This window comes from Vigna angularis, chromosome 5 (genome assembly GCF_016808095.1).
Source record: "Vigna angularis cultivar LongXiaoDou No.4 chromosome 5, ASM1680809v1, whole genome shotgun sequence".
Lineage (NCBI taxonomy): Eukaryota > Viridiplantae > Streptophyta > Magnoliopsida > Fabales > Fabaceae > Vigna > Vigna angularis.
Window position 1 is genome coordinate 38,441,710 of NC_068974.1, and position 137,964 is coordinate 38,579,673.

General features: G+C 32.8%; 17 protein-coding genes across 29 annotated transcripts; 8 read left to right on the forward strand and 9 right to left on the reverse strand.

Annotated features, from left to right (window-relative positions):
- Positions 1-857: 857 nt before the first annotated feature.
- LOC108338968 (chaperone protein dnaJ 11, chloroplastic) lies at positions 858-1,810 on the reverse strand. Its single transcript, XM_017576060.2, has one exon. It carries the CDS (start codon positions 1,275-1,277, stop codon positions 963-965), a length of 315 nt encoding a protein of 104 aa, XP_017431549.1. The 5' UTR covers positions 1,278-1,810; the 3' UTR covers positions 858-962.
- A 3,829-nt stretch (positions 1,811-5,639) lies between these two features.
- Positions 5,640-7,242, reverse strand: LOC108338967 (uncharacterized). Its single transcript, XM_017576059.2, has 2 exons — positions 6,621-7,242; positions 5,640-6,428 (listed from the first exon to the last, which is right to left on the reverse strand). The coding sequence occupies exons 1-2, from the start codon at positions 7,044-7,046 to the stop codon at positions 5,901-5,903; spliced, it is 954 nt and encodes a 317-aa protein (XP_017431548.1). The 5' UTR covers positions 7,047-7,242; the 3' UTR covers positions 5,640-5,900.
- Positions 7,243-7,702: 460 nt separating this feature from the next.
- Positions 7,703-10,025, reverse strand: LOC108339475 (pentatricopeptide repeat-containing protein At2g21090). The gene has a single exon (XM_017576603.2). It carries the CDS (start codon positions 9,809-9,811, stop codon positions 8,162-8,164), a length of 1,650 nt encoding a protein of 549 aa, XP_017432092.2. The 5' UTR covers positions 9,812-10,025; the 3' UTR covers positions 7,703-8,161.
- A 3,119-nt stretch (positions 10,026-13,144) lies between these two features.
- On the forward strand, positions 13,145-17,705 carry LOC108340325 (translocase of chloroplast 120, chloroplastic). Its single transcript, XM_052877370.1, has 2 exons — positions 13,145-13,335; positions 13,670-17,705. The coding sequence occupies exon 2, from the start codon at positions 13,698-13,700 to the stop codon at positions 17,340-17,342; it is 3,645 nt and encodes a 1,214-aa protein (XP_052733330.1). The 5' UTR covers positions 13,145-13,335; positions 13,670-13,697; the 3' UTR covers positions 17,343-17,705.
- A 6,053-nt stretch (positions 17,706-23,758) lies between these two features.
- Positions 23,759-26,176, reverse strand: LOC108338830 (eukaryotic translation initiation factor 4B3). The gene is made up of 2 exons (XM_017575866.2): positions 24,832-26,176; positions 23,759-24,040 (listed from the first exon to the last, which is right to left on the reverse strand). Exons 1-2 carry the CDS (start codon positions 25,950-25,952, stop codon positions 24,001-24,003), a joined length of 1,161 nt encoding a protein of 386 aa, XP_017431355.1. The 5' UTR covers positions 25,953-26,176; the 3' UTR covers positions 23,759-24,000.
- A 3,460-nt stretch (positions 26,177-29,636) lies between these two features.
- On the reverse strand, positions 29,637-33,025 carry LOC108338820 (probable magnesium transporter NIPA6). The gene is made up of 9 exons (XM_017575852.2): positions 32,704-33,025; positions 32,464-32,520; positions 32,275-32,365; positions 32,026-32,186; positions 31,804-31,931; positions 31,571-31,708; positions 30,613-30,705; positions 30,393-30,510; positions 29,637-30,247 (listed from the first exon to the last, which is right to left on the reverse strand). The coding sequence occupies exons 1-9, from the start codon at positions 32,834-32,836 to the stop codon at positions 30,153-30,155; spliced, it is 1,014 nt and encodes a 337-aa protein (XP_017431341.1). The 5' UTR covers positions 32,837-33,025; the 3' UTR covers positions 29,637-30,152.
- A 3,084-nt stretch (positions 33,026-36,109) lies between these two features.
- Positions 36,110-41,013, forward strand: LOC108339476 (endo-1,4-beta-xylanase 5-like). Its single transcript, XM_052878267.1, has 7 exons — positions 36,110-36,149; positions 37,952-37,998; positions 38,098-38,317; positions 38,421-38,584; positions 38,764-38,862; positions 39,249-40,040; positions 40,654-41,013. Exons 1-7 carry the CDS (start codon positions 36,110-36,112, stop codon positions 41,011-41,013), a joined length of 1,722 nt encoding a protein of 573 aa, XP_052734227.1.
- Positions 41,014-45,541: 4,528 nt separating this feature from the next.
- Positions 45,542-51,207, forward strand: LOC108340586 (inactive leucine-rich repeat receptor-like serine/threonine-protein kinase At1g60630). 2 transcript variants are annotated; one of them, XM_052877586.1, is made up of 3 exons: positions 45,542-46,383; positions 46,535-48,506; positions 50,360-51,207. In XM_052877586.1, the coding sequence occupies exons 2-3, from the start codon at positions 47,156-47,158 to the stop codon at positions 51,016-51,018; spliced, it is 2,010 nt and encodes a 669-aa protein (XP_052733546.1). In that variant the 5' UTR covers positions 45,542-46,383; positions 46,535-47,155; the 3' UTR covers positions 51,019-51,207. The 2 variants fall into 2 exon arrangements, with proteins under 2 accessions (XP_052733546.1, XP_017433558.1); XM_017578069.2 differs by having other exon boundaries at positions 46,538-48,506.
- Positions 51,208-57,663: 6,456 nt separating this feature from the next.
- LOC108340600 (uncharacterized) lies at positions 57,664-64,175 on the forward strand. 2 transcript variants are annotated; one of them, XM_017578087.2, is made up of 10 exons: positions 57,664-57,948; positions 58,131-58,283; positions 58,363-58,806; positions 59,609-59,708; positions 60,420-60,476; positions 61,750-61,867; positions 62,699-62,781; positions 63,283-63,344; positions 63,424-63,539; positions 63,719-64,175. In XM_017578087.2, exons 3-9 carry the CDS (start codon positions 58,478-58,480, stop codon positions 63,512-63,514), a joined length of 840 nt encoding a protein of 279 aa, XP_017433576.1. In that variant the 5' UTR covers positions 57,664-57,948; positions 58,131-58,283; positions 58,363-58,477; the 3' UTR covers positions 63,515-63,539; positions 63,719-64,175. The 2 variants fall into 2 exon arrangements, with proteins under 2 accessions (XP_017433576.1, XP_017433575.1); XM_017578086.2 differs by having other exon boundaries at positions 63,443-63,539.
- A 148-nt stretch (positions 64,176-64,323) lies between these two features.
- Positions 64,324-70,178, forward strand: LOC108339477 (gibberellin 2-beta-dioxygenase 8). The gene is made up of 3 exons (XM_017576605.2): positions 64,324-66,999; positions 68,396-68,720; positions 69,475-70,178. The coding sequence occupies exons 1-3, from the start codon at positions 66,326-66,328 to the stop codon at positions 69,703-69,705; spliced, it is 1,230 nt and encodes a 409-aa protein (XP_017432094.2). The 5' UTR covers positions 64,324-66,325; the 3' UTR covers positions 69,706-70,178.
- Positions 67,800-72,388, reverse strand: LOC108339794 (uncharacterized). Of its 2 annotated transcripts, XM_052877431.1 has the most exons (5): positions 72,227-72,388; positions 71,510-71,922; positions 70,959-71,357; positions 70,189-70,226; positions 68,469-68,556 (listed from the first exon to the last, which is right to left on the reverse strand). In XM_052877431.1, the coding sequence occupies exons 2-5, from the start codon at positions 71,918-71,920 to the stop codon at positions 68,529-68,531; spliced, it is 876 nt and encodes a 291-aa protein (XP_052733391.1). In that variant the 5' UTR covers positions 71,921-71,922; positions 72,227-72,388; the 3' UTR covers positions 68,469-68,528. The 2 variants fall into 2 exon arrangements, with proteins under 2 accessions (XP_017432490.2, XP_052733391.1); XM_017577001.2 differs by lacking the exons at positions 68,469-68,556; positions 70,189-70,226 and adding an exon at positions 67,800-68,389 and having other exon boundaries at positions 72,227-72,387.
- A 3,107-nt stretch (positions 72,389-75,495) lies between these two features.
- On the reverse strand, positions 75,496-88,948 carry LOC108340449 (ADP-ribosylation factor GTPase-activating protein AGD2). Of its 2 annotated transcripts, XM_017577847.2 has the most exons (19): positions 88,793-88,948; positions 87,993-88,069; positions 87,293-87,393; positions 86,760-86,830; positions 85,723-85,785; positions 85,584-85,628; positions 84,004-84,069; positions 82,563-82,610; positions 82,374-82,469; positions 82,244-82,285; positions 79,999-80,217; positions 79,730-79,861; positions 79,441-79,659; positions 79,074-79,160; positions 78,709-78,981; positions 77,995-78,116; positions 77,605-77,683; positions 76,424-76,845; positions 75,496-75,775 (listed from the first exon to the last, which is right to left on the reverse strand). In XM_017577847.2, the coding sequence occupies exons 1-19, from the start codon at positions 88,841-88,843 to the stop codon at positions 75,664-75,666; spliced, it is 2,325 nt and encodes a 774-aa protein (XP_017433336.1). In that variant the 5' UTR covers positions 88,844-88,948; the 3' UTR covers positions 75,496-75,663. The 2 variants fall into 2 exon arrangements, with proteins under 2 accessions (XP_017433336.1, XP_052733599.1); XM_052877639.1 differs by lacking the exon at positions 87,293-87,393 and having other exon boundaries at positions 88,793-88,946.
- Positions 88,949-92,779: 3,831 nt separating this feature from the next.
- On the forward strand, positions 92,780-96,862 carry LOC108340684 (BTB/POZ domain-containing protein At1g50280). 3 transcript variants are annotated; one of them, XM_017578203.2, is made up of 4 exons: positions 92,780-92,896; positions 93,089-93,159; positions 93,292-94,458; positions 96,250-96,862. In XM_017578203.2, exons 2-4 carry the CDS (start codon positions 93,097-93,099, stop codon positions 96,640-96,642), a joined length of 1,623 nt encoding a protein of 540 aa, XP_017433692.1. In that variant the 5' UTR covers positions 92,780-92,896; positions 93,089-93,096; the 3' UTR covers positions 96,643-96,862. The 3 variants fall into 3 exon arrangements, with proteins under 3 accessions (XP_017433692.1, XP_017433690.1, XP_017433693.1); XM_017578204.2 differs by having other exon boundaries at positions 92,795-92,896; positions 93,092-93,159; XM_017578201.2 differs by having other exon boundaries at positions 92,788-93,159.
- An 838-nt stretch (positions 96,863-97,700) lies between these two features.
- On the reverse strand, positions 97,701-103,501 carry LOC108338937 (DNA repair protein XRCC2 homolog). 5 transcript variants are annotated; one of them, XM_052877526.1, is made up of 9 exons: positions 102,986-103,501; positions 102,049-102,119; positions 101,001-101,063; positions 100,622-100,765; positions 99,567-99,651; positions 98,769-98,805; positions 98,588-98,688; positions 98,409-98,483; positions 97,701-98,291 (listed from the first exon to the last, which is right to left on the reverse strand). In XM_052877526.1, exons 1-8 carry the CDS (start codon positions 103,406-103,408, stop codon positions 98,460-98,462), a joined length of 948 nt encoding a protein of 315 aa, XP_052733486.1. In that variant the 5' UTR covers positions 103,409-103,501; the 3' UTR covers positions 97,701-98,291; positions 98,409-98,459. The 5 variants fall into 5 exon arrangements, with proteins under 5 accessions (XP_052733486.1, XP_052733489.1, XP_052733487.1 ...); XM_052877529.1 differs by lacking the exon at positions 100,622-100,765; XM_052877527.1 differs by lacking the exon at positions 99,567-99,651 and having other exon boundaries at positions 98,769-98,848.
- Positions 103,502-107,473: 3,972 nt separating this feature from the next.
- Positions 107,474-111,305, forward strand: LOC108338878 (uncharacterized). 2 transcript variants are annotated; one of them, XM_017575935.2, is made up of 6 exons: positions 107,474-107,644; positions 108,241-108,507; positions 108,956-109,090; positions 109,879-109,935; positions 110,476-110,610; positions 110,903-111,305. In XM_017575935.2, exons 2-6 carry the CDS (start codon positions 108,256-108,258, stop codon positions 110,966-110,968), a joined length of 645 nt encoding a protein of 214 aa, XP_017431424.1. In that variant the 5' UTR covers positions 107,474-107,644; positions 108,241-108,255; the 3' UTR covers positions 110,969-111,305. The 2 variants fall into 2 exon arrangements, with proteins under 2 accessions (XP_017431424.1, XP_017431425.1); XM_017575936.2 differs by having other exon boundaries at positions 107,517-107,540.
- Positions 111,306-111,630: 325 nt separating this feature from the next.
- On the reverse strand, positions 111,631-125,892 carry LOC108340362 (uncharacterized). 2 transcript variants are annotated; one of them, XM_017577697.2, is made up of 12 exons: positions 125,137-125,889; positions 124,355-124,471; positions 124,024-124,216; positions 123,624-123,790; positions 123,326-123,497; positions 122,359-122,423; positions 121,216-121,297; positions 120,336-120,393; positions 120,039-120,163; positions 112,911-112,994; positions 112,753-112,823; positions 111,631-112,074 (listed from the first exon to the last, which is right to left on the reverse strand). In XM_017577697.2, the coding sequence occupies exons 1-12, from the start codon at positions 125,640-125,642 to the stop codon at positions 111,957-111,959; spliced, it is 1,758 nt and encodes a 585-aa protein (XP_017433186.1). In that variant the 5' UTR covers positions 125,643-125,889; the 3' UTR covers positions 111,631-111,956. The 2 variants fall into 2 exon arrangements, 1 of the variants encoding a protein (XP_017433186.1); XR_008248825.1 differs by lacking the exons at positions 111,631-112,074; positions 120,336-120,393 and having other exon boundaries at positions 112,767-112,823; positions 125,137-125,892.
- Positions 125,893-131,924: 6,032 nt separating this feature from the next.
- On the forward strand, positions 131,925-137,397 carry LOC108340770 (transcription initiation factor TFIID subunit 15). The gene is made up of 8 exons (XM_017578338.2): positions 131,925-132,053; positions 132,587-132,757; positions 133,094-133,452; positions 133,564-133,752; positions 134,858-134,941; positions 136,017-136,095; positions 136,175-136,301; positions 136,948-137,397. The coding sequence occupies exons 2-8, from the start codon at positions 132,638-132,640 to the stop codon at positions 137,154-137,156; spliced, it is 1,167 nt and encodes a 388-aa protein (XP_017433827.2). The 5' UTR covers positions 131,925-132,053; positions 132,587-132,637; the 3' UTR covers positions 137,157-137,397.
- Positions 137,398-137,964: the final 567 nt, after the last annotated feature.

Genomic DNA, 137,964 nt, shown 5'->3' on the forward strand with positions numbered 1-137,964 from the left:
GCCAAGTGCAATTAAGAGCAACCCTACTTATATGTACGACTACGATAACTTTAACACAGAGGAATAAACAAGTATCAAATAAACCATTACTATAAAATATGTAAAACAAAACAAGAATAAAAAAACATATGATGGTGATGATATAAAAAGAATGTACGAGTTACGTGAGGAAGTGTTATATGAAACGAACATTTTTCACAACAGTTTACCTTGTCATACAAAACTGTCCATGTTTTTGTCTTCTTTTTTATAGATAGCCTCACCCTAATTTTGTTTTTCAGAAAATAGTGCATGATGATGATCATGTCCCACTCCCTTGAAAAGAAAATTATACCACTGTGCATGTCGTTATCCTCTGCTTCAATTCTCACCTTTCACAAATTCCAATTCCTCTGTTTTCTTAGGCAAGATCATAGCAGCAAGTGTTTTTGTTTGAACACGGGCAGTCCTAAGAAACCTACCTATAGCTATTTCATTTTGATCTTGACTGTACTTAAAAATTTGCAGGTCATACAGGTATACAACTATTATATTTAATATGAGTTTTTATTTTAAAGTTTTTTATTTCTTGTACATGTATTTTTTAAATATTTTTATTTCAAAATACAAATACTAAATATGAACACTTGCGATAAAGCATATCTTTCCAAATCTCTTTCTTGACTGCTGGAAAAGAAAGATGCGTGTGAGAAAGGATGTTGTTGCTTCCTATCTTTTCTTAAGAATGAGTTGATTAGACTATACATTTCTTATATTTTCTTATTTTTTTTCTTTAAAAAATGAATATTTTAGGATGTGCTAACAACAGCTGACAGATTTTCATACACGAAAACAAACTATTATAAACAAATGGATCATCTTCCAGAGTCCAAGAGCATCAATTCTGCAAAAGGAAGTGTTCCTGAATGTGACTGTTAAAGAAGAAGAAGGACAGAATGTTCAATAATATAATCTTGACATGACTACCAACACTGGTCGGTTTCCCATTTCCTGCCACTTCCTCCAGCCCAGGAAAATGTGTGATTTCTTCCTGCCATGGAAGCCATAGCTGATGATCTTCTGTATCTACTATCTCTGTCATATTGAGCTCTCTTTTCTGGGTCAGACAAAGTTGAGTAAGCTGATTGGATCATCATGAATTGGTGAGCTGAGCTTTCCTTCTGATTCATGGCCACAACATCAGGATGGTAAGTTCTAGCCAGCTTTCTGTAAGCAGCCTTTATTTCCACGCAGCTTGCGCCAATTGAAATTCCAAGCACATCATAGAGGGAAGCCATTTGTGCAGCACAATAGCAGGGTCCTCTGTTTTCAGTTCTTAAGTGGAAGCAATTTTCTTACAAAAATTGGAACTTTGAGTTTTGGAGGCTAAGATATCAGTGGATAAAAACCAGGATTGGATCAAGGCTTGAACAGAAAAAATGTGGAACTGTGGGGTAGGAAAAAGATTAAAGGCAGTTAAGGGTTGAGTTAAGAAGACTGATATGGTGAGTGTGTTTATATAGAACACGTGAAGAGAAGAACAGTAGTGTTGTGTATCCAAATGAAAAAGGAAAGTTTTTGTGATAACAATAGTGTACGTATACCTGTGAACGAGGTTGTAGGAGTCAATGTTGTGAAAAGTTTGTTTATACGTTGGATCCTGTTCTTTGCTGACTCATCAAACTGTTCAAAGGGATAGACTTACCATTTTGCTATGTGGTCCTAACTGATTTTACATTGTTCTTAACTTTGTGTTGAATATTTGCAGTTTCAAACTTGCCTTGATACCAAAGTGAGGGAAAAAAGGGTTAACAAATAAACTTTCTGGTGTATATTTGTTAAACATTCAGTGGAGAGTGGAGATGGTAAGTCTTCAATGTCATTCAATGCATTTTGTGGATAAACTTAAGTCTCTCAAATATATACAGATATACACATACATAACTTTCAGCTAAACTGTTCCAATTTTATTATTTAATGATTTTATTATTTAATGTAGATTGTTTCGTGTTCAAACTGAACTTGATTGATTTTTTTTTATTTTAATATACAATTTATGTTGCCTGTTTATATATTATGATGAACGCCTTACTAAATTAGTGACATCACCTTCAAATTTCAGTCCAAAATTACAGAGAATCTAAAATCTTTAGAATCACTTTTTCTACAGTAATCGTCTACGCATTTATGCTGTTCTTGAATGCTGCAATGGACCCAAATCCTAAAATCAATGTTCCCAACCGCAATTTCTTTATTCTGCCTAATTTCATCTATACTTTTAATTTATTCCATATACAAAATTCATAAGCCACGTCATAAATTAAGATGACACGTGTCCATCGAATAAAAAACTCTTAAAAGTTATATGTTTTAATTTGTGATATAAACATAATATTCTTGTATATAGAGTGAAAGTTTTTATAAGAATTATGTAATTTATATTTACATATGGTGAAATTGACGCATCATTCATTTTCCTTCCCGAGAACAGTCAGATGACACTTATGCTACATTGCTACATTTAAAAGGGTCACAGTAACAGACAAACAGAGATAATGATTTAACAGAAAATTAAAAGATTCCTACACCACAAAAACCATCACCAACAATTATTTTTCTAAAATCTCACTATTATTATTATTATCAGAAAATAATATATATGTGTCATACTTATACTTACATGTTTATATTAATATACAACTCAATTTTCATATTTATACTCATGTTCTTCAAAAGTTTAGATATGTTTATTAGCCTTTATGAAACATAATAACAAATGTATCAAATAAATATAAACATGTCTCACATTATTATTACTTATTATTAAATTGTTTTTCTTGTAACTCGAATATGAAAATATAATTCGCTATGATATTAATAGATAATATTTTTTTTAGTTAAATATAAAACTTCGATTAACTTTAAAGTATTGAATTGATTAGATTTTACCTAATCACAATAAAATAACTATAATTAAGTCTATATATCATGTTGGAAGCATTAAGGTGTCTCATGTTACAGGAAGAAGATAATATAACTTGTGGGATAACTCGTCGTTTAATTCATTGTTTGTAACATAATATTTTTTTGATACAAATAACAAATATATTTATATATATATATATATATATATATATATATATATATATTTAAATTGATTAATATGTTAACTTATTGCTTATGTCATCAACTGATCACAATAATTATAACTTCACCTATGAGGAAGTGAATCTTCAAACACATTCCTGGACGCATCCATTAGGTTTAATTTCAAGTTTTTCTTTTTAATTGAACGAGTCAGCAAATCAACGTTTATCCTTATCCCTTTGGCTTGCTAATCTTCGTATTTTCTTTATTAATTACTGTCTCTTTTTAAACTCTCGAAAGATTTAAAATTTAAAGATAATGTTAATTGTTTTATTATTGTTATATAAATTTTAATTAATTTACATATACAAACTTATTCAAATAATAAAATATAGAATCTTATAAATATTTTATTATTATCTTTTTGTATTTCTTAGTTTCTTAAAAAAGGTAACACGACACTTCAAAAATCTATTGAACTAAATCAATCTTAAAGTTTTAGCGGCATAAATTCTCGCAGCCCTGTTAAGTATGTTTTTTTTAAATAAAGGTTACACTACAATAATATATATATATATATATATATATATATATATATATATATATATATATATATATATATATATATAATATTTAAAACTAGTTATTATTAAAATAATTACTTATCAAACAACTATTTATATTAGCCCATTACCAGGGCAGCCCAACACTTGCTTTTGTTGGGTTTTTCTGTAATCCATCGTCACAGCAAATATTCATTTTATCATTCGTTTTATTAATTATTCGATATTCATTTAAAATATATTATTAGAATATTTTTTTTATATATTTTTTTCTTCTCGCTCAATAAATAAATCATTAGAGATTTAATACCGTCGAATTATTTCACTCATAATTCTGTGGTATCGTTCCAATATGTGATATTTTTATTTCATAAGTTGTGTTGTTATTTATATTATTGGCAGACTTTTTAATCAGTCGTCAAGGAAACACATTATTATTGAACATCTAATCACTTTGTTTTTAGAGTAATGATACATTAACATCTATTTATTTTTTTTAAAAAACATCATTTTCTTTATTTTTTATATGACATCATAATATGTATAAAATTTATATTTTTCTCTGTCATTTAGCGTCATTTAATATTTTAGGTCTCTATGCATCAGTTTTCTTAATTCTAACAATGTTGTTGTGAGTAATTCAGCATTGATAATTAAAGAAAAAACATGTACTTCACGGAGAAAAAATAGAACGGACTTTAGTAATTAATAAAATTATTTAACTTATATATATATATATATATATATTTTTTTTTTCTGTATTGAACACACTAAACATATGAACTCCTTTTGGGGTTGTGCAGTTTGTCTTTTGTGCTAATTTTAGTCTATTACATGATGAAAATGAAGACAAATCTCATATATGAGATATCGAAGAGGAAAATGTGTATAACATTTTTTACTTCCAATTTCCTTACATACATCATTACTATTGAGAGAGAAAACGAAACGTAAACTCATTTCTTCTAATAAACATCTCAAATTTATACTTTATTTTTTAATATTAAATATACTTTATATCTCAAATTTTGATTTGTTTTGATATTTAATTTTTAAAAATTAATAAATATACTTCTTTAATCTAATTGTGTTAAATTTGATTGACAATTATTTACATGAGACTAACACGAAACAATATATAACAAACCTACATCCAAAGTGTTAGATTAAAAACATTCATGTTTGAAATTTAGAAACCAAAATAAATATAAATTTAAAATCTAATCTAATTTTAATTTCACATCGAAATATTAAAACAAAGTTATATTTAACAGTGTCTTTTATTAGTTCTACCTTCTTTGTTTCGAATAGAAAACCTCGAAAAAAAAAATGGAAAAGAAGACTTAGTTTTGTTCTGTTCTGTTTTAAAAAACAGAGGAAAATAAGTGTTTTTAATCACTAGAAAATGTTTATACCTCTTCCTAGATCAGAATGAAATACCAGCTAGGGAAACAATGCCTTTCTTTTTCTTTCATCTTTTTTGTATAGTTTCAAATTTATAGTATAAATACTTAAACCTTCACAAAAGCTACATTATTATTTTTTAATTGTTATAAAAATATATCTTTATTTCTTTCACTTTTGTTATTTGGCTCATTAAAAAGCTAAAACTAAAAAATGAATAATTGTTCTTATTTATATCAATTTAATCAACATATATTATTTTTTATTTTTCTAAATTTTCATCATTTCTAATTTTGTCCTACGGCCCGCAAGATGTAAGGTAAGATTTGTACCCCATTATATACTTTAGATTGATATTTTAGATGTGAGACTTCCAACTTATGGAAACAACACATAAAAGTGAATAAGAAACAATTCAAATAATTTCACTTGAAAAAAAATTATTGATAATGATTCCTAAATTTGATCGAAGAACCGTTTTAAGCTGTAAATTTGATTTGTCGCAGCTTATTTTGTTGAATTCGTGGACCAAAACGAACCAAACAAGACACGGAGGTCGCAAGCATTTGAGTGCACGTCTAGAATTTTTTCAATGACAAAATCCAATAGAACAAACTTTTCATCTTGTAATTTCCATTCTCTGTCTTCTAATTTCATCGTAATTGGTAGAACCACAAAAAATGAGGTACAGATTCAATGACAGCACAGCCCAAGCCAATGCTTCTTTCCATACCAGAAATTTCCATCAAACACCCACTTCAAGAAAAGCAAAAATATTCTAACTTTACGTGATCCAGCTAAAAACCATGAACAAGAAAAGGAAACAACAAACCGAGTTATCAAGACGAGGTGGATGATTTCATCTTTTCATGCTTGACCCTCTACCCTCGCACGTGTGAGTCCAACGCATGCATCAACGAAATCGTGGTCGATGAAATCCGTGGAAAATACCTGCAATCTATCTGCATACCCTTTGGAAAAGCACTGACTGATGAAGAGTCTTGCAAAGCCATGAATGCGTTCCGTGACAGGCTTCACACACACAACGGGGTTATCCGCCACAGGAGTGACGGTGTTCTCCACTCTGTAGAAGTATTTTCTGGACGTGACAGATTGCTGTTCGCTGAGATGCTTCATGTTGCTATCAAACTTGGTTGACGGCATGTCAGTGTTGATCCAGTTATCCCTCAGATACCCTGCACTCCACAGAGGACTTCCTGCTGGAGGCTGTGGCGATTTGCTTGGCTTCCAAACGCAAATAACTCTCTTTGGTAACACCTCAGCTATGGTCTTTTCAAAAACATTATCATCCTGGAGAACTAGGTAATCCCCCAGTTGTTCCTCAAGGTACTTGTCGAATTCGGGAGGATCCTCGTGCCCAAACTCGGTTCTAATCTGTGCAAAGATAAGACATGCATGTCAGATACAAATACAATCATATAACGTTGACGATGTATCTGATACAGGTTAAACGATGATTCCAAAAATGCGTATAATATGATGTGTGATTTTGTCTAAGGTTATACTTCTCATATACAATAATATCAATGTTGGATATGCATGATGCAGATCAACGATAGTTCTAACCTCAAGGATGATGATTTCCGATTGGGTCTCTGATAAGAACTTCTTGACATCTTTGATGACAACGTCGATGCTGTATGTAACGAGGATTCCGTGGCATACTCTGCGATCCTCTTGCACCCGAATGTCAACGACCCTTGTCCCCATCAAAAGCTGATGGTAGATGGACAAGGATTGGCATTGAGCAAAAGGGCGAGTGATGCATGGGATGCCAATCTTGTTGGTTGCAGAATCATGGGTTCCAGGCCAAACAATTTGTTTTATGACAAGTTTCTCTGGGTTGAGTTCGGACATCCAATTTTTTCTGTCAGATGGATGGTAAGTTGAGCCAGGGTAGTCTTCTCCAGAGTTTTTGAGATCAGAGAGAGTTTTTCCCTCTCTTTCGATTGCTTTTCTTTTCTCAACCTGTTTGGAGACCTCGGAACCCATCAAAGATTAGGAGAGGGACAACAACAGCAAAAGGAAGACGAATTCCTAGCTATTCTTCCTCTTTCTTTCGCTGTTGCTGGAGTCAGCTCTTGCTGTTGCAGGTTATGACTTTGTTGGTGGTAGTGGAATTTAATATAAGGCATGGTGGCGTAAGAATGGATTGCTTTTTTAATGAATGAGAGTTAAGTTGCTGAATTGGACAAAGGTTGAGAAATATGAAATGATTCTTGTGCTTTCTTCACTCAATTGTTTTTGGTTGTCTCGAAGAAATTTGGCTTTGGATTAGGAAGGACTCCTCTATTAGTATTAGCCTATTGTTGTCTTAACGTGGTGGGAACCTTCGCTCTAATTATTGGTAAGGAGTTATGATCGAGATATATTCTGGTCCACTTGGGTGGCTCATGAAGCTTCTCTCACTAAGTATTTGCTTTTTTATTCGCTTAGTATGACCAATTCTAAACGATCACGAGTAAAAAAAAATGACCAATTTTATTGCTTGATCAGCCATTCATAAACAAATCATTCACACCTTTTTTTTATAAACAAACTATCATGTAAAATATATATTGAGTGTAAGTCTATGTCACAAATTAAATAGAAATGAGAAAATAAAACTCAATGAAAATTCATTAATTTAAAATTTTAAGTTAAAAATAATGTCAATTCTTCATGTTTTTAAAGTTTTAGATTAAAAGTGGAGTAATTTTGCTTTCTTTTTTTATTCAGGGGAAAATACAAATGAAACAATGGGCCAAAAAAAATCTTTCATAAAAAATTCTTACCAGTGTTCTCATACCTCCTCGGTATTTATGGAGGCAACATCTAATAAGTATAACACCGTGGAAGTTCAACTGGGCAAAATCTGGTGTCAGCAAAAAAGAAAGTGAAAATGAAAAAGAATAGTGACTTAGTCAATGGAATATATATTCCTGCTCTCTACAAAAATTGATCCACTGGCAAAAATCCCTAACTTTCACATTCTCAAGTTAGGCACTGGTACATGGTCTTCCAATGTTTTTACCTAATTAAGTGCGACAAAGGTGAGCACATTGATTTGTTCAGAGGGTGTGACACATCCAATACAGTGAAGTGTGAGCCTTATTATCAATGTCAATTCAACTAATGGCCTGCTCTTTTCTCCCCTGTCTCTCACGACAAATGTGTCTTATTTTCTCAACCAAATCCCATTTCCCAAGTGCAGCATAAATACTTGAAAGTAATTTGTAGGTTTCAAAGGATTGTGGCTGCAATTTGATAAGGAGTACAGCGACTTCTCTCCCATGATCTATATTCCCACGCAATCGACATACAACATGCTCATCTGGCTTAGAATCCATCATCTGCAGATCCTTCACTGATTCATTAAAACACCCAGCTTCATAAAAAAGATTAGTTAAGCCTGCGTAGTGCTGTTGGTCAGGGACGACACCATGCTCACTAGGCATGGACTTGAAGAACTGAAACCCTTCCTGTACAAGACCTGAATGACTAGAAGCATTCAAAATGACGGCAAAAGTGGTCCTATTTGGCATCACTCCTGATCTTAGCATATTATAAAGCATCATAATTGCTTCTGTGACATAGCCATAGTGAGCCAGTGTTGATAAAATCGTGTTCCACAACTCTACATCCTGCTTATTTCCAGTGGAATTAAAGACTCGCCTGGCAGTTTCCAACCTTCCACACTTCAAATACATGCCAACAATAGCACTAATTACAACAGTATTAGGTTTGATGCTATTTCGCACCAAAAACGCATGAATTTGTTTACCATGCTTCAGTGAAGCAATAGTAGCACAAGCTAATACGCAAGTACTGAACGTAAATTGATCAGGTTTAACTTGGTGTTTGATCATCTCTCTAAACACACCAAGTGCTTCATGACCCATACCATTTCTAGAGTAAGCTCTAATCAAAGATGTCCACGAACAGGGGTTGCTTTTAGGCATCTGACTAAACAACTCGGCGCTTGATTCGATGTCACCCCATGCTGCATAAGCCGAAACTAGTGTTGTCCACGCACGAACATCCCTCGCAGGCATGTCATGAAATAATCTTCTTGCATCTTCCATCTTTCCACATTTTGCATAAGCATCAATAATTAAGCTGGATATAACCACATTGGACAAAAACCCAACTACTAAAACCTGCCCATGGATCTGCCTACAAAGTTCAAATTCCTTCAACTTTACAGAAACAATCAAGACACTGGCAAAACTAAACTCGTTATACCCCACATCCAATCTTCTAAACCGTCGATAAAATCTCAAAGCCTCGTCAAATCTGTCACGATGCGCATACCCAGACACCATTGAATTCCAAGACACATAATCCTTGTGAGGCATTCTATAGAAGATGCTCCTAGCCTGCTTCATCATACCCAATTTAGCATACCCAGAAAGCATGTTGTTCCAAGTAAACAAATTTCTATCGTCCATTTTGTCGAACACCTGGCGTGCTTGAACGAAATCGCCGCAGCTGAAGTACATAGCGATCAAGTGGTTGGCTAGAAGCGTAGGGGGGCGTTTGAAACCGGTGAGCTTCAAGTGCAGGTGAATCAACTTGCCCTCTCGAAAAGACCTAGTTTTGGAGCAGTGGCGCAAGAGGGTGGCGAGAATGTGAGAGGGTAAGCGAATGCCCTTGAGGCGCAATAGGTCGAGAGAAGAAACGGCGTCGGATAGAGAAGTGTTGGAGAAAAGGGGTTTGACGATGCAGATGTTAGGGGGGGATTTCGGGGTTGGGAACAAGGGAGATGGCATTGGCATTGTAGAGAAAGACCTCGTGAATTTGAAGGGTGAAAGTTAGACTTGAACAACTTCATCATCTATGCCAACGACGATGAATGGGAATATGAGAAGAAATTGGAGGAAGACTTCGACGGTGGATTCGTTGAACCAGCTCCGGCCACCATGGACGGCAGATTTTGTCCAAACCAATATGGTTCAGCAGCACATTGGCCCGAACCTTGCTTTGACAAAACCAAATTAACACTCTTTTACTTTGATTTTTCTTTTCTTCTTTCTTAATCACACGGTTATTTTCAAATTAAAAATTAAAATAAATAAATGAATAACAATAATTCAAATTAATTTTCAATAATGTCAAATTTTCAGGTGTGAATAAGTTGCTTAATTAAAAATTAAAATTTAGAGAAGTGATTTTTTAATTATATATACCATTGATTCAAGAAATTTAATTAGTGATTGCAGAATATAAATATTTTAAAATTTCCATTTGTCAGTTTAATATTGTTCCTGTAATATATAATAACTTATCAATGAACATTTTAACGTTTATTTAGCAAACAGTCCAAAATATGTTTAAAATATATATTGTTGTGATTGATAATTCAAAAACTTAACTACAAATAAAATATAAAAAGCTAAAATATAAATTAAACTTAAAGAACAAAAAATTATAAATACTTGAAATAAAAAAAATTAATATTTATTTACCCATTTTAGAATTCTTTGTTTCTTTAAATATGTTCAAAAATATTTAACAAATAATCACAAATAACTTTTATAAATATATTCGTATGATTAAGAATTCCAAAACTTAATTTATGTGTAAAATTTTAAAGAAACTAAAACTATTATTTATATTTGACAAAATGTATGTGTATATAAACAAAAATAATATATATATATATAAAAGAAAACATTAAAAATATGATATATACGAAAATATTACATGTAAAAAAAATAAAACTTTTTTTCATTCTTAAGGTATTATAAAAAATTGTTTATATATTAAATATATACATATTTTATGTATATAAAACATTCTCCTAACATTATTGTAGTGTGTTGTATAATTTTATTTCTTACATAAAAAACATTTCGTATTAAAGGTGAAACGCATACTTTTAAAATAGTTTGAGAGCAAAGAAATATATTAACTCATAAAAAAAAAGATAGATATTTAAAAAATAATATTTATATTAGTAAAAAAAAATATTATTTATTTTCTGGTTCTAGTTTAATGTTCTCATTTATTGTTTAAGTAAATATAAATGTACATTCGATAAAAATTAATAAGTAATGATTAAAAATGTTTTCAACTTTTAAGGATTTATTGTTACTTTCAATTTATCGACATTATATTTTAGTTTATTTATACGGCTTATTAATAATTTGAATTTTCATTAATTATAAATTAATAGGTAGATTAATGTTTCAATTTAGTAATTAATATATGTGTAATAGTTATACCTTTTTTAATATAAAGTGAGCAACAATCAAAAAAATATTTTGCCAACCAATTTTTCATACATAACTTCGTTTATATAATTAATATATTCAATTAAATTATAGTCATTCAAGTATTATACTATGATTCAGTGGTGGCAGAAGACGATGAAAGATATAAAAATGTATTAACTTGAGCCTCCTTATATTAATTAAGATTTTAAATTTAAATCTTATAGATGAAAAAACATGGTTAAAAAACAATCAATAAAGATTTTAGTCGAGATCTTCAATGAAATTAATCATTGACATAGCTGTAGAATGCTTGTTACCACCAATAGTGTTATATAAATAATAATAATAATAATAATAATTCCACGAAAGTACCTAAATTAACTCAAAGTATTCATAAATTTTTCTACTAAACCTAAATATTTCACGTATATTTTAAATAAATTCAAATTTCAATTTTACAATAAAATTAAAAAACTAAAATCATATTTAACTGTTACAACTTTAAACTACGTTTTATCTCTGTCTATCGTACTATAAATACAAACACACAAATCCAAACATGCAAACAAACAAAGAAAAAAAAACTTATTTTAAACATTTCAACCAAAGTTTTTATTCTCTGCTTTATTAACTCCGCCAAAACTAATTTAAACATTAAAAAATAAAAGTAATTAACTCGCATTTAAAGAGGAAACAAAAGAGATAATAATTTTTATGAAATAAAGTTTAAATAATTCACTTTTCTGTTTATAATTTTTAATTTAAATAATCAAATATTCATTCTTCATCTCATTTAACAATTAATATCTTTTAACAATTAAATCAGTTATAATAACGATAAAAAATTAAAAAATAACAAACATATTTATAAATAACAGATAAAAATATAAACAACAAAATAATATAATATCCTTTTTTCTTATTTTATCTCCCTTCATCCAACTAATACATGTGTTTCAGTCCTTTTCTTTCTCCATTTGGTATCCTCTCACTTTCTTTTATACCTTCCAAACAATGCATTAAAAAAAACTCACGCATCGAAAAAATCACACACACATATATATATATATATATATATATATATATATATATATATATATATATATATATATATTTTACATATCAGCATACAATATAATCCAAATAGAAGTTTCCAAACGTATATACATGTAAAATCAGCTCAATAAAATATTTCTTAAAAATGATTTATTCTATTACTCATTATAATTCAACAATTTTTAAAATCATTAAAAAAAATTCGCGTACCTTATTGACCCACACTAGTTTACTTTAACTCCATATAAATGTCAATCATACCATTTACTTTTTTTATACAACTTAAAATAATTTAATCACCCTTATTTATAGAATGATTGTGTAATTACCTTATTTATTCCAAATCATCATAGTATATCTATATATATACTGTGATTTTCACCAGTAAAATAAAAATATTTCAGTGACATTCAATGACCACATTTAACGAAAATTTATAGTACATGATAATTGCAAATAATGCCTACTTTAATTACATTAGTGAGAAAAAGCACACTAATAGTAATTAAAAATAAGAGATTAATCGAAATAATTAAATAATAATAATAATAATAATAGTGCCTTGGGATGTTTATTGCCGAAAATCAAAGTTGCGAGTGTCGACATCGAGGGACGGTAAAGGTCCGCGGTCACCCACGTGAAACGCAAGCCACATGATCAAATCAAATCTATAACAGGAAACCCCTATTCCACTTTTCATCCACGTCACCGTGATTTTCGTATTTGACGACGATCCCTATGCGTCCTTCTCCACCCTCCGATCCATATCCCTCACTCTAATCTCTCACCGTTCATCTATCCTTATCTCTACATTTCACTCCACCTCTTTACTACTACTCTGTTGCAATTGCAATTGCAATTGCTACATCGCTAACCCAAAACTAAACAACAACACAACACTCTCATCTCATTTTATGAAACACGCAACACTTTCTTCTCTCCGTTTCGTTTCACCCCAACTCATCACAAACTCACTCACTCTCTTCCTCTTTCACTCGCCCTCTCTCTAATCCAACCCTCACGCGCAGGTTAGCGTTTCTCCTTTTCTATTTGCTCTTTCCTCTCTTTGCTTTGTTATTTTAATGTTAAACCCTAATCCAATGCTTCTCATTACTTCATTCGATCCCTTATCTTATCACTCTCCATTCTCCACATTCTTCTTTTTTTATTCTAAAGGTTTTACTTTTAATTCCTTTTTATTGTTGTTGAAACCTGTAAATTCTAACACGAATTACAAATGTTAACGATTCGGTGCGTGCGTTCGTCTGTGTCTGCTTGCTTGGTTCCCCGCCGCCTGTATATTTTCGTACCGGTTATGTCGGTTATGTGGCTTTCTGATTCCCCGTTTTTTGATGAATCTAGGGTTTTCGAGTGACGTTGAGAATTTGTAATGGATTATGAGGCTGATGGTTTTGGTGCCAATGGCGAGGGAGAGAGCAAGAGAGTGGGTGAAGGCGTTTCTGAGGAGATTGTGGTGGGGTCTGACAGTTTGAAGAGTTTAGATGTAGAGGAGGATTTTCAGGAGGCAATGGAGCCACGGGAGCAGGTTCGTGATCAAGGATCGGAACTCCGTCCGGAGGAGGCCGTAGTTGATAAACTGGATGATACCAACGCTGGTAGTTCATTGACTTCAGCTTTGGTGGATGAACAAAGTTCAGATGTCGTTCAGGAGCCTGATTCCTCTAAGGAGGCCATTGGGGCTGATTCTGAGTATGGGAAGCTGGGTGAAACTGATTTAATTGCTAATCAGGATTCGAAATGGGATGGGCCGGGAAATGATACTGTTCATCTGGATGGTGTTGATTCTGGAGTGTCTGGAGATGATGATTTTCTTTATGGTTTTAATGGTGTGGAGGAGGATAATTTGGAGCATAATGATGAGATAGGTGGAAAGGAAGAGTCTGGGTTAAATTCTGACGTAGAGGTGTCAGATAAGGAAAATGGTTTTGTGGTGGATGAAAACTCTGGTTTGACGAGTGATAAGGCTGAATTTGATGATACTGAATTCAAAACTCCTAGAGAAAATGGTGGTACAACGTTGGATGATGTAAACACAGACAAGGAGGACGGTTTGGACACTGAAGTTATTATCGAATCTGAATCCGGTGTGGTGATTCCAGCTGAAGGTACTGACGATGGGGATTTGAAGGAGTGTGACGCAGATCCTAAAATTGGAGATGGCAATACAGAGGTGAAGTTAAATGATTCAGCTGATTCTTCGGGTGATATTCACGATGATACATATGAAGAAGTACATGCCACTTCAGCTGACACGACTATAGAACAACAGGATGAAGTTACTAGGGATGTGAAGGATGCTACTCTGGGCACTGATATAAGCCATGAGGATAAAAATGAAGAAGAAACGAGTGCCCCTAGCATTCAGAATGCTGAATTAACTGGTTATGGAAATGGTGATGCCGAAGATGAAATCTCATCCTCTTTGGAAATTCCCTCAACTAAGGAGACATTGCCTATTCAGGAGGGTAGTGCGGCTGATCCAAACGACGGAAGTAATAAGGATGATCAAGCTCAGATTTCAGATGAAAATCATAGAGATGATGAGAACTCTTGTGTGGTTGAAGAGCCTGAAAGGATACATGAGAAGATTATTAAAGAGATAGGAACCACACAAGAGACTGGAGAGCAACCTGTTCAACCTTCCACAGTTGTTTCTTCGACCGAAAGGTCTGCTGATGCTGGGCCTCTTCCTGTTCATCCTTCATCTGAAAATTCTGTGGGTGCTGGACCCACTCCTGTTCGTCCCGCCGGCCTTGGTCGTGCAGCTCCATTGCTGGAACCTGCATCTCGGGTGGTGCAGCAGCCTCGTGCTAATGGTACTGTGTCTAACGCTCAAGCCCAGCAAATGGAGGACTCCTCGAGTGGGGAGGCTGAGGAGTACGACGAGACACGGGAGAAACTTCAGATGATCAGGGTGAAGTTTTTACGGTTGGCTCATAGGCTTGGGCAAACTCCCCATAATGTTGTTGTAGCTCAAGTTTTATATAGATTAGGACTAGCTGAGCAACTAAGAGGAAGGAATGGGGGCCGTGTTGGTGCTTTTAGCTTTGACCGTGCAAGTGCAATGGCGGAGCAGCTTGAAGCTGCAGGTCAGGAGCCACTTGATTTCTCTTGTACAATAATGGTCCTTGGAAAGACTGGAGTTGGTAAAAGTGCTACCATCAATTCTATTTTTGACGAGGTTAAGTTTAATACCAGTGCTTTTAGTATGGGAACCAAGAAGGTTCAGGATGTCGTGGGAACAGTCCAGGGTATTAAGGTACGGGTCATTGATACACCAGGACTTCTACCTTCCTGGTCAGACCAGCGAAGCAACGAGAAGATCCTCCTCTCTGTTAAGAACTTCATAAAGAAAACTCCTCCTGATATTGTGTTGTATCTTGATAGGTTAGATATGCAAAGCAGGGATTTTAGTGACATGCCACTCTTACGCACAATTACGGAAATTTTTGGGCCATCCATTTGGTTCAATGCCATTGTGGTTCTGACTCATGCAGCATCTGCCCCTCCTGAAGGTCCCAATGGCACTGCTTCCAGTTACGACATGTTTGTTACTCAGCGTTCTCATGTAGTGCAGCAAGCCATTCGCCAAGCAGCTGGTGACATGCGTCTCATGAATCCTGTATCCTTGGTAGAGAACCACTCTGCTTGCCGAACAAACAGGGCTGGCCAGAGAGTATTGCCAAATGGCCAGGTTTGGAAGCCTCATTTGTTACTTCTATCTTTTGCCTCTAAAATTCTGGCCGAAGCAAATGCTCTTCTTAAGTTACAAGATAGTCCACCTGGGAAGCCTTATATAGCTCGAGCACGAGCGCCTCCATTACCTTTTCTTTTGTCAACCCTTCTCCAATCACGACCACAGTTAAAGTTGCCGGAGGAGCAGTTTGGTGACGAGGACGGTCTTGATGATGACCTTGATGAGGCATCAGAGTCTGATGATGAGAATGAACATGATGACCTGCCGCCATTTAAACCTTTAACAAAGGCTCAGGTGGAAAAGCTGTCTAAAGCTCATAAAAAAGCATATTTTGATGAGTTAGAGTATAGGGAAAAGCTTTTGATGAAGAAACAATTGAAGGAAGAAAGAAAGCGACGGAAATTGATGAAGAAAATGGCAGAAGCAGCAAAAGATCTACCTAGTGATTACAGTGAAAATGCGGAAGAAGAAGGTGGTGGTGCAGCTTCTGTTCCTGTTCCGATGCCAGATTTGGCCCTTCCTGCATCTTTTGATTCTGATAACCCCACTCACCGGTATCGTTATCTTGATTCATCAAACCAGTGGCTTGTTAGACCTGTTCTAGAAACTCAAGGATGGGATCATGATGTGGGTTATGAAGGCCTGAATGTAGAAAGATTGTTCGTTGTCAAGGACAGGATACCTTTGTCTTTCACGGGTCAGGTTACTAAAGATAAAAAGGATGCTAATGTTCAGATGGAAATAGCCGGCTCAGTTAAGCACGGGGAAGGGAAAGCAACTTCATTAGGATTTGATATGCAGACTGTGGGCAAGGACTTGGCTTATACATTACGCAGTGAGACAAGATTTACTAATTTTAGAAGAAATAAGGCAACCGCTGGTCTTTCATTTACTTTGCTTGGTGATGCCTTATCAGGTGGAGTTAAGATTGAAGACAAATTGGTTGCCAGTAAGCGGTTCAGGGTGGTTATCAGTGGTGGTGCAATGGCAGGGCGCAACGACATTGCATATGGTGGCAGCTTGGAGGCCCAGTTGAGAGATAAAGATTATCCTTTGGGTCGTTTCTTATCTACTCTCGGGCTCTCTGTTATGGATTGGCATGGGGATCTTGCTGTTGGGTGCAATGTGCAATCTCAAATCCCAGTTGGACGACATACGAACCTGGTTGCCCGGGCGAATTTGAACAATCGAGGGGCAGGACAAATAAGTATTCGATTAAACAGTTCGGAACAGCTTCAAATTGCTTTGGTTGCTCTCATTCCTCTCGTAAAGAAGCTAGTTGGTTATCCTCAACAATTGCAGTATGGGCAATATTAACGATGATAGTGTTAGTTTACTTCAGCTGCAACACCTGCATGGTAATAGGGAATGACTTCAAGTTGGCATCTTTATGAATTGAGGTGATACTGAAATTCGCTGTTTTTTCATACTCAAGTTTGTCTTATTTGATCATATAGTACTTTTCTTCGTTAGCTATTCTCTTTCGGTGTTTTTGTTAAATTATGCTGCTGAACTCCAAGAATTACATCATTTTTATTCTTGTCTTCTGCGGATATACTTGATGCCTTGTAAATTCTTTTCTTATTTATTTCTTAGAATGTTAGTCATTTGTACTTTTTCGGTTCCTCCATACTCTAATAGCAGATAGCAGTTTGTGCTCTCGGTGCTATTCCTTTAAAATTTTCTTGTTGGTCTTTGCCCCATTGCAGTACCTTTTTAAGTATGTGTCTATCATCCATCTAAATCAACATAACTGCTATTTAAATTATTAGAAAGTGTCATTGGGACTCTGCCAACGAAGTTTCAATTGGGGTCATACCTTTTTGCCCCTTCCATGATATAATGCTTTAGTTATTTTTTATTTAATTTTCATGAATTATTGATTGTGTTGGGCCATTTTTTTCCTCGGCCTTTTGTGGCGGTTCTTGCTGCAAAATAGTTGAAAACTTTGAAAACTGTGATACAAGAACTACATGACAAGTTGGATAGCAAAAAGCCCTAGACGACAATGGCAATTCCATTGATTTTAAACCATCGCTGGTGCTTGTATTTTTTATATTTCATTTGACCAGGGGCAGCGGCTAAAAAATAATTTTATTATTTTTTAAAATATTCATGCAGCATGCAAATCTCCATGAATAAAGCACATGTACCGATATAACTTTGGGGAAAAGAAAAGTTGTACCCTTTTAATTTTACTTATCAACTACGCATATGCCATGGGATTTGTGAAACATGTCGATGTGAAATTTCAATCCTCTAAAATGACTTATCATCGCCCCTGCCATACTTTATCAAAAACACCTTTCCTACTCCATTGTTATATAGCCTTGTATTTTTCAGGTCAAACGACAGAAAGTATACAGACATTTATACACTCTGTTGAAAAAAAAAGAGGCCACGGGATATCAATAATCGGTACTTCAAAACTTTTGTGATAATTGCTCCACCGATCCTCTTCGAAGTCTCTGTAATTCAATTTACTCAATTTTAAATTAAATATCAATCGAATTAAAATTTAAAAGTAATGTGCCTAAATTCATTTTAAGAATTGTGCTTGTTTTTCGTACACTGATAAATTGCTTTGATTTTTTTGACATTTGATACGATGAGTATGTCTAGAATCTAATTTATGTAGAAGTCATACTTGAGGACGAAATTGCATAAATAGAAAATTATTAAAAGTAAACTAATAAGGAATGCAAAAAATAAATTGGAGTATAGTGCAAATTTCAACTAAGAAACGTGTTTGACCCAAAAACAGAGTACATTGAAATAAAAAATAAACACAGGTTATGCAATTCATTACTTGTCTCTTTTTAATGAATAAATTTCTGTTGTATAATTGGCCTACGAAGACGATGAAGTGGACGTAAGGTTCGTACTAATATTAATCTGAAAGGGACACTCTATACATACTAATACTAAACGAGGGTGATTAAGATCAGTCTCAAAGATGGAAAGCTACATTGTATAACAATTTAAAGGTACTTTCTTCCTGCACCTATCAAATTTTGGATTTCATTTTCCGAACCGACTTAATTAATTTTGGAAAATTTATCCCGAATAAGAGTAGTGAGTGTATTTTGAAAGTTATTTCTCTAATTAATTTAGTGTGTTCTGAAAAATAAAATTCGGAATGAAGGAGTGTAGAAAGAAATGTGGTAGGGTGTAGAAAGAAAATGTCCAATTTAAAAATGGATTCCCTGGCAATACCTAACTTCTTTCCCCAAGCCCATCTGTTTGAAGCCCACTACTAAGTATGTCATTTGGGTCGAACCCAACTACCACATTAACTGCATCTGAAACCATCCTGAATATTGGCCTGTGCAAAAATACTATACATATTAATATACATATTTCACATTAACACTACTACAAATTAGCAGCATGCTTAAATACTGTTTTGCTGTGAGAAAAGAATGTCAAAGATGTCACATTGACTGATATATATATACAATCTCATATCAACGTGGGAATAGTTTCTGAAATATCTCACATCCTCCAATAATATAATTAAAATAATATATTACGGAATTTGACTTAGAAAATACTTTAGGAATACAAATATTTTTTAAAAGATAACCTTAACTATTTTATTCTTTAAAATATTATACTGTAAATAAAATTTATATTTATAGAGTTTATTTTTATAGAAAATCATCATTTTTTTATAACTTTTTTCTAAAAAAATTCTTTCCTTTTTTTCTAATTTTTTTATTTCATAATTCTTAATTTGAAATAGTAGAGACTGCAAAAAGTTATCAATGACGGGAAATTTCACACATTTATCCGACTAAAAATTAAAGATAAAATAAGTTCACTTTTTATTTTTTTATTATTAAGTTACATGTAATCATAGTTTAACACATAAGATTAAAATAGCTTAAAGGTCATAAAAATGTGTTTAGATTTCTAACTCAGATTTTTTTAATATAATTGAACCTTCTTATAAATAATATAACTTAGAGTTAAAAGTAATCTATATAATGTGTAATATCCCAAAAATACAGTATAAAAACTATATAAAAAAATAATCACATATAAATAATATTCCAGATCAGTCTTACAAAAGATGAGACGTACGCTTATGGTCGATTAATAATATTCCAGATCAGTCTTACAAAAGATGAGACGTACGCTTATGGTCGAACGGCCTTACAAGATAACGGGGAAATTAAAACTGTACAAATATGCAATCTAGACCGAACGGTTTACAGAAGACATACCGAACGATCATACAAAAGAAGAAAACAACAGATGACCGAACGATTATCACACAAAGAAACTAACTACTAACCGAACGACTCTACTGTTCGGTTTTAAATTCTACCTCGACTAAACTTTCTTCTTCCAGCGCTTCTTCAAGCAAAGCTTCTCCTTCTGCTCACATCCATACGGATGATCATTGCAACAGAAGAACAACCACCAAACGTACAAAACGGACAAGACAGGAAATAGGGTAAGCTTATATAATTTAATTCAATTATCAACATATATCTCACTCAATCAATTTAAACAAGATAACTCATTAACTCTTTCATGCAAAGCCTAATACTAGACTCTGACTGTCCGAACTGTATGAATTATGTGTAGCTACGACGTTCGTGCTTCCGGGTGATGTAGTAACCGGGATACCCTCAACAGTTGTCACCCGAGGTTAGCCTATTCCGTCCAAATTAACCATAAGGACGAGGACCTCCTGCCATTCCCACATATGACTTACCCTTCTCTACGTGAGAAACGAGTAATCACGAAATATCAAGATGAACCGTGAGCTTAGCGTGCCCACATTCATACTTTACCATTCCAATATCAAATCATAAGATATTCCTCCCCAGAACACTCTTCCATAACCAAAGTCATTTCATCCATATCGTATTTTATCATCTTTCATTATTAAAACCTCAACTGAACCAATTTGAATAATGATCCCTTAGGATACCAAATACCACATGTTAGTTTTTAATCCAGAACAAGACCGAACACTTGGAGTGAGATCGAGATGTCTCCAACTCAAACATAATCAAATTGCGAGAGTTACTCACTAGTTGTGAAAAGGACCGAATATAATAATACTTCTCAAAGACTAATATAATCGAATGTTGTTTACCAAGTGAGCCAATTTAATGAACTAACTCTTGAGAGTTCAAACCGAAAACCGTAAAGCCTAGGCGTACTAGGACTCTAGGCCGAAACCAATTGAGACAGGTATTGTAGGACACCAAATAATAGTACTTGATGGAATCATATGAAGAAATCGATCGCCAATAAATACTTAGCTTCTTAATGAGCTTAACCTTAAGGAAACTGAATGTCAGTTGAAGACTGAGCACTGTAGAAAGCGAACTCCATGGAGTTTGGACGAACGCTCTTATTATAAAGATAGATTACAGAAACGAGAAAGAGCGCCTGGTGTAAGACCGAGCACTTACTTAGTACGAGCGCTTGGTGTAAGACCGATCAATACTTAGTACGAGCGCTTGGTGTAAGACCGAGTACTACTAAACTTATAGAAGAAAGACTTGATAAATATAATAAGATACATTTAAATAGTGTTCACGAACGAACGAAATATACAAATACATATAGATATACTTAAGTTTACCATCAAACACCAAGGAACGAATATCCTTGGTTGAACGCTTATATACAGATATTACAGAACGAAGACACTCGGTCCTCAACTGGAATTCTTTCCCAATAAAAGAATCCAGTTCCATCCGAGTCCACAAGAAAACCCAACGGTCAAAGATCTTCAGTGACGAACTTAAATTTTCACATAAAACTCTAGACTTAGAACTCATAATCTTATCAATACATTTCTCAACATCTATCTTCATACATTCATACATCCATATCATAGTAAATATTCACACTTCATATAGTCAAAACATATCAACAATCATACTTCATATTCATTCAGAAATCAACGAACGTACATCCATTCAAAACAATAATCTTAATCAAATTATATAAGCTTCCCTTACCTTTAAGCGTGATCGAACGTTCACAGTTCAGAATATAGGTTCACCTTTACAAGAGACCTTAGCGTTCTACAGTCACACTTTAAGAAACTAAACCAAACAAAAATCCATAAACTCTCAGAACAAGATGATTGACTCATGCAACCCTTAAACTAGGTTTGCATGTACCAAGAAACCAACTGGCTGAATGAAGAGTGAACTTACCAACTTAGAACCCGGAACTGATCGGTTCAAACGAACGTCCTCGACGCTGGAAATGCTCAGGTGTGGTTTGTTTGATGATCGGAAGAAGAAAATAGTGAGATTTTGTAGAGAGAAGTAAGAGCTTTTTAGAGAGAAGGAGGAGAAAAATGGAGTTTCAGAAAATTGAAGAAGATGGTTGCATAGAGTGGCGTAAATTTTGAAAAACTAAGTTTTACTTCTACCCTCCAAAACCGAACGGCCACTCGACTGCTCACACCTGTCTTCTGCTTTCTGATTTCCAGGTTCCTTTGCTCGATATTTATCTTCCACTCAAATGAAGTTTTTAGTGTGTTTTTAATGGTTCTCACGTCATGCATGTCAGGAAAGCTAATAATACTTTTACATTTGATTAAACTTTTAATCTGTGTGTGCTTTTATATTTGATGAAATGATTTGATTGTTTGATTTTAAATTGCTTGACTTAATTCAAAAATACGCTGAACGTTGTTTAGTAAAATTGATTGTGAAGTGTTGAAAAATATAAGGGATGAGTTGAATTATATCTGATTTGAGAAATATTGGGAGTGGGTATATGATTTTGTATATACAGTTTGAATAGGGAATGGTATTACAATTTGAATCTTATAAATTTATAGATATGGTAACGCAATTTTATTTTTTTATTGTTGTTGTCTGGTTTATTTCTACTATGATTACGCATGAGCAAGTGATAGATAGTTGAAATGACTTATAGAAGATGTAGTACCTTTTAGTAATTTTATATGTATATAAATGTTTTGTGCAGTATAAGTTCTCTTTGATATAGTTTTATCTTTATTTTAAATAACCTTTATATTCAATATGACTGTATATATATGTGTATAACTTCACATTATATTCTTTAAATTGGGATGTTAAGTTTTATTTAAAGCATGAGAAAATCTAAGTTTTTGAACTTAAATTTCACAGAAAATTTTAAATCTAAAGCATGGTTTCTGTATTGGATTGACTTAATCACCAGTATTTGACCAATGATTTTCCAGCTACATTTGAAAAGTTTTATCCTAAACAAATGAACTTGTTGAAATTGGATCAGCGCTCATGATTAGGGTTATAATTTATTAATAAGGATGCACTTTGGTAAACTTGCTGAAACGTTTAAAACACAGAATAATGAAACTTGTTGAAATGTTAAGTTTAAAACACTTTTTCTATACCCTGCTGCTAATGAAATAACCGAATAAAACGTTAGAACTTATTGGAATAGGACAGATTTTAAGCATAAGTTGTGTTGAATAAAAATCTAGGTAACGTGCAGGCAGAGAACGGTGCCATCTGTAACAATTAACATTACGACTCTCTAATATCCAAATGGCATACGTGTGTGTGTGTCTATATATATATATATATATATATATATATATATATATATATATATATATATATATATATATATATATATATATATATATATATATATATATATATATATATATATATATATATTGAGTTGAACAAAAACATCATTTGATAAAACGTTTTAAAGCAATGCAAAATCCCAAATTCACCACCAAGCTTATATAGATTACGGCAACATTTTCTGACAAACATTTCATAAAAACGACTGCCTAAGCTACCAACACTTCTATCAAAAATGTCACTTGACTGTTCCAGTATTAATTTCACAATAAAACATAAAATGATAGGAGGACGGACAAAACTTCAATGGGAAACAAAAAAATAAGTTTTTTGATATCCAACTCTCGTCGATCAATCTGCAGAGACCTAAAGTAATTGATAGATCTTCAATTTTCTTCTACGGCTTTATCTTCAACTTTTTCAGCACTGCGTTCAACAACAACCAGCTCAACAGCAGTAGCAGTATAATAGAACAAAATCATATACATGTAACAAACAGCCTCCACATAGGAGAAAATATAAATTTTGGCATGCTCTAAGCACTAAGCAGGATTGTGTTCAGTTCCATTCAAATCATGATATTTCAAGCTTGATTAACTACTGATGGGGTCCACCAGTTTATCATCTTTTTAATAAAAATAATGCTTAGATGATAAGTACATCAGGAAATGAGTAGATTCCAACAGAAATTAACATGGAACAATTTCTGCTTGCAGATCTTCCAACCATCAGGAATTAAGCCAGCTAAATGACTCAAAGCCTAATAGCATTCATGTAATCCAGGAGAAACAGCACTACTATATGCTTCAAAATCATATTGGCATGGAAAATACAGAAAAGTCGGCAATACAAAGTGTTACCTAATATTTACAAAAGACAGTACTAAAGATTTACAAAAGACCAGAAAAATAGTACATAGCATTAGACATGGACCGCATTAGATAGAGTACCACAATACACACAAAAATAAACTCATGAGAACAGATATGAAAGCGTAAATTAACATCCCTAAGCACATCTTAACCAGACTAATTAACAATTCTGAGCCCTTGGTTCATTTTTTTTTTCACACTTAAGCATCAGCTAAGAATACACATTGAATCAATCAGTATCTAAAGAAGCTAATTCTAGCAAGAAACATCCAATATGATAAAAGACACAGCGCAATCTCAACCATGAAAACAAGGAGCCAAGAAGAAATAGTATCAGTGACAAACCTTTTAGGACTTTCATCATCAGATATGGGCTTCCTCCAACTCCTCTCAGTGCGACTTTCAGGCAAAGCAGCTCGTCCTCCTCCATTGGAAGACCCAAAACCCCTCTTCACAAAGGCATCACCTCCACCTGTCTCCTTAATCTTCATGCTCTCAAGCTGTTCATCAATCTTTTTCCAATCTTGCCCTTTCTCCGCCAAAACCTGCTCCCTTGGCCTCGCTTCTCCGAACGGATTAACCCCTTTAGGTTTCCCCACATTCCCATCCCCCCCTTCATTGGACACCGACAGAGACCCTTTAGGTTTCCCCACATTCCCATCCCCCCCTTCATTGGACACCGACAGAGACCGAGGTTGCAGAACAAGCCTTGGTCTCCCTCCACCAGCACCAACACTCTCGCTACCAACGTTGGATTCGCCCTTCTTCTTGTTCCAGTCATTTGAATCAGCGCCCCCGCTGGAGCCAAACCCAATAACCTTCCTCTCTCTCTCAAACCCTCCACCGTTGGAGGCGAATCGCCGCTCCGACGGCACAAAGCTCTTATTCGAAACCCAGCTCTCCGATTCGTCAGCGCGCGACTGCGAATCGAAGAACCCTCCTCTATCCCTCTCCCTCCTCTCAAACCCTCCCGAAGGTTTCTTTGCCGCTGCCCAATTATCAGTCTCGTCAGCGCGAGAAGGGGGAAGCTCGCGATTGGAATCCCTAGCCCCAAAGGAACCGTTTCTCCTGGGCTCGTCAGAAACCCTAGATGAACCCCAACGGGAATTCGACGAGTCGTCCCCCGAGGAATTCCTGTTAGGGCGGTCACCGTAGGAGCGGAAGCCGCCACCTAGACGGGTGCGGTCAAGCTCCTCAGCGGTGCGCTGGCGCGGGCCGGTGGGGAGGACGACGGGATCTTGGTCGGCGAAGGCGGTGTCGGGCTTGGCAGTGAACTCGGCGAGGGAGTAGGTCTGGGCCTTCTTCTTCTTGGGCTTGGTGGCGGCGGCGACAGCGAGGGAAGGGAAGTCGGCAAGAGGTTTGACGGTGTCGCTGGTGGGGTTCTGTTGAAGGAGTTCAGCCTCGTGTTCCTCCGAATCGATGGCCCACGCGCCGGGCTTTGACCACACAGACACAGTAGCCGCCATTCTCTGATTTGCTTCACCACCGCACTTTCTTTTCTTTTTCTCTCTCTTTTCTTTGTTCTCTGTTTGAGCACCTTGCGTTTTTCTTCAGCCACCCACTGTCACACGGTGGACATTTATATAGCCACACTCCATCATTGTGATGCTCCTTACCTTATTCTTTTCATAATATCATTATTATCTTTTAATCAAAACTAACTATTTCAAATTAATTTCTAATATCCACAGACCTGATTATTTTCTTTACTACTGTCATATAATGATATTTTTTTAATAAGATTTCTACTATTATTTGTTATATCTAACAAGTGAGATTATGGCCAATAAATTAAATAAAAAATCTTATCTATTTATTTATTCATTTATTAGTAAGATTTTTTTATCATTATTTTTATCTCTAATTTTTTTATATTATAATTTGTATTATGATAGTCTAGAGTTTTCATTATTTCCGTACAAGTTATATTTTTATTTGCATATGAAATAACACTAAAATGGATAAGTCGTATTTTTAAAATAAATATGTGTGCAAATAAGAACAATTAATATTTTTAAAATAAATTAATTATTTATGATAAAAAAGGAAACGCGATTGTCTTTTGGAAGATTAAAATAATTAAAAATAAATAAATCAATGAGATTAAACATTTATTTTAAGTAAAATATAAAAATAATTTAATAATTATTTAAAAAACATAGTTAAATATTATGAGATATCATTAAATATTGTTAAATATTGTTGTATATTATATTATAATATAGATATTATATTATGAGATGTTATTAGATATTATAACATATTATTATATATTATATATTATTATATATTTTGAAGAAAAAATTATTATTTTAAAATATTTATTTAATAATATAATGGTTTATTAATTTAAAAGATTTGTTTTATTAAATAATTTTTTTCTAAGTAGTTATAAGAAATGTACAATTAAATTACGAATATAATAATATATTTTAATTGTTTTTCAATTAATATTTTTGAAAGATACTTGAAATTTTGGGTTAAGCATGAACAAGTTGGCATGGTAAGGTATTCAAATTTAAAAAAATTTAGTGATTTAGAGAGTGTAACATGAGAAGTTTTCTTAAGAAAAATAATGATATTTTTAAAGAGAAACATGTTATAAGAGATAGAGTTTAAAATGAAAGTTAAAAGTAATTTGAATGTTTAGATAAGAGAAGTTAATTAGTCTTGTTTTTCTTTTGGGTATTAATTGAGTTAGTATTACTATTATATGGGTTTTGATATGATAAAGGTTAAATTTTGCTAAAAATATACCAACCATGTTAATTGGTTATGTGTGAGAGAAACTATTTTTTTTTCTTGTATGTGTGTTAAAATGTTAGAAGTTTTTTTGTTGATTTTTGTCATATATTTGTGTAAGTTGTGAGATGTGTTGGTTTATAATTTTGATTAAATATATCCAAGTAGTTTTATGTGAGTGTTATGTGAGCTCTGTTTAAAGTGGAATTATTTGTTTGAATTAAGCTGTTTGATAATTGTTTGAGGTTTTGTTAAAAGCATACTTCTTGAATGAATTTCTTGAAAAGATTCTATTAATTGATGTTTGATACTTGACTCTTGAGTAAATTTGATACTTGTGTCAATATCAAAAAACAAATGTCTATAGACTGAAAAGTATGAATCAAGGCTTTATTGTGTTTTAAAAGTTATTGATATATTGTTTTTAATTATCTAAACTTTTAAATGATTATTGATATGTGTGCAAGTGATATTGGAAAAACTCTAACTAGAAAATACAATGTTTTTAAGTTTATCTATTTGTGACTCACTTTTCTTTTATGGGTGACTATAATGAACTCTTATAAATTTTTTTTTTAATAAAAGAAAAGATTTTTAGAAATAATTATTATTTTCCATACTAGATTTTACACACTTTCACAATTTATTTTCAAAAGATTGTTACTTTGTTATGTTAATTTATTATTATGTACTTTGTTATGGTTTTAAATTGCCATGACTTTATAGATTTTGAGAAAAGTATTAACAATAAAAAATGAGAATTAAAACATACAAAAATCCGGTAAACTATTTTAGATATTTTTGTCATTGTTAATTTACAACTTTATTAAGTTAATAAAAAGTATCTATGTAAATAACGTTTTTATTTCTAAAGTAACTATTAAAAATAAAACTACTTTTTGTACTTATGTATCTTAGGAAAATGAAAAAAAATGAGGTGTCACGTGTATAGTATATGTATTTTCTTCATTAAGGATATATAGTGATGATGGTTTTTTTTTCTATTATGTTTTATTATGATAATTTTTTAGTATTTTTTTACCGGTTTGTTTTTTAAGATATTTTATTATTATGTAATAGATCTTTAACAAATAGTTTAGGATTTAGAGGTGCCGATTTTTTATTTATAAATATATAAAAATTTAAAAGAATCAAATATATTAAAGTTAAAAATAATATTTTTATTTATATATTTTTTTTGTATAAAAAAATTGAAAGGCCAAGGCCCCGAACGGGACTTAAGCTTCTCCACTGTTACTATTATTATCTCTAATTCTGATGATATTAAATCTTCCCATTACTTAAAATTGGCACCATAACATTATAACATTGAGGGTTTTTATTAGTTTGACGAAATTTATTCTTTCTTATTTGCAAAAAATAAGTATATTGTGAAAAAATGAATATGGAAAATGGGTAAGTTGTAGCTGAAAGTATGATTTTGTTATTATAAAGTTATAAGGACACAAAAATTCATCTACTACTCTGATCATATGTTATTATTAAACCATGATAATTCATTTATGTGGACGGTGGTCTCGTAGAAGATCCATCAGACATATTTGATTACCCACAAAAATTCCGTAAGTGTAAGAAACTCACTGAATTTGGAGTTGTCCAAAAATTGTTAATCATAGTCCATATTTACCAACAATGAATATGATTAAAAACTTGATTTATTGTATATGTTGAGAGATATTTTTAAAGAGTTAATTACGTGTGTATAATATGGGTTTGTGTTTTAATGGCAGTGAGAAAAATGCACTAGTAAACACTGAACTAGAAAGATAGGAAAAGAGAAAAAAAATTATGCAGTACTTTATTCTATTTTTTAACTATTCGTATGTAATCTTTTAACTAACAAAATTGTTGATTCTAACATTATTTTATGCAATTTTAAAAAGTGGCTCCGATGAAATAATGTTTTATAAAATGACTTTAGCTTTTCTTTCAAAATAAGTATAAAATAAGACTTTTACGTCTAAAAGTCATCCAACTTGGCCATTTACATAATTTGTTTGAAACTCACCAATTTTCTCCAATTCGTAAATTTGTGTTTTATAAGAACATATTTTTCTACTTTATCTACTTACTTCAAGGACAACCTTTTTCCCCAAAATTTCATTAAAACAAAAAACTTTGGAGAAAAGGTGTATGTTGATGAACATTAAGATTTACACCAAGTTGGCGTCGAATTGAAGCAACCATTTAAGAATCATTGTATCTAAACCGCAATAAGTGAGAAATGGAGATAGGAGGAAGTTTTTCGAAGATAGATGCGAAGCAAAAGCACCCCAAACTCGCAACCAGTAGCAGATTCTTTGATGCGAATAACTGTATTCAAAATCTTCTATATTTGATAGAGCCCTCAAGCATTGAGAAAGAAAATAAAACAAGGTAAAAAGAAATAATAAACAAAATAATCCACTTTTGCTTCAGAAGTTCGGAAGAATAAATATCTTCACCATTAACAAACCAATAGATTTGTCCTTTACCTAATTCAAGAAATAAAACGATAAATCTAATAATTAATTAAATGAGAAAATATAGACGGAACTATATAAACAATTGCTGACTTCCTAGTAACATATCAATGTGTGTGTGTGAAGAAATATTACACTGGCTAAGACGCAGAATAGAACAATGGCACATGATCGCTCCAAAAATTTCGTTGTAATGAGACAGCAATCCCATTTCGGTTAGAAATGGTTCAGCACTTCAATCACGATTATAGTATTTCGCAAGTTCTGAGTGGCCCCAGTCAACAGCATGGAAAGCAATGGTTATAGAACTATAGCACCATGGATGCTTGAATTCATTAAACTCCAGGACAAGCTATCCACACTGCAGAAGCACCACACCATATGGCCATGGGCAGCTCACGTCATTGTATCGGCTCCATCAACCTAACATCGTAGGAAAACTCAACGTTCGGGATAGTCTGAATCGTGAATGAAAATGAGGTGTTCATCCTCCACACCCTTCATCGAATCCTCACGAGTGAACCATCTGGAGGTCTCTGCATCAAATAGAGAACATACCATCATTTAAGTTTAATTGCAATAGCCAAATTCTTATGAGTTGTAACAGTCTATCAATGCATCAACAAACAAATGGAAACTGGCATGAAAAAGACTAAAAGGAATATGTTATTATGTATGTACTTTGCATATTAGAATCTTCCTGTTCTCTAGTCATGTGCAATATGATTGTTCCTGAAAGAACGGTGATGAATCCGCATATCTCAGAGGTTATGCTGCTGACATCCTGACCAGACCAATCCTGAAAGTAAATAATCAAGCTTATCACATCCTATTGTTTAACAAAAAAGAAAAGTTGAGATATAACCAAAGCAATCAAAGAAAAATGAATCCATTATCATACCTTAAACATTATAGCACTGGCAATTATTGTAAGAGTTGTGAACATTACATAATATACAGGAGAAACAATTGTAGCATTGAATGTGTCCAGAGCCTGAAATGGTTTAACAGTGAAATAAGCTCAAGACTTGATAAAAGCATTTGGGCTATACTAATACAGATATATCATACATTGATGATAAGAAAAGTTTATATCAATGGGAACCTAAAGAACTGTATCAATGGAGAAAAGATTAGTGGAATTCTGTTGCAAGTAGCATAAAAAGAATGTTTGAATCAGGATGTGGAAAGCAAAGCTCGCGAGACTAAGTACAATTACATATATAGAGGATAGAATTGGTCACGACATTGTGTTTTATACTTCTATGTATAAATTTTAGTGGGTCTTATTTCAAGATCTGTCCAGTTCAAACTTCAAAATTTTCCCAGTTCATATTCAAATATGAAATTTCAGAATGCTTGACCCACAACCAAGTAAATCAATTCTTTCCTGAACTCCTAACAATTGCAATGCATCATTGAGCAATATGAATTACTTCACACCACATTTAAGCTGAAATGTATCAAAATATTTATTTTACGCATAAATTACTTTTTAGAAGTTCTATCATATCAGCAGCATCTTTAGACGAAGATTTTTAATTTGCACATAAACTAAGTTTAGCATGCAGAAAAATTCGTTTCATTTCTTCTAATTTTAAAAGTGCTTATGGAGAGTTAATCTAAATATACCTTTAATCTAATTACCAGAACTAGAAGATCGGCCTTTTTAATTGGTTTTCCTAAATAAGAAACAATGTACTATGCATCAAATGCAGTCCAAGAGCCTTTGCCCCCAGGGAACAACATAAAAATAAGAAACCATAAATCATGCATCAAGTGCAGGCCAAAGAAGAAAAATTCCCCTTCAATATATGTAAACAAAGCTTATAATCTTGGCCATAAGTTCCATCACTCACCCTATTAAGGTAATTCAACTGTGTAATAACACAGATTGTTGCCACGCTAAGAAAAAACCAAGTCTGAGGATAAGCTACTTGACTGATTCCATCAATTGTAAGCTTTATTGCAATTCCAATGGCTTTTATGCTCACAACCTGAAAATGTAACAAAATTAACGTACAAAGTAGCAAACAGTTATCTAACCACTGCAATATTGGTATGAAACTTCATCACAAAGAGACTCAATTACCGTAAGTGAGCCCACTAATGAACAAATTCCCAGGTAAACCAGCATATTATTCTGTCCATAGCGAGGTTCAAAGTGTATGATCAAGACCAAAACTACTGAAACTGTTGCCATCACGTAAATCAGAAATGCTGCAGGAAAGAAATTGGGGGACAGAGAACATCGGTTAGGATACCAGAATATAGGTATGCAACGAAGTGAAATTTAAACAGGATAAAATCCAACCTGGTTGAGTAGCCAGATCCCATATTTCTTGGACAGAACTTGGAGTCTGCTCCTGTGGAGCATGGATGACAATAACAATTGAACCCACAATGCAGGATACACATCCCATCACGCCCATCTTAGGAAGCCGCTCCTTCAACAAGAAGTGCGACAAAACAGCGCTAGCGACCGACACTTCATATGTTAGTTCCACCATACTAATACAAAATTCACCAGAACTATCAAAATTGCATTGAAAGCTAAGAGTACCTAACTATAATACTAAGTGCACCAAGGGGAGTCACCAGAACTGCCGGAGCATAGATATAAGCCACAAAATTTGCAATTTCCCCAATAATCACTGCAAGCACATAGTTCAAGATCCAATTAAATTTCATTTCAAAACAGTAGATAACCTGAGTACAACCTCAGAGAAAGAAATAAAGTTGCCACACTCACTCGTTACCATGCCAGCCCACCAAAGCGGCTCTAGCAGATAAGCATAACCACCAACTCCTGCAATTTTCAAAAATCAAAACATCAAAACCTGGATCGCAAGCCAAGAAACATGCATGGATCTGATCTAAAACACCATATACTACATAATGTCAATACTTGATTACACAAGGAAGAAAATCAGAAAACAGCAACTTGTAAAAACAGAGCTGAGCGATTTGACAATGAAGAAAGAGAATTTACCTGCACGAGTACCGCGTGCAGCAGCCCGCTTAAGACCCTTTTTCTTCAAGATGAAGCTTGAACCGATGAATGCACTGGAACTCATCGCCAGTATTAACCCCTTGCAATTATCCGAAACCCCCATCTCTGTCATTCTCTCCAATCGCTGCAACGCTACAAGAAGAAACCCTTCGTTTCCCCTTCAAAGAAGAAGAGAGATCAAATTCGATTAAACGCTGCGTTCTGTTGGTTATCTTTTCAGAGGAGCAAGCTTGCTTAACGCGGCGTCGCTGAACACTCTATCAAAGTCGCGAGACCCTTTAATTTTAATTAATAATAAATAATAACAATATCAAGAGTCCTTGACTAAGCAGAAGTTTCCGCGCGGAGTAATCCCGTGCTTCGCGAGAAACTAGCCCTTACATGCGCCCGCTGCTGATCCGTGCGATGAGATATTTACATCTAATCGAGCTGCAACGTGTCAGATAAGTATTGGTTTTACTCTTTCGCTCTAACTTGCTTACATCACTAGTGATGACGTGGCTGATTCCTTTCACACGCTACACGGATTGAGAAAGTGGGATATTTTCACTCTTCTGTCATTGGCTATTGGTTTTTTGGTTTTCTCTGCAATTGGGTGTGATATTCTTGTCTTTTATCCGTTGCTGATAACGGATAATTATCTAATTATCTAATGAAAGTAAACACTTCCACTAACTGTTATAATTGTTATTTAATATTTTTTTTTCAGATTTATGTCATTATTATTATTTAATAAAATGTGTCTTTTTCACCTTAAATTCTTGATAACATTATATTTGTTTTTTGCTATTAGTTTATAAATATTAGAGAATATCAGTGCAAATAAAGATATACACGTTACTCGGCACAAATGAGAAAAATGCAAGATATTTTACGTTAAAAACAAGTGTATTTAAACTCTCGTGTGTTGTCATCATTATTACATATATTCAAGCTATAAATTTAAGTAATACCATTTAAAATAAATAAAAAACAATAATAAATAATATACGTAGTAGAAGTCAAGTAAATAACGAAAAATGTAAAATTGAGAGTGAGTATTTAGGATCAATATGATATCAATATTATATGCTCTAATCATCATTGAGTAATCACATCTGAACATGGCAAGTTAAAATTTAATCAGGAATTAATTAAAGTTAATTCATGCAATTTAACTTAAGGTACCAGTGTTTTAGCTGCTTTTAATGATAATTAAACATTACTTATTAAACTCTTGGAGTATTTGAGAAATCAATTAAAAATTATAATGAAAGCTTGTAAACTTGGTCGAATAATTTAATGAAGAAAATCTTAGATTGCATTATAGTATTTGGTGTCCAAGGAAGCTTCCTTGTGTCTCTCTTACGTGGCATGCACGTGTAATGACACTATTGTTTACTATTTTATTTTCGTTTTTATTTTATCTGGGCTGAAATAATTCAGAAACAAAAGATCCAAGGCCCAATATCTATTAAGCAATCCCAAATGGCCCACTATATAAAATGCTGACAATCTGGCACACTCTGGATCAAACACTATGACAATAAAATCATGATTTCAATTTTTAAAGAAAAATATTCAAAACGGTTAATATATTTCCACCATTTATTATTTAGTAAAATACATTTCTTACTTCTTTGAACAATTGTAATATATTTTAATTTCAAATTTTATGAAATAACTTTTTTATTAGATGTTGTAAAAGTTTATGGTAAAACTTTTTTTTTCTTTTAAAAAAATCATAAAATGATAAAAGATTATGGTAAAACTTAACTCATACTTGACTAAGAAACTAGTATAAATCCAAATATAAATTACTATAAATAAAAAAAAGGAAAGTAAAATATATAGAAAACACATATAGATATAATTTTAAGATTTTAAATTAGAGATGTATCATAATTTTGTATATATATTTACTCATAATTTATAGCTATTGGACTATCTCGATGTATTTCTTAAAAAAATACCACAAAAGAAAAAGAACGTTCAATTTTTTATGTTTATGTTTATGTTTTAAATTTCATGCATATTATCGAGGTTTGTAAGTTTTATTGTGACATATCATAGAACCGGATCGTTGTCTAATATTTATGTCACAATATATAAGTATAATATATATTTTTTATTTTTTATTTAATGTAATTTTTTAATACTTATAAATAAACTGTTTAATATTATATAAATTTTGGAAAAGAATAAATATTTAACCATAATAAAATAGAAAATAAAATTATTCATTACAATATAACACTAGGTGGGGAAATAAGATCGATTACAAGTATCAATCACGAAATTCACAATGAAATTAAAAAATAGATTCAATCATAAAAATTGTTACTTCCATTTTTTTTTAAATATTAACAATTAACATTTGTTAATAAAAATTATTATAAAATATTATTATATAAATTAAAATAATATTATAAAAAGTTAAGACAATATTATAGTAACAAAAAATATTTATTTAAATTAAGAATATATATTTTCTAAATAAAATAAAAAAGAAAATTATCAATATCATAATATCATAATGTTATCATCTCAATAATATCAATAAATATATATTAAATTATTATTATGAAGTTTTATTTTTAAAAGATATTGCTTTAAAAAAAATTATTCTCAAGATTGTTCAATGCATGATATTAAAATTGAACAAAATGTTTTGATTGTGTTAATATATGATACGTTTTTAGAATTTTTTCTTGTTCTATAATACTTTTGAACTTTATTAATTTGATTATATATCAGAAAATTTATTTCCTAATCTAGACCTTTTGTATTATTGAAAAAGAATTTTTGATAATCTACTCTAGTCAAAACAATTCAAAAGTAATTTAAAAAAGAAAAAAAAAAATATTTTTACATTAAAATAAAGGAATAAATAAAAATATATTTCATTTTGGGTATAGTAATTTTAAAACCAAATAATACAATTAAGAGAAAAAGATGGTATGATAATAATGACCTAAAAGATGGACGGATTTAATTTAGATATTTGACACTGATGTCTAAGAAACAATTAAGCCCATAACAACGTTAAGTTCTTGAACGGGATTTGAATATAATTTAGATTGAAAATTTGGATTTTTCCGTTTTTAGAATTTTTATAAACAAAATGGAAAATTGATTTTAAAATATTATAAAAATATAGACAAGAAGTTTTAATTTAAAGAAATGAATCTAAAATGGATAAAAAATAGAAGAGTTTTAGCCCAAAGGATCATGATGTGATCATGCTGAAAAGGAAAAGGAAAAGTTTAACCTATTTAAAATATGAATTAAATCACACCAAACATGTCGATCTTTTCCTCAAATGTTCCATTTAACAGCTTTAGATAAGAGTAATTATTTTTTCAAAAACAGGTTTCAAAGAATTTTGCAGGTTGGAACCAAAACCATGAGTCTCATCTTTCTGCTATGTGTCATCCTTTTGAGAGGTTTATCTTCTTCTTTTACATTTCTATTCTCACACTTTTCTTATGTACCAAAACTATAAAACCATAACACATTTTTTCAATAGTAGTTCAGCACACTGCAATCATTTTGCCATGCAAAAAGGAACACACTTTGTCTTTTAAAGTTGTTTTGTAAAAAAGTAGTTTGATTGATACTAGTTATTCATCTTTTTTAAGGATTTGGTTGCAGAAATAATAATAAATTTCAGTTTTATTTATCACTTTTTTTATATATTTTAATGACATTGTGTTGCTCAGTTTAAAAAGAAAAATCATGATGCTTCTAATGAAATTTATTGTGTGAAGAAAACAAGTCCTTTTTTTTTTTAGATTTCTTATAGTGTCTAAAATTTATGTATTTCTTTTATTGATTTGAATACGTTATGGTTATAAATGTTATAAAAGGTTATAAATGTTATAAAGAAAACAGTTTTTTTTTGTTGAAACTTATGCAAAAACGTTACTATATATTTGATTTTATTTGTTTATGTATTTTAATATAAGAAAATAAAAATAAAAATATGCATTATTTATAGATATTGATTTTAATATGATATTATATTTTTAAAATTTTATTTTGTATGTTATTTAATAATTATGATTTTGTTGATAGATATTCGATCACAATTCTGGAATATTTGAAATTAGTACATTGCAGTATCAATGCACAATCTGATATTTTTTTAAAAAGAAAAAAAAATACTTTTGAATGTGTCATATTTTAAAACAAAACCAAAGGAATAAAAAAAGTTTCTCTAATTTATGTACAATTAGATTAAAGTTGCAGTGATTAATTATACATTAGTTACTATTTTTAAAGGACTAAATTAAAATTCATCAGTAATTAATTATACATTAATTATATGGTATTTTCATTTTTTATTTATTTTTTAAATATCTCGTTCATATGTTATCGAGTAATTAATGTATTCAATCTCATTTTGAAATTTTAAGTTATATTCAATAAAACTCTAATGTGGGTTAATTTTAAAACTTTACTGTATATTAAGGTTTAAATTAATGTATTCAAAACTTTTTAAAGTTGTAAAAAAATATATTCTCATGATCTAAATTTTTATTTATTTTCAATTCTCATCATTCTTAAAAAGAAAATCATGTAATTATTTATCACAAATACCATTAAAGAGTGGTTTTACATGCCAAAATGGTTTATGAAAAAATTCACTTTATTTCTTCTTTTTTATCGACAAACATCTGTCTTATATTTATCTTCCCTTCTTTTTAATTATTTTTTGGCGACTTTCTTAAAATTTTTGTAGAGAAACCAAAACATGATTCTTTTTTCAAGTCATGAAAACCAACAAAAATAGTTTTAAATAATTTGAAAAAATAAAATAAAAAACATCTAATGCTATAAATGGATATTTCTTTTCCTTTTGTTGGAATATGTAGACATTAAATGGTAATTTTTGAATTAAAAACAGCCATTTATTAATTTGTGTGCACATTAATCATGGCACTTATAAAACAGTGGGTTTCCTTAAGTTTAAATCCATATTTTTACCATTGAAGCTCTTTCTCTCATTTTCTTCTGTTTCTTTTCATTCTTTGGAATCAAATTATTGAATGTTTAAAACAAAAGACATGAATCTCATATTTCTGGTTTGTGCCTTCCTTCTGGCAGGTTCGTGTATTGACACTTTTTGTCACGGACATTGATGCTACAAACATTAATCTCATATTTTTATTCTTAAAAATCTTATTCATGTTAACGAAAATCTGATAAAATAAGAACTAAAATATCTCATTTGCTGCTACCACAGGTTTTGAAGTGGATGCATTATCCTATGATTATTCTGCAAGTATTGAAGTAAATATTTATTTTTTCAAAGGTTTTTTTCATTACAAATATTAATATATAATTTTTTTTCCTTACTTTATAATGGGTTATATATGAATTCAATTTCAGTGTCTTACACAACCATTGAAGCCTCAATACAACGGAGGAATAATCCGAAACCCAGATCTAAATAATGGACTTGAAGGATGGAATTCATTTGGGGATGCAAAAATAGAACACAGAGAATCATCAGGCAACAAATATGTGGTAGCACATAGCAGAAAACATGCACATGACAGTGTCTCTCAAAAGATTTCTATCGAAAAGGGAAAACATTATACTTTGTCTGGTAAAATTTGTTCTCAAACTGCATAAATCATGCAATGTTTTTCCCATTTATAAGGTCATTGGTACATGAAAGATCAATAACCAAAAAGCATTGTCCTTTACAGCTTGGATACAAGTAAGTACAGGGAATGTCCTTGTAACTGCAATTGTGAAAACAAGCAAAGAATACAACTTTGCTGGTGCTATTTTTGCTGAGAGTAAGTGTTGGTCTATGCTTAAGGGTGGTTTCACAGCTCAAGATTCAGGACCAGCAGAGCTCTATTTTGAGGTACCATGGCTTTTGATAAATGTGTTTTTGTAAAATTTTCATAAAACCTTTCCCATAAAATTTGACGATGATTTACTTCATTCACGTAACCACACAAAAAAATCAGTGTATTATAAATTGATCTTATGAAACTTCCATATGAAACATCTACAATTTTCTAGCTCATCAAAATCATGTAGGGCAATAATACCTCTGTCGAAAAATGGATAGACAACGTTTCCTTACAACCATTCACAGATAAAGAATGGAGTTCTCATCAAGATCAGAGCACTGAGCAGGTAAATATTAATTATTGAATAAATAATAAAATATATATTTTTTCACATTTTTTTATCATATTAAAGTAATGAGTATTAAAAGAAAATTTGTTCAGTCTTTGTTTTTTAGTCTAAAGCAATTAATTACAAAAGAAAATTAAATCTTTCTCTGACATTTAAAGTAAAGGTTTTATCTGTTTGAGTCCTGATTATATGGTATAAATTGATTTCATGTCTCGTTATTGTAAGTTACATATATGGGAAGAATATTACATATGTCTTATTAATTAAAAATTAAAAAATCTATTTTGATACATATATATTTTTTATATTTATTTGATATTATTAATTTTCTTATGACTAGTTACTCTTAAAAAATTATTATAACTTTGATTTGGATTTGGCAGAATCGTAAGAGGAAGGTATTAATCCAAGCACAGGATGAACAAGGAAAGCCATTAGCAAACGCAAAGATATTATTTCAAATGAAGAAGGCAAGTTTTCCGTTTGGGAGTTCGATGAATAAATACATCCTAAACAATGCATTATACCAAAACTGGTTCGCCTCTAGATTCACAGTGACAGCGTTTGAAAACGAAATGAAATGGTACAGCACTGAAAGTGTGCAAGGTAAGGAAGACTACACGACAGCCGATGCTATGTTGCAGTTTGCTAAGAACCACAACATAGATGTTCGAGGCCACAACGTATTCTGGGATGATCCTAGTTTCCAACCTGGTTGGGTTCCTTCACTGTCTCCAACCCAACTAACTTCTGCAACAGAACAGAGGTTCAAATCTGTCGTGTCAAAATACAAGGGCAAGGTTATTGCATGGGATGTTGTTAATGAAAATCTACACTTTTCGTTCTACGAAAGTAAACTTGGACCAAACTTTTCGAGCAAAATTTTCGAGGAGGTTCATAATGTTGACGCAGGAACCACTTTGTTTCTGAACGAGTATAACACCATTGAGGACAATAGAGATAGTGTTGCAAGCCCAGCAAGGTACGTCCAGAAGATTAAACAAATTCGAAGTTATAAAAAGAATAGTGCAATCCCTTTGGGAATTGGGTTGGAGTCCCACTTCGGTGATAAGGGTATCAATTTTCCATACCTTAGAGCATCTTTAGATTTTCTTGGTGCCACTCGTTTGCCCATTTGGATTACAGAATTTGATGTTGCAAATCAACCTAGACAGGTATAACTCGACGCTACCGACTTTGCATTTTATTCAATCAAATTCTTATCTTCATGCAACAAATTCATGTTATATTTTTATAGTATTTAGGTTAAAAGAAAATATTTTTTTAACAATTTTTTTATAACAGTATGTGTGGTAGTTCGTGATTGATCTAATAAAATAGTGATATATAGTTTATTGTCAAAAAGTTATTAAGAAAAGTTGTTAACATATCATAGGTTAAATGTGTTTTTAGTCTCTTAATTCTAAGGAAAAATTCGAATTAGTATTTTTTCGAAATTTTGAATTCAATTAATCTTATCTGTAGTCGATATGGGACTCCAACACAAATCATTTTGAGGGTGAGACTATACATTAACGGGTGATCCGATAACGGTCCGATAGCAAGTAGGATAGACTCTAACCATAGTTCTGATACTATGTTAATGAATGAATTTTAAACCTAACTCAACTTCAATAAATTGACTTGTAAAGGTTTGCACCTACTTATATATTATAAATTGGTCTTATCTCTAGTCGATGTAAAACTTCTAATATTTATATTTATTATCATTTAAGTTTTTATTCATAATGAATATTTAATAGAGTTTTAAACCTATGATTTGTGTAGGTACAATACTTTGAGCTTGGTCTTAAAGAGCTACATAGTCACCCTATGGTTAAAGGTATTGTGATGTGGACAGCCTTGTCACCACAAGGTTGCTACAGAATTTGCTTAACAGATAACAATTTCAAAAACTTACCAGCAGGGAAGGTTGTGGACAGATTTCTTGCTCAGTGGAAACCAAAGAATTTGTCTGGAGTTACAGATAAAAATGGATACCTTGAGCTCTCTCTTTTTCATGGTGATTACGAAATGAAGATAAGTCACTCTGTCAAAAACAATAGCTCTTTCTCACAACTCCTAAACGTATCTCCCCAAAATCAATCAAACACAATAAAACAATTTGTAAAGCTTTCTGTGAAGTAATATTACTTTTGCATTTTATATAGTTTTAGTTTACAATGTAACTTAATAAAACTTAATGAAAAGTGAAAAGTTCTCAAATTACTTTTTTGTTGTTGTTTGTTCATTGTCTGACTCTTTCACTTTAAGTTACATTCATATTAACGTATTGTCAGTTTTAATAACATAACATTGCCATCAAGAGTATATAGTTGTTATAATAAAAAAAATAGAAATAATTAAAAGTAGTACTAGGATTGCATAACTTCAATTATTTTTTATCATTTCGCCATCTGTAAATGAACTAAAGCTTAATTAATTGAGATAGGTTTTTATTTAGGTTGAATGATTTTAAACATGAAAAGTTCTTAAATAATAAATATAAAATCTAATTTGATCTGAGGTAATTACTTATATAAACATGTAATTACTTATATATATTTTAAATGAGTTAAATGGATTTTTCGTACTCAAATTTTACCCCAAAAAAATTGTATTTCATTTTAAAACTAAATTATACAGTATTTAGTCCTTACCCGTTATGTAAAATATAAACAAGTGAAGTGTTTTCCATGAGTCAAAAAGAGTTTCACAATAAACTATAATATAACCTATATATAATTTTTGTTGAAAGGATATTTTACATAATTTTTGTAAAGTGTATGAACTAAATACTTTATAATTTAATTTAGAAATGAAGTATAATTTTTTTTTATAATAGTTTAGAGAAAAAAAAGAAACATATTTAATCTTATTTGTAGATAACGTGAGATTTAAAAGAAATATGCTTATTTTTTATAAACCAAATATAATTTTATAAAAAGAAAGATAATTTAAAAAGACAATTTTTTATTGTATATTCTGAATACTAGTTTCTTTATTATATGCATTATAAATATGGTTAAATATTTTTTTAATTTTTAAAGTTTAATGTAAAATTATAATTTGTTTATGGTACTGATATAGTTTGGTTATCAAATTTTTAAAATAAATAGACGTAATAACCTTAATTCAATTGTGCTAAATTTTTGTATGTGTCACATAATATTTCAGTTTCACGTTTGAATTGTTTTCACCTTTTGATACCTTCTAATTCAATTGATACCTTTCAGTTCAATTGATACTTAACATGTAAAAAAATTAATGAAATTGGATTTAGAAGACTATGTTCATCTACTTTTAAAGTTTTTAAAACCAAAATATATTAATATTTGAAAAAGAGAAAGACAAATTTCAATTTTACAACAAATTTAAAAACCAAATATATATTTAATCCTTCGTAATACAAATTATATCTTTTATATAATATAATAATTTTTAAATTAAAATTAAAATAGTTAACATATATATATATATATGGTATTCTGTATTAGCCAAGGCCCACTTAAAGATTCAGCAATCCGAAGTGAACAAAACAAATGGCCCAAGACCAACCTGTAGATTCAGCAATCCGAAATGGCCCACTACTTAAAACCCTGACAACCTGGCACGCTAAGGATCACACACAACATGACAACAAAATCACGAATATACTTTTTAAAAGCGTATTCATAAAGTGGCTAATTGATACTTTAATAATTATATTACAATTAAATATACATGAATATAATAAATTAAGTAACTATTTAAATCCCAATTGCTAATTACAATTTTTATTTCATTCTTCAAATAAATCCATAATCTGTTATTTATTAAAATATACTTCTTAATTTCTCTAAGAGTTATTTAATGTAATCACGACTCCCTCGCTACTTCTTATTTTGTTGTGCGATAAGGGTGACAATAGTTAGAGCATGATAGAAAATAAGAGTGATACTTTTTTATTATTAATAATAATAATAATAATAAAATTTTATTAAAGATGATAGCCTCAACAGTATTGTTGATAATTTTAATATATATAGGGTGTACTTCACGGATTAAAAAAAACTAAACATTTTTTTATAAATTATGTTTTTAGAAATTTCTTTCGATTTTCAAGAATCTAAAATTTGATTGAAGGACATAATACAGTTAGCACGTTAAATAGACACATTTAAGACGAGTAGTATAATTAAATAAGTCGTTTATTTAATCGCGATAAATTGCTTTTTGAAAAATTAATTTGCCGTTCAGTTGAGTAATTTGTTTTTTTTATTCTAATATCTTACTTAAGTCAATTTTTTTTAATATCTAAAACCCCAAAATAGAATTAGTATGTGAATTAATTATATGTAAAATATATTTTTAATTAGGTTTTGATTAAAAGACTCTAATAATTTTTTTTATATTTTTTATTTGAGTTACTTTTATTTAATTTTCTTTCTTAATTATATGATTTGAATGTTATTTTGCTCTTTCTTGTTTATCTGTGTATTAAAAAGTATGTTGTTATGTGATTATGGTAAAAATGACAGGTTTAATAAGTTTTTTTTGGTGTTAATATTTGAGATATTTATTTAATGTGATATTTTATCAATTATTTTTATTTATTTAATTTTTTATTTTCTCCTTTTTATTTATTTATTGCACTTTCATGACTATCTCCGGATAGAATAGACGATGTGATAAGTAGAAACGAAGCGGGAAGAATTGAAGAAATCTAAAATCACTAACATAGTCACATTTGAAATGATGTCAACATAAATTCAACGAACAAAAATTTAATAGAATAGCCCATATTAACTTATTTTAAATAAAATAGAAAATTAAATTAAGACAAAAAAATCAAGAATCACATTTAATAAACTTCTTAAATATTGAAACTAAAAATATATAAGAATATTACGATTAATATAAAATAGCTCATACTTTTTATTATTTTCTTTAAAAATATATTAGATACATGCTTTCAATGTCAGTGTTTCACATACCCAGAAAAGCGTCAGTATAATGGAGGAATTATCCCAAACCTCGAATGCAAAATAGAACACAGAATCATTAAACAACAAATACGTCGTAGCTAAAAGCAGAAATCAAACAAATGACAGCGTGTCTCAAAAGGATAACCATTACACTTTATAATCAAATATTATAAAATATGCATAGTTTTTCTTTCAATATTATTTTATCATATTTTAAATTTTAAAAAATGAATAACCCACAACCACTATTCTTCATTTGTGACTGTAGGTTGAACGGGTACAAGTGATCAAGGGAAACCTATGTAGTACTGTACTACGATGTTATTCACTTTGAAATTTGAATTTATTTTTATTTTTTTACAAAATATTTAAATTATATTTTATTATATTTTCCTTTTGAAATAGATTGAAAAAAGTGACCATTTATGAAATATAAATATATTCGTCTAAGAAAATCTAATATCATTTTGACCATAAAATCTCAAATTTCATGAGATTTTATGGTGAAATTTCATGACCTTGTTGAGGTAATTTTTTTTTTCACGATCTGTTTTTTTTAATATGTTGATGAATTGTGGAAGTGAAGGGTGATTTTTATTTTATAGAAGTTATGAGTTTGTATTTTTACTTATGTTTTTCCAAATTCCTGAATGTTGTAGGGTTATAATTCTTCTGTCGATTTTAGGATAGACAGTGTTTCTTTGCAATCATTCACAAACAAGGAATGGAAGTCACATCAATATCAAAGCATTGAAAAGGTATCTATTAGTCATTGAATAAAAGGAAGAAAAATATTATCAAAACATTCTAATTTATTTATACACTTTATCCTATTAGGTGGAATCCATGTGAATCTTATAAGTGAATTTCCTATAGAATCACTGAGTCACATGAATTTTAGTTAACAAGAAAATAAGTTTTCTTCTGTACAATTTATGCTGCATTTATTTACCATTGGAGAATTAATCATTCAATAATGACATAAGTTAGATATCTCTTACACAATAAATCCTTAGTAACTCATAGTTACTCTAATTTTAAACTATTAAGTAAAAATTAATAAGACTGAACTCCCTAGTTTTCATTTTTCTCTTATATTAAATATGACCGAAAGCTTTATGGCATGCCTTGTACTTTAAATTTTTCATTGGATTCATCCTTCCAAATTCAAAGATAATAAATTATATTGCGTATTGTTCTTTGTTTATTGTCTTACTCTTACATTTTAACTTCAAGCAGGTTTTGCTTCCAATCTCAGTCAAATAATAAAAATTCAGCAAAGGTTGGTCCCACATCGTAATTGAAGTCTTTGCACACTCTTATAACATGCGTTTTGTTAAGGATAACCTTATTTTATTCTCATACTTGAAACATCAGAGAAAACAAGTTTTTCACAACAAAACGCTTATTTCTGTTTGCAGTCGATTATAAATTGACATTCCTATATCAATAATATGCAGTTATTTGGAAATACATGTTTTCAAAAGGCAAAATTTAATGTTAATTAAATTAATTGCGATGTAAATTATTATTTTTAATTGAGTGGATGAGCTGACAGAGATGTGAAAATCAGTCCGATTTTGTTATTGTTAACTGTGACCACACATTAATGGATTTTGTTACCATGATTTTCGATGACCACTCATAATCAAAGAACCAATATCTCTACCTACTCTTTCGGCTTGGTCTCTGAGAAACTCAAGACAGCCACAAAATCATGGCCTAATGTGTTCATTCTCAGTCTCCATCTTTCCATTTTTTTTCTTCCGATTTCTTAATCCAATGACATAATTTTCTGAGCAAACATGTTAATGTACATTGCTTATATACTACATGATATGATGGAGCAGAAGAAAGGATAAGAGATATAACATACAATATGACAGCTGGCAATAGTCAATGATCAGTAATACACGAGCTCAACTGCACCAGTCCACTTTTTTGCTTTGAGTCTTCCAGTGGCCATTTAATTGCAACACGTGGCAGGTGTTGGAGTTTTTTTTAACAATTTTCTGATTTCTGCTTTTTGTGAAATTTCATTTATTGTTCTTCTCTTTAGCCTTCAATTCGTTCACCAATTTCCTGAGAGGAAAGAGGGGCCTTTGCCTTTGGGAGAGGAAGAAGGGGGGCATGTTCTTTTCTGTCATCTCTCTCTCTGATCAGACAGAAACAGTCAGACACACGCATAATACACATAGATGAAGTAGGGAAATTCTCACACACACTCTCTCTCTCTCTCATTATTGCTCCAAACCCATTCAGAGTACAGATGGATCTTCGATCATAGCGGTTTTAGCAGCTGGAATCTGCACTTGCACCATGTGTGTTTCTACTGCCACCACTGTAGTAAATATATTATTATTTTCGACATAGACATTCAATTCCTGTGAAACAGGAAAAAATTGGAGGAAGTGTTCAAACTTTCTCAGCCACCATCATTCCATTCAAATGGGTGTTGCAATTGCAATGATTCTAAAGAGAAGAGTGCTGGATCCCACCTCCGCCAAGCTCTGAGAATGCTAAATTCCACGAGTGTCAGGAACCCAAGAAAGTAAGTATAAAATTACATGCATGGTTGGTTTTGTTTATGCCAGAACGGATCAAATACAAATATAATAGATTAGATTACAGAGATAAAAAAAGAACAGTACTTGTTTTTGTTTGCTTGCAAAGTTGTTCACTTTTGTTTAATAATGTTGCAGCAGTGTAGCAATATATAAATCATAGAGAGAAGAAAAGAATGGTTATTTGTGGTCTGCGGGTACTGGGATGATTTCACGTGAGAGTTCTGCCACTGTGTCCGTGAGTGTTGCGAGTGTGGAGGAGTTTCGAGAAACCAAGGGCAGCCCCAGCAAAGGCAACCACTTTAACAACGGTAGGTGTCTCCAATTTGATGGATCCCTTGAGTTTCCAAACAGAGCTCTCTCTTCCATTATTGTTTCCACTGCTATGGTTATTGCTTCATACTTCAAACTTCAATCTCATTTCAAGCTTTTGGGTTAGATGAGTGGTTGAGGACTCTACTCTACTCTACTCCACTCTACCACAAGAATGTCATGACACACGAGTGGATCATAGAAAGAGAGGGTTTTGTCAATGTCAATGGTAGATCTGAAGACTTAAAAGTGAGTGAGTGAAACAGCTAAGAAAACCAAAGATCTGTCTCAACTTCAACCGTTTTTCAGCTGTAATTTATGTACGTCAGTTAACTGTTAACCCTCAAATGCATTAAAGTGTTCAATTGCTCTCATAATGGGAAACCAAAACAGTTGAAATTGGAAATCCTCGTTTGTAACTTCAACTGTGGTTGGTTGGTCCCTAACATGGAGAGATCCTATGTTTTTGTTTTTCTCTGTGTCTCCGTGCTTTGTCTCTTCCTGTCCGAACCCACCAGAGCAGAAGACGATTCCCAGCCACTACTCGCTCTCAAATCCTCCATTGACGTTCTCCACAAGCTCCCATGGCGGCAAGGAGCCGACGTGTGCACCTGGAAAGGGGTCAAAGACTGCTTCAACGGAAGAGTCAGAAAGCTCGTTCTGGAACACTCCAACCTAACCGGTTCTCTCGATGACAAGATCTTGAACCGTTTGGACCAGCTCCGAGTCCTCAGCTTCAAAGGAAACTCACTCTCCGGCCAAGTCCCTGACCTCTCCGCCCTGATCAACCTCAAATCGATTTTCCTCAACGACAACAACTTCTCCGGCGAGTTCCCCTCCTCGGTCGCGCTGCTCCACCGCGTCAAAGTCATTGTCCTGTCGCAAAATCACATCTCCGGCGACATTCCAGCGTCGCTTCTGAATCTCCGGCGACTCTACATCCTCTACCTGGAAGACAACGCGTTCACGGGAAGCATCCCGCCTTTCAACCAAACCAGCCTCAGGTATTTGAATGTCTCCAACAACCGACTCTCCGGCGAGATTCCGGTGACCGCCGCACTGATCCGGTTCAATGCCTCGTCGTTTTCGGGCAACCCGGGGCTCTGCGGGGAGAACATCCTCCAACCGTGCAAAAACGGCAGCGTTCCGTCGGCGCCGCCGATAAGCCCCAGCTATCCGCTGATCCCGGGAGGCACCGCGGCGGCGTCGAAGCGGACGTCATCGAACCGCACCAAACTGATAAAGATAATTGGAGGGTGCGTTGGTGGCGTTGTTTTCATACTGTTGTGCATGGTTGTGGTGTGGGCGATTTGCAGGAAGCGGAAGACGAGGGTGGGTTCCGGAACGAGGAGCAAGGGCGGTGGTGACGTGGCAGAAGGGGAGGCTGGTGCGGCGGGGAGTGCGGGAGGCGGCGGCGGCGAGGGCGGGGACAGTGCTAAACAAGGGGGTTTTGCGTGGGAAGGTGAGGGTCTAGGGAAGTTGGTGTTCTGCGGAGGAGGCGATCGCGAGATGAGTTATAGTTTGGAAGATTTGCTGAAAGCGTCGGCGGAGACTTTGGGGAGGGGTATTATCGGAAGTACGTATAAAGCAGTTATGGAATCAGGGTTCATTGTTACTGTTAAGAGGTTGAAGGATGCAAGATACCCTGGTTTGGAAGAATTCAGAGCTCACATTCATGTTCTTGGAAGGCTCACTCACCCTAATCTGGTCCCACTCAGGGCCTATTTTCAGGCTAAAGAAGAACGTCTTCTCGTTTATGATTACTTCCCCAATGGCAGCCTCTTCTCCCTTATTCACGGTATCTATCTCCCACTTAACTTCCATTACACTCATTCCTCAATAACCAATGCCACTCATTAATGCATATTTCCACTCTAACAATAATCTATTTGTCTCACAGGTGTTTGTATAATTGCTCAATTGAAAATAGTGACATGTCTGTATGATTGGTTTAGTGTTTAGTGTGAATGGCTTATTATTTGAATGATAAAACTATTATTATAAGAATGCAGTTTGCTCCTGAAAAGGGGGGCTGAGAGTGACCTAAAAGATGATTATCTTTTAATAATGGGACCTCCAATTATGCCTTGCACTAAACCTTTCCCTCTCCCTCAGATTTAGTTAAATAAAGACAAAGGTTGCTGCTTTCTCTTTCAAACTGTTTGATGTAATTTCAGACTTTATAAATATGTGTGTGCTCTTAAATTGACAACTCATTTATAGCGTGACCCCCATGTTAGTGTTGTCGCCCTCCACCATGGAAAGATTACTACACAGCTATACAGAGTGGAGTTCGTGTTTTACTGTACTGCCATGTACTTCTACAGTGATCTCAAATCCACTTTAATCGGTGTCAAGTATTTTTTTCTATAGGAATTGCTCGGTGTTAAATTAGGTCATACAGATTTTTAAATCTCATAATTCATTTGTAAATTCTCTCCCTTTCTTCCAGAGTCTATCTATCAGGTCAACACTTTCTGCTCTCACCTACCAGCGGGATTCGTAGATTGGAGAAAGTGGTTAGAACGTTCCCGTGTTCTGTTCTTTTTAAGATGGTTTTGTTTTTAAAATAAAATAACACAGTTGAATTCCTTTCGTTATGGTAGCTGAAATATACATTTCAGTAATAAGGATTTTTAGGTTACCCGTCGATCTTGAGCATGGCAAATTAGATCTTTTTGTTTTGGAATTGCCCCTTAAAGAATTTAGGAGCCAGCACTAATCCCCTTTCTAGAAGCCCTAATCCTTTTTATGGGAATTCTATTCAAATACGAAGGAAGATGCTGGATAAACAACAGTGTTTGCAACTGTTTAAACTATAAAAGCGGTTACATTATTCTGTGGATATATGAAGATAAGTGTTATCTTCACTTAATGATGTAAAAAGTTGAGCATTTGTGAGAAAAAGTTTAAGCTTTATTATTCCTAGGGAACAACCCCAACTTCAATTATATAAGAATAAGATAATATGCTTTCTTGCAGAGCATTTAACTAATCAAGAAGTCAGCCTTTCTTTATTGTGGAACCATAGTATCCAAGGGTAGAAAGTAGTCAATCATTCCAAGTTGTCATTTTTCCTGGATCCTCACGTGTATTTCTGCTGTCTTAAACTATTGTTTTTCTCATCACATGCATTGTGCTGCTTTATTTTCTAAGCAAATCGTTGTGAACCTTAGTCTTCAAGCAATTACAGTGTTCCATCACTGACTTGTGTCTTGGTAATACAAAATTTACATGGTGATAATACTTGCATGAATGTAAAGTAAAGTAAATGGCACAAATGGAGAATCCAAGTGATAATACCAATAAAGTGATGTTATCTTTGAGCTAGCCTCTAGTTATTGAAATTATGCTAGTAAGACTGGCATATATGTTGGATTTAGCTATACTTTATCACCATCGTCATTTTGTTTAAGTGATCTTTCCTAGACATGATTGAAGTTGTTTGTATTTGTTAATTGAGCCTTTTAGAGTTGTCAGAATTTTAAACCAGTAACATTCTAGTGGCATCACATTTCACTGTGCATGGAATTAAAGAACACCACTTATACAATTTCCAAATGCTAAGAACTAAACTGAAACTTTCTGCATATTAACATCACTATCAAACCAATGATTGACAGAAGAGCTGTTGCGATGACTATAATGCAGGATCAAAAACATCCGGCGGGGGAAAACCTCTTCACTGGACATCCTGCCTTAAGATTGCCGAAGATCTAGCAACAGGCCTGCTCTATATCCACCAGAACCCCGGCATGACACATGGAAACCTAAAATCTTCTAATGTGTTGCTTGGTTCTGATTTTGAGTCATGTCTTACTGATTATGGTCTAACTGTTTTTCTAAATCCTGACTCAATGGACGAGCCCAGTGCCACATCTTTATTCTACAGAGCACCTGAATGCCGCAACTTTCAAAGGTCACAAACTCAACCAGCTGATGTATACAGCTTTGGGGTCCTTGTTCTAGAGCTCTTAACTGGCAAAACACCCTTCCAAGACCTTGTTCAGACGTATGGTTCAGACATACCTAGGTGGGTCCGGTCAGTGCGCGAAGAAGAGACAGAGTCCGGTGATGATCCTGCCTCAGGCAATGAAGCATCAGAAGAGAAGCTTCAGGCTCTTCTGAACATTGCCATGGCATGTGTTTCACTGGTGCCAGAGAACAGGCCTACAATGAGAGAGGTTTTAAAGATGATAAGAGATGCAAGAGGGGAGGCGCATGTCTCATCTAACAGTAGTGATCATTCTCCTGGAAGATGGTCAGATACTGTTCAAAGCTTTCCAAGGGAAGAACACCAGAGCATATGATTGGTAACTTTTTTGATAGCTTCATAGTTTGAAACTATGCATTCTGATTTTTCCTGAATTGGTCATTGATTCCATGCATAAACTAGGTGATACGAAAATCATGCGGTAAAGACCTACATTTTAATCTCTTGCTTTGTGAGTAAATGCATTTTAAAGGTAATCAATGGATTCATTTGTAGAGTCATCAAATATTCACCTTGTCTAAGATTTGCACGACAGTTATTTTAGTTTTAGATAAGTTCTTTTTCAAAAGTTAGTCTTGTAAAACAAACTTTCCCATAAAAACATGGGGTTCAGATTAGTTTAGACCCGTAAGTAAGTTAATTATTTCAAATTGAACTCTATTAACTTTTTATCTCAAGGAACATCGATGCTAAAATCTAGCTTTGCCTTTTTGTTCAAGCATAAATGTGTCAGTCCCGAATTGATGGTTGTGACTTGTGAGGTTGTCGATAAACGGCTTTGGAATTTTTAGAAAACTCCCTAGTAGTGCACCAATATTTTCAAATTTGGATAAAGTAGAAAAATTCATATATTAGAAAAACACCCAATATTACAAGGTATGTATTTTCATCAATTAATAGTTTTAAATTGAAGTTAAAATAGTTGTACAAAAAATTGTAAGTATAAAGAAAAGAAAAGAAAATAAATTTAACAACACTAAAGACATTAGTATACAGGGGTGAAGCATTATATATATGATTTACTACCCAGTAGATACAGTTCATCTAATTGGTTAACCTTTAAATTTATTACAATATGTGATTATAAATTGGCAAACTTTAAAGAACAGTGAACGATAAAATTTGAAGCTTGAGAAAGAAGGCTCGAGTACGTGGTGCTCTCAAGTTGGCTTAAGTAATTAAATTGCAAAATATGAATTATAAACGAGAAAATGTAGGGTATGCTTGATTCTTTTCTCATCTTTAAAGATGTATTTTTTAATTATACATTCCATTACATTGTGTTTTAAAAAAATGAATTTTGAAAACTTTGTAATTTAAAGTAATTTATATTTAACTTAAAACAACTCGCGCGTGTGATAATTTTTTATACATGCGAGAAGAAAAGTGAGAAAAAAGCAGTTTTGAGATTGATGTGAGCATAAAAATAAAGGGTGATTTAGTTGGTGTGTTTATATGATTTATGGATGAATGGATGGCGTGTCTTTGAAGTGGGTCACCTGTCACTAACCTGGAGAATTAATTAAGTCACAACTAATCAAATCAAAACTTTGTCATAATCCATTAATTGCAGTTTGGTGTAAAGCTCAATTACATTCTTTTACTTTCTTCATGCTTTCATTAGTCTGAATCCCATAATCTTATTATTATTATTATTTATTATTATTTCTTCATTCTTATGGGATGCAGTTAACAAGGATGAAGGTTAATTGAATAATTAATGAATTTTTTAAAATTGAATTATACTTTAATTGAAATAAATAAGTCATACATTCAAGAAGTGAATTTCCAACACACCTTTTTCACTCTCACATCATATTAAAAAATGAGTTTTAATTTTAATTTAATCTCATAAAATTAATTTGAAAGCTGAGATTTGCACTTATTGTAAATTAACTTTATCTCTAATGGAAAACTTTTAACAATTCTTTAGTTAGATATATTTTAAGATTTCAATTTAAATTAGATCCACCACTCTTATAATTACAAACTATCAATTTTCAGAAAGTAATGAATTATTATGTGATTAAAAATGATTTAAATCTTTTCTAGTAACGTCTATACGAATATTTGTTAATTTTCATTTTTTTTACATTTTCTAACCATTACTTGGAGCTTACAATTACTTTTGTATATATTAGTATTGATATTATAATATTTAATGTCTCATCTTCAACAAATACACAAAATTTAATACATATTTATATATTAATTTAATACGTAAATTTTTTACATTTATTTAATATTTTTTATTTATTTTTTTAAAAAATATAAAAGTTTATTTCTTATGATCATTTTATTTTTATATAATATATCAAATGAGTTATAAAAAAAATATGCAAAAAAATTTATATAATATTTCAAGTTAATTATTCAATTAAGTAATATATTTAATAAATCTATGAAGAATATAATCACTTATAATATTTTAATATGCTACTGGGTTAAATTAAGTATATACAATTTTTAATCATCTTATTTTGAAATATTTTTTGTTGTTTTAATTACTTTAATTAATAATTTTTTTATTTATGAATATGACGAAAAATAGAGATAAAAGACGATAGGGATCTAAAACTAACAAATAGCTTTTCATATGACTAAGAAAAAGTAACATTTATAGATACCAATTACATTTCAAATTTTTTTTAATCTTCAGTGGATTTGACTTTTTTTTATTTGATTTTAATGGTTTTTCAGACAAAATAATTGATAATAAAAATATTTTAAAATAAATTAGTGAGCTTATGTGTGTGTGTGTGTGTGTATATATATATATATATATATATATATATATATATATATATATATATATATATATATATATATATATATATATATATATATATATATATATATATATATATATATGAAATAATGATTTTAAATAGTGTTAAAAATCTGAGGTATAATTTATTTATTTATGTTTAAAAATCATAAATGTCATATAAAATGAAACAAATGCAATACTAGTCAAAATTGATGTGTTATTTATGTAACAATTTATACATCCTTATTATGACTATCTATCTCCATCACCTGATTTATTATATTTCACGTCTCTTTCTATTTTTATTCTTAAAAGTTTATGTTTGAATAATATTTCTTTAAAATTTATTAAATTATAAAATCATGAATAAAAATTATTTGGTAAAAATATCTCAAGAGACCATATTTTTTTAAATAATTTTATTGAATGATAGAATGTCAAGATTCAGACATAATATTTCAAGGTTAACTTGTACTGTTTATCAATAATGGAAGTTTCACCTTAATAACTCGTAAAAAATTAAAATAAAAATATCCATGAAGTAAAAATTTTCATTGAAAAATAGTATAGTATACACATATCTATCAAATTTAATATTCTTATGGTTTCTAATATCAATGTTAAATTCAACGAGTTGACATAAAGCATATGATTCATGTTCCTAAAACGAAGAATTTATTGGAGTAAGAATATTAAACTTTGAATAAAAATTATTTTATTTATTATTATAATTTTATTTGTCATCATTATATAAAAAAAAGAAAATAGCATATAATATCATAATTGAATACATTTATTAAAAAACTTGAAATCCATTTAATTTTAGGAAATCTAAAGCAGCATCATGGTATCATTTATCTTAATTTCCATATTATGTTGCTTTGGATACAAAGGAAGCAAAAGCAAAGCCTTCTAGAATCATCTTCATGCCATCAACTTTTGCTCTTACCTAAACCCATTCTTCAGTGAACCTTGCGTTTTGCATACGAAATTTATTATTTATTAATATATTTCTGCTATGGATTATATTCACCCACAGCAAGTTTTTATTTTTTTAAAATAGAATTTGTAATTTTCTGATAAAAATCACAATTAATATTAAAATCACTTACACGATAGATAATAAAGAGAGAACGCATATTAAAATATATAAAAAATACTTTATTTTATATATTTTTAAAACATTTTCACCATTTTTATATATTTTTTTCATCGGTGTTATTAAGATAAATGCCAACACCAAATCTGTTTATTTTTCTATTGTTTAAAATTCTTTATTTTTTAATATTTAATCACTATTTTTGTTTTCCTTTCTAGATTGATTTTCTAATTTTATTTTGTTGAATTAAATTTTATTAGATGATAAATCAATTTAATACAATAACTTTCATTAGATTTGTATAAACGATACTAATGTTACTTTCGTAAATATTGTTAATATTTTTCAAATTTTTATTTTTTAATGACATTAATATTACTTTTGTAAATGTTATATTATTTTTATTTTCTTGAAGGTTTTTTCCTATATTTGGAGTAATGTCGTGTCACATTATAATAATAACAATACTAATCTTTGATATGTTAAAAATATTTAAAGAAAAAAAAACAAAAATATGACAAAAACACGAGACATTTTTAAATATACATTAACATGTTTATAGAAAAATAAGGAAAAAAAAAACTAAAGCAAATCTATTTAACACAAAATGCCTCTTAATTTTTTTTTTTAAAAAAATAAGAACACCGAATAAATACAAAAAAATCGAGAACAAAACAATAATTAATTTTTTTTTCCATTATGACGAGTTAACCAAAATAATAATTTGATTCCTCCATTAATTTTGTACAACAAGCCGAACCAATGATGACGATGAGTTAAACAAAATAGTTAAAAACAAAGTTGTATGAATGATGAAGAAAAAACAGCGACAAGCAGAAGGGTCTCTCGTCCTCTTGGCAGCAACATGGTGCCAAAACGAAGGTTGTCGTGAGTGTGAAGTGTGAAATGTGAAGGAAGATGGTTTGTTAGGTTGGTGTGTGTGTGTGTGCACAGAACAGATGATGCTGTCACGTTGCAATAAAGAGGTTCCCAGAAGTTAGGGACCCATTGCCTTTGGACCCAATCGATAAACATCTACCCAGTTCTATTACACCTTCACACTCCAAAACAAACCTATGTTTTCCCGTTTCAAATCAAATCTTAATATCATGTTAGTGTGTTTCATTACATTTCACAACTCACGATACCATTGTCTTGTCATAATCTTTCAGAGCCCGACATAAATCTCATTTTTTTCTTCTTATAAAACTATATAATCTCATAACATCTCCTGAAATCTTGTTTAGAACGTACGTTATCCCCACAAAACAACCAGTTCCTGAAGCAGACAACTTTAAATCTGATAGTTTTAATAATGTTTGCGCTTTCTCAAGGAGTTTACTATACTATAATCACTGTTTATAAACAACTTTTTTTACGAATGCACAAGTTTTAAACTGTTTGTTTCTTCATATGATTTTGCTCTGGTGTGATATATAACAAATAACCGTCACAGTAAAAAAAAGTGAGATTTTTACGTTTTGAAGTTAATGAACAAGGCTTAAAAAACTAAACTTTAGCAAGGAGAAGAATCGATTTGGATGCATGTTCTTTTGGGAAGCAATTAAAGTTGCTGACGTATTTGTTAAGCATGGGCTTCCTCTGCAAATTGAAAGAGTATTTTATTCTTAAACGCCTAAGTATGGACACGGTTTGTGTTGGTTTTCGTAGTTGCTTTTAGTTTTTACTTGTCTTTGTGCTGTGATGGTTAGTTTTGAGATATTCTGTGCAACATGTTTGTGGAAACAAATGAAAACTCAACAAGGATAAAAAATGAAGTAAAACAATGAGAATTGCTGTCAAACCTGATGCAGGGTATGTTGTGAAATTTCGTAATCAAATGAGGTTGCTACTGACTGGCTAGTCACTACAGAGAATATATCATTTGAGGCTTGAAAATGTCGTTGGAATTCAACCGTGAGTCTAAGTACTACGTTATAAATATGAAATACTGTTATACCTTAATAACTTTTTTAACAATTTTTTGAGAATAAACTATGTATCATTATTTTATTGGTCCGTATGTTTAAAATGGATCAATCATAAGCTAACATATAGACTATTGTAAAAAAATTGTTAAAAAATATTTTTCAAATATGAAAGATTCGTTAATCCATTATCTTAAGGTTTTGAATACATAGTGATATCAATTCCTTATATAATTGGATCCGGATGTTTTTGATATTTGTATCTCACGGTGAACCTTCTTCTTATAGACCTAACAAATTTCTACATTTTTTTTTTCGTTTTGTTTTAAATAATTAGAGTGAATTTCTGTTAAATAAAGTATTCGTTCCTTTTGCTGTTACGGAATTCCTTGGTAGAATTTTCAAACTATTCGTAGATGAAAGTGCACGAGTCTAGCCCAACATGGGAAGTGGGAGGACCTCATTGATAACGATGATTAGTGCTTTGACAATTCTCAACATAGGGATCATAGAAGTTGTAGTTTTTATGTTTTTCTATTTATATTTTAAAAAAATATCTCTATTTAAATTCAGGTCTCTATGAGTAATAATTTCAGCACTGTATTCTTATCTGTTAGGATATATATGTATACTTCTGCTTCTATATTTAAATCCATGACTTGTATTTTACTTAAACATTACATTTTATAATGTGTATGACAACTAATAAGATGAGTATTAAAACGTGTTTAGAATTAATAAAATTGATAAATACAGTGCATCTGTAATAATATGATAGAAAATAGTGAGATTAATTAGGAAAAGAGATTAGTATTGTGTTGCATAAATACCCTAGTTGTTGTAGTTAATTTGATGAAGCATGTAATATTAAAATTGAATGGGATTGTGACTGGATGTTGTCTTTGCATAGGATGAATGTACTTAATGGCTGTGCTTTTGTATAAAATAACATTCATACTTTGCATAAGAAAACAAATGATAAAAGATAAATTAGCAGAAAAATTAAGCAGAAAGGAGAGGTGGAGTCCACAATGATCAGCATCAAATGCTTATTGGGATTCGCACTGTTGCTGAATTCCAAGATCCACAACCATCCGTTATTATCTTTCTTTCTTTCTTTTCTTTTTTTTATATATAATTTTATGTATAAAACAGAGGAAAATTATTTGAAAAATAAAACTAGATTTTCCTTTTTTTCCCTTTCTCTGCTTCCCTGTTGGCGGAGCTCTAAGCCATCTCTTGTCTCTCTCGAGAGGGAAAGAGAGTGTGTGTGTGTCACAACGCAAAGCAGCGTACCCCGCAACCCAGAAAGAAAGTAGCAAATGCCAAATGGTAGTGCAGTGATAGCATTGTAGCGTAGTGTTAGTGAGAGAAAGAGAGAGAGAGAAAAAAAGGCACTACCGTCACCACAACCAACTAGGCTTCGGTCGGAAAGTTGCTACAAAAAAGGTATCACTCTCTCTCTCTCTCTATCCACTCCCTGTTGTTCTGTTACGACACGTCTGATTTGCTGTTATTAGGGCTTTTATCGTTTTCCTTTGCTTTGTAGCTCTATAATTGACTCTCTTCGAGATGAACCTTTCTTCTCTTTTCTAAACACTGACTTGGGTTTGTCTGGGATTTCACTTCAGGTCTTGTCTTCTGGGTCACTCTTTACTTTTCTGGGATCTCCATTTCTGAGCTAAAGTCTGATTTTTTGGGGATTTTGATTGTGGGATTTCTGGTTGCTTCTTCTGGGGTGTCACCAAGTCGCCTTCATCAACTAAATATTGAACCTTTTCTGGGTATTTCGCCTCTGATTCCTGTTGGGTATTTCCTTTTTTGCTTTTAATATATATGGAATCTGAATGATTTTGATCTTAGAGGGTGCTCTGAATCGGTGAATTGGCGCTGTTGTTTTGGCTTGAAGATGGCTGTTGGTACTAGTTGTGGCTTAAGGTGATTTTTGGGGAAGTTGTTTGGTAAGAAAGGGGTAAGGATGGCGGCAGAGTCAAACGCTGGATTTCACAGTGAAGATATAGATTCTGTTTTTAACAGGCGGGCCATATCATTCCAGCCTGGTGTTGCTATTAACCGCCTGTCAGAGATGGTTCCAATGGGTAATTATTTTGGGCTAAGTAGTTCATCTGGGATGATATATTCTGGGAATTCAACCATCATTAACAGTAATCCTGTCATGAGTCAAGCCGGTAACCCATCAAGTTCTTCGCTTCTTCTCGATTCGGTTCCAGGATTGAAGCATGACACAGGTTTAGCTGTTGAGTGGTCTGTTGATGAGCAGTACAGATTGGAGGAAGGCCTTGCCAAGTAAGTTGTTTGTTTTGGCCAGGTCAGGTCTTTTTTAGCCTTTTATTTTACCCTGGTCATTATGGCTCCTCTGTGTTGCATTGGTCCACGGTAGCTCATTTTCAATTTACTTTCTCATGATGATAATAAATTCGAATCTTAGATGCCCGTGATTTTTTTTTTGTTTGTCAGATGAAGCAATTGCTGTTGCCCCCCCTTTTTATCAGTGAAATAATCATGCTGTCTATCCCTAAGCCATTTCATAAAATATAAAGCAAACACGCTGTCTTTCTTTGTATCTGTGAACTACAATCTTTATTTCTCTGATAATGATATTTTCAATCTCCAAATGCTGTTTTTATTTTGTTTGACACTTTAATTCCTAGTTAAAATGATGCTAACTATTTTTTTCTTTGCTAATTGCTTACATTGTCTGGATGGAAGTAGAAATGGAGGGGGAATAAGTGCCCCCCCGTATCCCTGCTCTCCACTAGTACGGAATTTACAAGGGAGGGAAAAATACTAGAAGTTTGTGAATTGTGTTGACTAAATTATTCCAAATTTGACTACTCGGGCTTAATGGTTTTATTTGTTCACTGAAAGGGTATAGTAGTAATCTCATCTTCTAACCATCTATCAAAATCCTACCCCCTTCACTATTGAACCAATAAACCATTTATCTTTTCTCTAGAATTACATGGGTTGTAGTGGCTATGCTGAATTTGTTGTTGTGCGATATATTTTATGTTAAAGAGCTGGTATTCTCATTATGTAGTTTATATGTCCTGAGTTGTTTGTGATTCTTCTTCCGTTTTGCGACCAGATATGCTGATGAACCAAGTATCATGAGGTATATCAAAATTGCTGCCCTGTTGCCTGATAAAACTGTTCGAGATGTTGCTTTGAGGTGTAGATGGTTGACAGTAAGCACTTTTTCTTTCAATAGTTTCTCCAAGCTCCATTTTTTATTGCTGCCAATTATGTTACTTGTTTATACCAAACTATAGAAGAAGAAAAAAATTTAATTTGAAATCACTTGAATATGTTGTGATTGATTACTTGAAAGTTGAACATGCATAGTGGAACTTCCTTTTCCCGATGCATTCAAAATTTAGTAATTTACTTGTCTTGTCGGTTCCTCCTACACCTTAGTTTTTGGCATTGTTGTAATGGCTCAAGTTTTCGCATGGTTGTGTAGCTAAAGTGTTGTATAGCGATAATGATATCACTGGTTTAAAAGGCAGGGTTTTAGATTTTGGGTGTTGTCATGGTAGCAGTTCAAGCAATTGCAGGAAAATAAAGCTCTGATGGAACTTTCAATTTGGCCAAAATATGGTTGTTGTGGCTGCAATTGCCACTGGTGGTCACAATTTAGAACCCTATTTAAAGGTTATGTTTAATCTCATGATCAAATGGACTTTTAATAAAATAAACCGAGTTAACTTTCCTTGCCCTTTACCTTTTCATGTAAAAGTTGAAAAGTGATTAGGGTTCTGTATTAAATTTTATACAGAAAATAGAAAGTTGTGCACTTTATGAACATAGTGTTAAGATTGGACTTGGGTATTTCTTTATGTAGCTTGCTCCTTTACACCTGTTATGGAGGCTTAAAGTACAGTTAAAATATTTTGCAGAGAAAGCGAAGGAAATCAGAAGAACACAATCTGGGAAAGAAGGTCCATAACAGAAAGGTACATGAGATCTGGAAGTTGGTATATACATGCTTTGTTTCTTGTAATTTAGTGTGTTGAAACGTTTTGAAATTAATCTTAAGTAATTTCCCCCGATTCTGTACTGGATATTTTATGTATCATGAAAGTCTTGGATTTCAAATATATTTTTTGTTTAGAAAAAATTCAAACATATTTGACCTCTAAATTTGAAGATGTATGAAAATTCATTTTAAACTCAACATTGAAAAATGAAATTTCTATTATGAATCCTCTCATTTCTGCCTACCTTTGCATCATCCCTAGTTTTATCCATGCATAAGATCCCCAATACTTACGTATTATACCAAGTTGCCTCATTTTATATGCAATTTGTTGATTAAAATTCACACACTTTTCCCTTTAAATATGTTGAGATTAGCCTAGATTGTAGCTACTGTGGAGATTAGATTAGCTGTTTTATTATTTTCTTATGCACCTTATCTGATTTGGTTAGACTAGAAAACTTGTTTTTAGTTATCTCAACTTAACTAAAAAATTAACATTTATCTTGGGCGGTGCATATGCTAAAACTCTAGTCTGTACCATAGAATCAAAAGCTGGAAGTCAATCTCTCTTGATATAATAATTCCATCATATCATATTCAGTTCTCGAGTAAATTTTGGCATTCTCTTGGGTATTGTGGTAAAGTGGTATGTGGGCTAGCTTCTTTGACTAATCCATTGCCCCGATCCAGTCAAAGGCAAGTATTGGGACAAAGAAGGTAAATTGTTTCGGACTCTTGGTTAGGATTCAAACCTGTAGCCCATGTTTGTCCATCCTAAATTATCCCCTTGGTATTAAATTTTGTATTTTTTTCTACCTTTCATATGCAATCAAGGTCATGCTATCCACTGCTGAAGAAGCATTTAATAACATGCAGTAAGTCATCCTAACCTAAGCACTTAAAGAATAAAAATATTAAATATTTTTGGGTACCCAAGATTTAAACATCTGACCATTTAATTTATTATTTTCTATTATCTATTACCAATGCACTCAGGGTAATCATTAGCAAATTCCCTGTTAATGTTGTTTCTGTCCAAACATACTGTAGTGTAAAATAAGTTGCTTTGAGTTCTCTCAACCTGCTTAACTATCTTGTCAAGGATGTTGATAACTCGAAGTAAATAACAAAATATGATTACGTTGCATCCCATAAATGGGATTCCAGTTTTGATATATTGAATCAATAATGTCTTTAGGATCTAATGTTGATTGAAGAACCAGTATTCTAAAGTCCTGCTTCTTCAGGATAAGCCTGTGGAGTTAGCATCAAAGTCAAATTTACATTCGGCTCTGCCTCCAACCATGGCTACATATTCTCGCATGTCACACCATATGGACCAAAGTCAACGGATACAATATGATGGTTAGTATATAATTTTCTTACAAAAATCATGTGAAGTATCAATTAATATTTAAGTTGTTATCATTTTCTATTTCTTGTGTGTAACCATATTATTCATCATTTTTAAACATTTTTTTCAGCTAAAACTAAAATTTAGCTCTTGACAGTCAACCCAATAATCTATGTATGTAAACACATTTCATCCCTGAGTTAAAATACATTAACTGTTTTTAATATTTTTAGAGTGAAATGGATCTTTTAAAAGGATTTTATTGTTTTTTAATTATCGAAAATAAGTTTTTGAAAACAGTTCAAACATGGTCTTAAACTCTAATATCTTACATTACTATCCTAATAACTAATCATGAATCCAGAAACTTTGATCACTAATACTTATTGCATCAATATCAAATACAATAGTTAGAGTCTGACGTGGTCTTAAGTTGTCCCCAAATTGTGGTGAAACCAGTTCAATCCCCTTTATCCCTGTTGGCAAGCCAGCTTTATCTATGCTAATCTAAAGAAGAAAAAAATTGTACATTTCTTTATTGGTGGCATATCTTTTTGGTAGGCTACTGTGTAACTCTGTTCAGTTAGTGTTCTGTTATATTTTGATGAAGTTGTGGTAGCTTTTAGTTTTGTCATTCTGTTATTCTGTTAGGTAAATGGAATTAAAAGATTTTTGTTTGTCACTGTTCATCTTTGAAAATTTATGTACAAAACCCTATTGATTTATATTGTCAGCATAAAGTAGAATAGTTCCCCCTCGTTAGCTGTTATGGTATCTCTTGTTTTGTCACTAGAATCAGTGTTCCTGTTTTCATAAAATATTTTTTCCTTATGAGCAATCAGGAATTTGTAGTCCTTTGAAGCAACTCATGGAGCAGAATGCTCAAGCTTTTAATCAAATCACTGCCAATTTGTCTACTTACAAGGTAAATAGCTCAATGGTCACATGCTACCTCAATGGTCACGTGTTTTAGTTTTTTATTTGTTTATAAATACTGTTGCAGCTGGTCATTTTATGCACTCCACTAGTAAGGAAAATCTTCGTGTTCAACAAATTGTAGGCCTGAAATATTAACTCTATGTGGCATTTCACCTGCCTCAATTTTATGATGGACGGATAATTTATCAGTAATAGCAGAAAAGCATCACATTCACCTGTGGCATTAAAAAGTCATCGTCAGTCATGTTATTGGAGTCTAGTTTGATACTTCATATAAGATGGTGATATAATTGTTTTTGTCTGTCTCCTTACTTTAATTAAACTTCTTAATGAATGGAATTACTCTCATGCATTTTCCAAATTCCGTAGGCTCTCTGCTTCAATTTGCTAATGACATTCATTGACAACTTTATGACTTCGTTCTCACATTGTCATTATATTTATGGTGCATTTAAATGTGATAATGATAGTTTTCTTTGTCAAACAGTTGCAGGATAACATCGACCTCTTTTGCCACACTAGGCACAATATTAATACCATTCTTAATGAGTATGTGAACATTTACTCACTTTGCTGTTAATGTTTTGTAACTCTTAATTTGGTTTTGATATCTAAAAACATTGTGAAGTTCACTTAATTTTGTGCAGTATGAGAGGGATGCCTGGGATTATGAGCCACATGCCACCACTGCCTGTCGCCATCAACGAGGATCTTGCTAGCAGTATTTTGCCTAATAGAACATAGGTAAGCTCTTGCTAAACTTAACTCATTCCTTGTATAAAACTTCACAAAAAAGAAATTAAATTTCTACAATGGCTATCCTAAAATGCAATACTATTTGATGATATGTAGTATTTGTAAATTGAAGTATAGAATATGTGACATGAAAGTTGATTGGTTTATTGTACGTTGACAAAATGAAGCTGGCAGAGTGCTGAGTCCACTCAGATTTGGCAATGAAAGTGCATGATGATGAGTGTAGAGAGTGTTAGCTGCAACAATGTTTTTGGTGGTACAAAGCATTGAGGATCTCAGAACTTTCCACACTTTCTAATCCATCCATCATTCATCTTATTGCTCCCTCCTTTATTTGTTTCTTTTGAAGGAAGCCTTGCAACTCCTGTTGTATAAACAAAACATTTTCCTTGCAAAGAAAAAGGAGAGAAAATAGGAAAGCAATTAATATAACAATGGTTTGAGATGAATGCACCGTTATGGATTCCAGAGTGCAGGTGTTTTTCTCATGCCATACCAACTATTTGTAGATCTATATTCTAGTTTGCCATCGACTTCAAATTTAAGTAATTATCATATTTAACTCTTGATACCTGTTGTGTAATGTGTGAAACTAAATCATTATTTACACCATTTTCTATCTTCCTTCGCTTCTACATTCATCACCTTATCTTCACTCATCATTCGTTTAACTTAGACAAATATTTATCATACAGATTAAAAAATAAGTCATAAGTGTTTTTGTATTTCATGTCATGTATTTTTAGTACTAGTTCTTAATTAGTGTCCTAGTATCCCAAGCCATATTACAAATCTCACAATGTTACTGCAGAATATTTTTCATTGTAGTAAACAAACTTTAATTTCGTATCTAGCAGATAACTGAATATTTGAACGTAATGGACAAGCATAAAACCTTTGCAACTTTGACACCCAAATGGTGGTTGGAAATTTTCCACAAGAAAGTAAATTTCATATTCTTTCGTAATTTGTGTGATTAATGTTGCTTTTCTTTTTGGTTGTAATAATATAGTATGAAACGGTCGTAATTTTCCTTCATTTTAACTCATCCAACTTCTGAAAAGTTCTTGACATCACATGTAGTCTTATCCCAATAGTTGATGTTGGCTACATGGATCACATAAATATATTCATCTATATTAAAAATCAAAGTTTTAAAATTATTTATTATCATAATTACTTTCTCTAAAGTTTTTTTTGTCTCCTCTCATCATTTCTACAAGGCTAAAAATTATACATTCTACTTTTATCATTGGAATCTCCTGTGGCTTTTTTGGTTCTTGTCCAAGTTGTCTTTTTCATTTTTTCTTCTTCAATGTACACCACTATTTTCACAAATATGACCATTGTGAAATTTGTGTTGTGTTGTATGATAACACACCCATCTCATTTTTGCTACTCACTTTTTCTCTGTTGTCTCTTTAAAGTTCAACATTCACTACCAGTACTATAAAATTGTCTGAGTTTGATAAGTACTTTGCACTCATAAATAATATGTTCCTTCATTTTAGATATATTACTTGTATTTTCTTGTCTCATGACAAAGTCCTAAGTATTTTTTTTTTGTTTACGAAGTTTGTCTCCAAAATTCAAATTTAAAATTAGTGGCTTACTCTACTTTTCTTTTATCAAAAGTATACTATTATCAATAAGTATGTTTTTAGGATCCAAGACTAGATTAAACAAGGACTTAGAAGGCTAAATTTTTAGTCTATTTGACAATAATAATTACCATTTTACATGTCTTGCATAACCCTAGAAAAAATATATTTTTTAAAGTAGATAAAAAACTTAACATTAAGTAAAAAAACTATAGTTGCAACAATCCAAGTCGCCACAAATTGATTGTAATTTTCATCATACGATAATTGATGCAACATACAACAATTTTTAACATATTATAAAAATTAAACTTGTAATGTATGTTCTAATATTAATTATTGAATCTAATATTTATCACTAAAAAAAAGTTATAATTGAGTAAAACTCTTTATATATAATGTCACGATCCAATTGTAATTTGACTTATCTAACTTCTATGTTCAGCTATTGTTACAAAAGAATTGATTCACCTCGTACCACAACACTTCTCCCAACACTTGATAGGTCTAGATCGAACAAGTATCGTAATAATAAGTTATCATGTTAAATTTAAGTATATAAATGACTTCTATCTCAATGTTATTCAAAGTATTTGTATATATAATATTACAACACCTACTAAATATTATTTATCAGCGAAAAGTCGGGGAAGTAGTAACCAAAACACAAATATGTTATCAATTGTTAATACAATATTGTATATAAACTAAAAATACATCACTCTAATCCATATAAAATGTAACGAGTCTTCTTTTTTATATATAATTTTCTTATTTTTATTTAATATGAAACTTAAATTCACTTTATTTGAACCAGAAGCAATCTTAAACATGTCAATAGATGTCACAGAACATTGAGTTTAAGAATTATAAGACTCTTAACTACTAAAGGACAATGCAACTTTCATATTTTTGCACTAGTGTTGGAACATCCTGTTTGTCATTCTTGTTTTCTGTCTATACTCGTTCATAATGGTCAAAAGTGCACATAAACCGCAAGTTTGTGTATGTATATCATCGTTAGTGATTCTAAGTTGAGGCTAATGCTGACTAGAACCATTTATTTTTTGTGTAATGAACAAAGTCAAAAGGTGAAGTTAGGTTTGAACCCTTTTTCGTTGTTATATATGGCAACTTCCTTGCCATGAATATTTTAGAGTATCGGTTGAAGCCATGGCCTGTGAGAGAGAGTTCCAAATTGGTGTCCTTCTGACATTTGTCATCATCTGGACACCCATGTTTGTCCTCACTTATTGTCCATTTCAGGACTTTCTAGACCACTCTGTCTCCACTCTCCAATTCAACCATATAAATGCAATCACAATCACAATACAATCACTTCATCTCCTTCACCACCCTCTTTCCCACACAACTACTTTTGCTTCAACAATGATACAATCAAACCCACCACTCATGCACCATTATGGAGCACTTGTCAGAAACTCTGCAGAACCCAAACAGGCTAAAAGTTTTAATCTTCAAAACCCTTCTGCAGTGGATGCATGTGACCTACCTCTTATAGACCTTGGTGCTCTCAAAAGTTCTAATGAGAGAGACAAAAGGGCTTGCACTGCAGCAATATGCAAGGCTGCATCAGAATGGGGATTTTTCCAAGTGGTAAACCATGGTATAAGCCATGACTTGCTGAGAAAAATGAGGAATGAACAAATGAAGTTGTTTGAAGTACCCTTTGAGAAGAAGATCACTTGCGGGCTTCTCAATAACCCGTATAGGTGGGGGACACCAACAGCTACACGTTCAAGTCATTTCTCATGGTCTGAAGCATTCCACATTCCTCTCACAATGATCTCAGAAGCTGCTTCCTGGGGTGAATTCAGTTCTTTGAGGTATCTTGGTCTTAGAATATATATATATATATATATATATATATATATATTCCACTTTTCACATTGTTTACTTAGTTGAAATCTTTCCTTTTCTGTGATCAATGCATCCTTGATAACAACACTGCAATATTACAATATTACAGAACAATGACAAAAGACTAATGAATGCAGAACAAAGACAAAAGTGTGTCTGTCTTAGGGTGCACCAGTCCACCCTCTTTCGAAGTGTTATATATTTTCACTGTTTAAAGTGCATATACATAATGTGATTTGTAGGCATGGCACTAACAATGAGTTAAATGATTAAACATAGTCATTAATTTCTTTCCTTTTCTTTTTCCTTAAAAAGAAAATCACACTTGGCGGCTCTCCTCAGACTTTTCTAATGCAGATGACACTACTCTTTCTGAATGTCATTGAAATTTTCGCTGCACACATGCTCTGCTACCCTTGTCTTCATATAACTAAACATTTGAAGATGGGTACGCACGTGTAGATTCTTAAACTGGTAAATGCTACTATGTTCTTTTACTAGTTAAGAAATTCAGGGTATTTTTAGTAAGAAAATATAATAATAATGTCACGATAACATTTTTTTAACTAATATGTTTAAGATATTCATCTGTCAAACCCTTCAAATTATAAAAAATGCTATTATATATATGTTTAAGATACTATGTATATAATAAACTCTTTAATGCACTTTTCAATACACATCTAGTTATTAATTATTTGATCGAAACTTCAATCATGTACGAGTCTTTGTTAACTAAAGAGTGGGACTCATTATTTTGTGAGTCATAATATATTTCAACTCGTAATAAGGAGTAAAAAATATAAACTTTTACATAAAAAAAACAAATATTTAATAATATCAATACATAAATCAATTTGTTTTAACTTCACACAGCGTCCCTTAATATTATTACCTAAACAATAACTCCCTTAAAGAAGTATACATAGTGTAAAGCAAGTATTTCTGAATAACAGAAGTATCAGACGAATTTATTTATACATGGTTGAATATTTCTACACCTTTGTAATATATGTAATAAAAAAATTAATTTTTTATTCATTTTAAAATAAAAGTATTATTTTATTATTGATGGGTAAGTGTTGAGTAGAAAATAGGAGAGTTTATGTTTATGTAATGGTAATATTTTAAAAATATGAGAAGAAGAATAGTAATAAGTAATTTAAAGGGAAAAAAAGAAGTTGTCGGGTTATTCCATATCTTGACAGGTTGGCTTGTAAAATTGATGGTGAGACAAGAGCTGATGGTTCTGAGCAATATTTGTCTGGAATGAAGGTTCTGGTTGTGGCATGCATGATTTCAGATTTTCATCCCCACAAACACTGCACGTTAATTTGTTTCTAACTCTGGCTGTCTCTGCAGAGAAGCAATAAATGAGTTTGCACCAGCGATGCTAGAAGTGTCTAGGTTGTTGGCAAGCATTCTAGCACAAAACTTGGGCTACCCAAAAGATGCAGTTGAAAAACTGTGTGATGCAGGCACATGCTTTCTGCGATTAAATCACTATCCATGCTGCCCAAAATCTAAAGAAGAAATTTTTGGATTAGTGCCTCATACTGATAGTGATTTCCTTACAATTCTTTATCAAGATCAGGTCGGTGGACTCCAACTCATGAAAGATTCCAAATGGGTTGCTGTAAAACCAAACCCAGATGCTCTGATTGTTAACATTGGAGACCTTTTTCAGGTAAAAACTTATCAGATATCAGACACATACATACAACAACTCTTTGTTTTTATCTATCCTTTATGATAATGTGCAAGAAAAAATAATACATGTAGCATTTCTGAAAAGGTATTAGTTGGGAATGTACCTTGACTGCCACTTAATGAATTAGGTATTTACATACAATGAAACAAGTTAATTATTAGGTGTCATTTGACTAATATGAATAATATGAATATGTATCATTTTTCTAAAGTCTAAACGACAGCCATAGTGGAGAAAAAGAAAATGACCAGTAGTGCCAAAAAGGAATTTCCAAATTCAAGGGTTCTTTCTTAAACTAATGATCATATAATGGAGCATGGCATGCCAACCTCTTTTTTCAAAGGAATATATTCTATTATAAGCAAATGAGTCAACGAAGCAAGATTCCATATAGAAGAGAATAAAAGGGCTATTTGTATCATTCTTCAACTAAACTGTGGCTGTTTCGAAAGCAACAAATGATAATTGTAAGAAAACTACACAAAACAGCTCCGTTGTTTTCTCTTAAGTCTTAAAACCTAGTCTCAGTGACTACTATAATAGAATCAATGGTAGAATTGCCATTGCAGCATCCATTATTGACACAACCCTACTACAGAAGATGCATGCATGATCACAACGATTTTCTACTAAAAACCTTTGGTTTTATGAAGAATTATTAAATTGTCGGTTACATGTCAATGGTTTATCCACTAACAATAGGTCTTTGTATTGGAAAACTCAAATACAGGCTTGGAGTAACGATGAGTACAGAAGCGTGGAGCACAAGGTTGTGGCCAATGACAAAATGGAAAGATACTCCGTAGCATACTTCCTATGCCCTTTTAACAATACTGTCATAAACGGCTGCAAAGGACCTTCTGTATATAGAAAGTTCACTTTCGGAGAATACAGACACCAAATTCAAGAAGATGTCAAGAAAATAGGGCATAAAATTGGACTATCAAGATTTAAACTTTAAGATGCCTACGTACTGAACTGGCACTGATACTATTTTGCATATGTAGTAGTAGAAAAAAGAGGCAGCTCTAATATTCTTTTTTTTACCTAAATAAAGTTTCTGTTCCTATGCAATGTGTAAGAATAAATAGAAAACGAGATATTCCCCAAAAAAAGGTGGTGGGAGCTTGGAAGCACCAAACTAAAAAAATGGTCCCTCAGTGGGGTTTTTGCCTTTCCCTTTTGATATCATAAACTCTTGAACAATAACACACTTTCTACCAATTAGATATGATCGTATAGTTGTCGACACAATAATGTTGTCAAACACGTGAACTTTTTCATAAGATTCCCCAAAACACAGCTTATCGAAATGGTGAAGTAAATTGAAGACCTAAAAACATACAAGTAGGTCTCTAAAAATGAAGGTTATGGGACGATTCATTGTGCTCCTCAAGGGATAAGGTGGAAAATATTAAGTACCTGACAAGAAGAAAAAGGATACCTTTGATATTCTCCTTTCAGAAAGCTAGCGAGAACATGCTTAAAAATCCAACAAATGCATTAAAACAAAAGAGCTAGTTAATCACCCTCGCCACGCAAGTTAATGGAACCTTTGCATAAATACAAATGCCGAAACCATATATAAAAGGCTATTAATTCAGTCAAGTCCAAAAGCAAGTATATGGACAAAGATTTTCCATGAAAGAGCAAGCATTTTTTCTGCAGCCAAAAGGCACAAAAGAACAATCTAGACAGCAACTACCATTACAAATCGCCTTCCTTCCTCTGACCAAACCCCAAAATTTATAAGGGCAACCATTAGGCCTACTTGGAAAACAACAAAACAAACATAAACATCCATATTCCCTAACTATTTCAATTATTATTTTCAAGCATCCTTCCTTCTTCCATCAATCAATATTAAAAATAAAGTCTTCATTGGAGAATACAAAAGCTCAGACATTTTGCTTGCTTGCTTGCTCCTCTTCTACATATGATATAATCGTAATGTTAATGTAACATCCCAAAGGGCAGTGTCAAGATGGGTTTTAAAATCCCCCCGGCATGGTGATTACATTTATAAAGAACTATATACAATAACATCATTACAGAGGACTTTGCCCAACTAGGATAACACTACATTATCAAATGATTCACAGGTGTGAAACTACTGTTATAGGTCATGCAAGAACAATAACTGGTTGCTTTTGCTGTGATATGCATATGCTGGGTTTGACGAATCTACAAATCTTGCTCAAGAAACATTGTCACCTTATCTTTCAAGGTGTATCTTTTCTTCATTAAGGGGACTCTTTCTTCTCCACGAAGTTCATCTTGACTTTGCCTAGTGAACTCATGGGTAATTTTGGCATTTTCAACAATATGTTTGCTCTTCTCCTTCTCAAGAGTTTTACTTAGCAAGGGCCCCAAGAACAGGTTCAGCATGTCTTGGGCAGGATCACCTATTCGAGAGGTGCTCGTATCAATTACTTCACCAGTTTGTGATGCAGAATTAGATAAAACATCCTTTCTAGTGTAGAATGGATTTCTTTTCTCACAAGGGGAATCAAGAGTGGTTCCTGTTTCATGTGTAACTTGAAATTCCCATTTTGATTCACTCTGTCTACTTGATATTTCTTTTCGATCCTTGTTCTCATACTCGTTGACACACTGAATGCACAAGACAAAAAGTTCAAGTCCAAATAGAGGCAAAATGAATATTAAATGCCCCCACCATCAACTTTTACTGGGGAGGTTATATACCATAATCACTGAACTATATGGAAAATATATTGATAGATAGAAGAACAGTACAATATTACCTGTTCTGCTATCACCAACAAATCTTCAACCGTCAGGTCCACAGCATCGTCACTAGATGCTTGAACTTGATAAATATCATCACAACCATGGCTCGGATCCTCTAATTTTTTTCTTTTCTTTGTAGAAGATCTCTGATCTCTATCAATAGGTTTAGCACTTTTTTTCTTCTTTTGAGTAGCCTTACTGAAGCTTCCATCATCACACTTAGCTCTTAAGTTTGATTTCCTCCTGGAAGGTCTGCTCTTAGGATCATTCTCGGTTGCATAAGCTGCAATGTCGTCTACTTTTTTCATAGAGCAATTAGATTCAACAGCATTGTCAGAGTCACTCACATGGATGGCAGTGGCACCAACCTTCTGCATCATCCATGATGGTAACTGACGCTTACTTCCCTCAACACATGTATGCATTCCTATAAATAATGTGAACCTTTTCATTTACAATGAAAGCAGAACTAAAGACTTAAAAGTTTAATCATTTTCTATAACACCGCAAGGAAGGCTAACACGTGTAACAATTGGGATCAAAAGGACAAACATATTCAATCATAAAGTTTGTACAAAATAACATACAAGAACAAGTTCTATTGGGGGTAAAATTAGGGTTTCACTGTAAAGGAGGGTTTTTGTTGATTTCCATACAGAAAACCAAACCTCATATCTATCGAAAATGCAATTAGCATAAAAACAAGGAAAAGAAGAACCATGGCTCCATACCTAGGATTGTCAGGGTACCGAATTCAGAGTTGTATGAAAGGGATTTTCGAAACCTAAGAGAAGAGATGGAAAGCTAGAAGGTTTCAACCAGTCAAGATCATACACACTCTCTATGATTTTTTTTTTCAAAAATTATTTGTTTTAAATTCATTTGCTTTACAGAAGATACAGATAATTTTAAATTGAGTGAAAATGAAAAATGTGTTTACTTTGTGTATGTGTATTTATTATTTTATCAATAATTTATAACATAAATAAAAAAATTGTCTTTTAAGTATTTTTTTTAGTTATACAAAAATTCTTCTAATCTTACTTTTCAGGTAATTTCCTTTAGACCGATGAAAACAAATGGGTATCTATGTGTGTACATTTCTTTTTCTTATGGAAACAAAAATATAATATAATAGTAATTATTAAAATAAAAATATTATTAAATTAGAAAGTTCTTTTATATAATAACTATGTCAATAAGTAAATTTTACAATGTTAAATAAAAAATAAATAAAAAACTAATTAAAAGGTAAAACAATAACAATTTCCATACACAAATTTATCTATATGGATAAATAAAGGCGATTGTATAAACAATTTTTTTTTCCAACTTATTCTTTAAGTAACTGTTGTTTTAAATTAAACTAATTACATTTCCAGTTTTTTTTAAAAGATCGTAATCTAAATTTAATTATTTTATAATTTAAAGTAATTATTTTACTATTTTATTTTTTAAAAATATTTTTAAAATTTAAATAATTATTTATAATAAATATTTAATAATAAAAAATTTATATAAATTACTTATTTTTATAATTATTTTTAGTAAAAAATATTTTATAGTTTGATAAATCTTTGTTAGAATAAAAAATATAATCCTCATGTTTTTTACTAGTTAATACTAATGAAAATACATATATAATTAGAATGTATATTTTTTAAGATAATAAAAAAATAATGAAATTATTATTAAATAATTATAAAAATGAATACGGATTTTTTTATAATTTCTTTATATATTAATTTTATCTATTTTGTAAGCAATTTTTTGTATTATAATAATTATTTTTAATTTAAAAAATAGTTAAATTTATGAAAATGATTAAATAAAAAAATAATAGAATAAAATTAGTAAAACTTTGTATACATTATAAAGAAAATCTCTTTATTAATATTATAACATTATAAATTAAAATAACCACCTTAATAAAAAAAACATCTACACAATAATACAATAAAATTACAAAAAAAAATTATATTGTAATCTACTATTAGTTTTGTAGGCATTTCATTACTATTTTTAAATACGCGTTTTGTTATTAATTTTACTTCTATTAATATAAATTATTTTATTATTTTACCTTTTATATTTTATAATTATTCTAATAAATTGGATTAACTATTTACAATAAAAATATTTTATTTAATAAAATCATAAAATTATTATTTTATATCTTAATATTTTCAATAATGGAGATAAAAAATAATTTTTTTATTATCATTAATATAAGTATATACACCTAGTGTAATAACCTAGAAATTTGAGTATTAGAATTGATAAGTTTTTAAAATAATGATTCTTTAACTTGATGCTTTTAGTTAGTCTTTGTTGAATTTGGTTAAAATGTGAAAAGTTTAATTGCTTTAGTAGAAAAGTGTGATTGAATGATTTTTCTTGTTGATTGGTGATTGGTATGGATCTTGTTTGTAAATTTGTTGTGACAGTTAAGTTAATAATGGTATTTAATTAAGAAGTTGAGGAAGAGAATGTTAAATTAAGTTCTAAGTCAATTTTTGATTTAAAAACGAGGTTTCACTGGGTGATTCGTTGAAATAATGGTATAGATGAATAAATTGTGTTATGAACTATTTTATTATTATTTGAAACTTTGTGGGAGTAATGAAATGTACAAAGAATTGATTTAATATAAATTAAATAATATACTATGTCTTGAAATGGAATTTTGGTTCATTTTAAAAGTTTTGTATAATGATATTGTGAATCAGAAATTATGTGTCAAAATGAAATTTTTTTAGAGTATTAAACGATTTGTTAGAGTCCCTAAATTGATTAAAAATTAGTTAGAACTTGTGGAATTCAATTTTGGTATATAAGAGGAGTTAGTTGTTTTTGAGTTAATATCTTGTAAACATTTGATAATTGATTTATGATAATTGATTTAAGATAAATTACACACATTTGTTTAGATACATGGTGGTTTAGAATCCAATTTAGGAATATTAGAAATTAGTAAAAATGATTAGAATACGTCATGATGGTTTAAGAGTATTATTTATACAATTTTCGTGCTGTATAACTACGTAACAAAACTAGACATGCAAGAGAAACTCGTTGAGCGAGTTGATGTGAATTTTGACAGTAAGTTCCATTGATAAGATCGAAGTTGATGTTTAAAAGTGGATGAATATGAAAGAGTAACTACATATATAATATACTCAAAGAAACACAAATATAGTTCCGGATTACGCATGGATTGAGTATTTTTCACACAGGCTGAGGCACACATTCTATCTAAATAAAGATACAGTTGGGACTTTGGGAGTTATAAATACTTGTTTATATATAAAATAAAATTAAATTAAATTAAAGCCTTATAAAAAAATCCATATGAAAGTGGTTAATGCTTATATCTTTAAACGTACATTATCCTTCGTGCTTCGTGTATTTTTGGAGAGGAATACCAAAAGACAATATAGACGGACACATTTACGGTAGACTAAAAAATATTGGGATCAGTAAACTAAACAAATGTACAGTAAACTGAACTTAATTTTCATGTATATACCAAAACCTCTTTGAGACTACAATAATGAAGTTGAACATACCATTTACCTAAAGTGTTATGGGACATACAAATAGATTAAAAGTAAAATAAAATTATAACATATAGGTAGAATCAAACTTTGCTTTACAAAACATTTATATGAAAGTAAATTAGACTTCATTTTTAATATATTATCCAACTCTATTTTAACAAATTCGTTAAGCCACTCGTTATCAAATTATCAATAAACATCTAATCTCACAAAAATGTCCTTATTATATAACCGTGTATCATTAATTAATATTGCATAATGAAAAAAATACTTTCAAAATTATTCTAAATAGAAGTGAGACGAACAAACAATGAAACTGTATAAATGAGGTTTTTCTTGTAGTGTCTCTTAATGAATATATATCCCTTTGAAATTTAATTTAAGAGATACATGTTAGAGTCTTTTCTATAATAACTGCAACAAATATGGAGCCAAATAAATTAAAAAAATCTGAGATTCCTTTCGATGAATCAAGCATTCTAAAATATGTAATCAAATTTTCTTTACTTAATGAACAACAGCATATCTTCAACACTCATTATATATATATATATATATATATATATATATATATATATATATATAAATATATACCAGATCCATCTTCTCTAGCATTCAGCAAGCATGATAAATAGCTCTTCGTCAGTTATTGCTCCCATCTCCATTGCTCTTTCAAGTATAGTGAGCCCTCCAGCATCTTTAATTGACGGCCTTGCACCCCTGGGAAAATTATATATTAGTTTATGCTTTCATTGGAAGTTTTGGTTAGAGATGCATGTGTACAAACTTCATACAAATGTTTATCTTTTCAAATAAGTTCTAGACATCGTTATCATTATATGAAGATTTTATTAAAAAATAATAAAAATAAAAAACATGAGAGACCACACTAAATCTATGATAAAATTACATAATACTTACACAGGAAAAATAACCCGTGATTTCCTTCACACATACCCTCATTTATATTTGTGTGCATAAAGACACAAACATATATATATATAGCATATAATTGATGCCAAATAGAACACAAAAAGCTTGGCAAATGAAAATTCTTAGCTGTTTGTGCAGTGATGAGTAGTCTAAAACATCTCGTGATACACCCAAAATAGGGAACTGATGAACGATCCAATTAGTGAGGCTTCATAGAAACAATGGAAGGTATTTGTTGAGATAATTAAGTATTACGAGATTTCGAAATAAATATGGGTAGAAAACAAAGAGGAAAGACATATTCCCACTTCCTTAATTCTTTCCGACACAACTCCTAGAAGAATAAAAAACAGGGAGACAAAGAGGAAGCCTGTATGATTGTTAACTAGTCGCTAAAGCCCAAAGACAACAGTTGGCTTAAGGTAAAAGTATTACCTTCTTAATAGAAACTTTGCCAATTTATTTTTCCCACTTGTAATGCAATGGTGCAAGGGAGTTCTTCCATGATAGTCACACATATTTACATCAGCACCAAATTGGAGCAACAACTCGACCATCAGTGTACTGTCAGTATGACATGCCAAATGTAATAATGACCATCCACGGAAACACTTCTCAGTCTCAATAGTCTCTTCAACCTTCAGACAGGCTTCGGGATCATGCTGCTGCCCTTCCGCCTCAGCAGCATGGGGAACCTCATCACCATATTTTGTGTTTATCATATTTGATTCTGATGTAACAACAAGCCGATACACTTCTCTTACATTTACAGCTTGAACTGCTTGCCAAATTCGTTCGGAAACTGAAGGATTGTTGGGTATATCCTCTTCTCGGATTATTAGTGATTTCTCTACGTACTGGTTAAGAAAAACAAGGATGACAACAATATTTAGGTCACAGTAAAAGCTGTCAAGAAAGCAGAGTCTTCCTAAAAGATAATGCCATAATACAGCAATACATAATATTAAATGCCAAAATGTAAAACTGACATAAAATGCAAAACTGACACAGGAGCAGCAGAAACAAAATGTAGAGGGAGAGAGAGAGCATAGAAAATATGAGAATCCAAAGATGGAAACCTGATAATAAAAGATTATCACATAATTTATTCATTAAAAGTGCAGTGATCTGGGTACATGATCTCTCCATAGAAGCAAACATCAACTATCCTATTTCAAATTTTATTAGCAGTGAAAGCAAGTAACTCTTAGCCACCAGAAAGGTGAAGTCAAATCCAAAAAACATTCCTCAATTCCAATTGAAGACCAAACTACATAACTTCTTAAATTGTTTGTTCATAACTAAAACCTGAATATTCCTTACGACTTTCTATACTTTAAAAACATTTCCAAGTTCCAACTTATTTAAATGGCAAAATAATTTATAATTAAAGAATATGAACAAATACCTCAATGAACTCATAAATAACAGAATCCTTTTGAGAAATCTGAAGTGAATAGAATATCATTATTTAACAGACATAAATCTAAACTGAAAGAGTTTAAACTGTCGCATGGAAACATGAAGACATAAATTTAACGTGTCAAGCTGCCTTTATAGCAGTAAACCACGAAAGCTTCCATTTATATATAGAGAATTCAACCAAAACTGCTTACCTTTGCTTGGATGTATTTCTCTTTCATTTGGAAGGCATCTGTTGAAGAAGGTTTAATAGGCACACTTAATTCACCTACCCTGCAAATAATTTGTTCCCAAAAGGAAAGGGTTACAAGCATAACCACCGATGCTTTTAACAAACTTCTCCATTCGAACTTTTAAAAGAGAAAATTTAAAAAAAAAAAAAATGAGTTTCTCCATAAGTTAAAAAATAAAAATATAAAGAAGTTATATAAGAGAACTTTTACAAATTAATTTATGCATAAGCTAATTTTAACTTATGAAGAAACTTGTTTCATTATCTTTTCGTATTTTTTCTCTTAAAACTTTTTGGAGAAGATTGTCCTCGCAGGCTCAATATGCATTGCTACAAGAAATCCGTAATTTACCTTTCATGATCCGGCAGAAGCAAGCCCTCCCATATAGAATTACAGTAGGCATTACCTAAGTTATCAAATAACTCCAAAATGGTATTTTCCCAAACCCTAACATCTAATGTTATAGATCTCACCTGCATGTCACACAAAATATACCTCAAGAAAATGGTAATCAAATTTTAATACCTAATCAGAAATCACATAATTTAAGAAAATTGATTCAGTCATATTATAAACACACACAAAAAAGTATACGCTGTTTCTCAAATGTCAAAACTAATCAATTCTTAAATGAATGCCCTTGGCAATAAAGAAAGAGTGGCAAAAACAATGCAAGCACTTCACGGGAAGATTTAGAGAAAAATACACCACCATATGTTAGAGAAAATTTAGTGAACGGGAATGCTTTTCTTATTCACTAGAACGTAATAGATAGCTTATGCAAGGAATCTGTATATATAGGCTCTTAATAGACTTAGTGGAGTGTATTTCCTAAGCTAATATTACTAAGTGCAACTTTCTAGATTACGTACATTCTGAATTGTCAGTAATTATGTTACAGAATCCTATTTATAGATCAGAGAATTGCTAACAAGTAGATGTAACAGATCAATCATGTCAGTTATAACTTACATGATAGAACAACAATTGATAGAACAGCAAAGAGAATCTCTAACGGCCATAGACACAAGTAAATGGTTAGCATTTATATCCGAAAGAATGCACCTTTGAGATATGAACACCAAGATTTCGATGCACTCCAGAGCATTCAATACATAACAATATGCCAAGGTTTAGAGATGCCCATTCTGGTTCAGGAGCACTACACTCAGCACATTTATCATTCCCTGGAATTCCCCTTAAAATCTTAGAGACACTACCCACTTCCGTGGAATATAAGTCATTACTCAATGATTCCTGACCATCCTCCGAATGACATGACAAAGAAGCACCAGTTGCTAAGTTTTTACTCTCAGAATTCGCTCCACCATATTGAGGCTGCAGCATTTATAGATGAAATAGTGTTGACAGAACATCTTATATGGATATCTTGGCACAATGATATATTTCAAAAAGTTTGAATAGATAACCTCTTGAAGAAACTGTGAATTAAAAAGTAATGTTATAGCTCCAGTAATTTTGTTAACCCAGTCCATCCTATCAGCTTCATTTTCGGCCTGATGAAAGTGATATAGAAAATCAGAAAACTAAAAACCAATCCAGAACTACATTAAGTACGCACACTGAATTTGCTAAGATAAAACAAAGAAGCTCAATCTAAAAGATACAAAACTACAACTTCAACCTACAAAATGTCTAATTCTCCTTAAATAGAAAAACTGCATCACAGACAAGGATCCGTACAAAATAAGAAATGTTTGGTTGTCACCCAGTTAACACAATGTGGTGTCTCATTTTATGAATCAATAAAATATATGGAATAAGTAGATCAGCCACCTGAAGTGTGAGCGTTTTTGAGGGAGAAATTATTCGGAAGCAAAGTCGTAGATCTGTATCTTCTGCATCCATCTTTATAGTAGATGTGCATAGATCAATAGTGTAACAACCTAAAATATCATCATTCATTGATGCAGCCCTGTTGTGTTTTAAACGGAATCTACCAAACATTCCACTAGTTTGTTCATAAGAACGAACATAATTATATGACTGAGAGCCCTGGGGATGGAAGTAAACATTAGGAGATTGCTTAATAAGTCGAAACAAATATAAGAAAAAACATAACTACCGTGGGTTTGACACCCTTGACTCTGTAATAATATAAACTCCTTTGGTTATCAAGTACAAAGAACCTCCGTTTCCAATCTCCACGCGAGCCCGATGACCGTTTTAACAGATAACCTTGTTTAACTGTTTGAAGCTGTAAGCAAGGCCAAAAGTTAAAAGAAGACATCAAAATAAAGAAAAATGGAAAACACAATAAAGCCTATCTATTTAACATAAAGTCTTATACTGAAGAACTTTCACCAATTAACTGGTAAAAGGCCAATTACTTGCCTCCCCTTTGGTTGCAGACAGCATCCCTGAATCTAAACTCCTGTACGAATTCAAGCCTACAACATGGATGCCTTCAGAACCTGACATAGTTTCAGTAAAATTGCTAGAAGCTCGTATATTCTCTAACTCTGCCTGTGTTCTGTATTCCTGAATACGTTTTGCAAGCTTATCTTGCTCAACATTAGCAAGTTCTTTAGATTGTTGTGCATATGTTAACACCTAATTTAACAAAAGTACCAAAAAGAACAACAAAGTCAGAATTTTCATGCAGCAATCTAGGTTTGAGCCATGGAAAGTCGCTATTATCAAATATTAAATACATTACTTCACAGTTGATCATTATAAAATAAAACTGTCAAAGATAAAATCTCGAAGTGTCACAATGTATAACTACAAAAACCCATTCTTTATACATATCGAGATGAGCCCCTGGATTCGATCCTTAGACCCGGTATAAGAATCTATAGCGTAACACAAGTGAAACAATGGTAGGGTTATACAATCGAAGTAACAGTATAAGATAGTGCAGGACATATTTTCTCAAGCTGCGACTAAATCAAATGCAGATAAGATATGCCAGCATAATATTTTTAGTCCTACGCAAATAGCTATTACAAAGTCCCACATTGCCTACCTCAATACTGAGGTGCAGTTTAAATACATGAACAACTTTACTTCATACTTTTAAGATGAAATTTATCACGCTATCAGAGTTTATAGTTCATCTTCATGTATCACCTATTCTGACAGGCATTGCTCTAGTAAGCATATGAGGAAGGTGCATGCTGGAAAGTTCCATGTTACTGCCTCAGATACTGGTGTTTAATTTAAATAACTATTGGAAAACGTCACTTAATGTCAATTGGCTTTAAGATAAATCTAACAAAGACTCCCCACCAGGTGGGCCCACAAGAGGGTAAATGTACACTGCGTTTTGCCCATAAGCAAAGAGGTATTCTTGGGATATGACTGTGTGATCCCACGTCATAAGGCCACAGACCTCACTGCTATGTCAAGGCTCACCCTCAACACTTTTAATTTTTAATCAAATAAACTTTTAAGGTTGATTAATCAACACTCCTAGCAATCCCAAGCACAGTTGAGAACAAATAAGATATAAGACAACAGAGACAAATGCTCCTAAAAAATTATTTTGTTTGGATGTGGAAATATGATCATTCCTAGTCTTGAGTAGTCAATTTATGAAAAGAAGTTAAGGGTAATAGAAGAGGTATTGCAACTAGGAGCCAAAGGCTCTTTATGCCATACTTGCACAAGCAGCACTTAGGCACTATCATGAACAGGAGCCTCGTAATAAAGACACAAAGTATCATATTAGATTATTTAATGCTGACTAATCACCAGAATATTAATACACTATACTAAAGAATGAATCAACAAAGAATATGCATTCACTAAAGAGATACATGAAAAGAATCATACAATAGAAATGTAGTTCCCTTTCCCCACATAGAGTGGGCAACACTTTAAAGAACTCAGATGCATTCATAACGCACATTGTTTTTGTTAAGAAGTGAACTTTAAACCCAATTCAACCTCACAAAACCGTCTTATAAGGTGAGGTTTGCACTCACTTATACATTGTGAGTTACCTTATTTCTAGTCAATATGAAACTTCCAACACAAACCCCTCACGCCAAGGCATATAAATCTCAAGTACAGGACTAGACATTAATTGGTGGTTCGGTAGCAATTCGATAATAGGTGAAACAATAGACCCAACAATATCAAATTTTGCTATGATAGATTTGAACCCATGAATTTGATACCATATTAAAAAGTGGATTTTAAGTCTAACTCAACCTCACAAAACCAGCTTGTAAAGTGAAGTTTACACCCACTTATATATTATGAATTGACCTTATCTGTAGTCAATGTGGAACTTGCAACAATTCTTATTTACATTTTATCACAAATTAGTGTCATCCCTATCCTTAGTCAACTCGATTCTCCATGGGCAACAAAATTGAAAATATGACTGAACCATACTAGGAAATTTATTGTTGACACTCAGGCAGTGGAGGAAGAGTGCAATTGATACTAATGTTCCAAACACTTATAAAGAACACTTCCTCTACTTGTTCCTTTCAGTAGCTAAATGGTGTCGTTTGAAATTAGTAAATAAAATGCTCTAGCTTCAACTTGATAAAGTCAGTTTGGCTACTAAAAAAGAGAACATGTCAATTGTCATACTTTTAAGAAACAACGAAACTACACATTATACCTGGTGAATATAGGGCTCCATTTGGCTTAGTAAGTCATAACCCTAAAGAAAAAAGGTAACATGTTAAGTGCAAAGTGATAATTGAAAACATAAAACAAAAATTATGCAGAATTGACACCAATTCACATACCAGCTTAAAGTATCTCAAATGAGCATCCATTATTGCACTAATCGACTCCAAGAACTCATACTTCTTTTTCGCTTCAACATTCATGAGTGAGTTTACCTGCACTCCTTAAAACCCAATGGCCAGTTTCGTAATAAAAAAACACTGAGGAGAGATGTCAGCAAAAAAGATTCATAATTATAGAAGACATACTAGATTGAAGCGACTTTTTTCAAATGTTGATTTGGAATTTTGTAGATCCTGCCATGGATCAGAGTACGAGATTATTAATCAGATAATGACTCACAGCTAGTCATAAAAAAATATGCTAAAAATTAACGAACATAAGATTTAACAATGTTTCTGTAGAAAAATGACTAAATTCATTTTGAAAGAAGTGTTGTTTTTAGTCCTAAAAAAAATTTGTGATTTTAAAATTAAACCTTGTTGGTGTCAGGCAAAGGACATGGCATATGATGTATTATTAACATGTCTAGATGTATGTCACGTCACTAATTATAAATCATGATAGAAACTGTTTTCAAAAGTTTCAAAATTTATGAGGGCCCAAACCACCATTAATGGAGAAGAATTAACATCAATTTTACCTGTATTTATAGGGATCATAAATCATAGTTTTCCTCAAAAATAAAATAGAACATAATGTATTTCAAGATCATATTAACAGATATGTAGAATCATCCATGAACCAAGATAAAATAAAATCAAAGCTCGTTCCCACAGACAGCAGACCCTGCAATGTGCGATGACTTTAAATAGGTATCTGAACAACAAGGTGCACATATTGGCCTAACCAAATAGTCCCTTAAATTTATAATTTTAAGTTTGGTACTAGAGACTGCATATTATCCCTTCCAAATCAGGCTGGTTATAATATCAGACTCAGAATCAATGGAGATATTACGATACCAAGTGCTAATATATGCACTATTCACACTAAAACTCAATGGATTCATAGGTGCCATAATTATAACAGAGCAGTGTTGAATGCTAACTGTGTTACTGATCATATCAGACCTACTCAAATGTGATACAGGACCTGATCGTATGATAACTAGCAGGAAAGAATACAAAGAAAAGGAAAAGGTTCGAGGAAATTAGAGTGCCTAGTCTCTCCCAAAGTCCAGCCTACCCTCTCAATTCTCACTCCCTAGCCTTACACCCTAACAACAAATCACCCATTTTTTTCACCTTTGCATCTAATTAGTTATATGTAAAAATCCTTCTCGTTCTCTTTCATAAATTTTTTTATCCCCTACAATGCCACTCATTTTCTTTCTTAACATAAACTTAAGTTATTTTCTTAACGTAGACTTTTGTTTGCTTTCAAACTCAGAAAGGAGCCAATTTCAGGATGTGGTGGTATTAGCGCACAACAACAATTTAAAGTCCATGAGTAATGAAATTCCTATGGAAGACTGGGCAGTACCCAAGAAGGTTGGCTATTGCAAGTTTCACATGATATTATATTATATTAGTAGTAGTATCCTTTTAAAGTTGTATTTTCCGAAGTCAAATGAGAAGATTTTTATCATAATCAGAAATCTGACAAAGTACAAGAAACTTAAGAAACCTCAGATACGACTCGAACTTTTGAGAAGCTACTAATCGTATAGAAATTGAAATGGCAAACCTCTTCTAATTCAGATACAATATCTTGTGGTGTATTCTTCTTCAAAGAGACAAACTTCTCTCGTGACTGAATGAAAGAGATAACAAATATGTTAGAGAACATAATTAACATTTGTGTATTTTGGTTTAAATATAACCCAGATATGCATAAAACACAAGATAAATGAAAAACTATGATACTGAAATCAATGATGTAAGCAAATTACTGCTTTCAAAAGCACACACGAAAAATGAGAATGTAATCAAAACTTCATATTATTAGCCATATATGCTTTCAATTCAGCAATAATTATTCCTTGTTCACTAGCCCATCTTTCAAATGTTATTAGTCAACTCTTCACTTTGTCCCCTAGAAGATGTATTTGGCAGGTCAGACCAATATTATTACGTGCATCCTCAAAGAATAGAAAAAAGATAGAGAAAAACATAGACTAAGACTCTTCTTTCTGTATTAGTTCAGCAGTTATAAACTCTGAACACAAACATCAACTTACAAAGGGAATCTCTTCGTTTTACACAGGACATTCCTTGCCACTAACAACTTAAAACTCTCCTTCCCCCACGCCCTACAAGATAAGACTACATATAGACTTTCTCAAAAACCCTCACCCCAACTAACTTCTTAACTACTTATACTTTAAAATTTCTTTCTATAATACACTTCCCACTCGTTCTCATTACTTCCCTGCCTAACAGATTCCTTAACCCCCCTCATAAATAAAACAGAGAATAATAGTAAGACAACAAAACAGAACAGTGTTATTCGTAAACGGTGCTCCTTTCAAAGAAGAGATACGTAACCCAGGGTGAAAGGGAAAAATAGTGTCAAATTTGAAACTACCACCTCTGAGCAACTCCAATGACACAAGTGGCAGCGGAAACAACAGGCGATTGAATCACAAGTTGAGTGCAATTCAAGCAATCGCAATAATCAAAGGACATGGGTGCACTTCAGGACAAGTTGAGTGCAATTCAAGCAATCGCAATAATCAAAGGAAATGGGTGCAGTTCAGGCAACCCTAAAAAAGTACCGTCACTAAGACAGTAAAGAAGAAATGCAGAAGCAAAGCCCCCAAGATTGGGAGCTATTACAAACTAAAAAATGATTAATCTGAATGAGAGAAGATTTTAGTTAATTGATTGTTTGAAACTATGCATCAACCTCTACATATAGGGAATTTTAACCCTAAATTATTGATTACAAAGAGATATCTAGAATCTCCAAACAGCTTCTGACAAGACACTTATCCTACTAACAACAGTCAATTACCTTTAAAGTCTAAAATTCTAATGAACCAATACAAACACAAGTTTAACAATCAAATGACTAAAATCATCCGAACAACTCTCTTAAAAGAAATCCTAAAAGTTAATAAATAAATAACGACTTCAACAGCAGCAACAATGAGTAATATATAGGGTGAATACCCAAATCAGACATCACGAAAAAACATATTCAGGCATCACAAAAGGAAAAGGATTATCACTTAGACACTGTACAACAAAAGCATTGAACAGTAGTAAGAATTTCTAAACATCACAAGGAATACATAATTGATCATAAGAATGTGAAAACAATACCTGATCATAAGATTGGACAGCTTTGTCATAACGACGACGAGAATCCTGATACAAACAAGCATAAAGTAAATCTATAAATGTAATGTTTGTGTAAAACAGAAATTTTACGAAAGAAACAGTAACCTAGAAAAATAACTACCTTTGTATCTTGCAAATCAATGTTCATAAACTCCGCCAGCCGGTCAATCAACACATGCTCTACCTATACAAGAAATATGTCACCTAATTACTCAAATAAAAAAAATCTATGCCAAAAGACATTTAGTAAGATGGCCTTGGAAATTGCCCACCATGTGTTGCACTTTAATTTTTGTTTCTCTTGATTCCTTTACTATGCAACCAAACATTCATGAAAAGAAAACCTTAAACAAGGAAAGAATTTCCAACAAAAGTTTGATTTTTATTACACACAAAGATTAAACCTTCAAACTATTCTTCATTGGTGTACTTCCATAGGTTTAGTTGTCATTTACAAACTGTTTCAGTTTTTCAAAATATGGAAACTGTTCTTGATGTTCCATTTGATTTTTCTAGAGTTCTAGAGGAATGGACTGCTTAATTTATTAACCTTTTTTTTTCTTAAATTAGCCCTGCTTTTGACATGACACAATTCACAGACTGTTAGGAACCAAGAACTGAAAAGAGAAAGAAAAAGAAAGGTTTTTTATTGAATAGAATTCCCCTTCACAAAGAGCTAAAGCTCAATCTACAAAAATTCACCCCTCTTCCCCTTTCCTCTCCTTTCCTATTTATATCTAACTAATACCTCAAAGTAACTAACTCATGGATATTCTAACTATGTTAACTAATTCTCTTCTTTGTGTATCCTAACGCAGGCAAAACAATGTAAAAGGGGAAACAGAGAAAAGGTCACATAATTATCATTTTACTACTATATGCATGATAAATGCATGATTTATACAATCATTACAAAATCTTTGAACAACATCAGCAAATGGGCACTCAATACATTAAACAAGCTTATATCCTGTCAATTCATTATGATTAACTTTAAAGTGGGATAAAATATGAGATTTTTTTAATGTTTATTTTAGAAAAATTTTAGGACGATAAGAAGAGAACAAATCCATTGCCTTCAAGAAAAAACACCTAAAGTAACAATTAGCTTCGTCACTATTAACAGAGAAAAATACTGTGGCTGGTTAATGGACTCACCTGTGAACGAAGAAGCTCTTTGAAAGAAGCTAGCTCACGCAATGTGGTAATAAACTTAGTTATGACAGGACCTACAAAAAAAAAACAGTTGGAAAGAAAAATACACCTTACACTTAGTAGATGGTCAAAGCTGTCTTCATGATACAAGGTATCCCACTTATTATGTTATCATAAGGCCCCAAACCAGAATATATGGAGCTCCAGCATATGTTCAACACTCCTCAATAAGTATTTTCTTATAAAATCATTGTTTATTAATTCCGACACTTGAGCTGACACATGCACCTCCATACAGATGGACACTTCAAGGACACTAAATTTTTTACAACATTCAGAAAAAATAGCTTTTGTTGTAAAAAAGATCATTTTATTTTTTTAGTTAAGGTTGTTTATATTTAATTTATTTGACATACACATAGTGTTGTTTTCCCAGTGTCCATGTCAAAGTTTGTGCTTCAGAAGCACTTTTTGGGTTGGCTTGTTTGAATATAGAAGTGAAAATAAAACAAAAAATGAAAATAAATTTCAACAACCTCCTATTGATACACTAACAGGGTCATCTTGGCCACCACCAAATGCTTCTAATGAATCAGCAAAGGTTATTTCTCCATTATATGCTTCCCCCAAAGCTGTCCTGAGGAATTACAAAATAAAGAATTAATAATGTCCCGCTGATGTGGTTCCAACATATGGTTTTTAGGCAAAAATTGATTAGTGAAATTTTCTATTAAAATGTGGTTGTATGTTTAAAGACACGTCTTTTATCTACCACACCACAATCACTAATCAATAACCATCCACAGTTACAATTTGATGAAAAATCATTATTTTAAAAAAACTAACTCTTTTCATTTAATTAAACTCGATGAACATTTATAGTTAGATTTTCAACATATACAAGTTCATGGCCAAGTTTGGTAGTTAATATCAATTTTGGGTTCAAACACATTTGCATTAAATTAGTAAACCAATTAAAAAGTGTCAAACAACTTAAAAGATAATGGTGAGGCAACACAGCTCACATATGCAACGGAGCTATCTAGTTCCTTAGCATATGTGATCGGCAATAGCAATCCCTTAGGAATAACCATGACTAGAGGTGAAAAAGCGTCTCTATATTTTTTTCAGCTGTGTTGAAGAAAGACATTCACAGATAAAAAAAAAAAGTAGAATTGACTCAGTAAATAAAAAATAGATCCAACACTCTGTATAGGAATGCCCTGGAACACTTACATAAACTTCTTACACCCACTATATAGCTTCTGGCATCGATCCCGTAACTCATCAGTTGTTTCTTCAAGAGAAAATAACTGTCCCATGGAAGATAAAAATAAATTTAGCAAGAAATCATATTGACAAAAATGGTAATTAACTAGTAATTTTCCAAAAGAGTTACTAATCCAAGAATCTTCATCAATATAAATAAATGGAAATGCATATGTACACACTTACTTCGGAGAGAAACGGGAAAAGTTGCTTAAATTGAAGAGAGTAAAGAAGTACAGAGTAAACATTAAGGAATGTACATGCTGGACACAAAAGGAACAACAGGAAGAATACGTCTTCATACACACACACACATAAGGACATTGGCTGAGCATATGATAGAAAAAAGAAGACAAATCTATCCTACAAAAGTGTCAGTGGAAGACATCTACCTTTCAGAGAAATCCCGTATAAATTCCCATTTCCTTGCTCAAATCCGAATCAACAAAAACAGAAATTCCAAAAGCAATCCTAAACTAAAGCCTCACTCCACGACTTCCAATCAAATCCCTAAAGTAACTAACCATACAGAGCATAGACAGTATTTTTCAAAAAGGCATATGTAAACTCTGAATCCAAGCTTGTCTTAGCAGCAATTTGAAGATTTAGGAGGGAAAGGAAAGGGAAAACAAATCATCTTGAAAAACCAAGTGCAGAGCATAATGTTGTAGAAGAAAGGAGTGTTGTGAGCACAGCAAATCTGAAGCGAAGCTAAAATTGAAGGAAAATAGAAAGCGAAAAGTGTGATTGAAATTGGGAAAAAAGACCTGTTTCTGGAACATAGGGGAATCGTCGAGCTTGACGAAGGCCGATGCCATTGTTGCGTTGGTCTGTGTGGCGAGGTGGCTCAAGCTCTGTTACGTTACAGTTGAGATCGCATGTCAATGTTGTGTTATGTTATGCACACACTTCTACAGACGGAGACGGAGATGCAGCTATGTAAAGTGACTATTTTGTCCCTGCTGTTAAACCATGCTTGTTTACTACTTGCAAATTATTTAAATAAATCATTTATTTACTTGTTTCATGATTTGTTGTAGTCTTAATTAAACTTTTAGTTAAGTGCTTTTAGTTTATATTTTGTTAAATTCTTTTACTATATTAATTTGGAGACGACTATTTATAATTCAAAGGAGATAAATAATGAATGCTATGTTTTGAGCACAATTATAAATAGTTTTACATTGTTAAAAGTAATTGTAATGTTTTCTTATTTTTTTTATTTCTAAGTTATTTTTTTACTTTTGTTTTATACTTTTTTTTTTTTTTAGTTTTTAAGATGACTTAAACATTTATATTTATATATAAGGATACTTAAATAGTCATTATAGAAAATTAGTTTTTCATTAACAGAATTTTCATAGTTCGTGAAAAAACTTTTATTTTTATCAATAATTACTTTCTTTATGACAAATATTTTTTAATTTATTAATACGTTAGATTGTGGCGTTTTTTGCTATTATTTTTATTGACTTATTAATCTATTATACTGTAGTGTCTTTATATATGTTTTATTTTGTGTTTTTTTGTCATTTATGATTTATTTTGTGTTTTTCTTGTCATTTATGATTTATTTTATGTTTATGTTCTTTTGAGAATTTAAATTCAGAACAATCATATATTTTTTTTATGGATAAGATTGCATCTTATCATTTTGTATGACCTGGTATCACAACAAGGTTTTAGTTTGAATTTTCTTTTATATCTTAATTTTCTTGTCATATAAAAAAATATTGAATGTTTATATTACGTATTTTGTTTTAAATTTATGTTTGATTTATTGTTCTTATAATTTTGTAAGGAGTAAAACCATTGAGATTTAATCTAAGTTGAGTTTTTAAATATTCACGTTATTCGTTTAATTTGTGTATTTATACTTTTGATTTATGGAAATAATCTGTGTTTTTTCTGTTAACTGTATTATTAATTAATTGTTTACTTTGATTTGGCACGAGTTTTAATGTTTCAAATACAATTTGTTTAGTTTTGTTTATTTGCAGTTGAACTGCAAAATTAAAAAAGAAAATAATAGTATATTTAAGTAAAATAAAAATAAAAAGTAAGGATAAAAAACAAATAAAATATTGTACTTGTTTTGGTTTTCATTAGTCATGTTATTAGGATATTGATAAGTTTCATGATGATAACTTTCGCATTTGAAACATCATAGGTATTTGTTTTTGTCTTTTGACAATAATATTTTAAAATTTTGTATTGTATAATCCAAAATATATATGTTACACAATCTAAAACTATAATTACAATAGGACTATAATTAGAATTTAAAAATATAAAATGCAGAAATGCAAGAACAAATTTTCTTTTAAAAATCACAACACACTAAAGATCAAGAAGAAAAAGGAAAATTTCACAGCTGAATGGACCTAGGCCCAAATTCAACAAACCCGACAGAAAAGTGAGGAGGCAATTACTTCCTCCACCTCGTCAATTTTCTTTTCTCACCCTACAAAACTTTCTTGAATATACTTTCCGTAAAACTAAACGAAGTCTGACTTTCAGACAAAAAAAAAGTTCAGAATTGTTTACTGTGTTCAGCAAAATAAATTTCTGAAATGATGGGATCGCAGGAAGTAATTCTCAAGTGAAGAAGGCACGAGTCCATGTTACAATTTAATATTTATTTCCATAAATTAAAAAAATTTAAAATCCTTTTATTCTTCTTTTAATATTCAATATAATATAATAAAATTATTAATATTAATTTAAATATTCCTCATTTTCCATAATTTTTCCTATTTATTTGTTATTTTATTTTTAAAACATCCTCGTTATACATTAAAACTCTTTTCTTTTAGTAAAATTGACTTTTACGTACAGAAAACCAGACAAATCCAAAATCTCTTTCGGACGTAGTTTGAAAATATTTGGTTACCGCCAATAAAAAGTTATCGCTTTACCTATTTTGTAAAAAAGCATAAATTGTCACTTTTTCCCCCTTTTTTATATTCTTTTTAACATTTTAAATAAATAAATATAAAAAAATTCATGAATTTTATAAAACATTTAATGCTTGTATACTTTTTTAATTCAGTTTTATACTAAAACAAATATACCAGTTTTTCTATAATTCATATTTGGACACATTTGTTTTATCTAATACGAACTAAAATAACTTGATTAATTTCCGGAAAATGGATTAAGCCATAATAATTATTGCTAACAAACAACAAAAAATTAAAAATTGTTGTTACAAAAAATTAAAAATAATCGTTAAATGTTATGTATGTGAGCAAGTTGACACGAAACTTATAATATATCTAAAACATTTGAATACTGAAGGATGCGTCGCCTCGGTCGGAGAGAAACCCGTGATTGATTATTCTATTTTCTTAATTTAATTAATAAATTGTACCATATATTTAAAAGTACTCTGCATTTTCTTTCTTTGCTGCCTAATAGTTTGGCAGGAGGCACCGACGTTTCTAATTCAATTATTCAAAACAAAAGGAAAATAAACCTACCAAAAGTACTTTTGAAATTTCAATACATGACAATTTTTATATATTAAATTAAATAATTTTTGTAACTTACCATTTTAGTATATTATATATATATATATATATATATTTTTTTTCACATTAGACATTATTTATTTTTCTCACCGTACATACATGAGTAGACAGCAATTTTATGGGAGGTTTTTCTTATCAAACTTTCTGTATTATATACAAAAAGAGAATTAATGTTCTTTTTAATATATATTGCCCGTACATACTAAATTCCAATTTATCTTGTTAATTCAAAAAATTCATGTTTTTAAATTTAAGGGTGAAAATGTTAAATATAATTGTACTAATTTTAAGTTTAAAGTAATAAAAGATAACTGTTGTAGAAGTTAATGAAGTTGTAATATATCTTAAAAGATTAAGTAGATTTCAAGATAAATTTGAGAATTTTTAATTAAATTTTGATAGTTCATTTGGCACTAAAAAAATCAATTAAGTATGTTGGAAGTCCCACATCGACTAGAGATAAAATTAATCTATAATATATAAGTGAGGTGCAAACCTTATCTTACAAGCCGGTTTGATTTAATCTTAAACTCATTTTCTTATATTTAGTGTTTAATTTCAGTACTCATTAGTCTGTTGTTAGGTTGTTACAATGTTTTAAACATCTAAGATGATAGTAAATGCTAATAAACAAAGAAAGAAACTTCTCAATGACATTAAAAAAGTGAGTAAAAGTATGGTAAGATAACATTTTTGTCATTGTAATTGGATATTAGATGTACAGTATCTTTATCATTAACTACCATAATGGTTGTAGTAGGGTCCATGTTCACGTGTTACCAAAGCATGAAGCAGAGAACTCAAATTGCATTATGTGACAAACACAAATGTGAAATACTAAAATATCAGCAAATATACTTTGCTTACCACATCTTCACTTCAAAACACTGTTTTCTGCACCAGACAAAATCTTCACATAAGCTTTTGCTATTCCTTCCACCAACACACATACACCAAAACATTTATGTGATTTTCTTCAATTATTTCACAAGCTACAACAACTTGTTCACTGCATGGAACAATAGGGCAGATTAGGAAAATAAATACATAGGGGTATCAGCTACCTAGCTCCTGTGCCTCCACGTTTACAATAACACCAAAAATTTGTCACAGATGGGGACATGTACATGGGATCTGTCATAAAATAGCCAAAACTAAAACATTATCAATGACACTGTACACTCACGGCACAAAAAGTGTATTTAATAATAAACAAAATCATTATATAAACAATAAAAGAGAGAGAGAGAGAGATGAGGAAGCAAGCATTGAAGTTAATAAGAAGGGTATGAATGATGTTGCAGAGTTGTGGCTGAAACTTGTTCATAGTTTAATTGGGTGAGTTGGGAATGATGCAAGCTTGTGCAGCATATAAAAAATTAAGCCACCTATTTGGGTTAGAATATTGAATAATAACATAAAACCAGACCACTGTAGGATGATAACAAGATTTATCTTTCTCTTTTGTCAAAAGGGGTGCATAATCATATCCAAAAGCACAATTTTTTTATCTGTTTTCCTTCAATGCAGAAGTAGCCATGCCGAAGCCTTGTGACTTGCAAATCAACATCGATGGTCAGCAGATATTTCTATTGAAAGAGGTATTCACTTATATGCTTTCTAGTTTGATATACTTCATAGGAAAACTATAAACATTAGTTGTTGTCAACACTCAATCCGAATGAATATACAATTGTGTAAGGTGATCTGACTCTGGTTTATGTATTTTGCAGAAGGTTATTTCAAAATACTGTGGAGGGTTGAAGAAAATCTTGAATCACAGAAAGAGAAGAGGTCATGTGAAGCAGGAGTTGGGGATTAGGATCAATGATTTTCCTGGAGGACCAGAAGGGTTTGAGCTAGTTTCAATGTTCTGTTACAATAATGGAAAAATACAAATCACTGAAGCTAATGTGTGTCTCCTACACTGTTGTGCTGTTTATCTTGGAATGACTGAGGAGGTACTCAGCAACAATCTGTTGCAGCAAACAGAAGCTTTTCTCCAGGGAATCTTCAACTGGAAATGGAGTGAAACACTTGTGATTCTCAAGAGTTGCGAGCGGTTTTATGCATATGCAGATGGTTATGGTCTTTTGGAGAAGATCATCAGTGTCTTAGCCAAGTTTGTGCAGAATTCAGATTCAAACCTCCTCATGTCCTCACCTTCAGCATCATCATCATCTTCTTCACCAGAAACCAATTCTGCTAAAAGATTCTCTTTTTCATCCAAGAAAACTACCCCAGAAAAAATAAAGTCAACTTTGTCACGCAAGGCATGGTGGTTTGATGATTTGGCAACTTTACCACCAAATATCATCGAGAAACTTGTCCAGGCTATAGGAGCATACAAAGCTGATAACAAAGATTTAGTCCTCACAAGATTTCTGCTGCATTATCTGAAACTAGCTACTCAAACCAGAGTAGTTAATAGCAGCAACAACAGTGCATATGCTGCTCTTGCAGAAACTGCAACTTATGGAGTCATATCAGTTGGAAAAGAGATATTTTCTTGCAGAGGCCTTTTTTGGGTTTTAAGGATTGTATCAAAGCTTGGGTTGGGTAGAGATGTTAGAACAGAATTGGAGAAACTGATTGGTGGGATGATTGAGCAAGCTACACTGGATGATCTTCTGGTTTCTGGGCATGACATGGGAGTTTATTATGATATTAATTTGGTGATAAGATTGGTTAAGGTATTTGTTGATATGAATGGCTCTGATGATGGAATGTGTTTACAGAAACTGAAAAGGGTTGGTCGATTAATTGACAAGTATTTGAGAGAGATATCCCCTGATCAGAACCTCAAGATCTCTAAGTTTCTTGGAGTAGCAGAATGCTTGCCAGACTCAGCAAGGGATTGTTATGATGGAGTCTATAAAGCCATTGACATCTATCTTCAGGTGAATAACACATACCCTTTCCCTTGCTTTTCGTATGCATCATCTTCCTCAATGATCATAGGAATGAAAAAGATCAAAGAGATGATTGTTTTACTTGAGATAGCAAGTTTTTGGTTTTTATTTCAGTTTTTTCATAAATAACTACAAAAATATTACAGTATATAGTTTTTATCTTGCTTTCTGACACTAAAATTTGTACAAAAACCAATAAAGATCCCTTATTATTTTATTCTCAATTTGTTTTTCTTTTTCTTTTTAATTAGTTTTATTATACTTACTTGTATACATATTCTTTTTATTATATAAACGTATACACATGACTGTATTATGTGCCATATGCAATCAACCAAAAAAGAAAGAAAGAAAGAAGAAGGAAGGGACCAGGATACATACAATCTTATTTAAACATTTCTCTAGATTCTCAAATTATTTCCCCCATCTTTCTAAGAGCATCAACTGTCGTTATCAGGAGCTTCAATTGCAAAAATATATTATATTATATTGGATGCTGTAGTGTAAAAATTTCATGCTAAAAATATTTTAATCCGTATATTGGGCTTTTTTTTTTGTTGTTTTGTTACAAAACACAGGAGTGGGAAAAAATCTAATAAAGTGAAGGCATTGTTGCTCCCTTCACCACCCCAAGTGATCCTGCACTTTTCCACTATTTTCATTTATTCTAAAAATACTTTACATCTTTCCACTATTTTCTTTTATTCCAAAAATACCCTACACTTCCTCACTATTCTCAACAATCTTTCTCTTTCTCTCTCTGCATTAATGGAACATTTATATTCTCAACAATCTTCCTCTTTTTCTCTCTACATTAATGGAGCATTTACATGGTTCAGATTTGAACTTGTGATATATTGCAAAATGTAAAATAACTTGAATATTATTTACATGACTCAAATAACTTGAATAAAGTATTTAATTTATTAGATAAATAATATAAAAATATTATTAAATACTTAAAATATAAAAAAAAATTATTTGTTAAAGATTTGGAATTTATTTAGTTATTTCGTTATTATAAAGTTAGTATATAATAATAATAATATATTATTATTTACTATTAATATTATTATGTTTATTATTTTGTATTTGCATCTAACTTTTAAGTTTATAAAGTGGAAGTGGTAGAAGCACTAATATTGAAGTTTCTCTGAATTTTATATTTTGCAATATATCACAAGTTCAAATCTGAGCCATATGAATGCTCCATTAAAGCAAAGAGAGAAAGATTATTGAGGATAGTGGGGAGGTGTAGGGTATTTTTGGAATAAAAGAAAATAGTGAGGAGGTGTAGACTATTTTTGGAATGAAAGAAAATAGTGGGGAGGTGCAGGAACACTTGGGGTGATGGAGGGAGCAACACCAAGGCATGCGATCGAGTTTGGAAATTCTTGAACCCCATTTATAATAATAAATCCCCAAATCCATAAGTAATTTAGAACAGGAAATTACTGTGAAAAAAGATTTTAATTTATACAATCTCACCATAAATAAATAAATAAATATGTATATATATTGCCTTCCAATAAAAATTTATGGAAAATATACTATTAATAGATGATAATATATATTTCCTTTGCACCGTTAATATACAGAATGTTCGTGATTAAAAAAACTATTATTCATAAGTTTCATTCATCTCAATATTCTGAATTCTTGCTTCCAACTGAACATGACAGCATTTAGCTACTACATAAAATTTTGTTCTTTCTTTTATACTACCGTATTTGACTAGTACTGCTAAGTATTATTTTCTGAACCAATAATGATTTGCAGTCTCATCCAATTATCACATTTGAGGAAAGATCGAGACTGTGTAGATGTCTTAATTACACCAAGCTCACCTTTGAAGCAAGTAAAGATCTGGCCAAGAACCCCAGAATACCTCCCAGGGTTGCAATGCAGGCTCTTATTTCTCAACAATCAAAAGTTCCAACAATTGACTATGTAACTGAGAGTCCAAGAGTGAAACCTTCCCAATTAGTTTTGTACAATGAAAAAACCAGAAACAGCTTCACCAAAGAGAAGAAAGAAATGGAACTCAACATAGACAAGATGCAATGGGGAGTAATAGAACTGGCGAAATTACATAAGGAAATGAACGGTCACGTATCGAAGTTGATCTTGCTTGATCCTCCTCGTTCTTCATCCTCACCAAGATTTTGTTGAGTATCTTTTCTTCATCTTCTGTCACTCTCCACCTCTATCCAAGATATTATAGTGTTTCTGGAATTGTAAAAAGCTGTAATTGTAATTTTATCTTGTATTTGCTTTAGAACTTCAACGCCGTACATGGAATCAAATAGTAGAGATTTCGTTGCATACATCAATATTATTTGATAGTTTTCTGCGAACAAGAGAAATAATGTTATTGTGTATTAGGTTCTAAGGGTAGTAAAGTTTTGATTGCTTCGGACTTCGTTGTTTTAATCCATCTGTAAGCTTGGGATATTTTCTGAATGGAATAAAACAATAATGAAAAAGTGCAGGAAGAGATGTTCACAGTTCTGAGTGATAATATGTTTCAGAACAAACCCTTTTTAATATTGTTTCCAAAAGTGCTCCAGTTTTATTTAAATCAGCCAAACTTCTAGCTTTGCACTCAGTAAAATAGCCCACTACCTTTTAGTTTGTAGAGAAAGAAAATTCATCTGGCTGTCCTTGTTTCCTAAAGTTGTTAGCCTCTGGTTATACCACAAAGGGAGAAAGGAAAGGAAAGAAGATAGACACAAGTAGAGGAGTTATCGCTCACGATTGGTATTGTTTGCTTAAAAAGAAAGACCTTTCCTAATTTCCTTTGGTTTTACAACGAGAAAGAACGAAACGCAAATAGAATGATTGGAGTATATCTAAATATGTGGTGAGTGGAGACCACAAAATTACTTACCCTCCTTCCAAAAGAGTATGAAAAGAAAACCCTTTCCTAATTTCCTTTGGCTTTTACAATGAGAAAGAATGAAAAAATCAATAGAATGAATGAGATGTAAGTATGTGGTGAGTGGTGCCCACCAAACTACTTCCTTTCCTTCCAAAAGAATATAAGAATGGTGGGGCATATGGAAATTCTATCATCACTGCAATCATTTCCCATCTTTTGCAAATATGCTCAAATATGGATGAACTTCAGCCTTTCAATTCAACATTTATCATTTTCTCTATGTCCTAAAAGCACATAACAAACAAAGCCAAGAATAATTGGTACGTATAAAGATTAACAACAATGCAATGATCACATAAAAACGTAAAAGTAATTTTATTTAAGGAGTTCACCAAATAACAATAGAAAGATATTCTCCTAAACAAATAATATATTTGCTTCCAAAATACTCATGATATGAATTATGAAGCATCAGAATTTCAAAGGTGCAGATGCTGATAAGTAGCGCACATATGAAAAATGTAAGCAAAATAAGCAGGAAAAGGATATGGAAGACAAATGAAGTTCAACTATCAAGCATGAGTTCATGCTATCCAAGAGTACAAATTAGTCACCATCAGCAGAAAACCCTTGAAGCTTCCAGTATTTGGTGTGATTGAACTTTGCACAATAATTATGTTATAGAAAATGTTTGATGTTTGATGAAATATCTTCAGCCAGTGCTTTTGTCCCAGTGCTTTTGTCCCATTGTATAGGTTTGAAAAATGGTCATTCTTTCTGGAACAGCTAAGTGGAACGGAGTTCCTCTTCAGTTTCTCATGCGACATATAAAATTAATCACAGGTAAACTTCACAAAACTTGATTTGATCCCATCTATGTTATAATATTTCCAGTCAAGAAGTCACACTTTGTTCTTGTAGTGAATCTGTACTACATCAACTATAACACAAACAATACAAAATTTGAAAGCAAATAAGTAAGAGGACTACTAAAGTAATAATGATAGCGATAATATACTTAGAAAGTTCAGAACATTTGACACAGTAATTTAGTTACCTGCCACTGCAAGGATAATCATTACATAGACATCCTTTCGCAACAAGTACTTTATGATTGGACAAAGACACCAGCCTACAAGCTCGACAAATAAAAAAACTAAGTCCAACAAAAAACTCAAGTTTAATTAATAATATTAGAGTTGTTCAAAAACAATGATCCACACATCATGTTCTTACATCTTTCACTACAATCCTGTCTGGAAAACTCAATTTTGGCAATAACCATTCCAACAAGTAGGCTGAGGAGTTTTGATGATTGGTTGTACCAGGATGCTCATCTGAAAGGCAAGAATACGCTGATATTATGGCGGATGACAAAAGCAATTCTCAATTAAAAAAGTAACAATGGAATCCAAACCTGAAGAGTGGACAAGTATTCTGTGTGTAACAAAGGACTGAGACAGTTGAAGAAGCAGTATCAAATTAGAAATCTTAAGACTGAATTTCAAAATTAAGCACACATTAGAAATTAACAAAAAGAAAGCATTAGGGATTAATTTTGGCCCCTTTCCTCCACCCAGGAAAATAAAATGCATTAGAGAAGCCATAACAGCAGCCAGTTCATAAATTTGTTTCACTTTTAAGTCATACTCAATATTTAGAAAAGGTTCTTTCTGTAAACAACTGTTATTTCATCAAATAAATAAACATAAAGTACAAGGGAAGATTATTTGAAGCAGCACCTGAAATTTAATAACTAAACAACTGCTTTCACATTTAATGTTGTCATACATAATTAAATTATAATCAAAAGCAGAAACCAGTGATAGTCTCACATCCAGGTCCTGTTAGAATATATTATCTATAATACGAATAAAGATAATTGTGGGTAGTTATCTATCGTAAACTTTTCCCAGAAATTGTTTAAGAATATCTTTATTTTATATAAGAGGCTTGCCAGATACAAGGCGTCAGGTTATTTATATAATTGTTAAATCAATATCTCGGATAATTACTCTCAATTTCTCCCCCTTTCCCATCTCTCCCACCACAACTATTATTTTCTAGTGTCCTTCCACTTCTATCATTTTTAATTGATATTTCATATATCATTTCATTTTTAGGTCTTCACCTAGAAAATATAAGATCTTAGTAGATTTTTGTAATGGGACACGCATGACAAAAGTATATGATATACTAGTAGCAAAACTTCTACCTGCCAGACAGATGGCATGTATTCACGATACTGAAAATTTTGATGGTTTCTTGTCATATTTTTTGAACATCTTTCTTCCATGTTCCTGTTATAGGTATCATCATACAAAAATCAAGAAGCACAACTGGGATTAGAACAGATGATACAGCCTACGTTTTATTAGTGGCTGATCAATGAATAGCAAAACAAGGATACAAAAATATTGGGACATTGCAAATGCAAAGGACCTGACAAGTAAACTATGACAGCCGATTGGGTTTCACTAAATTATCTTGGCTTTACAATGTGTTGAAAAATATTAGAGAGAAAATAAGGGAATAGAGGCATGAGAAACATACTTATAAGAGATAAAAGGACACTGTAAAAAGGAAGGAAACTTATGAGACCACAAATACTTTTTTAAAATAAAGATGAGAACGTTCTTGCATCACAATACAGGTTATAATCCTAAGCAGGTTAACATTACAACCTGTACCAATTATATGCAAAATTCTGATATTATTAAAAAAAAGAAAGGGGAATACAAAAGTAGTAGACCAAAGCAAACCCATTAGGAAAACCTAAAATGTAGAAGACCACGTCTATCTCTATAATACTCATAAGACATGCAAGGAGGAGTAGCACCACCGAATGAATGCTAAACCCCTAATACAATGGTTAACTAAACTATCACCACACCTATTACCTGCTCCAAAAATATGAGAAATCCATTCCAACATTTATATTAGAGGATAAAGTACACGGCGGTGTTGTTCTCAATCAATTACCGAATGACCAGCCTCCTAATAATTAATAGCAGCCAATCAATTACAATGATTCTCCGACTAATAACCCTTGAAATGGATAAACTCTTCCTTAACCCACAACTCTACTAAATAATTTTTTATGCTTTCCACATATTGCAAGGTGTTATCAAAATCAACCTCCCTGAACCAATCTAAAGATATCTTTCTGATCATACAAGATTTTAGGTGAAATTCAAGAGTTCTTCAAGCTTCTCTCTTCAGAAATTGAAAGGATCATGTTTTAAATTCCACAACCATTATAGAACTCACCCTTTGACCTCATTTGAAGCTGTAGAATATCTATTCCCAAAAATCACTGACTTTGTGGCCATAATAAGCATAGGGTGCACCTGAAGAAGTTTTTTAATATTCTGTACTACAGCTTCTGACACAGTCTGAAGGAAAAGTTTTTTTCTGCATCACATGATATCTGCAAATTAAAATCAACATATATCTGAACCAATGATACACACTTTTTTTCTCCTTGCTTTGTATCTACAAGTTTTCACACTTTAAGAAAGTTAAAGAGGGACAATTTGATCATTTGAGACCGATAATTCAGAATTAAATTGATGCTCTGAGAACTTTAAAACATGAGGCCGAAACACAGCACCATCCACTAGGAAATACCAACATAAATATAACTTACTTGCTGGTTTCTCTTTGAGACAAGAACATTGATGCACGATCCATCCAATGAAAAGCTCCGATGCTGCCAAACACAGTTCACTCAGTCCAAGTTTACTTATTGCATAATTTATTCAGAGCCGATGCCACCATAGTTAACGATGCAGCAACATTAAAAATAACAGTTGGAACCTATGAAACAGCCGCATCATTCCCCACAACTATACACAATATCTCCGGATTTTTAGAGTGAAAAGTTATTCACATGGCATTCCAATATATCAAAGGAGACCACAGAAAAGAAAAGACTTTTATGTTTTACAGTAAATGAGCCAGCCCACCTAAGAATAGTATAAACACTAAAAAAATCGTGTAAGTGGTAACGGTTATGGATGGAAAAAGAGGAGAATTGACTTTGACCAGAATAAAAAAAATAGATGCAACTAGAAAATCAGAAACCAGAAAAATATGGTTGAATGAGAATAAATTCAAAATCATTCTCTGATGTTTACACTTAAGTGTCTAGCTTTTTGCTTAGCGCTTTTCCTCTGCTACACATTTTCCCTTTTCTGTTTTTTCTATATATATCCTCTTTGTATTTGTTTTCAGTGAGTTGAATACCTTTTTGTATCTTGGTATCATTCGCTTCAATAAAGGAGTTTTGTTTCTTTTCTTCCTTTCCTCTCTTTCAACATCATTGAGGTTTTCAGTGTTTGTTTCTACATCGTTCCATCTTCTTTGAACTATGGATCAAGGATACTCTAGTATAAATAATTATTTATCAAAACATGACATTACAAAATGTCATACTTTTCAACAATAGTATAACAATTAAAAAATTGACACTTAAAAATGTCATAATTTACATGAAAAATATGACAGTTCTCTAACAGTTGTGTTATAATGTAAAAGCAACAGTTTTAAATAACTGTCACATTAAAACTCCAACAATATGATTTTTTATAGTGAAAGATCCCAACTAGACTCGACAAATAGAAAAGGTACCCAAAAATAAGAGCAGCTTTATTGTACAAATCATAACAAATTCAAGAAAAAAGCAAGAAACCAACCTATCAATCATGAGCACGTGAACACCAACTCCTTGAACTTCTTTCTCCTTCTCTAAGCGACAATGCAATGTCTGTTGAAAAACAAGAGGAATAAGATACATTAACAGAAGTAATAATAACACTAGGGTAGTAGTGCAGAAAGAGATGACAGTTATAATAAAATGGTTTAGTTAATTTTTAAGAGGTAGACTTTAAACTTAACATAACCCTACAAAACTAGCTTATAAGATTAAGTTTGTATTCACTTATATACTCTAAAATTAACCTTATTTCTAGTCGATATGAGACTTTCAATAAGCCGAAGTATATAAAACTGACTTTATCTCTAGTTGATGTGAAACTTTGAATATTACTCATTTCATTTTATACCTCCACAATCTTTAAGAGTAGTCTCTACCTACAAATAAGGGTGAGCAAGAGATGGGTTCGGCTTATCATTTTCCTAATCTGACCACAAATTTTGAGTTCATCTATTTAAATTTAAACAAAATTCAATCAAGACCCAAAAATAAATGGAATAAACGGAGACAACCCAACTTTTTGAATGTAATATATAGATGGTATCAGTATGTATAACTAAATCATAAAATAGAAAAAAGTATAAAACTTAAATTATGGTATAATTTATAATAAATATTGTACCCATCCAAATTAACCTCTGGGCTGGGCTAGCTAGCCAAGTTGGGCAGTGTTCATCCCTGCCTAAGAATTACTTTTGAATTAGATTTAGTCATGTAATTTATAATCTGTTTTAGTTCTACAATTCTGGACTTAAAAAGTGCAAGTACATCTAAAACCTAAAGTTTATGCCAAGTATCGAGTAAATAAACATATTAGGATACAAGAAAGTACAGGTAATGCAATGCAAAAGTACAATTCAATTGTATGATTTGTATCACAAAAGCATACAAAATGATAAAAGTGAAAAATGGCTTACCCTGAGAGTGTGAAGAAACTCAAAGCTATCGTAACAACGGACATACAAAAAACGGGCCATGCAGAGATGGTACAAGGCCTGATCATAAGAATCTGTTCCGTGTTGCGTGATGCGATGAATGAGCAATTGGGAGAAGCGCGTGATGTCGAAGCGGCAATCGAGGTCGAGAAAGAGGACCAAGTGGTCGAGGCCTCCGTAGGGTTTGGGGAGAACGGAAGTGATAGCGGCGTTAATGAGAATTTGGGTTTTGGCGGAGGGCGAGGGTCCCACAAGCTCCAGGACGTTGCCGACGCGGAGAGGAACCCTATGCAGCGGCGGAGGAAACACGAATGGCCGCACGCTGCTCACTCTGCTCAGCATCTCCGCTCCACTCTCATCTCCCTCGATCCACTTTTCAATTTCCTCTCTCTCTTTCTCTTTCATTTCTCTTCTTACTCTTCAAAACTCAATTCACCGTTTCTCAGTCTCACTCAAAGCACACCTCTTCCCGCCTAATAATCCTGCACACAACAAGAACGAGAGTTCGCTCGCTATTTTTTTAGTTAACAACTTTTTTCTTTTAATAATTTTTTAATAATAGACTAGATATTATTATTTTATTGGTATGTAATCATGTACTACCACATTAGTGATTATACAAAAATTGTCTTGTTAAAAAAATATTTTCCTTTTTTTTTTACTTCTTATTTTCTAAATAGTTTTCCTCTTTTTTTCATTTGATAAAAAAAAGTTAAATATATTTTTACTTTTCAATTCAATTTTATAAAATAATTTTTTAAAGTAAAATTTTAAATGTAACTTAATCTTGTAAGATCGTTGAATAAAATTTACATCTAATTATATAAAAATTTACATCAGTGTAAATTAACACATTTAATATTTAGTGAGGATGATACGTTTATTAAAGAAAATATTAATATTAATATAAAATTGTAAAAGTATTTTATCTTTACTTTTTTATATTATTTTTTGTAATAAAGATACATAATAATTACTAAAATATAAAAAAATATTTTAATTGTAGTGAAGTTAAAATAAAATTACCAAAGTTATTATTTCTCATTAAAATTATAATTATAAAATGTATATTGTCAGGCCTCGTTAAATACACTCAAACCCCACCTGTTTAATCTCATTTATTACACCCAAAACCCTGCTCAGAACCATTAAAACGCACTCACAAACTCTCTACGCTAACGCCAAGTGTCAAAATGGAAGATTCGGAAGTCAGTAAGTGGAGTGCAGGTGTCAACAGGAGAGCGCACGACCGTTTGGTCGTGGGGTGAATCAAAATGATTTCTGAAAAACTTGTTCACTCTCCTCTGCATGCACTTCTCCTTCCCAACGCTGACTTTCCATTTCCTCCTCCTTCTCTCTAGAAATTCCCCTTCTCTCTACTGTAGCTCACTCTTCTCTGCTCCGATCACCGTTCAGGCACCGTAGAAGGATTTCTGGCGTCGTGAGCTTCATTCTGGACCGAACAGTTCCAGATTCTGAAACTGGTAAGTTTCTCTTCTTCGTCGAGCGTTCATTTGTTACGTGCAAGGTCAAATTCTGGTTGCATGAAGGGGTGTAGTCTAAGTTATTCTTGATTTTTTTATGGTTAGATTTAGTTGGAAGAGTTAAGTGACCTTTAAGGGTAGGAAGTTGCAGACGAGCGAACCCAAAATCTTACGTTTAGAACGTTTCACTCACTAATCCAGGTAAGGGAAGCTTATTTGATTTAATTCGTATGTTGTGTTTTGTATGAACGTTCTTTATTTGACTGCATGAGTATAATGCATGATGTTTGATGAGATTGAATTGCATGAACGTTTGTTGATTTATGAGTGGGAATGAAATATATGAATTTACATGATATGGATTGAATGAAATGTGGAAGTTGATGTTGATATGAATGCATGAAACTATGAGATTTCATAATGAGAAATGAACTGGAATGAAAATGGATTGTATAAGAATTTCCCCATGATAATGTATGTTCGTGCTGAACGGTCTTTGACCGTTCGGTTTTCCCTTGTAACATAGTAAAAATGGGATTCTTCATTTGGATAGAACCCTAGTTGAGGACGAGCGTCCTCGTGTTATAATACTATGCTTGAGCGTTCGACCAAGCACTGTTGTATCTGGTATTCTTTGATAAACTCCATTCTTTTATATATATGTAATAGTATATTTTTCCGTTCGTAAACACTACTCCGAAAGTCCCTTAGTATAATTATCAAGTCTACTGTTATAAGCTAAATGGTGCTCGATCTTATACCAAGCGCTCGTATTGAGAAGTGCTCGGTCTTACACCTAGCGCTCGCTCTAAGTGGTGTTCGTTCTTATACTGAGTGTTCGTACCCATTCGTGTAAAATTAGTCTAAATAAAATAGCGTACGTCCAACTTCAGAAGAACTTTCCTTTACCACGTTCGGTTATTGACCGACAGTGGATTTCAGTATGAGAACTATCCTAAATATGGTTCGTTAACGTCTTGATGTGTCTACCCTTGAAGTATTTGGCCCAGAGCCTCCACACTCGGTTTATTCCTTGAAGTATTGGTTTGAACTCACGAGAGTCAGTTTCATTCAACTGATTCACATGGTAAATAACGTTCGTTACTTGGAACCTGATATTACTCAAATCTGATCGTAACTCTATCGTTCGTACTCTGATCTAGAACGGGCGTCTTCTCGGTTCCGTCCACAGTGTTCGTCCTCGTTCTTAGTGAGGACAGAACGTTCGGTTTTTGATGGTCTTCCTATTAATGATGAAAATGAATATGGATTGATGAAGAATAAATGATGAAGAGTTTATGAGATGAATATGAGATTATGGAATTGAACGAGCGTTCCAGGGAGGAACGACTCTAGGATGATATTGAAATTTGTAAAGTATGAATGTGGACAAAGCTTAGCTGGCGATTCATCCTGATGTTCCGTGAATACTCGTCCTCAAGTAGAGGGGAGTAAATCATGTGTGGGAACAGCAGGAGGTCCTAGTCCTTAGGGGTACTTTGGACGGAACGGACTAACCTCGGGTGACAGCTGATGAGAATTCCAGTTACTACATCACCCGGGTGCACGAACGTCGTAGCTACACAGAATTCATACAGTCCGGACAGTCAGTCTAGTATCAGGAATTGATTGAATGTATATTGGAATATATTTGATATGTTTGATATGTTGAGAAATGCATGTTATTACTTGAATTAAATTACATAAGCTTACCCTGTGTTTTTCTTTGTGTTGTCCTGTATCTGTACGTCCGTCTTGTCTTTGCAATGATCATCCTTGTGGATGTGAGCAGATGGTGATGCGTTACTGGAGGAGACGCTGGAATAAGGAATTTTAGAGGAAGAGAACCTCGTTGATGTAGAAGTGAAGGCCGAACAGTAGTCCGTTCGGTTAATTGTTTAGTTTAGTTATTTTAGCGAGTTGTCTTGGAACTATCACTTTCCCTTTTTCCTGACTTAACCGTTCGGTATTTTGTTTTGTAAACCGTTCGGTCAAGTTAGCTTATTGTACATCTCGTTATTTTGTAACTCGCTTCTTGTAAGGCCGTTCGGCCACGAACGTACTTTAGCTTTAGTGTAAGACTGAATTGATATGTTAATTAATGTGATTATTCTATTTGTATGGTTTATTACTGTATTTATGGGATGTTAAATATATTATTAACAAATTATTTAAATTGTAGTTTTTTAGTTAATTATATCTTTGCTTATTAAGCTTCTTTTTATTTTTTTTTATAAAAAGTGGCTACGACCAAAATAAACTAAAGTGTCATTTGGTGTCTCTTCTAATTTTGTATATAATTTTTATTCTTTCATTCTAGTCCTAAAGTTTCCAAAAAATTTCAGTTTGTTTCTCATTCCTTAACTGTTGTGTTGTTTGGTAAGTCGAGGTAACTTATTTATTTAATATGATATCTAAATAATTATACATATAATAAAAACATCACATTTATTATTAAGTAATAATATAAAATGATTTTTTAATGGATAAATTCATGTATAAAAAAATTATCTGATCCAAACAAAGAACTATTTGACAATTTAATATAGGAGTGGAATTATCATAAAAAAAAACCGTAAAAGGAAATCACAAGAAAAAAAGAGTTAAATTTAATATTATTATGAAATGAAAAATGTTGACATTATTTTTAATTCAAAATTTTAAGATAATAAATTTATAGATATGATGTTCTACTTTCTTAATTTTTTTTATTTAATATGAATTATGAAACTTAAATCATCCTTAAATTCCTAAGTGTAATATAAAATAGATGTAAAAACTTATTTTTTGGTGTGAAAATATCATTTGGCAAAATAATATGTTGTGGCTTGGAGGCGCGTGACTGTGAGGAGACGTGGCTCCTTGTTAAACGTAAGACATGTTTTTTTCCCGTGCAGTGTTAGGAATGCGTAAGCAACCACGAGGTTTGCACATGGCAACTTGTGGTTGGCTTTGCTTACAACCAAAACGTGAGGTTCTTGTTCTCTTAATTCCAGAACAACCTTCAATATCCACATTATGTTCTTCTTAGTTTATCTCTTTCACACTCTCAGGTCATTAATATTTTTAAGCTTTTGTTAATATTCCATCAACACCAACAAACACAAACCCTTTGAAAAAACATTTCTGTTTTTCTGTCTTTCACGAACACTACCAGGTTTGCTCTCTACATGCACTTTACATGTTCGATAAAGCTATTGATGATTTACCACATGTGTATGTAAAGGAATATAGGTGTTATTTCTGGTTTGTACTAGAGTTTTTGTAATCTTCCATTGGAAATCTAGTATTGCCTTATGAAAGGAAAGGACCAAAACATAATAACTTTCCATATCGAATTAGCATTTTCTATTCATATCTGTAATATGACTGTCTTGGTTCTGAAGTAGAATTTGGGAAAAGCATAAGATGATCTCTTTGATCTACTCTCTGCATGGAGTTAGGATGATGTTAGTTAACTAAATTCCTGCTTATAAGCTGGTCAATTTGATCAGAGGAAAAATTGTCTCGGTCTACTATTATCCCTGGCTTTTGTTGCTATAATCGTCAACTGGTCTTATCAAATTTTGCATCTGCTTCATGATGTTTCTGACCTACTTTTAAATACCCATTTTATCATTTGTCTAAAAAAGGAAGAAAAAGAAGTTTGTGTAGGGTTTAGATTTGAGAACAAGTATGTCTGTTCTTTCCTTTTTTTTTGTGTGTGTCTCTGCTGACAGTGTTTCCCTCTTTCCATGTATTTTTGAATAACAGCGAGTGCAGGACACGATGAACATTATGTCCACCCACCAGTGTTCTTGGCCCCTTAGAATTCAAGATCATCCTGACAAAACAAGCATTAATAAGGCTCCATTTTGTAGAGGATTGGACTTGCTTAATGTTGGATACCACGCTCAAAAATATGGTCACAGTGCCAGAAAATGCAGACCCATTTTTTCCAGTTCAGGAAGCAACAATATGGATGCCTCTGATTCAGATGAAATTGATAAGAACAAACCCCAGAACGGTGAAATGGAAGGAGTATGTTGACTTTTCAGTTTTCTGTTATACATGTAATTCATTACATTCTACTATATTTCACCACGTTGGCACCTAAAGCATATGCTCTTCCTTTGCCTCTATTATCTTCATTCTTTTCCGTTCCTCTAAATTATCATTACTCATGAAATTCTATGTTAGAAATACAGTTTTTCTATCCTTTAATTTGTCAACCTTTCTGTCTTAGTTCCTATATTTCATACCTTATTCTCCTTTTTCTAGTTTTCTTTATGGAATATAGTTGTATATTTAAGCAAAATCAATCTCGTATCCTTGATTGTATGTTTTGATGAATTTATGAATTTACATTATGTAGGAGTTGTTTTCCAATTGATTAAATCCAGACTCAGTCCTAAGAATACTGATTAAGTATTAACTTTCCATTGCTGTGTCTACATCTGATTCTGGCTCTTTTTGAAATATGCATCAGGTGAACAGTGAAATTCTTAGAGAGAACCTCGAGAAAATAGTTGGAAGAGATGATTCCACTTTTAGTGGATTTGACCTTGCTACTCTCATTAGGAACAAATATGGGAGGTCTTATGATGTTCAGTTGATAAAGAAGGTAAGTTTCTAAACAGGTGGAATTGTGTGTGAGATTTTCATGGCCTGCATGACAAATGCAAAATATATAATAGCTTTTTTATTCCGAAGTACAATTATTGAGAAATGAAGAGAATTATCCAGCACACGTAGTTGGTAATTGCATTTTGCTGTTTTTTCTTGCATAGAATTGCCAACAGGAAAAATTCCATTAATGAGCTGATATATCCTCTTGTCAACTCTATCAAGATTGCATTTGTTTATCAGGCATACACTACGAAATACTGAAACATACATAGTGGTGTTGTTCATAGACATGCAAATAGGGACCAAATCACAGTGCACATTTCCACCTTTTCTCACTTTACAGCATGTATGTTTCTATTTATCTGTTAAAATGCTTGCGGTTGAAAAAATTCTGATGGTAAAGAGTTGAATCTTGTAATTAATAATTATATCCTGCAGTATGTTTAATTAAAAAGTAGGTTCATTCCATCCCACCTTCCTTTAGAGTGGGAGAAAGGAAATTGTATTGTTAAAAGAGTTGGATATGCTTACCTGCCATGTATGAACCAATTTCAGAAGTTACTGGCATCCTTGTTCTTGAATTTTGTTGCATTATCTGTTTCCTTCAAATTATATATTTGTCCTTGTTCTTGAAACTTCATATGCGTATTTGATGTTTGTTTCCTACTTTCACATTTTACTTATGAAGTCCTTGGAGCATTATATCAGCTATTTGGTGTTTGCTTGATTCTTTGAAATTGGATAAATTGCTGAACTAAGACATAGTTTGATCTTCTATGCTAGGAATTCATGGGAAGAAATCTCCTTGCAATGAATGTAATGTGGAAGTACATGGAGCAGGTATTAGAACTTTTGTGCTATGTATTATCCAGTGTTTTCTTGGCATAAATACATGACTTGAGTAGATTCCAAAAAATGAAATGTACGATTCATTGGATATTAAGAAGAAAGAAAAAGGAAAACACTGGACACAATTTTTTTCCCTATAATTTTTGTCATAAGGAGTTGATGTTGTTATTGACTTCTCTTGCATAAATGAATGGCTCCTGCACTTTTCGCTTACCCAACAGCCACACTAACTAATTCTGAGGGAATTCATTCAAGCTGACCATGTTGCAATAATCAAATGAAAACAGCTTATGATGCCTTATATTAGTTTAGAAAGGGGCACAGAAGAAAAAGAGGCAAAAGTTTCTACCATTTCAATTTCATAGATAGTATTGGTAGAAAGTAGTTTTAGTACCCAAACCATGCATTTGGTTGTGCTCTAAAGTACATGGTTATTAAAAGCTTTTTGTATTACTATGGAAGTGCTTGTATACGTTGAAGTTATCCACGTAATAATGTATTTCAGTATGTCCAATATCGTTTTTCTATTAGAGATCTTTCCCATTGACTGAAGAAGAGTATATTTTGAGGCTTGACGATGTTGCAAATACCTTGAAATGTTGGGGAGCTGTCTCACATATTCGGAACAGCCTAGAAAAGTCAAAGGAACGACCTCGAATAGGGAAGGTAAAATTATGCTCTTCTTTTATACTATTACCTAGATGTTGTATGGTGAAAGGATTATATATATATACCCTTAGAAAAGACAGAAGACACACATAAGAAAAACAATAAAACAGTGGCTGCTCGATGCAAAGCTCACTGGTAATGAATAAATAAGAAGTGCTATAAAAAATGTAAAATTTTGAATCGAGATTTTTATTTTTTTACGCTGACAATAATCGTAGACATAAGTTTTGGCTGGGAAGAGAAGAAAAACTGGTATGTGCATGTTGTAATATATAATTATTTGCTGCAGGCAGTAAGCATTTTTATAGATATGGATGAGTCAGGTGCTCGTGCCAACGAGTGGATCTACAAATAGAATGGAAAGCATTGGTGAGTTGAAATGTTAAGCTAGTCACTGGATTCAGATACAGCTTGGGAAAAGTCCACAGCCGCAGGACCACCACTTTTTGTGAATTTCGTTAGTTTGGAATTTTATTATACTTGGATTTTAACATCTCCAGATGCATTTTCTAACGTTTCTGATGGCAACTTGGCATCAGGGCTAGGCAACAATAATTTTGGTTCTTCCCTTCTTTTTTCAATTGTTCATATTGATGTAAAATTAGTACATATAAGAAAAGCATTCATACTAGTTAATGTAAGAAAAACATTTATATTAAATTTATAACAAACTTGTTACAAATTACGGGGTATATTGATCTTAATGGTTGTTAATGTTTTGTAAGCCCGTTCCTTTGGAGAGTTTGAATAATTTGTCAGTAAGTGAATATAGGCATTGACATTGAACTGATTGATAGAGAATACGCTTTTCAAAGCTACTTTTATCGAAAATTTTCCTAAAAGAAAGTTTTCAGCAGCAAAAAAATAAGAGCAGACTACTCTCGATAGATTCCAATCCAAATTCTAAAAATTGTCCACGTTAAGTTGCGTGATATAAAATAAGAATTTAGGTATTCACAGCTTCGAGTTCATAGATATTAAAACACAGAAGACAGAAACAACTCATTCTACAAAAACTGAATTATGGCAACAAAAAATTAAACTTATGATCCATTTCAATAACAGCTACAATTTACATTCTGTCTAATTTATCTTTGCCTGCTTTCTTTACAATACTTATAAGCCGACCTAGCATTACCATCTACACAAATAACCTCGTTGATACATCAAAAGTTACATAAACCTCTATCACGCGCTGTAAGGAGCCGGACCAGTCATATTACCTCTTTACAATCACAGATCAAGACCAGACAAGTCATTCTTTGCTTCAAACACTACAAAAGTTTCTCTTTTTTTTTTTTCTGGTGGAGGAAAAAAGAAAGAAAACCTATAATAAATCCATTTTAAGAGCTACTATTTTGAATTGGTTGTGGGGGACACTGGTCCGCTGTTAAGAGCTTCCTAAGAGAACGGTACTGCAGGCGGACATTCTCTCCAGTTTCAATAATCTTGAGCAAATACCTGGCATCAAAGTTCAACATTAAATGAGAATTTTACTTTTCCACTCTTTTCCTGCTCAAATTAATATTGCAAAAAATGTACAGGAAGTATGATAAGATACATGATAGAAATTAAGTATGAAAAGTGTAAAAACCATTATAAATGGCAAAATCCCCCACGCAAAACCCAAATAATATTCTACACGTTCAGAAATAGAACATTATAATTGTCTCAAATGTATACATGTAACGCTACAATGCTATTAAAACTAGATGGGATAGCAAGGCCGCTCACATTCGGTCATTTAAAACGGCATATCGGCACAGAGTAAAAACTTTCAGAAAAGTTGGAAAATAAAGAGTTGATTCACTTGATTGAGACTGTTTGCTTTCAAACGGGTATACAAAAACTTTATAAGTCAATCTAAGATATCAAGTATATTATCCATAAACCGAGGAACCTGCGACGGTGATTTTGGTTGGTGACGAAGACAGCATGAGATACAATGAAACCAAGCAAAAACCTCTATACCCTTGGACACCTAAATGGGAAAATTCGCCGAGGCATAAAAAGAAGCCTAATAATTATGTAGTTTGCAAGTAAAGCTTTTATTTAAACATTTCAACATTAAGGGTAGCTTATATCACAAATTATATCGAACCTACAGACACTTTAACAAGTTCATTCTTGATAACTCACCAGCCATTGAGACACTGAGATGTAATCAGAGCTTCTTTCCCAACAAATTTTTCTGGTGTTCTTCTGTTACCCTGTAGAAATTGATTGTTCATTATTCTACTGACCCTTGAATATATTAATTGCCAAAAAATTGAAATTATAACACTGAAAACTTTTACCTTAATAATAACTTTCTCGTTTACCGAAAATGGATATTGCACCCCCCGCTGAAGTCCATCAGGAGCACTATAATCTCCATTTTCCTGAAACATTTGAGAGTCAATAAAAAAAATTTCTCCTGAAAATATCAGAAACCATATTTAATTATTGCTTCTACACAACACTACTTGTTTGATGGGTTTGAGTCAGTCAATTTATAAGTTATATTATAAAACTAGAAGTATTACATTAGCAATAACTTAATGGCAAGAAGATAGAAATTTGGTAAGCATTAAACTAAATATCAAATAAAGGTTTTAGTTAAGACCACCTACACTCATGCCATAGTGAACCCCAGAATAGGAGCAAGTTGAAGAAAATTATAGGGTCGTCACTTAAGGTACAGACCAAGATAAAGATTAAAAGGCTGAAATTGTAAATGTGCTTATAAGCTATACCCTTATAAAGTTTGTTCAATACCTGCCTGAATTCTCAGATTACCCTAATAACCAACATCAGATGAACGAATTGCGAAATAAAGGGGCCAAAAAAAAAAAAAAAACACTTGCACATCCGATATACAATCTCTCACAATTCCAAGCTTCTGGGTCATAATTGTCCTAAATTTTCAGAGAAAAAAGTGCTTCTGGGTCATAATTGTCCTATACTGATGCCGATAAAAATATAACCCCAACTGTAATCTGATAGGGGATTAAAAGTATATGTAAGAAGGAATAAAAAAGGCGGGAAGTAAAGAAGTCAGTTAGCAGTTTGTTAGAAGTATATGAGAGTATAAATAAAGAGTTTGTTGAGAAGGGCGGGGGAAGAGGGTTTTGTATTGTTTAGTGTGAGAGGGGGGAAGATGAGGCTTCCTTGATAGCTGTGGGAACAATTGTATTTTCTTTCATTCACTAAATACAATCAGAGGTTATTCACTGTGTTGAGTTTGTCTGGTGTGTGTTTCTACTCTTTTTCTTGACTTCTTGATTAAAGAAGTCTATCAACTTGGTCCGACCTGCTGGATCCAAATCAACGGAGAGGCAAGATGGAGAATAGGATGAGTGCACTGGAGGGAAGATTCGATTCCATGGAAGCAATGTTGATGGAGATGCGAGCAGAGATGAGAGGAAGGGCTCGAAATGGGAGTCGCGACCGTGGAAGACGAATTGTTAATCGCGATCGGGAGAAAAGAGGGAACCAGCGGAGGAGTTCGGAGGGTAGCCATTCGGTGAATGGAAGTAGGGAGACATCGGAGGAAGAACGCGATGACGTTCAGAAGAGTTGGATGAAGAGAGTGGAATTACCCACTTTCGAAGGGACCGATCCGACGGGATGGATCGCAAGAGCAGAGAAATTTTTCGAAATACAGAGTGTGACTGAAAAGGAGCAAATGAAGCTGGTGTACATCTGTATGGAAGGGGAAGCGAACCATTGGTTTCGCTTTTGGCGGAAGAAGGTTAAGAAACCTACCTGGGCGACATTGACGGAGGCGATGGTTAGGAGATTCGGAGGTAGACACCGGGGAACGATTTTCGAAAAATTAGCAGCCGTGCGACAGCGGGAATCAGTGGATGAATATGTGAGGGAATTTGAAATCCTGGTATCTCAGGATATGGGAGTAACGGAGGAACAACTGCTTGGGTATTTTTTTGCGGGACTCCAAGAAGAATTGCGGGATCTCGTTCAGCCTTACAATCCTCGCGACCTGTTAACTGTGATGGAAAGGGCGAGGGATGTGGAGCAATCGGGGTTGGTGGCGAGGGTGACCAGAGGAGGTGGGGTGAGTAAAGGAGGACCAATTTGGGGGAAGTATACCAGCAGTGCGGGCACAGTAGCTAGCACAGAGATCTATCGAGGGTCATCAGAGGGGCGCGCGAACAGTAGCGAAGGTCCGAGTCAGAAGAAAGAAGCGACGACCCTAACCGCTGGTTCTAAAGTGGAAAGCACGTCAGGCGGCGGCGGACCAAATCGCGGATTGCGAATGCTGCCGTATCCAGAATACCTTAAGAGGAGAGAGGAGGGTCGTTGTTTTCATTGTGGAGGACCTTACAGCCCTGGGCATCGTTGCGCGGAGAGGAGTCTCAAGGTGATGATCTTGGGGGCTGACGACGACGAGGCGGAAGTGGCGGAGGCAGAAGAGGAGGCGGAACAGCGATGCATGGAGTTGTCAGTGTATTCTGCTGGGGGAATCTCGCAATCGAATACGATGAAGTTGTCGAGATGGATTCGAGATCGGAGAGTAGTCGTCCTCATTGACAGCGGAGCAAGTCATAATTTCATCTCGACACTGTTGGCGGAGGAGATGGGTTTAGAGAAGGAGGAGACGACGCCCTATAGCGTTTGCCTGGGGGACGGCCAGAGAAAGGAAACGCAAGGCCGTTGCGTGGCAATTTCTTTGATACTGGACGAAGTAGAGATTAAAGAGAATTTTTATCTCTTCGAACTGGGGGGCGTCGACGTCGTGCTCGGAGTGGAGTGGCTGGCTACGTTGGGGGAAATTAGAATGGATTGGAAGCAGATGACAATGAAGTATGGCATGGCAACAAGAGAGATAGTGATAAGGGGTGATAACCGATCTTTGAAGAAGGTCGTCAATCCCGAGGCGTTGCAGAAGGAGACAGAGATTGAAACTCTAGCGGTGGTGTGGGGTATGTATCAGTCTGAAACAACAGGGGAAAAGAAGGGAGCAGAGGATTTAACCCCCATGCAGGAAGCAAATCTGGAAAAGATTTTGGGGGAGTTTGAGGGAGTTTTTGAGATGCCGCAGGGGCTTCCTCCGGTCAGAGAAGTGGACCACCAAATAACTCTTAAGGAAGGTACTGGTGCAGTGAACGTGCGACCATACAGGTATCCTCACTTAATGAAAGCTGAAATAGAACAACAGGTTCAGGAGATGTTGGGCCTGGGTATTATTCGGCCCAGTAACAGCCCATTTTCCAGTCCAGTAATTTTGGATAAAAAAAAAGATGGGAGTTGGCGTTTTTGTATAGATTACAGAGCTTTAAACAGAGTAACTATTCCCAATAAATATCCAATTCCTGTGATTGAAGAACTTCTAGATGAATTATACGGGGCTGCTTATTTTTCTAAAGTGGATCTCAAATCTGGATATCACCAGATAAGGATGAAGGAGGCAGATATATCCAAAACAGCCTTTAGGACTCATTTAGGACATTATGAGTTTTTAGTAATGCCCTTTGGCCTCACAAATGCTCCGGCCACCTTTCAAGACATGATGAATTCATTGTTGAGACCGTTCTTAAGGAAGAGTGTGCTGGTATTTTTTTGATGACATTTTGGTGTACAGTAAGTCATGGGGGATCATGAGGAACATCTTCGACAGGTGCTGAAAGTGTTAGAACAACACCAGCTGTTTGCCAACAAAAAAAAATGTGAGTTGGCAAGCGACATATTCGATATCTGGGGCACATGATATCTGAACAGGGGGTGGAAATGGATGGAGAAAAAATTTCTGCAGTGACTGAATGGCCAGCACCCCGTTGTATTAAAGAGTTAAGGGGGTTCTTGGGACTCACTGGATACTACAGAAGATTTGTCAGGAATTATGGGAAGATTGCCCGACCCCTTACGGATCTTTTGAAGAAGGGGAAGTTTGAGTGGACAAATGCCGGAGAGGAAGCCATGCAAGCTCTAAAAAAGGCAGTGACCACTGCTCCGGTTCTGGCTCTGCCAGACTTCTCACAGCCTTTCCAAGTTGAATGTGATGCTTCGGGGAAGGGAATAGGAGTTGTGTTATCACAAAATAGGAGGCCTATTGCTTACTACAGCAAGGCATTATCGGAGAGTTCGTTGGGGAAGTCAGTGTATGAGAAGGAATTGATGGCGCTGGTATTAGCTATTCAACAGTGGCGTCCCTATTTGCTGGGAAAAAAATTTAGTGTCTATACAGATCAAAAGAGTTTGAAGTATTTACTTGAGCAACGCATAACGACTCAGAACCAGCAAAATTGGTTGGCGAAACTCATGGGCTATGAGTTTGATATACATTACAGGATGGGGGCATCCAACAAAGTTGCGTACGGGTTATCCAGAAAGGGAGAAGAAGGGGACGAAGGAGAAAGGACGCTGTTAATGATAACCAGGCCCTATTGGCCTGACTACCAAGAAATAATAGACGAAGTGGAAAAAGATGCGGGGTTAAAGAAAATAATGGGAGAAGTGAAGGAAGACCCAGATTCACACCCTGCTTATACGTTGGAGAATGGGAGACTCCATTATAAGGGAAGGTTGGTGCTTTCAGCAAAGTCAGAATGGATTCCGAAAATCCTTGCAGAGTTTCATGATACTACGCTTGGGGGACACTCGGGTGTCTATAGAACCTATAGAAGAATTGGCCAAGCTTTTCACTGGATGGGCATGAAAAAAAGGGTGACCGACTACGTAGCCTCTTGTCTTATCTGCCAGCAACATAAATATATGACGTCATCTCCGCAGGGATTGTTGCAGCCATTGCCTATTCCCAAGGCCATTTGGGAAGAGATAAGCATGGACTTTGTGGTCAAATTACCAAAATCTCAAGGCTTTGAATCAATAATGGTGGTAGTGGACAGGCTGAGTAAGTATGGGCATTTCATACCCATCAAACATCCACATACAACCAAGATAATTGCAGAGATTTTTGTAAAGGAGATAGTACGTTTGCATGGAATTCCTATATCGATTGTTAGTGATCGGGATCCCACGTTTGTTAGTACATTCTGGACGGAATTGTTCAAAATACAGGGTACCCAATTAAAAATGAGCACCGCCTACCACCCAGAAATGGATGGGCAGACAGAGGTTTTAAATAGAGTGTTAGAGACCTACTTGAGGTGTTTCTGTTCGGAACAGCCCAAGGCTTGGAGCAATGTGTTGCCATGGGCTGAATACTGGTATAACACCAGTTATCAAGGGGCTTCGAAATGTACCCCGTTTGAAGTAGTTTATGGAAGAAAGCCCCCGGTAGTAACCAAGTTCATCCCGGGAGAAACAGTGGTGGAAGCTGTGGTGCAAGATTTACAGACGCGGGATGAGGCTATTTCACAGTTACAATATCATTTGACCCGAGCCCAGGAGCGGATGGTCCAGTATGCAAATAAGAAGAGAAGAGAGTCTAGCATAAAAGAAGGGGATTGGGTTTTTTTGAAAATAAGACCTCATAGGCAAGTATCTATGCCGGTCAAGTTGCATCCCAAATTATCTGCCAGATATTATGGCCCTTTTCTGGTGGAAAAGCAAGTGGGTCCAGTGGCTTTCAAACTGCAGTTGCCTGCCACTGCGAAGATACACCCGGTGTTTCATGTATCACAATTAAAGTTGGCTGTGGGGGAGCATAAGGTGGAAGGGGAGCTACCAGTAGGATTGCAGGCGGACGGCCCATTATATAGACCCTTAAAAGTACTACAAAGAAGAGGAAGAAATGAACAAGGGGAGGAGACCACTCAAATATTGGTTCAGTGGCAAGATGGAGGGGTAGAGGGAGCGACTTGGGAGGATGAAACATTTATCAATCAGCAATTTCCTGATTTCAACCTTGAGGACAAGGTTGTTGAAGAGGAGGGGAGTATTGATAGGGGATTAAAAGTATATGTAAGAAGGAATAAAAAAGGCGGGAAGTAAAGAAGTCAGTTAGCAGTTTGTCAGAAGTATATGAGAATATAAATAAAGAGTTTGTTGAGAAGGGCGGGGGAAGAGGGTTTTGTATTGTTTAGTGTGAGAGGGGGGAAGATGAGGCTTCCTTGATAGCTGTGGGAACAATTGTATTTTCTTTCATTCACTAAATACAATCAGAGGTTATTCACTGTGTTGAGTTTGTCTGGTGTGTGTTTCTCCTCTTTTTCTTAACTTCTTGATTAAAGAAGTCTATCATAATCTGATAGAACTTAATATTCAATGTATCACTAAGAAAAATGCAGTTCAGCTCCATATACTAGAGATATTCTCTAGAACAAAATCAGAAAAGACAAACAAAGAAGAACACAGAAAACAGGATATCAAACCAGATACACAACCACTCCTCCATGCCGAAAGCCTCTGCTTCCCACTAAAATCCTTATATGATTATTTCCTCAAGTTCCAGTCACACCCCTGCATTTTTCCTCTTATAATCCCCCTCACAATTCTCCAATATCCTTTTCCAGTTGTCCAAACTGGTAATTTAGTTATTGTTAGAATATTTACCCTATTTATCATCATTATATTGTGTCTAGTATATATAGTAGTACCTAGGTCTGCAGCTAGGATTATCCTATTTATCATGTATTTTTGTATCATAACTTTCTTATATATAGAATGAGAGTGAGGGATTTTTCAAGCCCTCAATAATTATTTTACAGTTTCAATCTCAAGTGTTATTTCACTCCTCCAACCAATTTCTCTGCAAGCTCCTATATTCATAACCACAGGTTGGCTATATGACTGCAAGCTCCTATATTCATAATCCAGTGGCCCAAATTTGGTTTTATCTTACATTTTATTATCTTTTAAATATAAGAAAAACAAACAGTGAGACACTTTTTCCATTCTCTCCGACTGCAGGGAATTCAAAAAGAAATTGCCACTAATAAAGAACATAAGATATGAAAACAAGAAATATCTGCACAAAGATGGCATTATCTAGTCCCTACTGTTAAATTTCAAATCAAACCTTCGATAACCTTAGTGAATAAAAGCACTGTAAAATTTGAATCTCAAATCTGGAATATTTGAATAAAACAAGACATTTCTAGATATCATTTTAAGAAATGGAACTAACAAAAGCTGAATAACATTTTTACAAAGTACATTTCTGGAACAATCGCATTCCAGTCAACCTCATGCTTTCTCTTAGACATTGTTGAAGTAGTATATAAAACATAGCGCCACCAACAAAAGAAGCTAAAAAACACTTCATCATTCTAGGCAAATCATACCATACACAGTCAACTTAAGATGTCTCCTAATCACTGTTAAGTAAAAATGGTCGCTGTATATTTGTAAGCTGTCTCACATTTAATGTATAGCTTCTAGGACATAAGAATGTTTTCTTATGACACTACTTTTTATTCTAAGATATAAGAATGTTTTATTCTGCCACTATTTTTTCTTTGAACATTTGCTAATATTTTGGTTGAAAAGGAAAAAGAATCACATGATCTTAAGTTGTATACCCTGTTCACTCTTCTCATTGAATCCATTTGGTCACCCATTTCTTTCCGCCGCTTTCGAAGAGCAGCATTACGAAATAACCTCCGTTCATCCTCATGCTTGACAGCAGCAGCTGCAGCTCTAAGAGCTGAAAAGGAATTCAAATTACTTTGTCACAAAAACTAAACAAATATATAGCAGTGAGCAAAAAGCACAAAAAAGATATAGCAAAACCAGAAATAAGGCTATATATAACATGTGTATTAGTGTATATAGTGCAGATGGATAAGATATAAACTACAAAAGAAAATGGAAAATACCAAGATTAGGGATCAAAGAACCAGTTTCAATTTCTGTATTGCAGAGAGTACATCTGGACTGTGACAGAAACAATAATTGTAAGTATGATTCTTGTCTCTCCCCATCTAAAAGTTTAATTACATAATGAGAATGAAAAGTAATAAAAACGAGACGATGCTAGTACAAGCAAAATCAGAATCCAAAATGTATGGAGGTACAAATACCGAGAAAACAAGTTTAAATACACAGCATAATCTGGTAGAATTTGATACTGGATTTGATTGCAAAATCGACAGCGTTAATTAGCTTAAAGTAGTTAACATTTTGTTATAAAAATTAAATGTTAACATTTAGAAGACCAATGCAATATTTAAGCTTATTAACTTGGGATGTTCCCGTAACTTTGATATTTGCTGGATGTATCTGTATGCAATTGTGACTACCAATAGATTTGTCAAAGATTCTACAATCTTATATCAGCTCCATAATTTCCACAACTCACAAGGTTTCAGATACTTCAAATCTAAGTATTAACTAGTGATTCTCTTCAGTACACTGAATTCATGACTATTATTCACAATATTGTAAGCAGCTGACCCATCAATTCCAATTTTACACCAACCTTTTATTCCTAACATCTACAAATTATTATATAGAGAGCATCATAGACTTAATCTTTGCACTCAAGCAAGTATCAAGAAAAACATGTGCAATTGTGTCATTATGCCAGTATCACGTCATGTTCATCCTGCTATTGACTGCTTGCAAGTAAGTCCTACTATGTCCACAGATGGTTCAAATGCATAAATGCCGCTTTCATGGGCAATGGACCATATTTCTTAATACAGATATAACCTATATATGTTTTAGAAGACAGAGATAGGAAAGAGTCCTGCTTACTGTTTCAATAACTCTCCTCAGCATGAGACCACCAAAAGAATGTCCACATGAGACAAACATGGCATCTTCAAGGAATGTGCCACTGGAAAACAAAATTGGAAGAGGAAAGGAAAATAGATATCAGAGTTAGATTAGATCTTAGTACATCCTTAAACATAATCATAATAAATGAAAAGGACGCAAAATGAGGCAATAGCCCAAAATGCAAGTTAAGAGAAGAAAAGCTTAACATATGACCAGAAAATGCTAACAAAAAAACACAAATGTTGCATTAGATATTAAAAGATCCACAATTAAAATTGCTGTAACAAACAAGTCAATTGACTTAAAAACCAACCCAAAATTTCAAATTCCAACTCTGCAGTTTTCCTTAATCCAGTGTTATCTATAGCTTCATTGTGCAACATAGGAAAGTCAAATATCAAAGACCAATTTCTCTTCTCCATATTACATCGTGAAATTTTGATTGATGCCATTGATAATATCATGTATATTACATCGTTAAATTTATTGCATGTCTTTTTAAAAAATTGCACACAAATCATAATAAACGGAGGAAATGTGCACTACATCAAATTTCAGAATATAAGATTTCAAAAAAAAAAGTAGTCAATGCCAAAGCTTTGGGCATACAATGCTCAAACAGCATGGTGTCACTTTCATGTATTTCTGCAATTACACTACACACGACCATTACAAAACTTAGCATAATGCTTTTATGTATTTGTCAAAGAGTGGAATTATTAACTTTTAAGTTTTAATAAACTTTCATGTTATAGCAACTTTTATTTTATTTTTTCAAGAAATTTAGAAAGATCTGTGAGACTATATGTTTGCAAGCAATAAAAGTGGGAGGAACGAAAAAGAGAAAGAAAACATGGATAACGATGTTTTTCCTTTGTTTGGTTTGAGAGAAAGTGAAAGGAAAAAGAGAAAAATAGCTGACTTCAACAGACAAAAACATTCTAACTCTTCTTTCCTTTGACTTTCCCTCCAATCTGAATCTCAAACTTTTCTCTCTCATCTCATGCAACAACAGCGTTAATAATAAATCATATAACAACATAGCATTAATATCATGCCTCTCAAACAAACTGCTAAATCAGTTGGGGAGTTGATATTAATGTGGTAAACTACACTTACGATAAAGGATCTGATAGAACACTTCTTAATGATGGCTCCTTGTTCATACTGTGTTGAGCAGCAACCTGAAAATAGAAGGATTATAAGTGTCCACATACATAAAAAAAAAAGAAAAAAAAACAGGGAAATAGTGCTAGAAGTTTTACGAGAAGAATCATTACTTATGCAAGAGCTCTTATAAATGACAGGGAGACAAGAACAAGACCATTACAATTTTCTGATTAGCTGGCCTCAATGGTTAACCAGATCTTCCAATGCCAACAAGCTTACAGACAAAAATACTAGACATGTAAACTTCATTTACAAATAAGTGAAACTCGAGAACTACACTCAAATTACTTTAAAAGATCAATGCAGTCAGCAACTAGGCATAGGACACAGGACAGCTTACACAAAGGACTAGTGTGTGTGTGTGTGGGTATAGCATCCCATTGCAAGAGCTTAATTTTCAGTTTTGGTCTCACAGAAGAACACTGGCAAACAAACACGGAAGAAGCAACAGCGTAATCCAATGATCTTAACATTCCACATTTTGTGTAGAAAATTGAAATTGAATTGCAAAAAAATTTATTAGGCACATTATAGTAAAATCCAAGCGAAAACAATATTACAAAAGAAAATGAAGTGTAGACATTGTTTTAGATTAATTTGCTGTAAACTGTATTCTGCTTTCTGTTAAGATATTTCATATTAGAAAGAATCTCGGTGGGTCTAGATAGAGAGGAACTCCAATGGTTTTTGCAGCTTACAGTTGGCAAGAATATGAATGACAAGATTTTGATTAGTTTATAGTTTTACAAATATCTGAAGTATTTGTTTGGGTAAAAAAGAATTCGGTATCTTGAAAGGTACCACTTTACACTTCCATATATTATGGTTAGAATCTTCTTTTGTTTATCAGATCATGACCCGTGTGGGAGGACTTCCATTATTCATATTAAATAAAATAGTAGGAGAGATAACTTACATCAGCATTATCACATCTGCTGCCTATCAATTCTTCAGCAGCAAGGTCATCCATAAATTGGCTTACAGAAATTCGAACATAACTTTGGGGAATAATATGGCCAGCTGCTGCTATTGGGGAACAATCTAATATAGCATTGCCCAGTGGCATGAGTCTATATGCAAGAGAAGTCCTACACAAAGCGTAAGAAAGTACCTGAATAAGTTCCTTGGAAATCTTATCAACCACAAATACAAAACGTTTTAATATATATATATATATATATACACACACACATATATATAGTTATATTTGGTACCTTCCTCCACCATTAGGGCTCAGAAAATAATCAGGAGAAGCTCTATATGATGCTGCAGGTCGTAGACCAGCAGTAGCATAACTAAGTGCCTTTCCTGTTATCAGTAAAAGATCTCCAGGCCCAGAACCACTGTCTGCCAGATACCAGCGCCCACTGGGGTCACATATCTAGAGAAGAAAACAGAGATTGTTTATAAAACTGGGAAGATAAATCAACTCATAAACCCACCAATCTTTAACTTGACACCAAACAAAATTGCCCAAAGGTTAGAAAATAAATATTGGACAATGGCACGAGAGAGTAAATTTCGTGGGACCTAATGCTAATTATTTTTTCTTTATCGAACTAAGACACTTGCACTCTCTACTTGTTCATCTATACAAAACAATGTAAAAGACACCTGAAGACCAGGAGTGTCAGAAGAAATCAACGTCAACAATCCCTTTTCAACTTCACCATTCATGGTAGGCTTACCACCTCCAATGGCACCTCTTCCATTTTGCAAAGAAGAATTTGAGTATGTTGCAACAAGAACTGACGATGACACCTCATTAGCAGGCAACGGAGAATCATCAAGCAAATGGTTAAAAACGCTGCACAAAGCAAATCTGTCTTGTGAGCAAACACACATGATAAAAAAACTGGAAAGAAATTAACAATAAGCCAATACACAACAACGAAACAGTTAAACTAAAAATGGAAGGTAATCCATCACAATATATGTTCCTTACTCGCTTCTAAGACGTAAATATCTTGCAATGGCACTCAAGGCAGATCGAGACACCTTTCCCATGCATCGATAAATATCAGCCATGCAGGGGGGAGAATAATCCCAATCCTCCAAAGCCCTGAAACCATAAAATAAAGGTAACAAAAAAGGATTAAGCCAAACTCATCCCAAAACAACAATTTTCTATCAAAATACTAAAGCTCCAGACCAATCAAGCAATAACTACTAGTACCCTGTCTGAATAAACTTCTCCATGCACAATCACTGAATAAAAAAAATAACTATGCAAGAGACATTTGAGCACTAAATTCATGAAGAGATTAAAAATTAATTTAAGCTTGTAAGCACTTATAAAATTAAGCTTCCCTGGTATGTCAAAATCAACTTCTCTAGAAGCACTTAACTTTCGCAGAAACTTTCTCATCAAATCTAAATTAAACAAAAGCTAGAGGATCTATTTAAATAAGGTTCCCCACAAGTACTTTTAGGAGATGTACTTTTAAAGTTGAAATTAACTTGTGCATAAATTAAAATTAACTTGTACAGAAGTCAAAATCATTTTTAAGAAAAAACTAATGTAAGAGAACTTCTTCAAGATAACTTATGTATAAGTAAATCTTACAAAGAAGTGCTTACATAATCTTCCCCTACAAGTACTTCTGGAGTTCACCCAAACAAAGACAGAGTAGATAAGTTCATTTTAGCTTATTTGAGGAACCTCAACTCAATTTATCTCTCTTATGTCCGTCTACTGTAATTGCCAAGGGAGAAATTTATTTATACCTTCCTGCTCTGTACATGTAAACCCCACGGCTACCCTTTCCAACACCAAGTTGGGCCCTACTTCTGAAAAATAACCGTGCACCTTCCAAGCCGCATCGCATCAGAGCAGTGTCCTCGCTCCCCAATTGGATCAACGCGGCATTGTGCCGCAGCAGAGACCCACACAGCGCCTCCATTGCTCTCAGATACGACCCCGCCGGTGCCCCGTCATAGGGGGCAATGTCCGAGAGGCGGACTCTCACCAGCGGACACGTCGGTACCGCCGTCAAAGCAGACTCCACCGCCGTAACCGGCAAGGGATGCGAGGTGAGCGGGGGTTGGCGGAGGGGAGCGACGACGGAGAGCGGCGACTGCGAGGAAGGCGACCTAATGGAAGTGGCGGCGGGGGTTGTGGTGGCGGCGGCGACGGTGGAGGTGGAGGATTGGGGAATTTTTAAGTGCGGCACCAGTGCAGAAGGATTCTGCTGTTGCTGTTGTTGCTGCTGCTGTTGCATGATCACTACCATCAATCATTCTGAACCGTCTTCGGGTATATGACTGATGGATGACTCGGTTAGGGTTTCTGAGTTCGTTGGGCTCTGTGATCCATTTTGATGGCGCCCCACTCACACGTTCATGTTTTTTGCTTTGTGTTTTTGCCTTTACCTGTGGAAGTTGCGGAACTCCTCTCTTCTACCAGGGTTTTTTTTTTAGCTCACACCGGAGAGAAGATCTAACTCACTTTCTAAAAAAATATTAAATTAAATTAGGGAAAATTATCCTAAATGAGATTCACGTCATCTCTCCTTTTAAAGTAGGGATTCAGACTGTAGAAGAACTAGCTGAGAAAAAGTAACTGAAAATTAAAAATTTCGTTTAAATGGGTGTATTAAATCCATAAATTTTACAAATAAACAAAGTTTGTAAAATGAAATATTTTCTTATTGTTATTTACAAAAATAAGACTGTTATTTAAATCAATTATTTTGAAAGACTGATCATATGAGTGGTTTGCTGAAACAAACAAAGTTCTTAAAAAAAATCGCATTTATCAAACATAAATTAAATTATTTTACAAAAATTCCATTTATAATTTACTTGACATGTTTTTGCCAAACACACACTTACTTATGTTTTTAATAATATATATATATATATATATATATATATATATATATATATATATATATATATATATATTATAAATAAAGGGTTTTTTTTCTATCACATTATTTCCCAATTTTACCTTTTAAATATTTTTTAAACTTAAATAATTATCTTATTAATTTTAGTTATATTTTTTAAAAACATTCATCTATTTTTTAATTTGAATGTTTTTAAAAAATTAATATATTTTTTATCATAAAAATATTTACAAAATAAATAAATTATTTAAAATAAAATTATAAAATTATTTATATCTGATTTTAGTGTAATGTTGGTTTCTAATCATATACACTTTTACATTTCTTAACTATTGGGAGAGAAAGAAGACAAGTGGTACTTGATTTTTCTCGTTCTTTGGCTTTTCCTTTCTTAAAACTTCATTCCTCTTTATTCTAGTCTCAATTTCATTTTTCATTTTCATCTATTTCAAAAATTAAGCAGCATCATGTTAATGTTTAATTAAATTAAATTATATGTGATGAATTTGGATGGAAAAAAGTTATATGCATGACGATGTGATAATTTAAGACTATACAATAATAATATAATGTATGAAGTGTGTGTAAATATTGTATGTACATTATAGTGTTTGTATTTCTTTTTCTTTTGGATCGATACAAATGGAATGACTTGAAGAGTAGTCTTTTCTAGAAAGGAAAACTATCACTTGTGTCTTAATGTGAGGTATATAAATGATAAAGGTTGTCATAAGATTATTCTGAATTTTTTAGTTATTGAAAGCAAATAGATACAAATAATTACTTGAGAGACTTCACAGGTTCAAATCTAGAGTGTCAATAATAGTTGTATTCGAGAAAATGGATTGGAGAGTCACTTGTAGACATTATAAATATAGTTTTTAGGAGGTTAAGTAATCTACATGATTTCATGGTACTAGCCTATTCATCTGTTTGTTCCAGGGTTTGACTATGGTTATTAGAATGTGAATAAGTTACAAGAATTTCCATGATGTTAATTGTATGATTTGAAAATACTAAGTGATTATTTTCATAGATTCTTTTTTACTTTGTTATTTTTTATTTAAAACTTAAAGTTTTAAATTATTTTTAGTTTATTTTATCTTATTTATTATAATTTAGAATACAATTATATTTTATATAAAACTAAGTGATTAATGTAATTTATGAGAAATATTACAATACATAGATTATATATTATGTTACGTTTGTTTGATATCAAATTTGAAATACTTTAAAGCAGTAGAGTGGTTATACAATTGTGTTGCACATATTTCATTTGTTTTTTAATACAAATTAAGAACATTTTTTTTTAATTTAATTCCAACGAAAGGAAACGGAGACATTAAATAGATATATTTTGTATCATACATTATAAACAATTCAAATCTAAAAAATGTTATACAATAAATAAGAGACTTTTGTTCTATTTCTCCTTAAACTATCACCATAAACTAACGAGACTTGTGTATTGGGATACAAACAAAGTCTTACATCGATTAAAAGAAGAATTAGATATGAGTTTATATATACATAGATACTTACATTGGTAAGATAACTATTGAAGTGGTAACAAAAGCAAATTCATAAACACTTTATCCAAAGTGAACAATATCTTATTAATGTGAAGATATATGTATATTGAATTTTCCCAATATGATCTACTTTGAAATCACATCTTCTGATAATAATTTTTTAGTTGTCTATAGTTTGTTCCATGTATAAATGTTTAGTGCACAAGTTAACAATTTTTTTTATTTAGACAACATTCTACCCACGTTTTTTTTTTCAACCTTAAAAACATCCCTAAAGTTCTCAATGAAAAAGATTTACAACGTTTCATTTTTATCAAACGAAAAAAATAGTGAACATCATTGGAAAATGCAAAAGTATGACTAAATATTGTCAAAGTGAATTTTATTTTCCATAATTTTGAATAAAGTTCTATTCAAAGTAATGAGTGGTTGAAATTTATCATACCAAAATTAAGATTTAAATAAAAAACAAAAAAAAACAAACTATTAAAACTTCAATCTCATTTCTACGCAGTACATAAAAAACTACCTCGTAACGAGAAAATAATACTATGTTAAACGACTCCAACAATGTTTTAACTTTAAAATAATTTTATACTTTTTATGTTTGTATTAAACTATTATTTATATTTAGTCTATTTAAAACTAGTGAAAATACATAATTAAAGAATATCAAAAAGCATTATAACTCACAAATAAAACTCAATATTTTCAAACATATCGTAAGTACACATATTTAAAGCATATTTAATCAAAAGTTCATATTATATTAAATCACAATTCAACACGAGCACATATAATTAACCAAATAGATTAATTTAAAACAAGTATAATTAGTCTTTATCACGTGTGAAAATAACTTTTAACAACTTTGGCTGTCTAAAACACCTTCTATCTTACATGGGTTCTATTTACATAAAATGACATCACAAAATGATCAACACCTATCACAAGAATCATTGATAAACAAAAAATTATATTAATGATTCAAAAAACACAAGTAAACAAGAAAACCTCATCTATAAAACAAAAACAATTAATCATAAAAGAAAGAAAAAATAACTAAATACTTGAGTAACAGAATTAATTGGTCTCGAATATTCAATCAGAAAAATAAAAAAAAATAAATCAAAAAAACACTAAAAATAATTCGTAAAAAAATAATGTATTTTAAATCAATAAAATTTGTTTATAATTTTTTTATTTTCATAAATTATTTTAATATTAAAATAAATAAATTTTATTATTTTTAAATTACCGTGAATTCTAAAATACTGTAACATCCCAAAAATACAGTAAAAACCATATAATAGAATTAATTACATTTAATAATGAACCAGTTCAGTTTTATACTAAACAAACGAACGATTTTGGCCGAACGGCCTTACATAGGGTTGCCCAAAAGTAAACTGTACAAGATTTAGGGAATCATGACCAAACGACTTACAAGAGTCAAATTACCGATCGGTCAAATAACAAAAAAAGGAAAGGAAGTGACTGACCGAACGGTCACTTCATGCTAAACTACTAACTACAAACCGAACGTCCTACGGTTCGGCCTTTACTTCAACTTCCACTAGGTTCGCATCTTCCAAATTTTCTTCTTCCAGCGCCTCTTCAAGTAGCGCGCTTCCATCTGCTCACATCCACACGGATGATCATTGCAATGACAAGACGGACGTACAACAAGACAACACAAGGAAAACGCAGGGTAAGCTTATGTAATTTAATTCAAGAAAATAACATACGTTTATCAATTCAAACACATCAAGTACATTTCAACATACTTATACAAACAAGGCCTATTACTAGACTGACCGTCTAGACTATATGAATTCTGTGTAGCTACGACGTTCGTGTACCCGGGTGATGTAGTAACTGGAATTCTCATCAGCTGCCACCCGAGGTTAGTCCATTCCGTCCAAAGTACCCCTAAGGACTAGGACCTCCTGCCGTTCCCACACATGATCTACCCTCCTCTACGTGAGGACGAGTACTCACGGAACATCAGGATGAACGCCCAGCTAAGCATTTCCACATTCATACTTTACCAAATTTCAATATACATTCAAGAGTCGTTCCTCTCCGGAACGCTCGTTCAAATCCACAATCTTACATTCATCTCATATACTCTTCATCCTTTATAACCTTTCACTTAGGTGTCATTTTCATCATCCTTTCTAAACATATAAAATAACGAACGTTCCGCCCTCTTCATAACGAGAACGAACGATAGAAACGAGACCGATAAAATCTCTCGTTCCAGAATGGAATAAGACCAAGAGAATTACTTTTAGATTTGAGAATATCTCGAGTACAATAATATACCAAATATGACGAACGTTATTTACATAGTGAATCAGTTAAATGAACTGACTCTCGTGAATTCAAACCCATACTCAAACAATAATTTAAGTACAGGGGCTCAAGGTCGGATCCAATGAAGGTAGACACGTCAGAACGTTAAATAACCATATTTAGAATCATTCGTATACAGAAACCGAATGTCAGTCAGTGACCGAACATGGTAAGAATATGTTACTGAAAATTTGGGACGAACGCTATTTCATCAAGATTGATTATACAAGAAATGGGTACGAGCGCTTGGTATAAGACCGAGCACTACTCCTTACGAGCGCTAGGTGTGAGACCGAGCACTAATAAACTTATAATAAAAGGATTGATAATTATATTAAGTTACTATTGAAGTGGTGTTTACGAACAACAATAATATACAAGTACATATACATATATTAAGTTTATCACATTAGATTCAGGCCCCACTATGCTTGGCCGAACGCTCAAGCATAGTATTACCACACGAAGGCACTCGTCCTACACTAGGATTATCTCCAAATGAAAGAATCCCGTTTCAACTAGGTTTACTAGGAAAACCGAACGGTCAATGACCATTCAGTAACGAACGTACTTTATCATAGTGAAATCTCATATACAGAATCTTTTACATTCAAACTCATTTTTCTTAACTTATAACTTCATAACTTCAAAACTTTATAGAATTTCTATCGTAATCAATTTTCATATATCATACAGTACATATCATATAAGTTTCATATATTTCATACATTATAACCTAATTCATTCATATTTCATTTCATCTCATCCAATAAACGAACGTTCATTCCATACAATCATATCAACCATCATGCATCAAAATCATTCAATCAACTAAACGAACGTTCAGACAGTTCAACAGCAAACAAATCAAATTAAATTAAATAAGCTTCCCTTACCTCTAGTGTGAACGTACGTCCTTCAGACTAAATCTCAGTTCGCAGAAATAAGATTTCTTCTACCCTCAACGCTCAACCAAACTCTTCAAACTAAAACAAATTACAGAAAACCAAGATTTGGTTCAGATAAGGTGACCGTATGCAACCAGAGCTTGGCTTGCATGTTCATACAAACGAACAACTAAAGACGAGAAACTTACCAGTTTCAGAATCCAGAACTGTTCGGTTTAAGTAGAAGCTTGGGACGTCGGAAATGCTCCTACGGTGCCTGAATGATGATCGGAGAAGGGGAATGGTGAGTTTTCTTAGAGAGAAGACAAGGTTTCTAGTGAGAAGGGGGAGAAAATGAAAAGTTCAAAGTTTGGGAAGGAGGGTGCATGCAGAGGAGAGTGGGACGGAAGTTTCAGAAAAATCATTTTCTTCCCACGTCCAAACGAGCGTCCGCTCTCCTGCCGACACCTGCCTTCCACTATCTGATTTCAGAATCTTCGGGGATTGACACCTGGCGTCCGCGCAGAGGATTTGGGTGCGTTTTAAATGACTGACAAGGAGGATTTTGGGTTGAAATTTACGAGATCTGACAAATACCATATTCTACTCCTTTACAGTCACTAAATAAAGTACGAAAAATAATTTTTTTTAAATTAATAAAAGCATGAATATTATTTATAAATAGCTACTTTGAACACAATTAATGATAATTTATTAAGCATGGTAGACGAAAGCAAGTTTATTTTTCTTCTATTTTATTTTTAACTTAAAAAATAGATAAATATTACTTTACCCTAAATTTAATACCAAATTTTGTTATTATACGAAATACGAAAAGTAACATAAATAAAAATAAAAATAAAAAATTTGGAGTGAGTAAAAAAATATATTAAGGATTGGCATTGGAGGCGAAGAAGAGGAACAGTGAGAGTGTTGAAGGAGTGAGGAGAAGCGATAAATCGCAGATCTAACCAACAACACAACACAGTGCTGTTTCTTTCCTCCGATTCCGGGTACGAGCATTTCACTTCTCTATCCTTCTTCTCTATTCGTTCATTTGCCCATAATTTCATTTTCTTCGACCAAAACCTTTCAATTCTCATTTTTCTTCCACGTTCCCCCTTTTCTATCGATTGTTACACCACCGTTTTGTTTTTCAATTGTTATCATGTTACGAGTTTGCGCACTGTACGAATTTTCAGCCTGACGAAACTTCCCTAAGCATGCGTTTCAACTCAACAATCTCTTATCATGCCTTTTGTCCTGTGATTTGCGCCCCTTCGATTACCACGCTGTTTTTTTTTTTTGGAAAAACTAGTTTGAAGTTTTTCATCATATTGCTTAATTTCATCCCTTAAATCCGATGTCTGTTACTAATTTAAATTTTTTGTTCACTTTATTGTCGAACTTCTCGAATAGCCCTGGTTAGGTTAGGGTTGTGATAGCTTTTGTGTTTTCCTCAGAGGTTAGTCAATTACTGGTCGGGAAACCGTCTTTATTCGTATGTGTGCGTAAGGAAAACTAACTTGGCTTGCTCCTTTTTCAGAGCTCTGGTGGTTCGGTTCTGGTTGCTTCTGATTCATGAGATTAAGGCCCCATGGCAACCCATCCTGGAAAACAAGCTCCTTCGAATGGGTCTGTCTATGTATGCAACTTGCCCTACGGGACCGACGAAAATATGTTGGCTGAATATTTTGGCACCATTGGATTAGTGAAGGTATGGGGTCTCTGCATCAAGCATGCCAATCATTCAAATTTACGTTATCATGTTTTCAAAACTGTTTTCCTACTCAAAGAAAGATGATAAATATTTTTACCTTGGCTGGGTTGGAATCTTATATTTTTATGTAATAAGTGTTCATTTGAATTCGAATTTTGGTTTTTGTCCTTGCAAAATGAGGTTTACTTGAGAATAGTTTAAAATTTTCAGTTTCATAATTGATTTGCCCTTTTTTCCACTTCTGTCTCGTTCCCTTTCTTCTCCTTTTTTTTCTGTGTTGCATTATGTTTTGCAACTTTTAGTCCAATTTCATTTATAATTCATGCTATGCAGAAAGATAAACGTACTGGGAGACCAAAAATATGGTTATATCGAGACAAAGAGACTAATGAACCAAAGGGAGATGCTACTGTGACGTATGAAGATCCACATGCTGCTATAGCGGCTGTTGAATGGTTTAACAACAAAGATTTTCATGGCAATATAATTGGCGTTTTTATAGCAGAGTCAAAAAACAAGGATGATCAAACTTATAATTCAGCAGGAGTAGAACCAGTAGTTGCTGGTACTGTTGTTGGATTAGAGGAAACTACCAAGGATGTTAATGGTGGTAGTGGAAGAGGTAGAGGCCAAAATGATCCTTCAGGCAAAGCATGGCAACAAGATGGCGATTGGTTGTGTCCGAATACAAGGTCTGTGATATGAAATTGGTGAGCAGCTCTTTCTTGCTCTTGTACTCACTTATTCAGTCATTTTAGATGATTTAGTGCAGATAGAATAACATTACTTTCTTGTCATAGCAGTTGCTCCAATGTGAACTTTGCTTTCCGTGGTGCGTGTAACCGCTGTGGAACTGCTCGTCCTGCTGGTGCTTCTGGAATTTCAGGGGCTGGTGGCCGTGGCAAGGGACGTGCTGCTGGACAAGAACCAGGGGGTGTTGGCCGGCCAGTTGGTGGAGGACTATTTGGTCCAAATGATTGGCCCTGTCCAATGTATGATTGTGTTGCATTGGCCTTGTGTGCTTTTTCTTTTGTATCTGATTTCCTTATAAATATTTTGTTTTACTTTTTTATTTACATTTGAATGTCATTATTTTAGTGGTAACACATACACTTTTCTAATAATTTTACAAAACTTGCTGCTTAGCTACATCAATTGGATTACTTTTGTGTTATGTTATTTTTGAAGAACTGTTAGCAAACAATTTAAAACATCTTCAAATTGATTTTTTATGGTAAAATGTATGTTTATGTGCATGGGGTACACAAACCTAACCTATATGCATGCATTATGAGGGCCCAAACAGAAGTTACCAGTTCCTGTTTAATTGACGCAGTTAATAAAAAAATCCTTCTTTTGCACTTGGTTGGATTCAAGAGGTTTGTTAAACATTTGCAATAAATTAGCTATACCCACATTTATGATCCTATTCCTGAGTGTGTTAGCTTTTGTCTTAACTTTTCTATCACATTCCAGCCAAATATATCATCCTGTCTGCTGCTATTCAAGTTGTCTGTCAATTTTAAAGAAGTCCAGCAACCATCATTTGATCCAGTATTACTTTGGTGGCATTTCCAAACTCGAGTCACAAGAGATCAGATCATTATGCTACTGCTATGGACAATTTGGTTTTCAAGAGACTGTTGATACTAAAACGATAGATTACAACTTTGGCATGGGGTTTTATTTGAAAATAATCACTGTTAACTTCTTTGACTATTTTGTAATCCTTTCTTGGGTTTAGGTTGCAACACCAGCTCTTGAACCTGTCCTTACTTGGTCCTTGTGGTGATTGGCTTTGTGTTTTCATAAATTTTAATTCCAGTTCTTACAATAATGTGTGGCAACATTACATACTTCTGTGATTTTGGTGTTCATTACTTGTTGGCTATGGTTTATGGAATAATTTCTGTTCCGTCCCTACTAATTTTTGTATCAACTAAGTTTCTTCATTTCTTGAGAGTCATATTTTACTTAACACCTGTTTGAGGTATTTATACCTGATTTTCAACTTGCATGTCACTTGTGTACACTTTTTGTGTTTTTGAAAATAAAATTAGTGTAATGAATTGCCTTTATCATGCTCTTTTTTCTTAGGTGTGGCAATATCAACTGGGCGAAGCGGACTAAATGTAATATTTGCAATACAAATAAGCCTGGGCATAATGAGGGTGGTGTAAGGTATTTTTTGATTTTTTTATGCCTTCTATTTCTAATTAAGTACACAGGGGCTTATGGAGAAAATGCTTTTTTTTTTCCGTTGTGATAGATAGATACTTGTTTGCATGATTGATTCAGCTTATTCTAGAGAAATCATCATTTTTTTGCCAGCTTTCTACTAGAACTTTTGAAAAGCAAGCAATTATTTTTCCAGAAAAAAGGTAAACCAAACATGCATGTCATGTCATAATGTGGTAGTTATATTTGAAGGCAAATTATGATGTACACATTATCACGCATTATGTACAAATGTAATTTGATTTGTCTCTTTATATATCATTTGAGCATTGCCCTTGTCATTTTGTGGCATTGCACTTTTAATCCAGTCAGATTTTAGAAATTAAATTTTAGAAGTCTAGTATAGCCATATAAATGCTGGTTGCTGATGCCTGTATATTATTTATTTTTTATCTGTTCAAATCTCATTTAGCAATTTGTACGTGTGTGGAAAATTGAATAATCATTTGATGCCGCCTCTGCATGATTATGGCTGTGTCCTAGTTGTATATCAGTGTCCATGGGGCAAGGAGAAAATTATTGCATCATGCTTTTCTCTATATCGAAGTACACAAAGTCACCAATTTGTTTTTTAAATAGAAATGTAGCACGGCTTTCATTCATTAAAATATCAGCAGATGTTTACGATCTTTTCACAGCATAAAAGCACCGTACAATGAAATGTGAGGTCTGTCCCTGTAGAATGTCTTGCATGGTGTTGTTTCATGTGAAATATCATGAAGTATTTCATTTTGGGAGACTGGGAGAATTTCAACTAATGATGTCTTGGCAACCAAAGTTCGACTTAGTTGTAAAATTAACTGAAGTATACATGCTTTAAGCATGGATTAACCACTATTTTCCATTTTTGAAAATGTCTTGGCAACCAAAGTTCGACTTAGTTGCCCCTTTGTTTTTTCATATGTTGCATTGAAGTTGATACTTCAATTTTGTGTATCTTTTTACCAATCATATTTTGTATTTTAGTTAAAAATGTTACTTCAAATATTCTCCTAAGGTTATACTGTCTGATTAACAGAGGAGGACGAGGTGGAGGTTACAAAGAGCTTGATGAAGAAGAAATAGAAGAAACCAGACGTCGTAGGAGGGAAGCTGAAGTAAGATTGGTTGAGAGTAACATGTACTACCTCTGTCTTAAATACCACGTTTGTCTTATAATCTGTTTTTTACTGTCAGGATGATGGGGAGTTGTATGATGAATTTGGAAATCTAAAGAAAAAATTCCGCGCCAAAACACAGCAAGCTGAAGCTGCGCGTGGGCTTCCTGGTTCAGGACGTGCTGGTTGGGAGGTTGAAGAACTAGGTATTACTGCATCTCTAGAGTGCTTGCACTCCATAATTTATTATTATATAGCAACCGCAACCTGCACTAATACTTTTTGAGCTAGTGAAGCTCCCACCTGCACTCTTTCCCCCACACGTTCCATAACACATACATTTCTGGATAATCATTATAGTTATAGGTCTGATGGAATTATCGTTTTCAATTAGAGTTGCATGTTCTCTTAGAATTATAGTTGCATATAATTTATCTTTTCTCTAGTTATATCTTTTCATTGTTCCTTTTCGGCCTATGCAACTAGTTAACTGTCTGACTTTTTGCTTTCTGATCCTGCATACTAAATCAAACTGGTTATTGGTTGTCTTGGTGCATCTATTTATGTAGTAGTTTCATGGTTTATTACATTGTACGTATCAAGTTTCATGGTTTATTACATTGTACGCATCAGGTTTCATGGTTTATTATATTGAGCTGGTCATTAGTTTTGTAGTATTTTATATATTTGATATTGCCATGTTTTTTAAGCTCTCCTGGTTTATTGGGACGTGGATATGCAAATTAGTGAGGATGTACTTGTTGATATAATCGTTTAAGACGTTAATATGAAATAATGAATTGATTGGACCGGCAGTAACCGAGTTCTTGTTGTATATGATACCAATGACAGGGATAGACAAGGATGGTAGAGAAAGTAGAGACAGAGGAAGAGAACGTAATGATGGGGAGAGCAGGAGCAGAGAGCGAAGTGACAAAGAGAGGCAAAGCAGTTGGAATAGGGACAGAGACAGGGGAAGAGATCGAGATCGAGACTGGGATTATGTTGACAGAGACAGAGATTATGGACGAGATCGGGACCGTAGTAGACACAGACATTAAAAATAGTAGCACTCAGGTGTTGGCTACCATGCTTTGTCGGTCGATTTCAATTGCTTTAAATTAAATCCTTAAATTTGGTGACAACTTCCTGCAGTCTGATATTAATGCCCATTTTACTTGGGCATGGAGATTTTGTACAACTTATGGCATTTTTCTTTTGACTATTTCACAAGGACAAGTTGCTGTTTGAGAATGTTTGCAAAAGCTCGAACCATTAGTTGTCATCACCTAATTTCTTGTGTAACTTGAATGAAGTATTTTCATTTGCTAGTATTATCGGGAATGCTTGATTAGACTCGAACAAAAATCTTGTGTAATATATTTCATTTTCTTTTTCCATTACAAACAACTTTAAGTAATAAAACTGATTGTTTTAACCGAGTCTCACCAAAAGCTCGTGTCATAATATTTTATTAGTAACTTTTTTTTATAAAATTTTGGATTATAGTAATAGAATTTTGATCAGTGTTTTGATAAATACTTTTTGCTGATGCTTGAAATATAAGAAAGATAAAAGATAGTTAAAACACCTTTGATTAAAAGGATGAACCATGGTAATTGGTGCGGTTTACAAATATATGCTGAAAATTTATAGGGATGAGATGAGAATATGGGTTGAAAACTTTCCATGTTTTAATTTGGATTCTTTAGTGGATTTTAAATTTTTTGCAATTTGGCTTACCGGGAACTTAAATATTTTTTCATGAAAATAAACCACGGATTTATATTCAAAGAATTTTGATTTGAATCCATTGAAAACAGCTTACTTAGAGTATAAGTTGAAAATATTGAGATTAAAATAAGATGA

Excerpts from the sequence above, each read along its gene's own strand:
- LOC108338878 (XM_017575935.2), top strand. The coding sequence starts at position 108,256 with ATGAACATTATGTCCACCCACCAGTGTTCTTGGCCCCTTAGAATTCAA. Across the intron at positions 109,091-109,878 it reads ATGTTCAGTTGATAAAGAAG|GAATTCATGGGAAGAAATCT; the intron begins GTAAGTTTCTAA and ends CTTCTATGCTAG. Across the intron at positions 110,611-110,902 it reads AACGACCTCGAATAGGGAAG|GCAGTAAGCATTTTTATAGA; the intron begins GTAAAATTATGC and ends TATTTGCTGCAG.
- LOC108340362 (XM_017577697.2), bottom strand. The coding sequence starts at position 125,642 with ATGGTAGTGATCATGCAACAGCAGCAGCAACAACAGCAACAGCAGAAT. Across the intron at positions 122,424-123,325 it reads GCAGATGTGATAATGCTGAT|GTTGCTGCTCAACACAGTAT; the intron begins GTAAGTTATCTC and ends TTCTATTTTCAG. Across the intron at positions 112,824-112,910 it reads ACGAGAAAGTTATTATTAAG|GGTAACAGAAGAACACCAGA; the intron begins GTAAAAGTTTTC and ends CAATTTCTACAG.
- LOC108340586 (XM_052877586.1), top strand. The coding sequence starts at position 47,156 with ATGGAGAGATCCTATGTTTTTGTTTTTCTCTGTGTCTCCGTGCTTTGT. Across the intron at positions 48,507-50,359 it reads CCTCTTCTCCCTTATTCACG|GATCAAAAACATCCGGCGGG; the intron begins GTATCTATCTCC and ends ACTATAATGCAG.
- LOC108338967 (XM_017576059.2), bottom strand. The coding sequence starts at position 7,046 with ATGGGTTCCGAGGTCTCCAAACAGGTTGAGAAAAGAAAAGCAATCGAA. Across the intron at positions 6,429-6,620 it reads CGGAAATCATCATCCTTGAG|ATTAGAACCGAGTTTGGGCA; the intron begins GTTAGAACTATC and ends ATCTTTGCACAG.
- LOC108338830 (XM_017575866.2), bottom strand. The coding sequence starts at position 25,952 with ATGGCGGCTACTGTGTCTGTGTGGTCAAAGCCCGGCGCGTGGGCCATC. Across the intron at positions 24,041-24,831 it reads GATGATGAAAGTCCTAAAAG|TGCTGAAAAAGTTGAAGATA; the intron begins GTTTGTCACTGA and ends TGTTGAACGCAG.
- LOC108340600 (XM_017578086.2), top strand. The coding sequence starts at position 58,478 with ATGGCGGCAGAGTCAAACGCTGGATTTCACAGTGAAGATATAGATTCT. Across the intron at positions 59,709-60,419 it reads TGAGGTGTAGATGGTTGACA|AGAAAGCGAAGGAAATCAGA; the intron begins GTAAGCACTTTT and ends AATATTTTGCAG. Across the intron at positions 60,477-61,749 it reads AGAAGGTCCATAACAGAAAG|GATAAGCCTGTGGAGTTAGC; the intron begins GTACATGAGATC and ends CTGCTTCTTCAG.
- LOC108340770 (XM_017578338.2), top strand. The coding sequence starts at position 132,638 with ATGGCAACCCATCCTGGAAAACAAGCTCCTTCGAATGGGTCTGTCTAT. Across the intron at positions 132,758-133,093 it reads GCACCATTGGATTAGTGAAG|AAAGATAAACGTACTGGGAG; the intron begins GTATGGGGTCTC and ends CATGCTATGCAG. Across the intron at positions 136,096-136,174 it reads GTCGTAGGAGGGAAGCTGAA|GATGATGGGGAGTTGTATGA; the intron begins GTAAGATTGGTT and ends TTTTACTGTCAG.
- LOC108339477 (XM_017576605.2), top strand. The coding sequence starts at position 66,326 with ATGGCCTGTGAGAGAGAGTTCCAAATTGGTGTCCTTCTGACATTTGTC. Across the intron at positions 67,000-68,395 it reads GGTGAATTCAGTTCTTTGAG|AGAAGCAATAAATGAGTTTG; the intron begins GTATCTTGGTCT and ends CTGTCTCTGCAG. Across the intron at positions 68,721-69,474 it reads ACATTGGAGACCTTTTTCAG|GCTTGGAGTAACGATGAGTA; the intron begins GTAAAAACTTAT and ends ACTCAAATACAG.
- LOC108339475 (XM_017576603.2), bottom strand. The coding sequence starts at position 9,811 with ATGCCAATGCCATCTCCCTTGTTCCCAACCCCGAAATCCCCCCCTAAC.
- LOC108338968 (XM_017576060.2), bottom strand. The coding sequence starts at position 1,277 with ATGGCTTCCCTCTATGATGTGCTTGGAATTTCAATTGGCGCAAGCTGC.
- LOC108339476 (XM_052878267.1), top strand. The coding sequence starts at position 36,110 with ATGAGTCTCATCTTTCTGCTATGTGTCATCCTTTTGAGAG. Across the intron at positions 36,150-37,951 it reads ATGTGTCATCCTTTTGAGAG|GTTTTGAAGTGGATGCATTA; the intron begins GTTTATCTTCTT and ends CTGCTACCACAG. Across the intron at positions 38,585-38,763 it reads CAGCAGAGCTCTATTTTGAG|GGCAATAATACCTCTGTCGA; the intron begins GTACCATGGCTT and ends AAAATCATGTAG.
- LOC108338820 (XM_017575852.2), bottom strand. The coding sequence starts at position 32,836 with ATGACAGAGATGGGGGTTTCGGATAATTGCAAGGGGTTAATACTGGCG. Across the intron at positions 31,709-31,803 it reads CATTAGTGGGCTCACTTACG|GTTGTGAGCATAAAAGCCAT; the intron begins GTAATTGAGTCT and ends TTACATTTTCAG. Across the intron at positions 30,706-31,570 it reads AGTTGAATTACCTTAATAGG|GCTCTGGACACATTCAATGC; the intron begins GTGAGTGATGGA and ends AAACCATTTCAG.
- LOC108338937 (XM_052877526.1), bottom strand. The coding sequence starts at position 103,408 with ATGAAAGAGAAAGAGAGAGAGGAAATTGAAAAGTGGATCGAGGGAGAT. Across the intron at positions 100,766-101,000 it reads TCTCAAAGAGAAACCAGCAA|AAAAAAACTTTTCCTTCAGA; the intron begins GTAAGTTATATT and ends CATGTGATGCAG. Across the intron at positions 98,806-99,566 it reads ACATGCCATCTGTCTGGCAG|TCCTTTGTTACACACAGAAT; the intron begins GTAGAAGTTTTG and ends CAACTGTCTCAG.
- LOC108339794 (XM_052877431.1), bottom strand. The coding sequence starts at position 71,920 with ATGCATACATGTGTTGAGGGAAGTAAGCGTCAGTTACCATCATGGATG. Across the intron at positions 71,358-71,509 it reads TGTTGGTGATAGCAGAACAG|TGTGTCAACGAGTATGAGAA; the intron begins GTAATATTGTAC and ends TTGTGCATTCAG. Across the intron at positions 68,557-70,188 it reads CTGAAAGGAGAATATCAAAG|ATTTTGGGCAGCATGGATAG; the intron begins GTATCCTTTTTC and ends TTTCTTCTTTAG.
- LOC108340449 (XM_017577847.2), bottom strand. The coding sequence starts at position 88,843 with ATGGCATCGGCCTTCGTCAAGCTCGACGATTCCCCTATGTTCCAGAAA. Across the intron at positions 82,470-82,562 it reads AAAAAAGTCGCTTCAATCTA|GTAAACTCACTCATGAATGT; the intron begins GTATGTCTTCTA and ends TAAGGAGTGCAG. Across the intron at positions 82,286-82,373 it reads ATTTGAGATACTTTAAGCTG|GGTTATGACTTACTAAGCCA; the intron begins GTATGTGAATTG and ends TTTTTTCTTTAG.
- LOC108340325 (XM_052877370.1), top strand. The coding sequence starts at position 13,698 with ATGGATTATGAGGCTGATGGTTTTGGTGCCAATGGCGAGGGAGAGAGC.
- LOC108340684 (XM_017578203.2), top strand. The coding sequence starts at position 93,097 with ATGCCGAAGCCTTGTGACTTGCAAATCAACATCGATGGTCAGCAGATA. Across the intron at positions 93,160-93,291 it reads AGATATTTCTATTGAAAGAG|AAGGTTATTTCAAAATACTG; the intron begins GTATTCACTTAT and ends TGTATTTTGCAG. Across the intron at positions 94,459-96,249 it reads CCATTGACATCTATCTTCAG|TCTCATCCAATTATCACATT; the intron begins GTGAATAACACA and ends AATGATTTGCAG.